We start from the raw sequence: 144,179 nt of genomic DNA, 5'->3' as shown, positions 1-144,179 counted from the left end.
AAAAAATTCTCAGTCTCCTTTAGTAAGAGGATCACATGCATCTTAAAAGGGGGCCATTATCTCCATGGGTTTCTCAGCTGAAGTTAAAAATCTAAAAATGATTTTCATTCATGTCTCATTAATATGCAAAATTATTCAAATTAGATAGTAATTAACCATCTACTCAGTAGAAAACCTTTTCATGATAATTTATGATAAACTCAGTAGCAGCTTTGATTGAGATTGATTTTTGGTGTTGAGAAGCTATCATGAATACAAAAAAGCACCTGAAAAAATATTTTTAAACACCTAACTTACAGCTCAGCTAATTATATGGGAGCCATGTTCACAGATTATTTCAAAGGAAGGCCTATAGGCAAGATACTAATGCTGAATGAAACAGGCAAAACATCCTTTTGAGTTTGTCCTACATTTCATCTTAAAGCTCAGCTTTCTTCACATCTCCCAGCCTAATTCATTTAGAATGTTAAATGTTTAGCGCTGTTTAATTCAGCAAACGGCTATAGTGGAACCAGGGCTTTGCTTGATAAGGCTTACAGGATTGCTTTCAAGATAAAACTGGTTTGAAAATCCAAATGCATTCAAGACAAACTGTTGTTTTACAACACAGTGTTCCTGGGAATACCACTATGATTTGTAGACAGACTCCAGGTCTGGTTTTGCAGATGGTGGTGACAGGAGGTCAGTGGGTTATGGGGAGAATATGGTTTTGTTCTCAGTAGCAAAGATGAGCTTCAGGACTGGGGACTTGGTAGCTCTAAACACTGGGGACTGGTGTTCAGTAATGTGATTCTCCTGAGGTGGGAAAACCAGAGGGAAAGCAGCACTGACCTTGTGCTGCTGAATTGGCATTAAGGGACGGAAAAAACCCCACTCAATACCTACTGCTCCTAGTGGGAATTGCTGCGAGCACCCATGCCAAAGAGGCAGGACTACAGAGGGAAGGAAAAACTGATATTCCTAAAGGCTTTTCCTCTGAACTTGATCACAGACCTAATGCAACCAACAACTGACAATCTCATAATTCACATTCGGGGGATTTTGTGTTATTTAAATAATTACCAACAGTAACAGGAGAAATGGGAACCTTGATGCCAAACCTCTTGAACTCTGTCATCAGGAGGAAGGAGAAGAGAAGAGGACGGGAAGGATCAGGTTTCAGTTATGAACTGTGGGACTGTCCCCGAGGTTTAGCTCCAGCCCAGATCCAGGCTGAAGGTCTGTTCTCCAGGGTAAAATCAAAGCCATGCATAAGCTGCACCTCACCACAGGTGAATCTTTTCAGTCCTTAAACCAAGACTTGGAACTGAGTGAACAGGTAACTAGCAGCAAAAAGAAAAAGAAAGCTTTGAGCAAATCTCCACTCCTTTAAGTCCAATGGCACCAGCATCCACACACATTAGGTCTTGACTGAGTTTTATTTACTGCCCCACTGCAACCTTCAAAATCCTTTTCCTCATCAGCGCACTCTACAAAAGTCCTGGTTAGTCAATAATCCCCAGCTGGACTTCTCAGCCCTGCGCTATTTTTTACGCTGCAATGTATTTGCTATCTCTTGACCTGGTACCTACACAAGCCAGAGCACACCGCATCTGACTGCATTGTTCCTCATTATTTCCCCTGCCTGCGATTGCTTCCAGATGGTCCCGTGCTACAATGGCTCCATTCATTCCTCCCTGGAAGGCCCAGAGGGTGGCAATGGACAACCTTTCCCAAGAGCCCTCCTTTCTGCAGGCATGGAAGGGACCACATTCATCCTGATCACATTCATCCACTGTCCTGACGTGAGAATGTTTTCAAAGGGTAATAAAAAACTCTGTCAAGAAGTTACTGATGACACCCAAGTTAGTATTTCCTCTTTCAGGGACACGGTGAGAGTCAGCTCAGATGTGGAACAATACTTTCAGGATGTTGAAACCAAAATTCCTGCTCAGCAGACATGTCACAGATGGGCCTCAAAAAGAAAAGCCATTCTGGGGAAGAAAACATCATCTCTCAGCTGACACATTTAAATACCGGATCAAAGAGAGGGGAGTAACACAGGGAAAGATGATAAAGAAGAATTTCAGAGGGCCTGATGCAGTTAACAGTGCTTTCTGAGACAGCAGAGAATAAAAGGAACAAGAAAGTGCTTCCAAACTTTCACATCCATTGCTTTTCAATGATCTATTTTTTCCTACATTTTGAGATTCGAATAAATTGAAGGCAGCCATACTTTTGATAAAAGCAGAAATAATAACAATCCTCTAAGCACTTATAAACCTTTTATTTTATTCCTTCCATTGAAATATCTCAGGGGATTTCGTAAGTATGAACTTCTCAAGTGCTGAAGTACAATTCAGCTGATTTTACTGGTGGGGAAATTGCAGCAAAGGACAGGTTTGGTTATGTGTCCAATAGGTCACTCAGGAAGTTTGTGTCAAAAGAAGAAACAGTTACTTAATATTAACCTGGAGCCCTCTGCATTAACCACAAATGTTGTTTGTTGTTAGGAGAGAACAGATGCCAGTAGAAGTTTAGCCAAGGGAGTCTAGAATTAAACAAGCCCTGATAAGCACATGCTGACAAGCCATGGTGAACCACAGGAGCAACATCATCACACTTCAATGGGATGTGCACTTTTTTAATCTGGCAGACAAAAGCTTCACAACATCCAGTGGATGGCAGTCAACTCCTCAGGTCCAACTGGAAAATGAGTGACATCTCTCTGACCACTTTCCACCACTTGAACAAGAACAAAGCTACCCAAGCCAACAAGACAAAGCCATCAGACCAAAAAGAATCCAGCTCAGAAAGGTTCTGCCTCCTTAGGAGTGCTGGAACAGCTGTTTTCCACAAAAATGCTACACAGATCCTGGTGCTCAGTTTACCCAATCAAAGAGGATTCAAAATGAGGTGGGATTGTGCATGGCCCAGCTGTGAAATTGGGCAGCAGGGACTCCCCAGTAGCTACACTGGGCAAAATCCCTCGGGTGTCAGCCTATTTACTCCTTGTCAGTGGGTGAAGCTGTAGCTTTGTCCTTGTGGGTTTTTAGTTTCATTTCTTTCTGCTGCTTGTGGAAATGTGAAACAGTTAACAACCTTGTTTCAATAATATGCAATTCTGAGGGAGGAAAAATTGGGACCTAAGGAACCTGGCTTTTTTTCCTTCCCTTATTATAAAGTCATTTTTCAAATCACCTTTCTGACACATTTGTCCATATTGATTAGCTGCTTTTAGAATGACATTGTCTGACCTGTCTAAATCCATCAATTGCTCTCCTGCTGATGCTTCATTCCCAGGCTACTTTAGCTTCTAATGGTATGGTATGAATATTATTCATAAAGTCTTTTTGCTGAAAAGATCAATAATCACATACATCTTACATTTGCATTCTGGGTGTTGTTCAAGAAGCCCTTTAACTGGCCACAGACTCCTCTATTTCCTTTTTATCATTGTAGACTGTAAATGTTTCATTAGTAGCATTTAGAGAGTACATACTTGATACTATATCCCCAGGAGTTTCAAGTGAGTTATTAGGAACTTGTTCAGCATTAGGATTAATGCATATTCCCAGTAGTTTTCACTGCATTTCCATTCTGTGTGCCACAAACTCTACAGTTAAATATGTTTTGTCCACTTAGAAACTGTTTGGTAGGGAAGGCATGCCTTAATTGTTCCCAAGACATTGGGTAATGCTCTACTGATGGGCCTAAGGTTGAACTAATAGGCAAGTAAGATGCAGTTTAGCTTCAGCAGGTTTTAAAGTACTAATGAGGCACAATATAATGAAGTTAAGAACTTGTCAAGACAGGCAGCTCATATAAAAAGTTGAAACAACCTTTACTTTTTTTTTCTTTTTTTAAAAAAAAATCCAAGATTACCCAAGATTACTGAGAGGATTTATTCAAGTTAAATATTTTATGGATTAATAGAATTTTTAGGAAAGACTTTTTAAAACTAGATGCCCTGATTGAGCAAGGGGCAAAATGTTTCTGCCTGAATATCAGTAGGTCAAATATATTTGCAAAATACAGAGTTTTTAGTCTGAAGAGTGAGTGAGTTGGATATCCTGTATTCCAAGCTGCATTTTATGCAACTGCTTGTCTATATTTAGCAGCTTTGCAGGCTGGGAAATTCTAGAGCTTTAAAAGAACAAATACTGACTAGTCACCATTTTAACTTTATGACATTTTCCTGGAAGCCCTCTCAGAACAAAAATGCAACATTCTAGGTATTTTAGTAACTACAGGACTGATTGGAACTTCATTGGATTTTAACTACTGCACACCAGGCTGTTGTGCTCAGTGACATAAAATATTTCATTTTCATTTTCTGGCATAAAAGTCTAAGTGTCCTGCTGCTGAGATGTATCAATCAAATCAGAGGTTCAAATAGAATATTATCTTTATGCTGGTATGAGAGGGAAAATGATGCTTTAGTTCCCAGTCAATTGGTACCAAATGTCTTCACAGTCACTAACAGACTTCTGCACACACTTGTGCAGAGCCATTACTTCAGGGTTCATAAAGTGGAACACAGCACTTCTGACAAAGCTGCAGCTTTTTTTTTTTTATTATTTTTAGAACATAAAAATGTTGCTTGCATCGAAAAGGGAAATCCAAACTCATTTTTAGAAGGTTCATTTCATGACAGGCATTGCAAACAATTAAAGGCCAAGTGTTTTGTGAATAGTGATATTTCAGACATGTTTGAAGAATGGTTATAATCTGCCCAAATCCATTTTTTTATGAAGACCACTGGATAGTTGCAATAATGGGTAGGAACACTGTAAGCTACACAACAGGAATTTTTATTTTGTTTAATGTGACTACCTCTCTGGCCATGAAGCATGTGATTGTTGTGGATAGGTGGAATGAAGTATTCTCTGCACTCCAAAAGCCTGAAGTATTTTAATGCAAAAGGATGAACAAAAATTTTTAATTAGTAAGTATTTTGGCTTATATTACATTTATACCTTAAGTGGGGTTTTTCTTTCTAACTTAGCACAGGCTTTACAAATTTAATGCAAGCCTGTACCAAGTGTACATCCCCCAAATACCCCTTCTAGTGGCTCACTGGACAGTGGCTCACAGACACTTTTCTTCCATAAGAGCAACTCAGCACCATGTTAAATTTCCTCAGTCAGTTGGAATATTAAAATGAAAGCTGCTGCTGCAATTAGAGAAAAACAGGAGTTTGGAGTTGGTTGGGGGGGGTTTGTGTCTTTCTTGTAGTAAAAGAATAAAAAGATGACTTAAGTGCTTAAATGTTAGAAAAAGAAAGTATGACCTGCAGGTAGAAACCCAGTCTGGGGAAAAGAGAAAGAAAAGAACAAGTCCAAAAGATGAAGTGCTCAGCCTCCAGGCTAGGCTGCCTGCTGATTTCCCATGACTTGGTGTGGGAATAAGCACACAACAAAAGGCCTCAATCAGACAACCAACCCAAATTTGACTTTTTGCACCTCTCAGTACCAGAATTCTTCAGTTCCACTCTGTAGACAAGCAAGTGCTCAATTTCATAGGAATGCAAGGTCTTCTTGAGTGACTCTTCCAATACAGGGGGAAAGGACACAGGCTCAGCACTCTGTGCTCCTGAATAAAACCAGTCTGGTTTAGCCACTGTCCTGGAGCACAGTGGGGCACAGGCAGCCTTTTCCATCTGGAAGCCACAGAGATCCTTTCTGCACATGCTTCTGCTGCTTCTCCAGGCACAATGCCAGCTCTTCTTCCTCCCTGCATACAGCCAGGCTGGGTAGGATGACTCAATTTTCATGGACCAGACATCTGAGACTGCCCTGAAGAAAGGCATCAGGGAACAAAACCTAACCAGAGAAAATGTGCAAACTTTTGATGGTATCAATTGCTTCTTACTGTTCCTTAACAGGTTGTCCTTTTCTAAGGCAGATGTGAATCAGAAACTTAAAGAGGCACAAATGAACCTCCCCAGGACTGGACCCTGAATGTTCCTCTGCAGAATATTTCCCTTGGTACCAGCAACACATGAAACATTTCCCTCCCACACACAGGTAACAGTAACACTTTACTTTTGCTAACCCTTCTTCACAAGATCATCTTCTTTGCAGCTTCTCCTATCACAAGTCAGTTTGAGAGTGCTGCTGTCCTGTGCTTAACCCTGACCCAAAGGACAAAAATCACTGAACTGCAAGAAAGCTGCAGCACTTGTGCTCACTTCCTCCTTATTCCTTACTTCTGCCTACCACATCATGGAGCTTTTCTGTGAAGTACCAAAGAAGAGAGGGAGAAACCCAAGTAAAGGAATTGTTCTGAAGGTTTGCTGCAATAGAATTTGTGATGCCTCCTTAGCAAATAACTGAGTAAGGCTTCATTAAATGTTATTGTTGAGATTTTCACAGTAACATCCTTTTTCATCTGAGGCAGATAATATTGACAGTGTTGCCAAGTAATTACACCAACAAAGAAAATGTATGGCATTGTGCCCTTACAATTCCTCTTCTGGCTGCCCAGCATGCAGCTCAGCAAGCAAGGCTACAGGCCACTGACAGCAGAAGAAATGGTTTTATTTCTTAATTGTGAAGCTCCAGGTTACAGAAATGCCACTCAGACTTGCTAAGCTTCCCAAATAAATAATTGATCATTTCATAGCTCAGCACAGCTACTGTACAAGCCCTAACGCAGAGAGGAACTGGCATTTGTTGGCACTTAAGTGCAGTTTGCTGGCAATCCAGTGGAAGCCAGACGAAATTTGTTCCCGTGGTTCCTTTCCCAAACAACCATTTGTTCAGAGCACAGGCTCAGTGCGGTTGTGGGAACTGCCAGTTCAATCAAAACCCACCTTGGAAGTCTTTTGAACTCAGTGAATGTCCCTTCGAATGATGAACACCTTGTCTCACCTTGATTCTATCCAATGTCACATGGTCAATCCAACCCATGAATTTCTGTTTTCATATTGGAAGAACAATGTTCCTCAACATGAGACACACTCGGATTTATTTTTTAAGATTCTCCATCTCAACCAACATGAGAATTTACTATGGTTAAAAAAGGGAAGGATTTTTTACTGTTTACTCTGGTTAAAAAAAAAAAAAAAAAAGAAAAATAGTTACAGTTACCAGCCCAGTGGATCAACTTGGGGTTTGTCTCCTACCCGTGAAAACTGCCAAGCTGACAGCATGGAAGTCTGAATCCCATACAAGACACACTTGTACAGTAAATGGAACAGCAAGTTATGTCACAGTGTTTCAAGGCTCCTTTGGAAGGACAAGCACAAAGAACTAGGATATAAATCCCCTGCAATGCCCATTCCATGCCTGGTCTATGGCTCTCACTGCTAAGCAGTGTCCATTAGTGTCAGTTGTAATGGTGGATTCTGCACTCTGAACATTCTTCAGCCGGGAATTGGACTGCAAACCCATCCTCTCATTTCACACTGCAAACCAAAACACTCATCATGCAGTAATAACTTCTGGTCACTGCTGACCCAGACCCCATCAAAGCAGCGACCTTGAAATGAAAAGGTCTCATCTCACTCCCCTTCCTTCCATTTCTCAAGTAGAACACCAACAAGAGTTCTTAGGATTGGAAGGAATCCAGATGTAATGGGTATGTCATTGAACCTTGAGCTCTAAACAGGAAGCCAATGGGAACTATTCCCTACCACTCTTCTAAAGGAAGATTAAAAACAACCAACTGTCCCAAAAAAATCAAAACTCCAAGGATTTCATTTTCAGCAACAGGTCAGGAGCTGAGCAATACCTATGAAACTCATCATCACTGACCTCAGGGCATCTCTCACCACCAGCTGATAACATCCAACATTTTCCTATGGCAACCACCTTTGCTACATTCTGATTTATATGTAGAACATTGCAGATTTTGGAATTGGTCCACTGTAACTGACCACCTAAATGATTGGGTCCTTATTTATTTGAATTATTAGTTCAAATTAATTGAAAAGGTTTGTTCCTGAGCCAATGCTGCTCTGTTAGCCCTGTACAACTTGAGTCAAGTGGTAAGGTTGTTTGGAATCGCAGAGATGACATTTTAGTTTGTTTTTTTTTAATGTCTTCTATTTTTTCTTTTAAAAGCTATAAATGTTGCATTAACTGGATTATAATATAGATAGTGATCTCTTTAATTTCCACTCCTTATGGTCTGGTTTTGGTTGGTTTTTTGGTACAACACTTGCTGCCTTGTCACTTTCAGAAAATCAAGCCCCAGAATTTAAAGTGAGATCTGTGTATAACTATATATACATATATGTATAGATGTGCTATAAAAATTACAGCACAAATATCTACATATGCTGTGTGTTTTAAACACATTAATCTGAGGCTCTGAAAATATCCAGTATGTGAGCATTCTACTTTTAGGTCTGTGGTACATAAAATGGCCAAGGCTGGTTTTTGCACTGCACATAAGGCTTTTTTCTGTTAAAAAAATAATAACTATAAATCTGTTTTCTCATGCCCAAGTAGTCCTTGATGAGACATGTGAGGAAACGCAGTGTGGATTGTCATGAACGGAGCAATAATCATAAAATTAGAAACAAAAGAATGCGACAGAACAAAGCTTTTTTTTTTTTTTTCTTTTTTTAAAAGATTCTAAATCACACACAAAACATTTGTTCTGCTCCAGCTCTTTGTGAACTAATTGGCTCTCCTGGAGGGACAGGTAATTGTACTTGACTACACAAGCTGTCCTGAAGCTCCCTTGGAAAGCTCCAGTAAGCTTCCAGTGTTAGCAGCCATCAAGGATTTCACAGGTCAGGCATCAGATCGATACAGCTAAAAGCAGCAGGGACTGTAATGTCGACAGCAGGTTTCAGAAAACGCTGCAAGTGCCAGTTTGTTCCCCTTCATGCAGAAGCTCAAGACAGCTTAATTAACCCTTGGAAAATACAATTTATCCAGAGGCTCTGCGGGTCTGTACTGGGCCTTATTGGTGAGCTGCTAGCGGAGATACCGTAGCTGGCAGCTCTGAATTCCCATTTCCCCCTTTAATGCTGTTCAGTTAGAATGCAAACAAGCCATGGTTTTAGGAGGAAGTGTTCGCCCTGTCCTGAGGAGCTGCTGCAGGAGGCCACGGAAGCAGCTGCTTTGTTAGAACTCGCTTGTGATTGCAGCAGGAGCCTGGCCCAGCAGGAGCATTGATCACTCACGTCTTGGGTTGTGTGTGGCCGTGTGTGTGCAAGAAAAAAAGAGAGAGGGGGAAAGAGTCATCTCCCACAGGTCTAAATGCTTCTCTGCCCTCTTGTAAAGATGTTCCCTTGTTAGTTGTCTACTTTTACTGTCTTTTAATACCACATGGCCATGAAAAGTACAGACAAGGTAATTTTCCACATCCCAAAACACCTACATTTTAGAAGACAAAGAACTTGCCAGGGGTGACAGACCAGTAAGAAGTTAGCTTGTCTGATGTGATATTCAAATTTGTGTCTCCAATGTCAAGCCAAAAGCTGAAGGGATTTCCTTCCACAGTTCTTTTCACGCTAAGGAAATCTTCTAAGACGTGCTTAGAACAACTATGAAAAAATACTCAAGTTGCTGAAGCTGGGCAAGTTTAACACAGAAATCTGCCTTGTGAATTCAGTTAAATTACTTATAATATTAACTACTTTTAAACATGAACTATGCTTTGATTATTTGTGGGTTTAATGTGTATAATTTCAATTAAATAATGTAAATGCATCTTGTTCAGTTTATATTTACTTCCTTTAATGAATGAAAACCTGCTGCTTTTGTTCTGGAACAGTGAACTCTCACTGGAGAAAACAAGGTAGACATCACTTTCTTTCTACTGGTTTGTTCCTGTTTCTGATGGTAAAACACTACATGAATTGAGTAGGATGAAGGAGATAAAATCATATTAGAAATTTGAGGTTTTTTACGTGAGTGCACATGGATCATCACAGACACTCGCACAGAGACTTGTGGCATTAACAATGCAATTTGGAATCCATATTTTCATCTTCAATAACCATTAAAGACATGGGAATTTATGATGAAACAAAAAAATGATGAACAACAAGCAACAAGGATTCTAAAAAAAACAAAAGCAACCCAGACTGTATCTGTGATGGTTGTATTAACACACCCACAAAAATGGCACACTGATAGAAAAGCACTTGATAGAATTATTTAATACATCTATGTCACAGTCCCCCTGTCCAAGAAACCAGATACTAATTTTTCAGGATAGCTTGTAGGAAACACTCTGCCAGAGGTCTGCAAGCAAAGGGGAATGACAGCTACTTGACACACTTCAACCTGGCATATTGCTACCTACTGGGGAGCCAGAAGGTTCTGAGGTGGGCCCACACTCATCCACATTTGTATTAATGACAAGCAAGAAAAAATAAACCAGTGCTGGAATGACAAATGCAGGAGTAAGAAAGGGCTGGGCTGCACCCAACATAAGTGCACAAAAGCAGGAGATCCATTGCAGGGGAAGAACTTGTGCTCACTCATGCAAAGGGTAGTTTCACATGAGCATCTTAAATACAGGCACATTGAATTCTCCACAAGAAGAGGGCTTTGCAGATGAATTGGCAACGAAAAAAGACAGAAGTAGGTGACGGAAAAGAAGTTCTATGGTCGCTTACACCAACTGTGAGTCTGTCTCCAGAACTGGAAAAAACAACCTCCTGTTTAAAAGTCTTACAGTTTGGACTACAACCAGCACATTCTTGAAAAGACCACAGAATCCAGCTGGCTATCTCTGATTTGTGAGATCGAGCAGGATAAAAGAAGCATTGCTAAATACCTTGTCCCAATTCTCAGGAAGGCTTGAAACTGGACTAAAAATGTTCAAGATACTAGATGGTAATAAGGGAAGGAGTTTTGATTACTGCTAGAATATCAGTTAAATAAGTCAACGTTTCTGACTCCAGAGCACTCGTGCATATCCATGGAAATATGTTGAGGTACACAGGTATGAAAACCAGAGCTGAATTCTTCTACCACTGTCACCAATTCTCTTGCTGTTTCTGTTTTTCCTGTCACTATATATTTTTATTTTTATCTGCACTTATACTTTTGTTCTTACTGGTTTGGGGTTGAGGTTTTTTTTGCAATATTACCACTGTAAGGACCTGACATCTACTGGAACTCCTTGGTGCCACCATAACACACAGCAACATCTGACCAGATGGGGTGTGTGGGAGAACAAAGCAACAAAACCAACATGTTGGAAACACTTCCTTCAGGAAATACAAATGATTTCTGAGGAAACACCATGAAGTGCATCTTAGCAATTTCTGACAGTTCCAGAATATAGGAGGTAAAGATCCTTAAGGAGAGCTCTGCTCTGATATATTCTAAGCAGTGTTACTCATTAGGATCTGTAAGAGCAAAATTTAAATCTCACATAACTCAAGAATTCAATTTTAATAATATCAACAAAGAGCTTTTACATTCCCACAATACAATTTAAAAACTAAATCCTCCTGTTAATTATCAGGGAGTGCAGGCTCTCCAAGGTTGAGTACCTATTTCTGTTTAAAGGTCGACACTTTAAGTGCTCTAAAATCCACATACTTGCTCAAATTGCCTTGAAATTTGGTGTGTCTCATGGGGACTCAAGGGAAGGTGAGAGTCATATGCTGAGGGTCACGTTTGCCTGGGCTTTTCAAGATATGCTTGAAAAAGCAGCTTTCTCTAAGTGATAAAATTCTGATAAACTGGTTTTTTTCCTATTCTTCCATATCCTTAGTGGATCAAACCACAGTTCTATACAATGTTTAAATGCTCTTAACATTCAACATTTATCACCCTGAACAGGGAAGTGTCTAACTTCTTGATCCTAACAGACTATAGAACATCAGGATTCTGAAATCAATGGCTCCCACCTCACTGGCCAACTCTAAAATAAGTTGGAGAGTACAAGAGGATGTCTGATATTAACCTACTCTGTGCCTGGTGGCAGTTTGCATTAGGTCCTCCAAAGGAATTCCGGAAACCAACTGAGTTGATATTATTAGTGATGGAAAAACCTCTGCAAAGACATATTTTATCATGTGGGGTAAATACAACTAAAATATTGTTTTTAAAAAGCAAGTTACATATATGAATTCTTGGCTTAATGAGACGGGAGAAAAGGCCTGGAAATGGTGACTGGGGAGACTCAGTGTTCTTAAGAAAGTTACAGAAGACAGACTCACTCATTAGTTTTATATGACACATTTAAAATTCCTGCAGCCATCCCATAATAAAAAAAAAAAAAAAAGCAAAAAAAAAGCCCAAATGTTGGGCAATGTGTCATATTTGTGATTTCTCTGTTAGTAAGCAGGAATTTCTGATTACATAAAGCATCTGCTTGCTGATGGTGTTGTGAGGAAAATATGGTAGGAGCTGATGACCATACGCTTCGTTATTCCCCGCAACAATTTGGTGAGGGGTTGTCTCAGCTCAGGGCATGTGGTGTCAGCCTTATCAGGAGACAGCAAACTTGAGCCTTAGTGCTGTTTAAGCTCAAAGTGTTAGATTATATATAAAAGGCAGGCTTTTTTCATGCTCCATGCACTGGGATCTGTTTGTTTTTACTGAGAGCTTTGGAATTGGCAGTTTGAAAGAGTCATTTACAGTCCAGTACCTCGGCTCCTCTTTTTCCACTTTAACATGCCTGTGATTTCTGGGGGGGCAATGCTACCACAAAAAAACCTCTTTAAAAATAAAGACCTTGTACAGTCTTATCTATGTAGAATAGGACATCTATTTATTGTGTATTAATCAGTAAAATGTTCTGAACAGTAATTGTCTCAATAATAAATGTGGTTTAAAAGATCTCCAACCTGTCAGTGCAGTCAGGGTGAAATAACTTAGAAGTTCAGATGAAAAGAGTACTTGAAGAGAAAATTCCTACTGCGATACTTTCCAAGAGGAAACTTGGCTAGCACCAAAAATGGGTCATTTGAGGCTGTGCTTGCACAAAACTTAAGTCTAAGAAAGTGTTGATAGGGATATCACTTATTTTAAGTGTGACTTTTTCAGATACCCTTTTAGAGAACAAACTTTGAAAATCTTTGTATAACCTTTTGGATTTGATCTAATTAGATTTTTAGTATTTCATTAATTTATTTCCCTGATGTATCACATAAAAATCATGCAAAATACAAGCTTATCAAGTCACAAATTCACTCCCTTTAAGTTTTGTCTTTTTTAGGTTTAGTGATTTAACTCTTCTCACCTCTCACCACTATCATCCACATAAGGCCAAATGATTTTGGAAAGCCAAAAGGAAGATCACCAGAGCCATGGAAACTGACAGCCATTGCTCTATCCCAAAATGGGGAGACATAGAGGAATGGTACAGAATTAGCACAAATTCAGGTCAGGAAAATTCACCCTAGTGCTCCTTTTGCTGCCAGAGAGAGAGAGAGGAGAGTTTTGGTACTTTGAAAGGAACAACTGCCCTTTGTAGCAGTTTAGGAGATCTGGCCTAAACAATCCAGGAGAACTAATCTGCTTTTCAAATTTCACCAAGATATTCCTGAGAAGTGGAATGGCATAACATAAAGTTGTCTTTAGGCATCCCTTCATTGCAACTGGCTGGCTCAGGCAGCCTCCGACAGAAGAGTGAAGGAAGAAAAAATAATGAGAATGAGATTATCAACACTCAGCTGGAGAAGCCACCAACACATTTCTGTGTGGACAGAACAGCTCACAAAGCCAGAAGTCTCTGCTAACCACAGAAATTTGTTGCTCTAGGTAACCACCCACAGGTGAAGTTAGTCCCAGTTTTCTCTTTAGAGGTGTCGTGGCTCTGTTCTCTGAGATTTTTCAAGGCTGCCCCTGTGAAAGCCATCCTGGGAAACAAGCGTATGTAAGAGGGGGGTTTTGCCTTGCTAGAAAGAGCGTAAGGACCATATGGTTAGAAAGGGACAGGCTTCAGATTCTTTGTCAGCATGAGGACTGTGCACACTCCAGTACAGAATAAAGCTTCTGAAAGCTGTGGGAGAAAATGGTTACTGTTAGCTATTAACTCTGTAATTTTCTACATGTGCTGGGCAAGGATCCTGTGAAATAGCAGGACTCTCTCTGCGGTTACAGGGACTATAAAGCAACCCTCAACAACTGTTTAGAGAGGAACCTGTTTTAAATCTTGAAAGCCTGGAATCACTTTATTTAGTCAGCAGTGGGGCAAAAGATGATTTAGAAATAGCTTCCTGGTGTGTCTGGAAAAACATCTGTATTTCATCATATAATGGAACAAACATGGCGTAGTTCAAATACAGGAATGGGTTATATAGATGATGTGTTCATTACAGGTACAAATTAGGAAGCTCCTTTGGGAAGATCAGTCTATTCTGAAGGTCACCGTCAGGTCAGATTTATTCCAAAGCAGCTTCTTTTTTACAGAACCTGGAACTAACACACTTCTTTAATACACTGAGCTTTTGTTCAGCTGAGTTTTTATTTGTGTTTTGCTTTCTAAGTTCAGAAAAGCCCTAAACTTCAGCATATTATTGGTGTCTTTACACCACGTAAAGCCTTCATGCTGCAGTGTTACACCTGGTGAGAGCCAACATGTGCCAGTGCTGTCACTCTGCTCCTGCTGCTGCTCCAACACTCCTAAGCCTGAATCCTATTTCCCTGCAGCTCTACTCCAGCCACAGGGGACAATGCTCTGCATTTGGAAGCAGAGGAGAAGCAGCACAGCTGTCCCCAGCTGGATCTCACAGCACAACAAAGCAGCACTGCAACTTACAGAAGAACTAAAGCTCAGCACGAGATGGAACTGAAGAGCTTTCCTGCAAAGAAATGAAGAGTGTGGAGTGGTCTAAAAATGAATAACTGAGGGGCAAGGTGGGGCTTTTCCAAGAAGAGGGGAGTGCAATGGGAAGGGAAAAGCAAGGGAAGCAGAGGGTGAAAATACTGGCAGAAAAACACACAGGGAAGGGAAGGTCCATACATTTATGACTGTCCATACACATCTGTTCTGGTCTTTGGTACTGGTTTCCTGTGGGACTCTGGAAGAACAGGACTCCATGTGCACATGGAAAGCGAAGACAGAGATACTTCTGCCCCACAAGGCACTGGCAGGAATTTCATCTCCTTTGACGGAAACATGGCTGCTTACATGGGCACAAACCCCAATGTTTCTGTGCTAAAAGCAGGTAGTGAAAGTAATCAATGCAGAAGTTTAAACAGGTAATTGTGGCAAGCCAGGCTGAGGAAAAATACACAAAATCCTGTCTTTTCTTCTCTGAGCAGTTACCCAAAAGCTCAAGAGTCTTAAGAGTTTATTCTGGTTAGAAGGCAGAACTGGCAATGGAGCTGTGTTCCCTCTCCAAGAAATTCTGTTCATCTGCAAAGAGCACAGGATGCTCCATGTCCATGAAGACGGCAGGACTCAACACGAAGCACCATTTTTCCTCAAATTCCGTAGGTCCATAAAATAGGCAGTAAGTTTTATGACATGGTCACAGAAGACCTTTAGACTAACAAATATACTAAGACATTTGAACATAGCAAGAAGCTGTGGATACCTTCAGCCTGTGCTTCTGTTAGGATTAGAATTTGCAAATTCTAATTTTCAAACACGCAGTTGTGGGTAACTGCCTATCATGTGAATGTATAATAAAAGGTCTTGTTGGCATAAATGCTTGGAAGAATCTTTGAAATCTTTCACAAGAATAAGTTGTGCAGGAAAGATTCCCTTTGTTTAATAAACTAAGCTTTCATAATACTAGAATGAACAGATTCTTTAGCTGTTACACAAACCTTAACTCAAATTATTCTAGATGTTCTGTTCTATATGTTACAATTTACTCAGTGGGTTTGTTCAGAATTATACAGAAATGACAAATCATTAATAATTATAATCCTTACACGACAATTTAACAAGGGGTAAAAACCAGAGGAGAAAGCAAAATAGTTGAAAGAACCTTCACTTGAATTAAAAAAAAAAAAAACAACAACTCTATCTGTGAAAAGCTGTTTTTGTAGTGGATTGGAATATTACATATCTGTCACAGAAGATACACTTCCACGAATTAAGATATAAAAATATAATATTTAAATATGTTTTAAACACTTTCTTTCTTATCTAGAAATCATGTGATTTGTCACTACTTTCTTGAGCTACCGACAGCACTGACTATTTCAAAAACACAAAGCAAATGCACTTTAAGACAGGCTTCTGGTTTGCTGCCTTTCTTGAAGATCAATGGTTTAATTTAAACAAAACAAAACAAAAATGCAACTACAACAACAAAACCCCACACATACAGATGTCCTCTGAAAAAAACCACATTCTTAGGAATGGTTATTATATATCTTGGACAGGCATCTGTGAAACAGATGGAAATCTAAATACTAGTAAAGGTGAGTTTGTTTGGTTCCCTTTGCTACCTCACACTGCCAAACATTAATTAATTATGTCATGAGAGTAATTGTCTCTGGTACCTCAACAAAGCAGAGACCTGAGATTTGTTTGAATTACGCTTAAACCCTGGGAGTAACTTCAAGACTGTGATCATACCAGGAAAAGCACATGCTTGTACTCTCCTTTTAACTGCTTCCCCTTGCAAAAGTCCTTTACCAGGTTTTTTCCCCTCCTTTTTATGATAATCCATAATCTTCAGCCTGCTGCAGACAAAGACTTGCACCTCAGTAGTTTGATGCATAAACTACAAAGCTTTTGCAAAGCTGCAAAACCTTCAAATGACTTCATAGATGAGCATCGTGTGTCACTTGGGACAGTCCATCCCATGCCCGTTCATAGCACATTGTAACACAGGAGTTGTTTTTTAAAAATAAAACCCCCCAAACTTGGAAGTCTTGTTGTGCATTTTAACAGAAGAATAAAACTCTGAAGAGCAGCAGAAGAATAATGCACTGAGCTTGGACTTTTCAATACTTTGCCTGCATTTCTGTTTCATCTGCTTGTGTTCCTTGACTCATTCAAATATCAGCATGAAAACCACACTTTTAAACACAGCCCTTTCTTTAAGCATTTATGGGTTTTACTGTGCATTTTGAACAAGCTTTTTGATATTTTCATTTTACAACCAATTAATGAAAGCCCACTCTGAGCTATAAAGAGGAAATAATGCCAGTTTCTGACAGATGTTTTGCATGCATTCTGCATTTATGACAATGTTTTCACTTTAAAGCTGGAAAGAGAAACTGCAAGTAAGATTTTGTTTATCCATTGCACCTTAAAAACACATCTTGGGGAGCCCTCAGGAAAATAAATGAAAAATCATCCCAAGACATTGAAAATAAAGCTCCTTGAAGTTACAGAACTCTCAAACATTCCTGCCCCAAAACATATAAGCAGGTAGGTTCTTTCCTGATTCTCTTTTATTTCTCTTTTTACAATCTCTCTAAACCTGGGATGTAAAATATCTATTACCCTTTTTCCACTTACTACACTTGGATGTCCTTTGCCTTTTGTTCCCTGGATTTCACTGCAGGAATCAGGAAGTGGATGATTGTCACCAGAACCTTCTCCAGAGGCTCAGCCTGTGTCTTTATCCCCATGATTATTGCTTGTAATAGTCTCATTAAGCTGTTTTGTCCCCAACTACAGAGTTCAGTTGGAAGGTGGCTTTTATGCTTTCTCTCTTTAGAAATGACCTCTTGTCTAATCCATAAGACTCCTCCTTCCCTTAAAAGTTCTTTTTTTTTAAAAGGCTATTATTATGCCAGTAATTTTTCTTTTTCCATCAGGAAAAAGATCTCTCCTTGCTGTAACAACAAAACTTTAAAAATTGAGTTACCCTTGAACTTTCCCAAATGGCCTTGTACAAAACATCCCGGGCTGGCTGATGAAAAGAACATAAATCTTTTAACACTCAGACACTTGAGTTGTGCCTTTCCCAACTGGAAATGATAATGACTTTCCCACCATTCTGCCTCGGAGAGCTGCATTACAGCGCCACACACCCGCTGTCTCATGTCTCATGCTCCAGAAGGACAGAGCTCAGCTGAGGAAGCCAATTCCTTGGAGAGCTGCAGTGCAGTCCCTGGAGAGGCTCATCAGGAATCCCAGGCACAGCTCCATTAAGGCTCTCTGCACTGACAGCAACTGCTTGCTAAAGGAGATGAGCACAGCCACGGGAGCAGGAGGGTGTCCACAGGTCAAGGCAACTTCTCTGCCACAGGCTGACACCAAGTTTTTGCTCAGCACTGCCAAGACCCTCCAGAGAGGCCGTTCTCAAAACAGATCAAAGGTGATCTGGGCACTTACCAAGCACTCACTCTTATTTCATCAGGAAGGATGCACAGGAACACTGATGAAATTAAAGCCTTGCATTAGACAAATACAAAAGCATCACAGTATTGAGGAGTCAACAAATACAGGAGTGCTCAGAAAGAGTGCTTGGAACTATCTTACTCTTCCTTTTGCCGAAAAAATAAGCCAGTACTAGTACAGGATAACTGGGGACAATAAATACCTTGCAAGAACTAGGAATGAACCTCACTCCCTTGTGCATTTAGCTATTAAAAAAGAGATTTAAAAGCCACAGTGAAACTCCACCACAGAGTCAAGGAACAAAGCACATGAGAGCTAGAGAATGACAAGATCATTGATAGCTTGAGGGAAACCTTGAAAACTTAGAAACAGAAAGAAAGTGCTGTGAAAATTAAGCAATTCCAATTCATCTAATCGTATGGAACAAGTACCTTCTGCAGGGCAGCAATACAGACTGAACCATTTCTTTTTGGATTACAAAACTATGTTAAACTACTGAGCAGAACTGCTGTGAAACCAAAAACAATGCATATTTCTGATTAACAATACAGTGTGTACAGTTGAAAGGTCTAGAAATTCCAGAGAGATGTGTGAAGGTTGTGACAGCCACTGTGATCATCCATTCTAATAATCACAAGCTACAAAACCCTCTAATTTCCACACCCAACCTACGTAATGGGGCCAAATTTGTGGCCTGTCAAAACTTGGTAGGATGGAAGAGCTGATAGGAATTGACTTGAAACAAAGATTACTTTTATAGCCCCTAGGAAAGACATTCCTTTCACAAGATCCCTGCAAATCTTCTATAATTCATATTTCACAGTCAGTACACAAAGCAAACCAAAATGGTTTCTAGACATTTTAAAGTCACCCCAGTTTTGGAATGCTGAGGTATAGATTTGCTTCCTCTCTCCCTATCCTGGGACTTGCAATTCATCTGGAATGGCCTTCTTTTGGTTGTGGTGCTCCGTATCCATATGTTCTTAGCATGCTGCACAGTACACATAGTCCTTCCCTAATGTTAGTACACTGCAGGCTCCTCTGCTGTGTGGGTAACATTTACCTTGGCTGCATTATTGCTCCTTTACTTGCCTTGGGAACACATTTACAAAGAGCTCCTTTATAGATTTTCTGCCACCTATTAGAACAGGGAATGTAACTCCCTTTTCTTTATGCATATTGTCTCTCTCATTTGGATTCAGGTGCCCTTCACTCTGAAAGAGTAGGGTCAGCTCTTCAACACAGAAGAAGTGCAAGACTCTACTTCTCAATCCAGACTGGATAAGATCTAGGCTGCACCAGGAGAGATTTCAATTGGATATTAAGAAAAATTTCATCACTGAAAGGATTGTCAAGCACTGAACAGGCTGCCCAGGGAAGGGGTGGATTCACCATCCCTGGAGGAATTTGAAAGACCCTGTAAATGTGGAGCTCAGAGACGTGGTTTAGTGGTGGACATGGCAGTACTGGGGGAATGGTTGGACTTCATGATTTTCAGGGTCTTTTCCAACCTAAATGATTCTGTGATTCTATTCTTTGTGAACAAGGGAATGGACTGGGATAGATTATTAGAGCTTAATGACCCTTTGATTAATTTGTTGTTGACATTTACTCAGAGGAAGTAGCAGAACAGAGAAGAGAGCCATAATCAAGGGGAAGGATGTCTCTGGAGACTCTCTGGGGTTTGGTGTGCATAAACAAAGCTAGTACAAGCTTTCAATGGTTGCGCTAAACAGCTGTTTCATTATTTATGTAAAAAGTAGTAGCATATGACGACTTGGATTCTTGGAAGGAAATCTTTTTTCTTTTCCTAAAGACATGCCTCTGGATTCCTGCAAGTGATATTTATATCCTTAAGGGATTTCCTCAAATGCCTTCCCATGGCAATCTACTTTCCATAAAGGCTTGATCTGATGAACCACTCAATTACAGTAGGTCATTGTAGTGATGTAATGACTATGTCAGGGACAGACACTTACATGAGGCAGTTTCATCTCAGACAAGTAGAAAAATCATAGTCATCTCAGCTGAATTTCTAGTTATTTCAGTTACAGGGCTTTATTTTGGAGTTGCTTGTATCCTCTCAGTGAAATTTTCTAGGTGGAGCATGACACTGTTGCAAACAGGGCAGTCAGCACCATGGTCTGTGCACCACTGGTAGTGCTTCAGGAAAGTTCCCTGCATCACTAAAGAATTCCAAGATGATCTAAACAACATCTGCTTCCCAAACCTGTCTGTTCCCATTGTCAACAGCAAGCCCCTTCCTACCCAACCCACTCTGGGTACGCCCCAGAGGCCACTCTGTGACCATGGCTGCAAGGTGAACAACACAAAGCCTTGAACATCTGCTCTCTCTCTCTCAGCCCCAGCCCAGGAGAAAGTTGTGTAATCCACACACTCATGATGATGCCTCTTGTGATTTGTGCGTAGTCTGTACAAATTACAAGCTCTCCTTTGCTCCCTTGCTGCCAACTCTCTCCATTCTCATCTAATCTTCTCATCTCTGGGAATGTTGCTGCCACATGGACTCTCTTCTGAGTATTTGACTGCTCAAGCTCCCTTTGGCCTCACACATCAAACATCTCTACTTTATTCCAGCACTTCAGAAGGTAAGGGAGACCTCAAAGAAATGTCCAGAGCTGCCAGAATTATGGCCAGAGAGCATGAGAATGGCTACTGCACAGCTCCTTACTGACCCTCAAACATGTGGCAGTGTCTAAGGAAACATTCAGCCCAACTTTCTCCTACTCAGCAATTCCATGACAAGCTGGCTTCACAGTTAATAACTGCTTTGCTTTTCTGTGGGAGCAAAATTTATTAGCACAAAAAAAAGACTGTCAGACAAACAGCCCCTCAATACTTACTGCCTCTGGCACTAAATTTTGTAGCCCATTCATTAGCACATACAGATGAGTCATGAATCCAGAATGCAGAGATTGTCTATGAGGCACTACACCAAAAAAGTATCAGAAAGATGGCTTCTACCACCACAAAACATCCCTACCTTGTGGTCATAAAATACATCTCCAAAAGCTGACGCTTCCACCTCCCTGTTTCTGCCATGTTTGCTCTAGGAAAGATCCAGCCCTAGCAAAGACCTGTGGATGCCACCGTAACATATGTCTGTTGTTAGTGCAGATGAAAGCAATCAGGAAAAATGTAAATTGTTATAAAACTGCCAGACATTCAATAACAAACTGTTACAGCTTTCAAATGACAGGAAAGCTCTGACCTTGAGCAATCTGATTTAGCTTTGAAGACTAATAACGCTTCAGAACTGGTCCTGCTTTGTGTACTGGTGTTGGACCAGATGACCCCAAGAGATTTGTTTTGGCTTAACTTTTATGATTTTGTGAAATTGTACCAAATGTTACCAAAGTGAAATATAAATAGTCTTGAACTTTAATGCAATATTAATTTACTCCTTAGAACTGTTACTTGTATGTATGATACAATTAATTCCATGAGCGATGTAAAAGCCTTCATTAGATGTGTCACAAAAATCTATGCATCATCTAAGGAATCAAATCCCCAATAAAGACACTAACATAGAACATTACACCCTAATGCACAAAGAAATCAGATATTTCATCCAAAATCTTTATAACCACAGTCCTTTTACCATCATGTGCAACTCACAGACTCTACTGTCTGGAGACGGTGGTTTAATAGTAATTCTTGTGTCTGGACTTGTTCTTGCTTCCTCTTTCCTTCTAAACTAGAGATGCATCTCCACCAGTATTTGGGTTCTACTTTCAAAGCAAAGCTCCTGATTGTCTCCCCTTATCATGCCTTGGTTTGTGGTACAAACAAGGTGTGGAGTAGTAGATGTAATTCCACTTGGAGTGAATGAAGCCACGTGAATTTTGGAGTGAATGTATCTAGAAAGGTATTTCCTGGTGAGTTCTAGAACACTGATGCTGTAAAGCTGAGTTGCCTTTTTCAACTCTGCACATCAAGCATTACTGAAAAATAATCCTGTGATTTACCTAAAGGTGAGTAACTCTGATCCATATATTGCCGATGATAGGAGGAGAAGCTGAATGTGATGGCCCACCCAGATAAGAGCAGAGCATTGGCAGAGCGGCTGATAGCCCAACTCCCTTCTCCCCTCCCTCCTTAGGCATCGAGATGGAACTGGAATGTCAGTAAATGAGAACTATTGCGAGCTCCTGCTCAGGGGACCATAAGTCCTTTGAATGCCCCAGCACAGAAGGAACAGTTTATGGCTTTCCTACAACCTCTGACATCCTATTTGCAACTTTGAGAGATGACTGCTGTAACTTGTCCTAATGCCCACCCCCTGGCTTGCTCAGGAATTCACAGTTTCACTGCTGGGTCTATATAATACCTTAAATATTGGCAATCCAGTCTCCATCCAGCAGTTAAAGCAAGTCTGGAGTGTACTGTAGTAAACCAAACAGCTGCACCCTACACAGAACAGTTCAGGCCTCCAAATGAAGCACTGAAATGAATCTCCACAGTGCATCTTTATTGCACAGGGAGATGGCTCCAGGAAGACTCTATACACAGAAGCATTACTTTTTGATGGAAGGATAGTACTCAGCTTTTAGAAAAGCAGCGCTGACTGGTTTTCCTGGGCTCCACTTGTAAGCACCATAGACCCAGCTGTCCCTCTTACACAGCTCTAAGTATCGTTCTATGTATTATTTATTCTTGGAAAAGGCAGAGCCACACAGGAGTCAGAGCTCGGTTACATTTCAGTTATGGAGTAAGCTATTGACTCTATTGCATCAAAAGTATTTCTGTTTATTCAGCAGTCCTATGAGCCACACACAGCGAAAATAAATTTAAAAAAATATAAAAAATGAAGTTCCAATTAAAATAGAGTTGTGATAGTTCCCCCAAAATATACTATAGTTCAACATCGATTTAATGGCCTGTTACTTTTAAAGTGACTACTTTTAAAAGTGTTGCACACAGTTGCCTTTATCGTTACAAAAGCACTGCCAAGTACAGAAGTATGGAATTAGTCTACTTATGTTAAAGAAAATTAAGGCAGAATGCCCATCTTCTTAACTTTATGTTTCTTTAATAGATACTCGTTCTTCATCTTTTTCCTTTCAAATGTAAGAAAGCTTGAAAGACTTAAACCAGGTTGCATTTAATAAGAGAAAATAAGAAGCCTGCCACACAGAAAATTACTAAATTATGCTCAGTTTAGGGGTTCCACTCTTCTCTTTTGCCTCAGGCTTTTGGGACATTAAGGCCATGTTATAAATCCTGGTCAGTGCTTTTTTCTAAGGAGCAGAAATGAGAGTCTATTAGCATCACAGTGGTTGCCTCAATAATGACAAAACAGTTGCTCATTACTGCTCATTAGATTCATATTAGATTCATTTGCAATAGCAATACATCTTCTATTCATACTCGATTGCAAAACAACAGATATGATTTGACACCTGCTGTAGTACAGAATTCATTAGAAAGTAATAATACAAATAGGATTTCAAAGGATGGACTTAGTCTTCTGTCTCTGATAGGTCTAAAATTTGCCATTTAATGTAGAATTTATATCGGATAAACACCACAGCAGGCAGTCAGCTTCTTCAAATCATGTGCTCCAATAAAATATCACACACAGAGGCAGACAAGCAAAGAGCAGACAGACACACAAACAAGCAAATTAACAGTACCATATGCAGGAACAGACATTAACTGTTTCTTTTGATATCCCTAATAGATAAATGTAGTTACTAATTCCTGAAGTCACAGAAAAGTGCAGAAAGATGCATTTTCATCCAACAGATTAAGTCAACAAGTAAACAAATTCGATTTTCCCTTGAAAACTTCTGGGACAAACAGCCCAGGATGCTCCTGAAACACTTGTTAAATGCCATTGTCTTAATTTACTTGAATAGTACAAAACCATTATTGCATCTCTATGCTTTGGAAGCACCAAACTAATAACAGTGTTTAAATGAGCTGAAATCTCTCCTTTTCCTAGAAAATCCTATGGGGAAAAGACAAAATTATCTCCAAACGCATCAGTTCTTGCCTCCATTTTTTCCTGTGCAAGGGATGAAAGGATATGGAAGCAATAGGTCTTCGAAACACGAAGCAGAGAGAGATAGGTTGATTGCAAAATGTAGCCCTGCATATCATAAAAAAATTCGCATTACAATAAATTCAGCCTCGTGGTTACCTTTCACGGTATTTCTGAAGGTACAAAACAAATATCCTGTTTCTGTCCTCTGCTCAGCTCTTAATTCAACTATCAAGTTAATTAATTCCCTACTATTTACCGTTTATGCAAAGGAGCATGTTCCTATCCCTAGCACACCTAACACCTGAAAACACATAATTTTGCTTACTCTGCCTCTGGCAAGAAATTTCTTCACAACTTCTTATCAAATCTGTTTCTTAAAAGAACTGCTTCCCAGCAGATGGGTTCCTCTTCCACTTAGTTCAGTCATAATCTAGCTCTGCTTCCCACAGAAAAACTGGATATGAGCATTGCCCTCTGCATTGTTTGAGGTAACTTCCATGATTAACACTCAAGGACTGTAAAGATGAATTCTCAGTGAAAGACTACCAAACAAGTATTCTGAATTTCATAATAAAACCACTTGATTTGATACAACCTAGAATCAAACCTGACTTTTCCTCACTTCTAAAGTCACATTACCAGCCCATGGTCCTTCTGTGCTTCTCCTCTTTTTCCTTCAAACCAGCAGTTTCCAAAAGCACAGACTTATATTTTGTATCATGAAATTCTGGGGTTTTTTTTCTCTTACATCAATACTTTAGTGCCTCACAACATTACATTCTTCAGCAAATTGTTTAAGGGCACCTCTATTTTGGTTTTGTTGCTCATGAAATTAGTAATGAATTAAACAGGACACTGTTTTCTCAGGACCTACAGAAACTATACAGTATTATTTAAAGGTTATTTCAATGTGTAACCTTTTATCCCTGTCCTTATAAATCAAAATGTATGGAAAATTCACATACGATTACTCTGTGAGGAGTATTAAAAACCAGCAGACTGTCTTGGTTCAGCCAACCATTAGAACAGCAGTTCCAAACCTGGATTTACAAGAGTCACTACAAATACAGAAGAGAAGGGGGGAAAAAAAAAAGAAGTCACACAAGCAGGGCAAAACCTCACTTGAATAAGACAACAGCTTTTAAAAACGAGCTGTTAAGAAAATTACTGGCCTGATTATTGAAATCAGAGCCCCAAAGCACCAAACTATCCCATTTCTCCTCCCAGAACTGCAGTTCTGCACTAGGAATTGACTGCGTGGCAGTGGAAAGCGGAGCACTGTCAGGTTAGGACAGTGCCTCGCTTTCCTGGGCATGCTGCAAACACATCCCATCCCTATTTTATTATATTTATTATACAAACTATCTGCCACTTCATCACTGGTCTTAATTTTTTAATTAAAAAAACTCCCGAAACACACCTCAAACCAAAAAACCAAAACACAACAACAAATAGAAAGGAGTCTCAACAATCAGGAAAGTCAATGGCTCCCTGATTTCTCCTGGGAAAGAAGGCATTGGCATCCTGCCTCTTTTTTTCTGGATGGGATCTGAGAAATAACAATGCAAATATATTAATATTGCATGGTCAGGGCTACTTTCTGTTCATATGCCATTAATATAACAACCTTTGCACTACATTTAAAGATCATGAAGATCAATATTTATTCTGAGGCCGGGGAAAAAAAAAAATCAATCTTGCAGTAAAATGAGTCATATTTAATATATCCTATCAACATAATTAAGTTTATACATAAAAAGTAGCATTGATATGTGAATAATGAATGCCATGACAGACGAGCTTCCCTTCTTCAACAACTTCACGTGGACAATTTCAGAAATGGAAAGACTGGAGTGATGTATATGCACCTTCTCATCAGGTAACAGCCGTGGCAAAAATACACACACCTGAGAATGTCAGTGCCTCAAACCAAGCCACCCAGACTGCTCCACATGGATAAAATGAAACAATATGAAATTATTCCTACAAGGTCAGGCAGTAGCAGAACCGGGATTAGGATTCCAGGAATTACTCTCATAAAGGGAATCCTCCTGATCCCCTTCTCTGCTCTGAGCACTAGACATGCTGCTCTCCCTGCAAATACAATCCATTCCCACAACAGCAATAAACTTACATTACCTCTTCACACATTTCTGAAAGGAAATAAAAATGGATAAGAAAACACTTTTTCTTCAGTGCTCAGCAATAATTGCTTTCTAAAGGCAGGAGCAATAAAACCTCTGACATCCAAGAGATGAGGAACACACCCAGGGTCTGACCATCTTTGCAGTTACAGTGATAGGACCAGGGAGTAACATCTCATCCCAACAGCCATGAAAATGATGAGAGAGCAGCATTTTAAAATTAAAATAATTCCTCAGTGAGAAGAATCCTGACCCTGACTGGGCAGATTCTGTAGCTCATTCAAAAGCCAGACATCCCTTCTTACTTTTTTCAGGGCTTTTGGTGCTTTTGCTGCCAGGAAGTTTGCCTTCCTTGTATTCATTTCCTATTCTGGTGAGTTCAGGGTGTAGAACTGGCTGCACAATTCCATGGGATCGGTAGCAAGGTGAGTGTTAAAAGTTCCAGAGGCTAAAGCAGCCCCTCTGGAAGTGTGAGTCATTCATTCAGGCTACTTTACACTAAAGCAAATGTCACCTATTGCCACTGTCATCTCCCATACCTTAACAGCACTTTTCAAATAATCTATTTCAAATGGAAGTTCCCAGATCTCCAATCTTTCACATTTCCTTTAAAGAGAGGACTAATTCCTTACCTGCCTTTTACAAATCTCAGCTGCTTTCCTCTGTTCTGTTTAACATGTAAACACCTTTAATAGGTTGAACTCACTGTGAGATGCAAAATACAAGAACTGCCTATATGAAAAACCTTAATCAGTCATGAATTTGGTAAATGATGTCTCCATGCCATCCATATTGAGTGTCCATTACTCCTGGACATAGCACATTAACTGACTCATTAGCTATTTCAAACCATATGGACTTAGGTTTGGGTGGGTTGCTCTGATAATATCCTGAGGTGAGCTTCCTAATTATTGTAATTACGTGATCTCAATCACGGGGCCAGTCACACAAAATAGTCAGGAGGCTCTGAAATGGGTGTCAGTGCACTCAGACAATGACTGAGCTGAGCAACATGGCCCCTGGATGTTGGAGCTCCCTGGATACTGCAAGAAGTAATTACTCCCAAAGTTCTGAGGAACCAGCAGTCAGCACGGTGACAATGGAATGAGCACGGCAGGAGCACAGGAGCTGCACAGATGCAGGGACACAAATAGATTTCTCAGCACAAACTGGGAAGCAGTCTGAAACTTGATGCCTTGTTGTCAATGCTCTTAATACAGAGATGTTACATCTCCGGAGTAAATTTAGCCATGATATTTTAAGCATCAGTGAGATCTGGAGCAAAGCACGAGAATTGAATGTGGAAGTGCTAAAATGTCAGCGTTAAATACCACAAAAGCATCACAATGCAGTGGTGAGAGAAGCTACAAGTGCTCACCTACTGTAGCAAATTTAAGGGGCTTTGTGCATGTGACACTGCAAGATTTCACATAATTGACTGCAATCTTTTATATTCAAGCTTAGGTTTGAGCAAGGAGAAGAAAAAAATTAAAATAAATGGAAGATGGACCAAATGTTTAATGTACATTGCTTTAAGACAAAGACACAAACAAATACAGCCTCAGGACAGGTTTGCTGTCTTATTAAACAATTAAAGAAAGCACTGACTCCATGAGAATCTCACCACACTCTTTAAATGCAGCCCATGGTAAACCAGCACAGCTGACTGTTACTCTCCAGAACATATCCTAGAAAGAGGGTGATAATGGCAGGATTTGTACATTTTCACTCTTATGAGCATACTCACCTTTCTCCTACTAGGATTTTTTAATTTGGCATTAGCAGTATCACCTTGAAGGGAAATTGCTTGTCATAATTAGGCTTTCCTGGAAAAACCCAAACCCAAACCACAAAACCACCCTCACACGTGTAGTTATTTTGGCCATTCATCCCTTTATCACCTCCCCAAACTGCTAATTTGTAGAACTGTGAAGAGGCCACTAGGCTTTATTTAACCTGTCTAAATGAAGCTCAGTTTTTTGGGAGGGTTGCTAACTGGGTGATGATAAGCCGGGAAAAAGAAAAAAAGCCCCATCTCCAGTTCAGCCCAACAGGAAAAGAGCATTTCTTAGTCCCACCCACAAAACACGTGAATGTGCTATTTATAGGGCCAAAGGCTCTAGAATCAAGTTCTAATCTGCTTAGAGTTTTTCTTAGGTAAAGCTCTTGGTCTTCATTAATTTTTAAAAATATGTGCGTGTGAATTTTGTGTTTTAACGTGTCTGGAACCAAGTGATAAAAAAATTGCTGGTGACATTTACACACTTTTTTTGTGGGCCTACTACTTATGGTTGTTTATTAATATTTATCAAGATCTGGATTTAAAGTATAAACTCATTCTTCAGGAATGGCCTGGTGTGTGCAGGAACTTCTCTTTTTGGTAGGGGTTTGTTTTTTTTTTTTTTTTTGTATGAGTCATATGACTAGTTTCTCTTACCTTCCTGAGTGGTTGTCTTTGAGGGTTTTAACTCTTTTAATGATTGATAAAAGCTTGAAAATCTTTAACTTTGCATCTATTCTCTCATAAAAAAAAAAAATATCCAAACAAAACAGCCACACAAACCCACAGGTATTTTCCATGACTTGTAGGAGATAAGCCTTAAACCCTCCCATAACACAGGATAATATTGAATTGCAAAAGTTGTGATAGAGCTGCAAGATATTAAGGATGGCTCAGACTTGGGATACTCTTGGACCTGGATGAAGTTAAAGCGGTAAAGTTGCTTGTTTTGTTTTTTTTTTTTTTTAATTAGCAAAAGGAAATTTTCATTTAAAAACTGAGGATCTTAAACCCCAGTTACCTCTGCAGGTGTCTGTGTTGTAGGAGTCAAAGGGATAGGTCACATAGCCCAGTTTATTTTCAAAACCAGTAACCGATTGCATTTTGTGGCTGTATTCATTAACAGGTACTTGTGCATCTATTTTCACTTTTAGTTTGGCTATTAGCTTGTAATGGCTATTTTTGAAATAGCATTTTCCTGATTACTTCATTATTCCTCAGAACTCCATGAACTTGTTCTCTTTTTTGTGATCTTATCTTTGCTCATGAATAAAATGTGTGAAATGAGGTCAAAACAACTCATATTTATGAGCTGCAAAGTTTTGTATTGAACCCCAGCCTTTAATGAGATCAATGTATCCCACTAACTTCCTGATGTTAAAGTGTTCTCAGTGGTTTTGTGGGGACAAAAGGAGCTCCAGTTCTTACATAATTGAAAACAAAACAAAAATAGGAATATCTAATCCGTTTTGCTCCTTCAGGATCATGTCTTTTACTATTTATTCATACTTAACCTGTTTGGTTTCTTTTTTCCTACACAAATCATCTGATTTGTTTCACTTCCTTATTCTGGTGAAACTTTGTGGGCAGGGAAAGAGCTTGGAAGCAGGAAGCCCTTTGATCATGCTTTCATTTCAGTTTAATCATGTGGATACCTCTTTGCAACAGCTGAGCAAAAAAGTTTTCTCCTTAAATAGATGCCTCTGATTCCCGGGCAACTGTTTAGAGGTAACTTTCTCCTGGAAAGATCCTTTACCCAGGTAACACATAACACTGATAATGGTGATGGTTTCTTTGATGCTGAACTGGGCATCTGTGGTTGCTTTCTTAAATAAACCAAACAACCCCAACACCACCCTCCTAGAGTCTGTTTTGACAACTGTTGCAAAGGGGAAAAACTCTACAAAATGCTTTATGGAAATTTTGACTTTGTTCCCTTTATGGGTGAGCTTTCTGCTGGCAACTCTTCAGCTGGTCTTTTCAGTAATGATAAAACCACAGAGCCTGCAAGGCTGACGAAGCAGAAAGGGTTCTTACATAAAGACTTCATTTACTGATGGCAATACATAAGCTTTGCAGTCGTAATCCGTGTTACTACTTTTAAGTTCACTTGCAAATTATGTGGTTGCTGATGTTTTGGGTTTTGATTTTCTTTTAAAAAAGAGATGAGTACTTTTTTTAAAAAATGGGCTTAAACTTTTAAGTTTTATACCCCCTTTTTCGGAAAAGGGCTTGTGGCCATGGTGTGGTGGTCCCCCGGGAGCTCTGCCTAGGTGTTTCGTACCTGGGTGAACGGACCCTATTGATAAAGCAAAGCTTGCATAAAATGGTGGCTTGTGATCAAAGCTGTGCCCTGGGATCCTGGGGAATTAAAACTCACCTCACAGTGTCCTTCACTGCCAATTTATAAGGTGATGAGGCTGATTAGCTCTTGGGTCAGCTGCATCTCTCGTCTGTCCCTGCCTGGAACCAGCCTGAGGTGGCCATAGCCTCTTCCGCTGTGCTGTTTTGGAGTGAGTACCTGTGTTTCTTGGTGCAAATTGTTACCTTTGACTTCTGCCAGGAAGATCCTGAGGGAAAACTGAAGTGGCCTGACTGAGGCGTGGCACCATGACAGCTCTGTGACTTTGCTGCACCTCCTGAAAGTGCCTGCTGCACCCCAAATCCTGTCAGCTGAGATTTTGTTCTCTTTTTTACCTCAGGCAGGAGACCGTCTGATCTCCTACTTCTCTATGCACTAGATAATTTTAGAAAGTTCCTCCCTTGCAAAGCGCAGCCTCAGAAGCGGGAGAGCGGGAACACCTGGGGCTGAGGCAGCTTCGCGGACGCCATCTCCCCCTGCTCTTCCGTCCCTCATGATCTCCCTGCTCCATCTCCCTCCTCCTCCTCCGTTCTCCGTAATCGCCCTGCTGCTCCGTCTCCCCTCTCCCTGCCCCCGAAGCGAGGAGCCGGAGCGCCCGAGACACAGCCGCTTTCCGGGTGCCACCTTCCCGCTACGCGCCTCTGAGGGGGGGGCGGTGGCGGCGGCGCCTCAGGGCGGGGCTGAGGGGAGGCGGGAAAGGGCGCGCGCCCCGCCCCCCCCGCGCTGAGGGCCGTGAGGAGGCGGCCGCCGCGGGAGTCCCTTGTCCCGGCCCTGCCCCGGTCCCCGCCCCGGGTTTCCCCGCGGGAAGACGGCGTCCAGCCACGTTCTCCTCCTCCTCCTCCTGCTGCTGCGGAAGTGCCCGGCTGGGAAGTTTGCGGCCGGCGGCGGGGGGAGGCCGAGGGGGCTCTGTGGAAGTGGGTGAGGGGGAGCGGGCTGAGGGGCATCGCCCCGTCCCTGTTCCGTGCCTGTGGGCAAAGCACACAGAGGGGTATTGTACCTGCCGGTAACTATTTTTCAACAAACTCTCTTTCGTTTTCTGCTCGCTCAAGGTACGATGCCGCCCAAAGGTCCCGGCGGAGGCAAGCTGCCAGTCCCGCTCCCTAAAGACATGATCCTGAAAGACACCGAAGGAAAAACCTGGAGGCTGGGCAGTCAGATCGGCCAGGGAGGATTTGGCTTGATCTATTTAGGTAAAATACCACTGATAATTAAGACGGTGACTTGCAAATTGCTTTGTAACTTTCTGAGCTGGATAAGGCAGTAACTTTAAAAAAAGTTACTCTTGTTTACATGCCGGTGGTGATCCTTGTCCAGGAGTGGTTTTCTGAGCTGGTGTTCCCGTTCCATTCCTGCTCACGATGCAGCGTGTTCTCCATGGCCTGTCCAGCTCATTTTGCTGGATACTAATGCACTTTTCTGTGGATCTTGAGTGGGGGGGCAGCCAAGGTGCCACTGTGTCAAAGACCACCGAAGAGCACTGCCAGGTGATGCTTTTCAAAGGAAAAGTGCTTTTCTTAGCCACGGTTTTGGCCTTATGCCAGCCTAATGCTCTGTAGCCCTCTTTCAGTTTCTGGTTATTGTAAGTATTATTTTCTGGCCAAGAGTAAATCAGTTTTCATCCAGGAAACAAAACAGTAACAGTACTTAGCTGGGTGCTGCCTCTGAATTCACGTCTTTTCAGCAGAGGTGGAAGTGGTGTTCGGTATTTGCTCTGGCCTAGATAAGTTTCTGTGTTTCCTTCAAAAGAAGCTGCTGCATTTCAGTCAGTCTGTGCTCTGTGAGGAGTGAATAGTTCTGAAAGGCAGTTTGTAAAGCATTCTGGGTCACTGCAGAGGGTGTAATGTATGTTAGTGTTGCTGGGCTCTGTGAAAGAGCAAATCCTGTGTTCAAGGCAATATGAGCTCGGGTGGTTTGGTTTTTCTTTTTTTCATGGCACAAAGTGTCTGGTTGGAACTAAACTGAGCTTGTATTGAGGAGTAAAGAATTATCTAGAAGCAGTTTACTACATTGTCTCTGGAGCCTAACATGATCTTTTTAAGTTAGAGTAGTATTAACTCTGGAATATTAAGGCATAAAACTTAAGCAAGTCGTTCCTATACACAGACCAGCTTCCTTTGATGCAGAAATCAGCTATACATCCAGTAGCAGTACATCCAAGAGCTTCCTGTAGTGAAGTTTCTGGTTTGGTTTTCTCTGGAATTTCAGTAGTTCACACTATTCCTCACTGCTCTGCAGACAGAACCAGTGATAGGTGGTTTCAGCAATGATAGGGGTTTCAGCTAACTGCAGATACAGAGGAGTGGAAGGGTAGGACACGTATTGGAGTATTTACCTTCTTTTTCCTTTTGATATATCTTAGTATTATGATACGTCCTTTTGATATATCTTATTACCTTATTATGAACCATTAGTTGGTTACATTTGAGAGATGCTGTGTGTTGGGCACATGAGAGATGTTACCATGAGAAAATAGACCTTAGCATGAGCTAAAAAGTGAAGGTATCTCTGGGTACTGCCATTCAAAGGTAAAGGACAGGAAGATGGGAACCTGCAGAAGTCTCCCACAGACAGAAGGGTGTGAGGGAGCTGGGGATGGAGTGCAGAAAGCAAGGCTGTAGTGGGAGTAGCTCTCCAAGTGTAAGACAAGTAATGTTGTGTTCCTGAATCACTCAGAATACAACTCTGTCATTTCCTGCTGCAGCCAAATCACACTGGACCTTGAGGGTGGTTTAGGATGTGGGATTCAGACAGTTCCATGCAGATTTGAGTTTTCTGCCTGATCACAGAGACCACCAAGGTGGTTTCTTATATTGAGGTGTTTGTTGCAGTTTGGCTCCCACTGAACTGAGGTGGAGAGCAGTCAGTGGATTAGAATGAGAATACAATCAGGGACTGTTGGTGTTGCTATTCTCTGTTTTTTTGTAAGTGACAGCATGGCTGAGGAAAGGCAGCTGCCACTTTTGTAGTGGTATTTGTGTGTTCATTTAATCCCTTCTTTCAGGAGGAACAGTGAATGCTACCTGCAGCACTGAACTGAAGGCTCAATTCCCCTTGTAGCTCATCAATTAAAGAGGAAAGGGACATTTATCCCTGAGTATTGACACTGAAGCTTGCTTTTTTTTTTTGTCCACCTCTTGATCTCTGATGTTTTTATATTCAGCAGCTTTTTGGGGGCTTGATGCTACAAAATTCAGCTGTCTTTGAGAACCAAGGGGAGTGAAGTAGATGACAAGTTTTTGAGATTAAGGTACAGGTGCTTGTAGACACCTGTTTTCTCTGAGCTGTTCAGACTTGGGTTTAGAACATCTAGAAAAAGGTGTGAGAGGACCACTGACTTTCAGAGAGGAGCTCACCCAGAAAGAGCTGTAGAGAGGTGGGAGACTGGAGAGTGGAGACAGGTTCGATTGCCTGCCAGGTATGAAGAGCACAGCCCTTTTATGAAAGTAAAGGTTAACTTTGCCAGCTATATCTTTTAATAAGTATTTTTACAGTAGCAGTGTAAAGATTTTGATGTGGTTGTTATAGCTTAATTTCCCATTAAGGGTATTCCATACTCCATTAATCTATAACAATGTTCTTGAGAAATTTTACGGCATCTCTGCAAAATATATTTACTAGGGGTGCATTTTGTGGAAGAAGGTTCTGTTCACTAAATCCAAGCTGCTGAAAGCCATTTACTGACCCTGAGTCCTGGGATGCAAATATAGGGCTTCTGAACTTCTAATTATGTGCATGAAAGTTACCACCATCTTCATGTTCTGTCCTGCCTCACAAATGCTTTCCCTTGTTTTCTGGTTAGTCTTACTCTTTCCAATCTGTGCCAACTTATTTACTTCTTTGTTGACTTGTTCCTTCCCTTGCCTTTTCACTTTGGTCTCAGCCAGAGCAAATCCAACAGCAGAAGGCTTGCAAACACTGATTCCTCCCAGCTAAGGAAAAAGTCACAGAAGCCTATAGAGATGTCCTCTCAAGCGCTGTTTTTGCCATAGCAAGAGCAACGTGGCTCATAAATAGGAATTAACTATGCTATTGTACGTTGGAAGTTTTATTTTTGTGTTACTGGTGCTGATTTTCTCTCAGGCACCTCAGGTAGAGCTGTTATCCCTTTGATAAGGGGAGCAGAGTGAAGAGCAGCTGAGGAAGGCTGTAACATTGGTGCTCTCACAACTGGTTTGTAGCCCTGTGGAGAACAGTGGAAAATGAAGCGAGTTGAGGAGCCTTACGTTCTCTCATTTATCTCTCTGATCACAGCCAGTAATTAACACCAGTCTTTATATAAATTATTCTCTAGTCCTGCTGCAAGCACTCTATTAATGTACAATTTGGACTGAAAATTTAAATGCAGAAAGGTCACACAATGTTTTGTTAAGATTCCTCTGTCACAGTGAGAACTGCTACATACAGCACTATCCACTTGCTGGCTTCTTTCTCATGGAAAGGGATGGTTCTGAAAAACAGAAATTTTTTTTACATTTACGTACAAATGTTTGTTAGATGGTGTCTTTTACAGTAGAACTTAGCACATTGTAAATGTGTTTTAATTTTATGAAGCTCAGGAAAATAAGTATCGATAAAGTCGTCATTGAATTCTGCCCTGCTTGGGGATCAGCATAGCCAGTGCACTATCCTTTTGAATTTTTCCTCACATTTTCAAGGAAGAGGGAAAGAATTTCTTCCTGAGCAGTAAATAGTGATTAAATGGGTGAATATTGTCTTTTAATACTAGCAGTACAGTGAGCCCTGCTAGTGGTGGAGGTAAGGACAAAGTCTGGCGTGGCCTGTTCTTTTAAGCTTGGATCATAGTGCAATCTAACTGTTGGTATTCAGGGAATCAGGCTGAGGTGTGAAAGAGTTTGTTTCTGTTTCAGACTAATTTTCATAGATAATTTGTGTAGTTGTGAGCGGGGGGGTACCTGTGTCGAGGGAAGAGAAGCACTGATGGAAGCGCACTTGGTCCTACTGTTCATTCCTTGGTTTGCTTAGGAATCTGCTTTAGCAATTGGTTCTGGAGAAACAAAGTCCTCCAGGAGTTGCTTAAATTAAAATAATGCAGCAAATGAATTAAAAATGCAGTAAAATGATACTGAAATATAAATACAGCATGATTTTTATTAGTTCAATGGAAAGAAGAATTTTAATTAAGGAAGCCCTATCACTAAAAGCACTAGCAGATAACTCAGGATAGGGATGGATTTTCCTTAACTTCAAGATGTTAAAATGCGTTGTACTTGCAGGTGTGAGTGAACCTTAGCGTGAAAATAAATTTGTTGGTAGACAAACACCCCTTCAGGAAGGGTCTTTTTGTCTAGTCACTGACATTAAACTGTACAAATAGAGATACTGCAAGCACCCTGTTTGTAGGCAAACTAAATTACATGTTTAGCCTGATTTTGCTACTCAGAGGTTACTTAGGGCTGACTGCATGGTACAGGATCTGCACCATCAGTCAAAGAGAAAATACTCCTTACCTTTGCTAGTTCTTGCTGATGAGTGTTTCCTCTGCAATCCTCCCTCTTTCTTTTTTGGTCCTCTGTAAGCTGAAAGTCTTAACTTGGAAAGTGTAATTCATTTTGCACAGTAGTCTAAAGCCTGTTAAAAAGCCTGCAGAGATCATTACTGTTACACTGTAGAGTTCTGCCACATCATGTGTTGGGGATTCTCTTTCCATATATTCTGAGTAATGCTGGGGGTCGGGAGAGCAAAAAACTTTATTTTTTATTTATTTTCAGTGGGGGATGTAGGAGGAGCTTTGGAGGACGGCTAAGGTACCTGTTGCCTTGCAGAGGGCACTCCTTCAGTTGTCTTTGGCACCTGTACCCTACTGAAACTGGCATTGTATCTTCTAAGTGGGCACCATGTCAGACCAGCAGATGGGCTGCAGCAGAATCTTGCCAGAAAACAGTTTGTGCATCAAGTTTTAAATATTAGAGGCCTGGGCTCCCATCTGAGAGTGCTGTAAGAGCAGGCCATGCAAAGCTTTTCTGCCTGGGGTTAAAGGATGTGTCATCCTTATTCCAGCTTAGCGTAATTAACTTTGAAAGTCAAACAATTAGCTTCCATTGCTGTGGAATACAAAAACTTTGGCTCTGGTGAGCCACGATTAAGGTTTCACGGAAACATGAGTAAGAAATGTAGTGAAATTTCCTACCTGTTCTTAAGTTGGAGGCATTTGGAGTTACCTGCGAAGCAGTGGAGCAGTTGAACACTATTTTGTCCCAAAATCAGTTTGGTTTGGTCTGGTGGAAGATGGGCCTTATGGAGGGTTATGTACCTGTTATCTGTATAAAACCCCTCTACATTCTTAGAGCTACTTGGAAGAAGAATCTAGAATAAAACCTGTTCAAATATACTGCTCAGAAAAGTCTGTCCAGGAAATGATGCTGCATCTATAAAGTAATTAGAAGCAGATTGTCCTTTGGCTGCATCAAAAGTGGAGTGTGAACACCCTTCAAACACTGAATGTTTCAGTTTTTGGGAAATAATTGGATATTGCAGTGGGAGGGGGAGGCAATGTGCTTTGTTTGCCTGTAAACATTTGCCTTAGCACCTTCCTGATGTAGGAAATGGTTGAAGTTGTGTTTAATAGCAAATGCTACTTTTTATTTACTTGTGTACATTTTGTTTTCAGTAGTTCTATTGCTGCAGCTTGGATCCTTTTTTTATTGCTAGATGCTCTGAGCAACATTTCTCCCATTTGTTACCCATTGTATTTAACAGGTCTTGCCTTGACTTAAACAGGGTCAGAACTTTTCCAGCTTTTTTTATAGGTAGCCTGTGACCTCAAAAATGTGATATTTTTGAGATTAGTTTTGATTTCTGCAAAAACTAAGTTGATACATCACTTTTCAGGATTAGCTAATGAGTGGAACAAAGCAAAAATAAAACAGTAGCAGCTAAAGAACTTCTGAAAATACTTTTATTCATGTTTCCCAAACAAATATATCCTCAAAATATCCAGCAGTGGCAAAGACACCAGCTGTGGACAGGAACAGGGATGTTCTTCCAAACTGCCAAATTAATGCTGTTTTCTTTTCCACTGTGTAAACTTTGTCAACAAAACTGGTTCTGTGAGAGCCATTGAAAATATTTCACCATATTCCAAATGTGGCTGCCACAAATTAACTGCTAAAACTACAACAAGCACGTTTGAACTGGCAAAGGGAATTGGCACGTTCCTCTGTCAGGCTGCAGTTGTGCTGTGTGGTTGTAGGAAATGGCAGTTCAGCCACAAACACCCTTTTGTTACCATGGCTTGTTAACATTTAGAGAGCTCCTTTAATTAAAGTGGTGGCACTCAGCAACAAAAGGGATGAAATTCATGGTTAAAGTGGATGATGAGTCCTTAACTGCTGTGCTGGGTGAAACCAGGGAATTCTGGACATGGTAAGGTAAGTTACCTGTGCAGGCACCGCACTTGGAAATTATGGCCTAGGATGTGAATCTTACTGCACTGCTTCATTTCAGAGGGCATTTTGAAGCTGTGTGCTCCTCACTGGTATGGTAGCTGTGACTGTGGGATGAAGGGGAGGAAGGGAAAGCAGAGCTGTGCCCTTTGCCCTCTGCAAATGTTTTGTGAGACTCCTCTTGGCACGAGGTGAAAACTGCCACAGCCTGCTCCCCAGCTTCATCCTGCACCAGCGCTCCCAGTTATGCAGCCAATGGTTTTGGTTGTGTGCCTGCATCAACACCCCCCTCCCCAAATATCAGGAGTTGTGCATCTCTAGTTGGTAAAAGCAGCATAACCTGGGAACTCATACCCTTGTTATGCTATTTTAAGGTTTTTTTGCAAACATAATCTCACCATATAGTGCTCCTGGTACTCTCTGTGAGTACTTATCTGCCATCAGAGACCTCCTGCCTATCAGCAGTGCTCTCCTGCAGAGTCTCTGCTCACTGTCCTGCAGTCTAGCATTTAACTGATTGTAATATTATAAATAGCCATGTGCTACCACACAGAACGAGGCTAGCACATGGCTAATTACGAGTATACAGTAATTAACTATGAGCTAAACTCGCAGGAGAGTATGTGGTGGTGGTCTATGAGGTATGTAATCAGACTGTTTGTTAAACCTTGGGAGCCTTTCCAGTCTGTTAAGTAGCTATACATAGTAATGAGACAATTTTTAAAAAACCATTTATGTTTATTTATGGACAAAAAAATTGTCTTTTTTCTGAGCTGCGACTGGAGTATTGCTGGTAGAGATCTGAATGGTAATTAAAGTGATGTAACAAAAGGTGCACATAAAACTTCTGCTTATCTGTATGGATGAGACTGATTGTCCCAGCATTACCTGTGTAAGAAGTTCGTGTTATTCACTGGGACTGATGTGCCTTGTTCCATGTATGTGCCATAAAACGAATACCTTTTCTTCTTTTGTAGTCTTGATTGTAACTCGTTTTGTGGGGCACCTGTTTCAGTATCTTGTTGAGCTTTGATTTTTCTCCCTTTTCACTTTGTAACCATTGCCAGTTACGTTTGGGTTTATTTTCCTTCAGGATGTTCTTTCGGTGTGACTCCAAAAGCATCCAAGCCAGCACAGTGTAAGAGCCACAGGGGCGAAGCCCTTTCGCTGGGCTACCTGCTGTTAATTGCTCTTCATTACCCTGACAGCTGTTACTGTGTTCCAGATTATCATGAATGAGGCCTCTCTTTATAAAATGTCAAGAAGTCTACAGGGAAGTTAGATCAGACTCTTTCAAATACATTTAAATTTGATACTTCTCTACACCTATCAACCCCCTCTATTCAGTAACTTGGTATTGAATTACATTTTCTTATCCAGAGGTTCTTTTCTGATCTCTGCTAGTAAAGGGAGCACATAAAATTCTGTTTGGGTAATGTTGTTGAATGCAGTGAAAACATATGGGATGTTCTCCTTTCAACTAATGTCTTCTATTAACACATATTCTATATGTGGCAGAGAAAAATAAAAGACATAAACGCCCGTGCCTTAATTCCCACTTCAGTACAACAATATGGTAAGAATCTCGAAGTGTACCAAAATTTCCCTTCTAGTAGTTTTGTGTTCTGAATGTGACTGTTACTTGTGTGAGTTTATGGATAGTTCTTCACACCTTCCAGAGCTACTGTTTTAATATTTAAATTTTATTTTAATGTGTTATTGGCACAGCAGCATTCACATGGGGAAGTGTCAGTGGGGAGCCTGTGGGTGTTTGGGGTATGTACACTGCCAGATTCAACCCACATGCTGAACAGAATTGAAGGAAGATGGCAGCTGAAGGAGTCTGTTCATTGTAAAAGTATTTTTATGCCCTGACCATCAAAAAAAGTAAGCTTGGATGGTTTGATTAGATCCAAGTTTACTTGATTTTTATTATGTGGATAAAAGTGGTCTATTTTTGTGTGTGCTGATGGTTGAAGTGTTTCACACCTGGACTGTTGTTGGTATTTGATCATTATCAGAAGTTTGAAAGGGACACTTATTTCCTAGGAACTGTATTCTTTTTACCTTTTTTCAGTGATGATTCTGAAAGATGATTTAGTCTCATTAAATTTTAATCCCAGTGTAGCTCCATGTAGCTTCAGTAGTATCAGAGAGAGCTGATAGTTCTCTCAGGGTCAGAAGAAAATAGGATTGCATTGTCTGTGCACAGAGGTTCTGTCTCCTGGGCTGTAATTGGCACATGTGGTCAATTATTGTTTTGAAATCTCTACTTGCACTGAGAGGCACAATCCCTCAGCTCCCCTTTAGGCAGGTGGTGGCTGTGCTATCCCTAACTTAGGCCAGTGTCTAAATAGTGCCAGAATAGAAATCAAGTTCTAGGGCCAAATTAATTGTAATAGAGGAAAGCAGACAATCCTGTCTAGAGGCATAATGTAGGTCAGAACTTTTAAGTGGTGTCTTTGTCACGACAGTAGATTGACAGCAACCAAATACAGTGGTTTTCCAATTGGCTGGAATGACTTAAACAGCATCTGTCCTAATGGAATAGCTCATTGTGGTGCAAACGTGCACTGAGGACATCCTGCTTACTCCTTAATGAACATGCAGGGGGAGGCTTCTGAAAACGTGGCTTAAAATTGCTTCTCTACTTGTTGATTAAAACTTCTGTGTGTGTTGCTTTTGTTTTATATTTCTTTGAGCTTGGCGAAGCTCTGACCTTTAAAAGCAGGAATTCAGACTATCTTTCGTTGTGTATTTTTTGGTTGCCTGACTCAGTGTTAACACAGTCTTTATTTGCAGTTGCATTTTGCTGCATACAGCTTGATCTCCATCTCTTTGCAGCATCCTCTCAAACTCAGGTTCCTGTAGAAGATGATGCAGTGCACGTCATTAAAGTGGTAATGTGTAGATCTCATTTCTAAATTATTGACTTGCATGCAGTTCTTCCTCTAAATTATCTATCCTTATTTTCAGCATTGGGTCTCTATTGCATGCTTGTGGCTTTTGGTTCTTTGGGTTTTTTATATCCTTTCCCTGCTTGGGGATATATTTGGCATTTCCATGACACACATTTTTCCCTTGATTACAGCCCCTCAATGGTTTAGTAAGGAAAATTAGACTATGACCTGAAACACACCTGATCTATGATATTTCTGAAAATAGTGTCTTAAATAGTATCTAAAAGAATCTGTGTTGTTTATGAAAATGCATTGCCAAGCAACTTTTCTTTTTAGCTACCTACTAAAATTAAATTTCAGGTGACATGGAATATGTGAGATGGGGAAAAAAGGGTTTAATTCTCTTGGTATTTCTTACATGCTTTTCTTAAGAAACTGTTGTCTTTCAATGCCTTTTATGGTACCAGTTTTATTTCTTTCTCAACAGGAATATCTTGAAAATGGCCCCTTATTTTCTGAGCTGAAGTTTTACCAGAGGGCTGCAAAACAAGAGCATAGTAAGTAATGTCTCAACTCTGATTCGGGTAGATGTAAGGACAAGTTTGGGTTTAACTACTTCTGTTAAGAACTGTTGCTTTAGAGCTTGAAAGCCAGCTCATTTATATACCCTGAACCAGTCCCAGTTGGTGCTGTGGTAATTCTGGATAGCTGTAGGATAGGTTTTGTTACTTGGGTGTTGTCCTTGTCCTTCCTGATCAGGAGGGAGACCAGAAGCCAAACAGCCAGAACAGGGCCCCATTTACTGTGTGCACAGCAATGAATGGACTCCAGAGACAGGCCAGCCTTAGGACAGAGAAAACACCCCAGACCTGGAGTTCTCAGCTGCCTTTAACCCAATGTTATGTTCTTCTTACTATTACAGTAAGAAAATGGATGAATCTCAAAAAAATAAGGTGTTTAGGAATTCCAGTGTTTTGGGGATCAGGCCTGGCTGAGTACAAGGGAAAAAGGTAATAAGATGAATGGTAATTAAGCCTCAATTTGACTGATGACCCATTTTCAAAAATGGAGATGAAGTCTTTTCAATCTGACACAAACTTGCAGTCATGTCTTAAAGGATTCCTCCCTTTTCCATATTCCTGATAGCTACAGGTTCATGGTCATGGAGAGACTGGGGCAAGACCTTCAAAGAATCTTTGAAGATTGTGGAAGCAGATTTAAGAAGGAGATTGTTCTGCAACTTGGGGCACGAATGGTACGCACAGAGAGAGGAAATTACTGTGGCTCAAATTTGCAGAGTTCAGCTAGAGAATTATCTTGCTAATACATCCTTTAGGTGGCTGCTGAGCTTAGAATTAAACGTGTAAATGCTATGTATTTTCTTACTTCTCTGGGTTTTTTTAGAAAAAAACAGTGTTGAGACCCCCTATAGACTGAAATTTGGTCAAACCAATTCTTTTCCTAATAGGTTAAAACACAGACCATCCACTTCAACGTGTATGTCTAGACTGAGATGCGTAAGCCTATTCTCATGTTTCAACATGTATTGATTTTTTTTTTCCAGTGTCTGAAGGGTATTGTATTAGACATCCATATTTGTCAAAGTTCACAACTGCATGCCTGAATGCCAAATTTTCAGTGTGTTTGCTGAACACACTGATCATACAGGCCAGGATTTGGCCAGTCTGCAAATACCAGTTTTGTTTTCAAATGGGTGTAGACTGGCACATTCCAACAGAAGATTACATATGTGCTCCTTTGTAACATGGTTTGTGTTGTGAAATACTGCTATTGCTGAGCAGAGGTACACAGAAAATGGAGTAGAGGCAATGGTCTTTAAGTTCTTCTAATGGTCTTCTTTAAGAGAAGAGGAACTCTTAGACTGGATGCATCCAAAGCATCCTTTTAATCTAAACAATAATATTTTTTAAAAAATGAAGGGCTTTCATAGTCACGTAATTGATAAACTTGTAATACTCTTTGTGCTCTCCCAAGGTCAGGATTGGGTTGTTGTTTATATGAGTTGCCAAGTGCAAATGTGTTTTTTACTAATAATTAGAGCTATTTGTGCCTCAGTAAGGAGCTGGAGGTGTTGATGCAGGGGGGGGTTGTGACATGAAATGCATGCCATGTAATAACTGGCTGGATTAAATTTATGCCAGACCTTTAGAACTGATTGAATCTGATGTTTCTAAGTGTTTCTTGGTGTTCTCATCATCTCCTCTGGTGTTTATAAAGTCCTGGTTTCATTTTTGCTCTGTGATTTAGAAGCTGGTACTCACAGGCAGTTGGGATATCTCATGCAAAGTATGGCTTGTTCATGCTCTGCCATCATTAGTCCAAGCCAAATGTGTCAGCTCAGTCTGTGTAGCCCTTGATTCCCCTGTCCAACTGAGAAATATTTGGTAGCAGGGTTAGGGGCAGAATGGAGAAGATGATGATGTTTTCTGCTCTGTTCTAAACTCTTTCCTAGTTGGATACTTTGGAATACATACATGAAAATGAATATGTCCATGGTGACATTAAAGCAGCAAATCTTCTTCTGGGCTACAGCAATCCACACGAGGTAAGTGTGTTTACTTATCTGCACTTCTACTCTACTGTGTTTATAACCATTGGAAAGTTTTAAGTTAATATGTTCTGCTGCAATAATTCATATATTAAAAGGAGTTTATGCATGAACATTCACATCCCCTCACAACCGATCTGAGAGTGGCTCTGTGGCGCTTAAGGGCTGAGAAAGAAGCAGGACACAGCTATGCTTTGCTGGCTCTCCCTGTGTTCTGCTGACTGGGATACCAGTATGGATGGGTAAACTAATGAAGAGGACCTAATTGCTGCTCTAGGTTATGCCAGTTAAAGGGTATCAGTAAAGATTAAGGATGTGCCCCATTGTATTTTCATTCTTGGAAGTTCTAGATTTCTAGTATTGCCTTGAATTGTTTCCATGCCCTTACTCTCCTGTCCTGCTCATTGTAGTGGATATAACAGGTAAGTAGGATTAAAGTTGCTGTTCTCTAAAGCCAGCCTTGAAATGGAAGTGCTTGGGTGAAATATTTTGAAACAAATCTTTTGGTCCTGCCACATTCCACATGCTCTTCTGATGTCTTTTTTTTCTTTCTTCAGGTAATAAAATCTAAGTATGCTTTTTTAATTGGGAAAAAAAATCCTTTAGGAGAAAAGGACGTCTCCAACTTCACTTAAATATAATTAGCTGTAAGCAATACTTCCTTCAATTGTGGTTTCTCTGCTGCAGTGATAAACAGATCATGCAAAGCAGCTCACTGCCATTGGAGGTGAACCATTCAAGTATATCTGCTCTTTTTAAAAGCTTCAAGTTAAATGGCTGAGTCAAATTTAACTTGTCAGCTTTCTGAAAGACATCATTTAAAAAGCAGCATGGCTGTTTAGGACAACCCTGGGTTTATACAGTGGTAGCAGCTAGTGCTGCACAGTTTATGGTGTTCTGCCGAATCCAGAGGAGGAGGCTTTTTAGAGCCAGGACAATCTGCAACCATTAGCATAACTCAAATGACTTTGCTTTTGTCTTGGCTGTTGTGTATTTTTATGACAGCAAGAAATGCTGCAGTTTTTCACATTGCAATCACTTTGGAAGTGTCCTCTTAGAGTAATCATAAAATGTTCATACTTGTAGCTGACTTGGCATTGGGCAGATAGCTGGGTGATTTTCTGATTTGTTTCCGGTGTTATTTGTATGAAGATTGTGCTGTACTTGTAATTTGCTTTAATGATAGTAAACTCATTGATGGGTTAGAAGTAAGGTACTTGTGAGTTACTGGGTAGATGTTTTAGGGTTTATTAAATAAAAGAAATCAATAGGTAGTCCAGTAGCTCCTAACTCAACAGTACAAAGTGTATGTCACTGCTGGGAGACTTTCTGTAGAATTTTGTTTCAGCAAAACTTGTCTTCCACTGCAATTATTCTATAAAACATTTTAAAAAGTTCACATTCTAGTTCAGAAGTGCTAATAGGGAGAATTTCTAATATTTGCTTGCATTTCTATGGTATGAGTTAAACTTTCATTCCTGTAAGTGTGAAGTGTTTGTGCCACCTTTCTCTCTGCCAACACAGTGAATAACTTGATTGTCTTGGTTGTTTTTGTTTTCTTAAAAAAGGTAAAATGATCAACCTAATCTCATATATAGGGAGTGAGAGCATCTAGCCTGTGGCAAACTCCAACTCAGGAATACAAGCCCAGGGCTTCTGTAGCTCCAGGGGGAGTTGGCATAATAAAACTGCCTGACCTAACAAATTCTGTGGTGAGGTTTTTCAGGAATTTTATGCCGGTGGGTTCTTTCTGTTTAGGGTCTAGGATTTTAAGAGAAAATAAATTGTAAGCATTCTAGAATTAAAGAAATTGTTTTTAAAAGAAACCAAAACTCATCTCTTAAAAATAATCTATATCTCTACTCAAGATATAATTCCATATTCTGTTGTGATGAAGAGGAATAAACCTCTGTTCAGAAAAGCCTGTGTACTTTATACTAAACTTTATGGTTTTTGCAACTGCAGAAAGCTAGTGACAAATTTGCACTTAAGAATACACATCAAAAATTACTAAATGACAGGAAAAAATGCAATTTTTGCTGCTGGTCTCTCTCTCTCTCCTGTAAATTAACCTGGTGAATTTACACCACAGCCAATAAATAACAGTCCCCTTTCTGAAAGGGCGTGTGGAATCCATACTGCTATCCCCTACTTCCTGTGGCACAGCAGAGACACAAATAAAGTAAAGGTTCTGTCACTGTGTGACCTCCAAATGATGGTTAGAAATGGGGAGAAGCTCCCAATCGAGTGACCTCAAAGAGCTGCAGATGTGCTCAGCAGGAGGCAGCGAGGCCATTCCCTGAGTTACAGGTCACAGGATCAATTCTGCAGTCAATGTTTCTGAACACGGACCTGCACAGGGACTGACAAAGCAGCAGTGATGGACTGAGGGGAGTGCACAGCCCATGAATCTCACAGAGGCCTCAAAGGAAACTTGAAGTGATCAGACCTATAAATTACAGGTGAAGCACAGTCTCAGGGCTGTGGAGAGTTAAAGATAATTCGGTGCATGGTTCTAACTGTTTGTATCATAAAGCAGAACAAGCAGCATTGATAGAGACTCTGAAAGAAATTCAAATCTATTAATCCCATTTAAATGGTGATACTATTAAGAGGGACAAGTGGTCACAAGACAAGAGTTTAAAATCTGCATTTTAAATAAATTAGGTTTGGGGGAGCACCTCTTCCACACAACCACCTTGTAGTAGTTTTTCCCCATGGATTCTATGGGCAGACTTGCTGCAGTGTTGCAGACTCAAGTCTGTTTGGGTCTTAAAGCTGTAAATTTTAATTGCATTTACACCTCAGTCCTGGTTTTAAGTGTTTCTTAGACAAGGTAGTTACACAATAGAACTCTGACTTGATTATCGGAGATTGAAAAATACAAAATTGTTTCAAAAGATACAGAAATCATGCATTGATCTTATGGAAAAAAGTTGTGTGAAAGCAATTCTGACTTCAAGCTGTTTTTCATTGTGAGATGAATCGTTGTGATTCCTGCTTTTTAGCCCACTGGGACAGACTTGCTGAAGTGCAGATGAATTGAGAAAAATTCAAATATTTTCTGTTCTCCTTCAGGTGTTTTTAGGAAGGCTCCAGTAGGCAGAGATGCCCTGTGCCCCTTCCCCTCTCTCTGTTGGTAACCTGCTTCCCTCCTTCCTTGGCTTTTGTTTGTGAAAGATGCTCTTTCTGTCCCAATTACAAACTTCACACTTCCTGTCCTGAAATGGACCTGAGTCTGCCCTTATCCTTTTTGTAGTCCAGTGTCCAAGCAAACCTGGCAGCACTCTGGCCATTGGCAACCAATCTGCCTCTTATTAGTAGGTATCAACTTACTTATTTACAGGCATGACATAAGCCTAGGAATGGAAACACAAAGAAAATCACTGTACAGTCATCCTTCCAGCAAGGAATCTCCTGCTCTGTCCTTCAAAGATAAAGGAAATACCACAAGAATCCAAAGGGCCAGGCTGATAACTACCCAGCTCAGTGCAATTAAATATCATCATGTGTACAAGTTGTAAGAATTACATGTTTAGGAGATATTTAGCACTTCAGACACCAAGCACTGTGAGGGAGTCATGCACAAAAAGGGAAGAGGATGGCTGAAACTGTGGCTGGCTGCCTGTGCTCACAGGTAATTATTTGTGCCTGTGATAATTCACTTGGCCAAGATGGGCACATTCACATGTGCATGAAATTAAAGGTGAAGACTTCAGAAATCTGGCTCATGGTCTAAACCAAAAGTCTATTAAAAACAGACCATGCCTAGCATTGCAGAGTCTGTGCAGACTGGGATGTGTAAAGAAGAGAAACCTGAACAAAAACACGAGTTAAAATAAGTAGGTGAGTGGGAAGGAGTGCACAGTGTACCACAGCCAAGCCCAGCTGTTCTGGGCTTATGTCCCTGCTGCTCCTTCATCACCCATGGCACCATTTCTTATTCCAGTGTCTTGTTTGTCTTTATTGCTCTGCTCTGTTTTGTTCTTTTTTTTTGTTCTTATTTGTTTTGTTGCTCCTAAGAAAAGAACATGTAGATGAAAACTGCCTTAATTTTTCTCAGTATTCTTTAATATTCGTCTGCTTTTCCCCTTCCCTATACCCTTAAAAAATCCACAACAACTATAAACTCTAAATTAACTACCTCTACCATATTCTGAGCAAATTTGGAAGGGCATGCAGTGTTACATTATCAAAAAGTGACAACTAGCTATAAAGAACTATATATCTTTTTAATGATGAAAGGGTTATAATGAGAATTGATGAAATGAAATTAATGGTAATTTAAAATAACACAGTCATTCTGATAATGGTTGTGGCAAGGTTGTAACAGTGCATTGCTGGTTTTGTACAAGCTGAAGGGGATTGATTGTTGTTGGTGGCCAAGAGGCTGCCATGTTTATGGAAAAAATGTGGTGTGAAAATTAGGGAAGTGATAAATGGCCCAGCTAGAAACAAGCTGAACTGGGACACTCATGGCCAGCTTTTGAGGAAAAGTGCTGTGATCAGATGTTAGGATCACCCTGCGTGAGTGGCTTTAGAAACAGTTGCCTCTTTATTTCCAGGTCTTTCAATCATCAGTCAGTGCAGGATAACTTAAAGCTGCTTCTCACTTCTAGGGGGTTTTCCATATAAATTGAAAACTGCTCTGCTGATACGGCTACTGGAGATATTGTAAGCAAATCCGTTGGTTAAAAATGGACTGCATTAATGGAGCTGCTTAAAACTTAAAAAGAACATAGTTACTGTGATAGGATATGTGGTTTTGGGGTTTTTTTTAACTTACTTCAAGTTTGACTAACAAATATTCCTGGCTACTTTGTAGGTGGCCTGTTGTTGATGTAGTTTGAAAGAGGCTGGGCTGTCACATGGGAGTCTCTATCACATAAACTGGTATGGCCAGCCCAAACCAGAGAGCTGCCAGAGGTGCTGCAGGTCTATTTTTTTTTCCTAACAGTTAAAACCTCATTTTAATGTAAGGCATTGCCTTAATTTTTAAAGGTATTTTATCTTCCTGTCCATGTCAGAGACCTGTAGTCAAGCAAAATCCAAAGTGCACCACTGAGTCTGGGAAGAATGCACCTTCTGGGGTCCTCCCTCCTTGCCAGCCCACAAAGGATCCAGAAGACTCACAAAACTTGGTGTTTAGGGTAGTTTGAGTGAGTTCTCTGACTGACTATGGGCTCAGTTCGGGCAGCGCCAGAGCATCAGGAATACGCTGCAGAACAGATGCAGGAGGAGATCCAAGTGCTCAGCCCAAGCTAGCTGATGCCCTGTCTCAGCTTTTGTAGCCATCCATGCCTCTGGTGTTTAATCTTGTATCCCAGTTTGGCTGGTCTGTCAGGTGAGAAACACCATCGATAATGTTAACAGCCACCCCTGTGCAGGAAGCGAGTGCTGCAGCCCGGCTTACACGCTCCAGATAGGCTCAGATCCTGCAGCAGAAATGGCAAAACCAAGAGACCAGCAATCCCGGGATCTGAAGTTGCCTGGAGCACAAACAGGAATCAGTAGTTCAACAGAATGTGCTCCACAGTAATGCATTAAGTTTTCTTGAGGGTTTTTTGTTTGTTTTTGCCTTTACCAGCAGTGACATAATTAAATTGCAAGTGAGTGCCAGAAAAGTTCATTTTAGACTTTTTCAGTATAAACTGTTTTGTAGCTAAAGAGGAAACTAAACTAAGGTTCGAATAAGATGTTTTTCTTTATCATATAATAAGGTTTAGTAGAAGTGATCTCTGTGCCTTCAGATGATTGAGGTTTTGCCCCAAAAATCTGTGGCTGGAATGGTGAATGTGGCACTATTGCAGTATATGCAATTTAGGCCCAATTTTTTTTCTCTTACGTTGATGTAACTCAGTGTATTTGCTTCAGAGTAGCTGAGAGTGAGTTTGGTTCTGCGTCTTTTAAAAAATGTATTATAAATTCAGGAGTGGTTTACTAGATGGTTTCCTGGGTTGGGAAGAGCTGGTTTGTTTCACTTTGTTTTATCCTACACTTTCAATAGTTTATGTAGGACGTTAGTGACAGTGGCATTCCACAGCGTGGGATTACGGTTGGGCCAGTGCCCAGCAGTCCTGTGGCCACTGTCCCTGGGGCCCTGGAGCCCTGTGTCCAGTCCAGCTGGGGAAAGCTGCTGCCTCTTCCTCTGGTTTTGAAGCTGCACAGTAGAATTGAATTTGAAGAGTCTCAGCTGCTGGAAAATCCAAACAGGGGGATGTGTGTGTGCCTGCTTAAGTTGGGGGAGGAAGGGGTCCCATAAGCAACGTGGGACTGCATAAAAGGCGTATTGCAGTTTATGATGTCTGGATGCCCACCTGGAGAGCAGAGAGCTCAGGAACAAAATAAAATGACTGAAATTCTGCTCGACTCTGAAATAAGATAAGAGTATAGTAGTGGAAGGATTTAAATGGGGAGGGCAGCTGTTATAGCCCCCAGTTGTACATATTTTATCCTGAGGCACCATTTGGTTTAATAAAATTTAGATCTAAGGCTGTCCTTAACCTATCAGTTTCTTAAGACTTAATTATAAAGGTTATACTTTCAAAGGACAAAAGCATTATTCATTTGTCTGTTCATGTCTTCCAGGTTTATCTTGCAGATTACGGACTTTCCTACAGATATTGTCCCAATGGGAACCACAAACAGTATCAGGAAAATCCTAGGAAGGGCCATAATGGGACAATAGAGTTTACCAGCATAGATGCCCACAAGGGAGTAGGTAGGTTTCTTTTTTTTATTTCAGATGAGTGATTACAGAATGAGTAATCAGGCTGTGAGAGCTGCTGTACACAGGAGAAGCAGTGTTGGGGATTGCTCAGCCCCTCGTGGGGTGACCTCCTTGTGTGCCTGGGAATGCTTCCCCAGGGCTGGAGGAAGGGGCAGCATGAGGAACCCTGAGAGGCTCTGCACGCACAGCACTGCAGCCCAGGACACCCTGAGAAGAGCTCAACATCAACTTAATTGGTTCATGTTGGGAGGACTGGTTTGTGCCTGCTGTACCCTGCAGAGGCAGGATTTGCTAATGCTGCATTGTCAAGGAAAAGGGTATGGAGTCTGCACTGTCCTTTAGGGAGAGCTGTGTCTGAGTGTCACCATCTGTGTTATGGGAGGATATTTCAAGATGACATTCCTTCTGCAAGGAGAAAAACCTTTTTTGAAGTCATAAAGTGTTAACTTTTTGAAATCTTTTTCCAGTAGCCTTTCATATATCTTACTTATTTAAACTCACTTTGATGGTATTGGAAACACATTTGCAGGTAAATTACATACATAGTCCTTTTATTGGATATTGATTGTACTGCCTTGCATTCCAAGGCAGACTTAATTCAACAATTCCCTAATTAGTTAAAGTCATAACCTATGTCTTGTATTCATTTACCATTAATTAAACCTTAGCTGTTTATTACACTGCAGTCCAAATCCAATAGCAGACCCAGAGAGCCATGGAAAAGGGACTGGGAGGTCAATATTGAAAATATATGGTGTAAAGTCCCACTGATGGCTGCATTGTTCACAATCAATATGGTCAATGCAACACAACTTTCTTAGTTGCTATGTCAGCAAGACAAAAAGTCAATTCTAATGTTATGCTAGTGAAAAAAATGGCGATTATTGAAAAACTTTGACTCTTGCTACAAAAGAGTGTTTTTGTTAACTTTTCCTTCCCCTTTCCCCTCCTTCACCCCCAAGATCATCTCAAACAGGAGGGATGGTTTGCTGCTGCCAGCTTGGTGAGGATCAGTGTCATGAGTGATAACTGCAGGAATTTGTGCTTGTTAATAGCTGCTGAACTGTTACCTTAAACTAATACTTTCTAACGAGTTTTAGTTGGCACAAACAACTGTATATTATTGCTTTTTCTATTAAAAGGACCATTGACCATGTAATGTAGAGGGTCTTGATAATTTGCTGGAGCTGTTAAAACCTGCAGTCGTTTAACTCTGGTCATTAGGAAAAATGAAATACGACCAGCAAGTATTTCCTGCTAAGACAACTGCACCACTTCACCTGCTAGAAAATATTTTGTGGTGAGGAGAGCATCTGTTTTGGAGGCTTCTGGCCCTCCCAAGCATGCAGAGTGTTTTCTGGAGACCTGACTCTGCCTGCTTTGCCTGGTGGTGTGAGCGGTGTGGCTGTGCAGTAGTATTTGATGTGGATGCTCTTTGAAGGGTGGGTGGAAGCTGGAGTATTTGGGATTTGGCAGTGGGTAGTTATAGCAGCCAGTTTGGTAGTGTTTGTGGATGGGTATGTGATTACAGGACAGATATTTCCTTTTATTTGAAAGTGCAGGGAAATTTTACAGGCTTGGGTGGCAAAAGGTGTGCAGAGGAAGTGTGAGGTAAGTTTTGTAATCTGTGTCTTGGATAACCTCCTCAAGTAGCTAAAGTCATGATAGAATTGGTTAAAAGCAGAGGACACCACAAAAAATATTCAGAAAGATAGTTTGAGGGAGCTTACCCCCCCTTTTACACTTGAAAAGTGTTTGCTTAGTAGCTACAAACAGAAAATCCACAGATTTTTCTGGTGCTTCTTCTAGAAGAGCCTACAGAACATGATGTGGGATCTGGTATGTTGCAGAGCATCCAAACTCTTCACATGGAATGCCAGCTCTGACATTGTGTGATGATGTCCTGGTTTCAGCTGGGACAGAGTTAATTTTCATGCCAGTGGCTGGTGCAGTGCTGTGGTTTGGATTTAGGACGAGAATAACACTGATAACACAGGGATGTTTTCGTTGTTGCTGAGCAGTGCTTACCTTGAGTCAAGGACTGTTGAGTTTCCCGTGCTCTGGCAGTGAGGAGCTGCACAAGGAGCTGTGGGGGAGCGTGGCCAGCACAGCTGACCTGGCCAAAGGGATGTTCCATATCCCAGGATAACAGGGGCAGTGGATAAACTGGGGGGGTTGGCTGGGAGGGGCCGATCACTGCTCAGGTGGTGCTGAGCAGCTCTATTGTGCATCACTTAGTGCCAGGGGGTTTGTTCCTTTTGTTCCTTTCTTTTACCTTCCTTTTCATTATTAGTATTTTAAAAATTTTATTGAGAGTATTAAACTGTTGTTATCTCAACCCATGGGTTTTAATTTTTTTCCCTTATTCTCCTTCTTGTCCCTCCAGGGAGGGGCAGGGGATGAGTGGCTGTGTGGTACTTTATTTGCTGGCTGGGGTTAAACCATGACAGACAGCCTGAGTCCATTAAGGTCAAATTGCCAGAGTTTCCCACTTGCCAGCAGAGCTCTCAAGGTCCCAGGGAAAATCTGCATGTGCAGCTGGACTGCACAGGTCCAGCTGGCAGAACACAGCGATGGGTTTCCCTGCTCTCTTGGTGTGAGGTTGAGTCACAGAGATGTCTCAGGGTGCTGAAAGACTTCCAGTAGCTGGGGCAAAAGGCTTCTGTGTTCAGCAGTCTCCTGGATTCCCCACTTGTGGTGGAGTCTCAGCACAGTCTCATGTATAAAGTGAGGTGGGGTGTTGTGAAAAGTCTTAATGTTGGCAAATGGAAGGTGCAGAGACAATCTTTATTCTGGTGTCACATTCCAGCTTTTTAGAGTGGAGTATTTTGTTATTTCAATGCTCTAGGAATATAATTCTAATTTTTAAATGCTATTTTATATAAATGAGATCCTTTCCAGAGGGCATTTGCTGCATGTGTGTAGCAACATAAATATCTCAGCCCCCTGAACAGCATCAGTGGCTATGCTGAGCTGGACAGATGAGAACATTTTGACTTGCTCATGAAGCAGCTACTGAATACATGCAGTGATTCGAGGGACGTGCTGAAGCTTTAACCAAATTAGGAATTTGTAGCTTTCAAAAGTGCCTCTTGGCAATGCTTGGAGCTGATACCCTCCTTGCACAGAGCCAGTCAAATGCATTCCCTTCCCAGTAATTTAAGTCAACGCCAGAGTTTCCGTAGTTGAATGCAGAGCTTAACCCAGCTGCGTGCTGGCTTATTCCCCAAGCTCTCTGTGGAGCTCACCAGGTGTAGAGTTGTGCAGTCCACTGAGATCCAGAAAGGTTCCTACCAGTGGCCACCGCGGGGAAACACTTTTGGGTGGTGGGATAAGTCCGTGTTCTTCTGACAGTCTCTGGTAAGGCAGAGTGGGATGTGCTGTTCCTATGAGCTGTGTTTGGAGTTCACCTGGAACCAAGTAGGGCCCAACTTGGCCTCTGCCACAGGATCCAACCCGTACCACTGGCATTCCTGGGTTTGTGGCAGGATCCCATCCCAACCAGCATGTGGGTATTTGAAATTGAAACCCTTTTTATTTTGATGCAAATTTCACAGGGCACAACTGCGTCATTGGTTTTAGTGTCGCATTGGAGTGTGCTCACTGTATTCACTTTTAAAGACCAGCCTGCATAAACAGTACTGCATTTTGGTTTGTTGATTGATAATTAAAGAGAATTATATCTGTACTCAGTGTACATTTAAAAAATTGTTACATAGTTAGTGTTAAAAAGTAATATTTGGATCAGTGCCTCCTATGGATTTTTGTAGATTTTCTCCTCAGTGAGGCATGCAGTCAATACCTAATTTCTCTGGAGATTTACTGCACTTAACATATTGAGGTTCTTTTAAATACTCCAGTCCTGTGCACTGAGTGCGTTAGCCCAGTTTTAATTTGCTATCATTGATGAGCATAAGAGTATGAACTGTCTATGCTGAATTCCCTCCAGCATATATTTGTGTTTGCCATCGATTCCAAGATGAGTCCTGTCCCTTCTCCCAGCGTTCCACAGTAACTCCGAGCAGTGTTGCCATCTCTTGCATCAGTGGAGGCCCCACTGAAGTCCGTGCAGGACTGATATCTACACCTGGAGTAGTAAATGCTGCTTTCCACAGGAGTGGGAACTTTGGACAGGCATCTCTGTGCCCCTCACACGGGGTTAGTGCACGTGTGTGCTCCGTGAGCTCTGTCAGAACGCTGGGACACTGGGTTTGTCCAGGGCAACGCCAGCGTTGGGCTGACGGCAGGGAAAGCCCTGCAGCCCTTGTGCTGGTTTTCCCCACTGCTCTGACAGCTGGTCTGTGGTATTAAAAACACAGCTCAGTGCTTGGCCATTTTTCCTGTTCTGTTGAGTAAAATATGTGCAGGGTTCATTTTGTGAGGAAGGATGTGCAGGAATATAAACACCTATGCCTGGAAACACATTCTTTGGGAGCCTGCTTCCAGAGAACAGAGCTCTGAGTGCCTCTGGATCAAGAGGTTGATTTGGCATCTGCCCATGCATAGTTAGGATTCAGAGGGAGCCTGCAGGATTTTTTTCTCTTTGTCGGTCAAATGAATTATTGATCTGCTGTAGCTTGATATGTGTTTCCCAAAGACTGTGTACAGGACAAACTGTAAATCCTAAATAATAAAAGGAAAATATAACTAGTGTGGCAAAAAATGGGTGGAACTTTGTAATGGGACATAAATAAAAAGATGGTTTAGTTCCTGAGAGTTGGATTAGAAATGTGTGCCCAGCAGAAGAGGGAGCAGGAAGTGGTTATAAGTGAAAGAAGAGTCACTAGCAAGGAAAAGATTGGATAGGCTCCTACAGCCACCTCTGGAAGCTTATTCTGTCCTGCCAGGTATGTCCAGAAGCAGCAAGAATAAGATGAGGAGCATTTACAACTTTGTCACAACTGAGGACTGTGCCTGGGAATGGGCTGTTTAATTTTGGCTGTTGTTCTCTACACCAGGCGTTCAGAAAGGCAGTGAATCTCAGCTGCTTGCCCACCCCTACTTATTATAAGGCCCTTACCTTTTTGATTCTTTTCTTCTGCCACACAGATATGAAAGAAGAGTAAAACTTCCTGTCCCCACTCTCCTGCCACACGTTCTCCTTACTGCAAGCTTGGAACCTTTTGCTTCCCACCAGGTACTGGCATCTCCTGCCACCACCATTTTATCTCCCACCCACATCTCGTGGTGAAGTTCCCTTGCACCTTCCAACCTTCCCACTGCATAAACTTGTCCCCACCAGATCAGGACCCCAGCCCTCTTCCTTTCAGCACATGCCATTCTACCAGTCCTGATTGTTCCCTCCTAGCAGCTCTGCTGTGTGTTCCATGCCCATGAGCTGTTCAACCCATCAAGTGTGTATCTGTAGGATCCCAGTTTGGAGAGAGACCGTGGCTGGCACAGGAAGTGTCCCTCTCTGCCATGTCACAGACTGAGTTCTCTGGAAGAGCTGTACTCCAGCTGTGGTGGTGCCATGGATTTTTCTTTCCAGCATTCCGAGTTGGTGGTTATTGTCAGGGAGTACTTGAGCAATGTGCCAAGCTGATGGTGCAGGGCTGGGCATGAGAGGAGGTGGTTCCTGGCTGGAATTTGCCCTGTCTGAGGCTGGATAACTCTGTGGAATGACCTCCAAGCACTAAACTGTATCATAAATTTAATGTACTTCTCTTACCTTTTCCCTGGAGCCTCACTCTATTCCGTTGGTCGTTGTCCTGCTGCAGGGAGCTCCTCAGACTGACGGGGACCTGGGGAAAGCAATACTTCATTATCTGCTTGTTTCGGTTTGGGTTTTCCTTTTTTTGTCTTTTCACTTCTCCTGCCCCTAATAGAAGCACTGATTGTTGGCAAGTCTTGTATTTGTCTGGTTTTTAATCATCTCAGCCTTGAATTAAGTCATATCACTTTGTGATTATACATTTTTATCATAATTGTATTTCCCCATGGTCATGTTAACCCTCCTTTCCTTTATGGGCTTTTGGATTACTGCTGTGGTGTGAGTTCTATTTGTGAGTTACTGGGAATTCGTGTTCTGTAATGCCAGCGAGAGTTGGAGGTGCCACTGCATGTCCATGCAATATGAGCAACCAAAATGCTCCTGTTTGTGAAAAGCTTCTAATCCAAAAAATCACCAATAGTGAAATTATCATGTAACAGTGCTAATTAAAAATAAGAGAATATTTAATCTGTCACTTGTTAGATCTTTACAAAAGGCTGGAGAAAATCAGCTCAACAGAGGCCATAGAGAAAACTCCTATTTTTACTTCAGTTTCAGTGGAGTTCTTGGGAGCAGTGGAGTTTTGAGAGTATATTGTGGCTGTTGTGATATCACTGATCTATTTGGAAATAATAATCTGAATATAAATTAGAGTTGAGATAGCTGCCAAATCCAGTGTACGGAGGTACATCACCTATTTTCTCCTCAGGTGAATTGCTTCGGTTATTCTGAGTTATTGGACCCTGTGCCTGCATGTTGAGTATGTTTGTGGTATATTTAAAACTCTGATTTCATTGACGTGCTTGTGAGTTCATCAATTTCAGTGGAGTTGTTCCTGATTTATCTTGGCAGGACTGAGAACAGACTCAGGCCTTAAATCTCCAAATTAAAAAAATTAAAGATATTGTGAAATAAAACATCACCAATGTGTTCCCATTAAATACTACTTCATATGAGACTAAAATAATAGTAAAAAAATCCTGTGAGTTGAAAAGCAGAAATCAAACATCTATTAAAAAAGAAAAATAAGAACCAGAAAGATTTTTAGGAGAGAAGTAAGGATTTGATTTAAATAAGTACTGGTTGGAGTGTGCACTCTTGTAACTGTGACAAGGTATCAAGCAGAATTGTTTTATTTTCACCTGGCTGTCGTATTTAAAGTGAAAGCAGATTGATTTCTCGCCGTTGATGTTTATCAAGAATTCCTGTAATCTTCAATTGTGTGAGCAGATTTATTTTTGCAAGTAAACATATCATTGAAATGTTTCTATTAGTGCTCTATTTGGCATGAAAATCTAATAATTCCATTGTCCATGGATAATACTAACTCATTAAAGATTAATCAAATACTTTTTAACAAGAATCTAAAGGATTTAAAAAATTGAGGGATTTAGCTTACATGGAGCAGAGAGAAATAAGCAAGTACAGCCAAAGGATCAAACACTGAGATTTTCGTGTGGTTCTACAGAAACCCAGGTAAAAGTCTGTATTTAGCAGCACTTGTGGTGACCTGGGAGATGAAGGGATAGGGGAGTTACTGTGTCCTGTGAAACATTTCCTGTTACTGCTGGGCAGGGGTGCTTTAGCTCCATATACCTTTTTGTCCCTGTGCCCGCTGTGGCTTTGGGCAGGTGTCAGCCAAGGCTCCTGGTTTGTCATGGCTTTGTCCCAGGATTAGTCAGGAAGTGGCTGCAAGAGCTGCAGGTGAGAGGGAAGGTCATTAGTCATGGCCAAACTGTGAAAAACCTTTAATCTCTGGGACTGTTTTGTCAGAAAATGACTTATCTTGGGGTAACTTCTGAAATCTGATTGGTTTGCTGTTACTTATAGATGCACATCAATGAATCCCCCCCGGAAAAAAGCTGTCCATTGGAATTCTGACAATTTTCCTCAAAAGGCCACTTTCTGTAGCCTCTCTCACACAAACAGGTGCCGGGAAGGCGTTGTAAAAATTGGAGGATCTGCAGTCAAAAACGCTGGTTTACATGGATCTAATCTGGAATTGCCATAATGGAAAAAGGAGTTGTGAACACATGTGTGTGAATGGAATTGTTCCACAGTTACCGGGAGATTTATGGCCAGAGAAATCACTACAGAACAGCAAGTGGTGGAGATTGTGTTTTTATTTTAATATGGGAGCCAAGTCTTGCATTAGGACGTTGCTGAATCCAGGGCGGAAAATAAACGACGCCCGAGGGACAGCGCAGCGGTGTTGGATCCAGGGGCCTTTAATAATCCCGAGCCTAAGAGCAGTTAAGATAGGGAATGTATAAAAACTAATCGGCTGCTTTTACAGTAATGTGTGTACAGGAACAAGCAACAGTTATGATGTGTTGGCACCGTGGCTTTTAGCAGATGACTTCTTAAATTAAAAGATAAGTTTGCTGAGTGACTTTCTGGTATTTATTTAATGAGGGCCCATAAAATAGGATATCTGTTTACAGCGGGATTAACAGCACAGTGCTCAGCTACTGGTCTTTATGCTGGATAAAAAGTGCCAAGCAAGTCTGAACTCTTCTTTCCTTCCTGGAAAGCAAAAATTAATTTTGGAAAAGCATAAATTTAACTTCTACGTCTGTCTGTCTTTAATCACAACAAACAGTTTCTGGTTTTGCAGATTCCATGTGGTTTTGACGTGCAAACTTGTAGGCTGGAAGTCAAAGAAATCCTGCAGTGCTCCTGCTTGTTCAGTTTTAGCAAGTGTGGTTTCCTCTGGGTAGCAGCAAGCAATAGCAATCCTGTTGGTATTGCACTTTTCCCCTCCCTCTTTCTCTAGGAAAAGCCAATCTATAGGTTAACTTCAGTTTCTCTGTGTAGATGATGCTCGGGGATGGGGTTAATTTTTGATTTAATTTTGTCTCCTGTATTTGTGTTCTGCCTGCAGTGTGCGGAGCAAGAGTAAGTTGTTCCTGAAATAACTTCCTTTTTGGAAGCAGCAGTGGGCAGTTTACCCGGGACTTTGCTAAAGAGCGAGTGTATTTTGGGTTGTGCACAGCTCCACAGAAACGGCTGGAGCCGGGAGCAGGCTCTGGTGAGGCAGTGCACACTAGATGGCAGTTTTGTCCCAGCATCCGAGTTCAAACGGCTCTGCGGGAGAACAGGAAAGGCCATCAGTGTTTAGTCTGCTCTCACAGAGTCCCTGCATGACCAATGTGGACCCCATGGACTTCCTGGAACATGTGTTAGCAATTTAGCAGCAGACATTTATTTCTTTGTTTTACTGCTTGGCTCTTTGAGAAAGTGTTGGTACTCAGTTATGGGCTGTCTGGATCATGTCAGAGGCCATGGGGATCAAGTCCATGTGACAGGCCAGACTGAGGAAGGATGGAGTTGGAGGAGGTGAGGAAGCTGACCCTCACTTGAGCAGGAACAAGTCACTGCCTGTCTGTGGCCTGTGGCCAAATGCCGGGGCGGTTCAGGTCTAATACAGCTGAACAAACAAAACACTTTGCCCATTTGGCTTCTTCATATTTCATCAGCACCAGTTCAATCAAAGTCTTTTCTATTTCCTAAGAAGAGGTTCCTATTCTTAATTGTATTTTTTTTTCTTTCCCCCTCCCCCTTTCCCACATTTTAGCCCCATCCAGACGAGGTGACCTTGAGATCCTTGGCTACTGCATGCTGCAGTGGTTGTGTGGGAAGCTGCCCTGGGAGCAGAACCTCAAGGACCCTGTAGCTGTCCAGACTGCGAAAACAAAGTAAGGACAAACCCCCCCCCCCACATGGACACACCAGCCTGGAACCCTGCAGCATCCTCACCATTTCCCAGCTCTGGGAAACACAGCTTTCCATGCTATAGAACAGCACCTTAGGAGAAAGCTAAAACAATTTTCCTTAATTAAGAGAGATGTTGGAAGCAGTTAAAATGGGAACTTTATGTGCACGTCTACCCTCCTTTGCATGTTTATGTCTGTGCTGCTATGGAGAGGAGGAATTCCAGTGCACAGTACACAGGCATTTTGTCTGCTGTGTATTTTTCCAATAGTCTTTTTTTTCAAAGAAAACATTTGTAAATTAGCACAGGCCTTAGTGTACATACAGAAGGTTGTTGTGTGGTTCCGTTAAACTGCACGGGTGCTTTGTAGCGACCGTAGTACAAACATCTCGTGGAGGTTTTTCCACATGTGCACTCAATTTATTTAACTTTCTATACAATACTGTTTTTCAGATGTTTTTCTGTAGGTTTTTAATGTTACATAAGCCTACTGCCATTACAAACAATTAAATACCAAAACACTAAGGAGCTTGGTGAAAATCTTTCCTTTTTCTCAGCATGACTTACTTGGAGCTCACTAAAGCAACAGTGGATCAGTGTTTGCTTCCTCTGCCCTCACAGCTGAGACTGGGGGATTTAATTGCACGTGGTACCTGTAGCAGACTGCACAGCAGAGGAGTTACCCAGAAGTAACCTCACAAGTGCAGGAGGCAGCAAACTTTCTAGTAGGGCAAGTCACACCAGAGGTACCCGCTGGGGTTGGCTGATCCCTGGAAATCAATGCTCAGGTTCCGTGGGGCAGCGGCTCCTGGCACTGGGAAGGGTGGCTGCAGCCTGTGCACGGGGCCGAGTGCAGCTGGAAATATTGACACCCTCTGCTACATTTAATATTTCTCCTTTAGAAGTTCTGATCATTACACAGCCCCCTGCAAGGTAACACTTACACAATTCAATGGGAAATCAATTTAATCAATCAAGCTGCTCCGCTGATTCCTCCCTTGCCATTAACCCTTGGATGGCTCGTGTTTCCAGGATGCTGAGCAAACAGAGGCTTCAAGGAAATGCACAGAAAATTACACAGATTCCACTCATCAGAAATACCCTCTTACTCTAATAAATTACTTTCCTGGAATTAGGTATCTTGTCCAGGTTGTTCCTCTTAACTGTCTTAATTTTCAGGTTCCTGTGGGTGCTGGACTGCCCAAGATGAGGGCTGGTGTTTTTCCTGTTTTTAGGAATTGATCCTGAGCTTCTTTGCTGTTCCTGTTTCTGGATGGACAGGAATTACACCTGTGGCCCTGCCACTAATGAAGCGTGTGGGACTCTAGGTGATGTGACCTCCCTGTTCCCTTGTGGCCCTGCCATGCCTGGTGTAATTTTGACAGCCCTGTGCTCCATGGCAGAGAGGACCTCATGCTAAATGATGGGAAGGCAAAGCAGAACTGCTGCTTAAATTCCAAATTAGAAATGGGAATCATCAATCTGAAATCAGAACAAACCATTTTGCTTAAAGGGCTTTTGTTTTTCCTTGTAGAAAGCTTAAAATAGCTGTGAAGAAAAACTTAAAGTGCAGTTTTAGGTATCAGCCTGGTCTTGATGAAACCAGCAGCATGCAAAGAGTTAAAAATGGGGCTGGTGAGGGGAGATCTGGGTTCAAAAGCAGTCCTGTGAATCATTAGCTATCCTGGAGGTCTACTCCCTTTGGAACTGAGACTTGCTGTTTTCCTAAATCTCAAATGAGGAATCACCTGCTCCAAAGCTGCATTAAATTGTTGCACTCTGGTGTTGTTTCAGACTTATGGATGAGCTCCCAGATTCAGTGCTGAGGTGGGATTCTCCTGGAAGCAGCTGCAGTAAGTGTACTTGCACTTGTACCCCATGGCTCTTCAGCCTGTTCCTAAACACAGTTCAATGTCTGACTCGGGGTGGGGGGAGCAGAAGAGAAGTGGAAGTAACACAAATTTAACAAAGTCTTCAAAAAGAAAAAGAATCTTGCTCAGTCTGTGATGTATCCCATGGAGTGACAGAAGGGATCTTGGCCATATGTAATCCAAGGTGTTGGGAAGCAGTGACTATCTTGGAAACAGAAGTAGCTGTTAGTATGGAAATAGTAAGCAACTGTCTACCAAAGGTTTATTGCTCGGTGCTCAGAGTTTAAAAAAGCAAATGGATGGACACTTTGTCTTGTCTTGTTTCTTCCTTCCCTGAAATACAAAAATAACCCAGGGAAAACACCAAAGGTCAGTATCTATTTTTGATTTATTCCCTTATTTTCCTAGTGCTTTTGTATTGGAATTATTGGAATGCATTGTGTATTAGGCAAAATTTATTCATGATGTGTATACATATTTAATAAATCTTTCCTGCTGGGATTTGACCAGATGCTAATATCTGGTGTAGCACTCCAGTTTTAGGATACACTTGGGTCTTCAACTGAAAGAAAAGTTTGAACCCCCCATATGTTTTTCCTACTAGCATTATTCCTGCCCATTGAGTGGTTTCCCTGTTTTTTGAACCACTTGATGGAAAAATGTTGCTGCTGTTGGACTGTTTTGGGATGCAATCAGAAAAACAATAGTAGCATTTGAAGTTAAAAAAAAAAAAAAAAGTGTTTTTCCAAAGCATTCCCAGTATAGTATTTATGCAGATTAAAATAATACTGTTCAGAGTAATTAATATTTAAAGGGATATTGTAATCTATCAAAGACTTTTCTCTTTTACACAGAACTATCAATACTTGTCAATAAAATATTTTAATTTTTATCCTTGGATAGCTGTCAGTGCTGTGGGAATTAGGGCATGAGCATAACGAGATGGAGCACTTAAGGTCTGGCTTGTTTATCCAAGTCGGTCTTTTCCTTTTCTCCTCCCAAAAAGACAAGACATTGTCAGTTCTGTGTTTTGAGTGTGTCTTCAGCTGAAATTGTGTTGTCTCGTTTGGCAGCGGAGGATTGGCATCCGTGTTGGAATGAAATCCTTTCTGAACTTCTGGGGTTACATTCAGTGAAATTCACAGTCAAATCTGCTCTACAGGTGAAATAGCCAAGTTTCTGGCCTCTGTTTCTGGCTTAGCTTATGATGAGAAGCCGAAGTATCAAGTGCTGAAGAAAATCCTGCTGGATGGCCTGGAGTCAAGTGGGATGCGCTACGACGGCCCGCTGGAATTTTCCGCAGCAGCAGCGTGCACACGGAATCACTGCGCTGCTAAGGTGTCCAAAGTGAGTGGGACAGCTCTGGGATTATTTCTAATAGCTCCTGCCTGTTGCCTTTCCTTTTGTAGAGGAGGAAATAGTTAAAGCTCTCAAGATGAGACTGACACAGCAGTTCTTCTGCCTTAAATACACCATGTTTGTTAATTCCTGTTTCCCCTGGCTTTGCTAAAAAGTGGAATGTCAACCCTCAAGGAGGAAGAACTGCCATGAGTCCTTTTGACCTACAGGCTCTCACTTCAAAGCAGTAGGTCTGTGGAGAATGATTTACTTTCAGGATAATGGGGAAGTCAAGGACTTTGTTCACTAACATCTTGAAGACAAGCCTGAATGCCAGGTTTTTCCTTCATCCCAGATTAAAAGCAAAGTTACTTTTATTAGTGACAGCATTTAATTCATTTTCTTGCTTTCAGGCTGTTCTTTGTCATTTGCCTTTATCCTCCCGCAGCCCCAGTGTGGAGGAGATGTTCCTGTGGCTTTAGCTGTGCTGCTGGTGTGCACTGGCACAGGATTTTCCAAGTGACAGCTCTCCTGTGCTATTTTCCTCCAGTGCTCTGAGTTAATAAAGCCCAGCTTCCCTAAGCAGAGAGGGAGGTAATTAGCAGTTTTCCTGAGAAATGTCAGTCCCGTTGTTCCTATGAAAGTCCCCATGTGCACCAGCCCCGTGCGGTGCTCTGGGGCGTGTGCAATAAGGCAGGGTCAGGGTCCCATCCATTTTTAATATTCCTGGTGAACTTTGGACCATCACAAGTGTACGTGAGCCAAGAATGCAGGATGCAAACTAATGTGACTGATAGGCTGCGAGATGAATGGTGATTCAAGTATCAGTGCACAGATGGTTCTGATTTGCTGAGTTTTGTAGCTGCTGCAACTGAAGACATAAAATATCCTTCTAGTCATAAATTAGCTCTTTGGAAGCAAAACCTTGGCACCAGAGCTTTACAACCTTCAATTAGTAGGGAAAGAAGTATTTGAATGACTGTGGTATTGACATCTGTAGGCCTGCACAGTAATCATTCCTAATAGAAGAGAATATCTGTTTGAGGGGGTTTTGCATGGCTAATTAACCACCAGTGAGAATATGTAATTTTTTCATGATCTCCTGATTGTCACCTTTCTCTCATGATACAATTAGATTTTATTGTAGCAAGTGCCTCACAAACCAATTGTCAGCACTATTTACGTATTGTGGAAGGCAGAACAAAAGTTCACATTTAATGAAAAGGCACTGGGTTTTGATCTTGGTAATTACAGATACTTAGTTTAGCACTTTATTGACTTTTCTGGTTTTACCCCTTTTTTTTTTTCTAATTTTAACAAAACCAAAAGCTATTTTGGTGCAGGATTTCTGTGGCTGTGATGGTGACCACTCTGTCCTCACTCATTTGAGAAGTTTTTTTAAGTTTGCACTGTTTTGTGAACTGACTCAGCATCAGGTAGCTGTTAACTGATCTCCAGCTGATCTTGCTGGATCTCTGTTTCACAGGAATCTTTGATTTCTCAGAGTCAGACACTAAATAGTAATTCTGTTTCCTTCTTAAGCCTGGCCTAAGACTCGACAGTCTGTGGCATAAAAGATGATCCCAACCTTGCAGGCTGCAGGAACTGCTGCAGCACTGGCTATTTGCAAGTCACACCCCCCTGGAAAATCCCTGGCTGAGGAGTGTCAGTTATCACCATTCCTGTGCCGCAGGACTCAGTGGGATTGGGTTTGATGGCCAGGAACAGGATCAGAGGGAATGCCTGTGTGTTACTAAATCTTGGCACCTGTCAGCACTTTTTCAGCGAAGTCTGTAATGCCGAGTGTCTCACTTCTTGGAACAGTGAGAGCACCAGGATCACCTGTGTATTACTGCAGCCTGTTCCTTCAGCCAGTTCTGCTGCTGACATGAGCCAGTTTCCTCTAAACACTCGCTGCAAAACAGCTGCAGAAAGGCAATGTTAGGGTTATTCAAAGGATGTAAGGAGTACTTAAATACAAGTAGAGAGGGCAGCTAACTGAACTCTCTCGAAATTTATTGCTGTTTTCAGAAAATGCAATGTTTCAGTGGCCTGGTGCTCCTGGTGCTGCAGCCCTGACAGTGCTGGATGACAGGTAGGCTCTTCCTACTGCCTGTCTTCGTGGCAATGCCTCTAGTGATCCTAGGCCTGACTTTTCATCTCAGCGTTCCCTTTCTCACTCTCCTTTTCTTCACCAAACATTTCTCCCATTGAAGAGACAACCTAGGAATAGTGGGAGCCACTGCATACAAGCCACTGTTTCCTCACCTGTTGCTTGTGAGCAGGATCTGACTCCAGCTGATCTGTCTGGTTGCACCTGTACCAGTTTGGTACACAGGAAATGAGGGGATCTGGGGGTAATTCCCTTCTGAAGAGCAGCAGACACCTGTAACAGAGGATCCTGTAGCAGCAGCTCCTTGATGAGGTGGATTGCTACAGAGCAAGGATTTTAGGATATTACTCCCTGTATAGTATCATAATCTAATCTTGAGGTGGTTCTTGGTTCCAATTGCACACCAGAGATAGGTGATAAAAGATTAATTGCATTAATTCTGAAATTTATTTACCACAGTTTTTGGCCCTGAATAAATATTTTCAGCTTTTCCCCCTACAGTGGAAGTGCTGACGTTGTGGCAAAGGGAAAGTGGGGTGAGGCCAGCTCCCTGCTTACTTGATCTTGTAGAAATCAGACTAAAAATAATTGCATCAATACCAAGCTGTAATCTCGTTAGGATGAAATATGGTAATTTTTAGGTGTAAAACCACTTATTTTCACTTCTAGTCCTGTTGGAACTTTTAAGTGAAATCTTAAAAGTTTTGCTTTAAGTCCTCTTTGGAAAATGATGCTGTTGTTTAAGGTGTGTATGTACAGTGAAGATCATTATTTTTCTGTGTGAATTCTGGGCTTTTTTCACTGTACAAAATGCTCATTGTTGTTCATCCCAGGTTCGCCTCCCAAAGCCTCCACCAAAACCAGCTCAGAAGAAGGGAAAAAAGCTGGAAGGTGAAGAACCTGCCTGTCAAAACAAAGTGTGTGTGGGAGAGTCAGGCACACAGCTCCTGGGAGAAGAAAAGCCAAGTAAACTGAACAGGAGGCCTCCCAAGGCAGAGCTGCAGCAGGTGAGGATTTGAGCCCTGCAGTAGCACCAGATCTCCCTGTTCATTAGCTCCATGTCCAGCTTTTGGGGAGGGCAAGGAAGAATAGGGCTGGAAAAGAGCCAAGGGCTCTGTCACAAACTCCAGGAGCTGGCAGATGCTTGCTGGTTTCCAGTATTCCAAACAGGAACTTGAGGGCCCAGGGGATAAGTGCCAGGAGGGCCTGATCTGCCCCAAACCTGGCGCCTCCAAGTGCCAGATCAGGATCTGGAATAAGTTGAACGTACTGGATTCCTTTCAGCACACAGTTACTGTCTTACCTCAACAGGCTCCCTTGCCCAGGCCTTCCCCAAAACCAGTGCAGCAGAAGGCAAACAGGGGCCACGAGGAGCATTCCAGCTGCCTGAGCAGGCCCCACACTCGGGGAACACACCAACAATTCCAGGTGGAAGAGAAGCCACTTAGATTTTACACTACTCATCAGGAGCCTGAGCACCCAAAAAAGGTGAGGGGTTTGGTGTTACCACAGAACAGTCACAAGTGCCTTAAGAAGGAAAGATCAGCTTTTCTAAGAAGAGTTCCAAAAACCCCTCCAAGAAAGCCTCAACGATGTGTATGCAAACTCGGTGTTCGCCGCGAACACTAAAGGTTTGTGGGTAATTGCCTGTACTATTGGCCTGCTGCCACTGCAGTGTGCAGTGCAGCTGCAGAGCAAAGCCCTGCACTTGGATGCAGATTGTGATTTCCCAACTCATATCCCTTTGTGGACCCTGCTGTTTGCATGGTAGAAAGTAAGTTCAGGAGTTTCCTTCTCTGTGTAGTGGAAAACTTCAGAGTTTTACATCAGAGGATTTTAGCAGTTAACAAACTCACCTTGACTATTATTGGTAATTTAGTGCATAAAAGGGCTGAATTAATAGTTTCAGTCTTACTCTTCAACTGTACAGGAAAAAAAAATGAAAAAATGAATCAGCTTTAGTACAAGTAATGCAGCACCACATCCCTGGCGGTGATCACCCTGTGCTCCTGTTCTCTGGAGCTTTGGTGTATTTTAGTGAGGAGATTGCACCCTGGTTTTCTTTCATAGAAACAAATAACTTGGTTAAATGAGGACAGTTTCTAATGAGCACAAAAATGCAACTTTTAAGGTAGCTTTATGATTAATCCAAAATTCTTTGCTTCAAGCAGTCTGATCATCACTGCCTGGAGACTCCGGTACAAGCTGGGAGAGGGAAGCAGCAAAAGCACAGCTGTACCTGAGAGCACCAGGCAGGACAGTGGTGAGCAGAACCATCCTGGGAGATGTTTTGGCTGCCAGCAGGGGAGATGGAGTCTGACAAGTCAAACACAACTTTTGAACAGGAAAACACTCCAGTGTTACTTCCTAGTCCTCAAATGGTGGAGTTTTTGCAGAAAAGGGACCAATCACTGGGCTGGTGTTTAGATTATATTTGTGTTTGGATTTAGTTTTTCTAATGGAAAAGCTGCTATTCCAGTAGGATTAAACGTGCTGTCTCTATGTAGAACCATTCCGTGGTACTCACTGAATATTCTGCACAATAGGAGGGACTTTAAATGGGTGTCAGGCAACATTTAAGCCATTCAAGTGAGAAACTGGAGAAGGAAAAAAGGCAGGGTTCTCTTAGCTTCATTTTGCAGAATTCCTCTCACATAATTTAGGAGCTTGGTAATGGAAAGCTCTGTAGGAAACCAGAGCTGTCCCTGGTTCTAAGGGACAGTGGAAAAGATTCTTAAGTCTTGGCTAAGTGAGAAGTGGGATGGTGGTGTTTGGGGATCCTTTCAGAGGTGGAGGCTGGCCAAGGACAGCATTGCTGCTGGAGATGTAAAACAGCCCAGGCGCCCCTGGCCAGCCAGAACAAGCCCCACTATCAGTTTATGTTCCCTGTGATGGGCAGGAGAAGTTCAGCTTCACTGAAAAAAAAGGCAGAACTTACAGAAATCAAACCAGCAAATTCACACTTAAAATCATGTCTTGAGTTTCCAGGACAAACCTTTATTAGCAGGAACATGGGAAAGACTGAATATATTCAACTTTGTTGGAAACAAGTCAAAGATAAGAATTTTAGCTGTAGACTTCAATAGTAAATATAGGTAGGTCTCTTTAGGAGGCGTTTAACTGTGTCTTATGTTACACACTTATCATACAATAGCCATCTGCATGCATATTCCAGAGGTAAGCCTCCATAAGAATTGTATTGCTTTCTCCAGGATAACTTAAATACCTCAATGGCATCTTCATTTTTTTGATTCACATCTCACTTAATACTAGCTTTATAATTACAGCTTTTTTTCCCCTGCAGGAAGACACTGCAAGAGAGCTGCCACCATTTGACCCCTACAGAATACACTCAGAATGCAGAAAGAAACACAATCACCTTGTAACTGCAGTTCCTCCAGCAGCATCCCCGGCTGGTGCTGACACCACTCGTCCCTCTCTCGCTGTTGTGTTTAGGCTGGCATTTGCTGATGAAACCTACCCCTACACTGCAGCTGTTCTGGTGCTTCTGCTGCTCATTGTACTGTCCTTGTATTGGCTTTGATGTTGCTGCTCCCGTGTCTTCAGTGGGAGTGCACTGGTGTTCCCACTATGCAGTTTTTTCCTAGAGCTTCTTCATTGAAGATTTCAGTGTCAGGGGCTTGAAAAAGAAGTTTTAAATAATCCTGTCAGTACATACCTTGTACAGACAAGTTCTCATCTGCACTCTATAGTTACGGATTCTCTTTTGGATTATTTGGATTATTTTTGTTGGAGTTTTTTTTAGCCGAACCTTTTGTTACAGCACCATTAAAAAAGTATCGTTAAATACAATGGAGTGTGATCTTTATTTACTCTGGCACGAGTGTGGGGCTGTCTTTATATTGTGTCAGAAAACCTTTAGTTAAACACTGATGCATTAAATGCAGAGGAATTTACAGTTTACTCCAGCAGGTTAATGAGAAGATAGTAGCCACCAATTCTATTTTGGAAAAGGCATTGTTACCAGCTTTGCCTTCTTCACTCTAATTTAATCCTACTCATTGGATTTCCTTACCTTATTACAATAGGGACATTCACCAAAGATGACATTAAAACTCTGTCTGCTGGTAGGAAGGCCTTGTAGCCACTGCAACACAAGGAAAGGGGTTAAAAGTCACATTGGTTTCATATCCAATTCAAGAACCACCTATCAATCAGAGTTCAGCTGATGAACACCTGACAGGTGAGAGGGTGGATCCGTTTCCCAGAGAGCTCATGTAGGAATTGGGGGTGTCAGGACAAGTGGAAGCACAGTGACTGCCATAATGTTCCTTACAGGTGCTTGCTTCTTTCCAGATTTAAGTGGACAGTGCTTGTTTTCCAGAATGTGCCAGCTAATGAGCAGTTTGTCCCGCTGGTCCCTTTACCTCATAGAGACAGGCCTGGTGGAAGGGCTGCCCGCAGCGAGGATCGTCGCACACTTGGTCGGGTGTGCTGCCGTCAAGCCGATAAGCGTAGCAGATGCCACAGTCCTTGGCAAAGTCCTGGAACACAACAGCACAGCTGAAAGGAAGGGATGGGCTGCTAACACACAAACAGGTTCACCTGTGTCTTTGCTTTTGCAGTTTTTGTTAGCTGGAATTACTATTTTTTGCCTTTAATACCTATCTGTTTAGGCCATAATGGCATAGAGTGACACTGGGTTCCAGGTGTGCAAGACTTGACTGGGTTATATTTCACCCCCTCACTGAACTACATCTCATTCAACAAACATTTTCATACTTTTGGCAACTTTTTGTTAATGACAAATCATAGTGGTTAATAATGATTTGACATTAAACACAAACCCTCAGTCAGATCTTAATTTAGAAGCTTCACGAGTGAAAGCAAAGCTTGTAATCCAGTGTTATAGCATTGTCAAAAATTAATTCCCAGTTTGTTTGAAATGCACCAGTATTGGGATGGCCTCTTGTCCCCTCCAAGCAGCTCTACCTAATTAGAACTGAAGTCATCAACATCCATAACAGAATGTTTGGAGTTTCCACATCTCATTAGCTACTCTGGAACTTCCTCTTTTCCTTTTAAAGTGGAGCCTGTTATTAATGGCCTCACTGCTATGAAGGCCACAGGGAAGTGTGCACCTCTAAGCAAAGGTTAACAAGCTCTGACAACTGTTGCTTGAAGTTCAGAAGTCCTTGTGACAATGTGTTAATCCAATCACCTCTCTTCTAAGTCTCTAATTGTCCCTGGCTCTTAGAAAGTGACCATTTAAATGTTCCTCGTTCAGCAATAACAACTGATCATTAACCAAAACTAACTTACGCTTTTTTCCAACAAGGCACGAGATGGAAAATCAATTTCTAGGAGCTCTCTCAAGTTTCGTAACAAACTGATTTCCGGATCCCTGTGGATGGGAGAGGGGGAGAGAAAAGTCCACAGCGGGAATGGCAAACACCATTTGGGTTTCCAGCCTGCTTTACTAGAGACACTCACCACAAGTGCATGTTGTTGTTGAGTTTAGTTCTCAGCGGGTTCACTGCTGCAAACAACAGACAGGAATCATGGCATCACCCCAGTGAACCTCCCAGGTTTCAGGTAGGGATTGGATGGGAGATCTGAGTCCAGATGAGAGACAAGTGGAATTTGCTGCCTTACCGTGATCTGCTCCAAGGAAATAACACTCTGGAAGCATGTTTGGATGGCGAGGATCTACCTCTACGTTCACTGAGACATTGTTCCCTGCAAGGAGAAAGCAAGGCCATGGGGAAGCTTTGCAGTCAAGGATTTGGAAAAGGAACCATTTTTAAAAGCAGTTTTAAATTGGCTAATTCTGGCTGGGTTTCAGTAGGATAAATAATAACAAAGTTTGGAGGTATTCAAATGATTGTACAAAATATCAGTATATATTAAATATTTACATTTCCACAGACTGTAATTAAAAATAGCAACTGATTTAAAAAACCTGCCAGGCTTGCATTTCTTTTAGACTTGTTTTAAGGTTAACACTTATTCAGAAATAAACCTAATCAACTCAAGCTAGATGACAAAATCCATCCAAAATCTTGGTGAAACTTTAAAGGTAGTAGACGTGTAACTTACTAATTCATCTTTATAGTCAAAAAGAGAAGCCCAAACCCAATACTAAGCAGCAGAAGTCAGTCCCCTCCCCAGCAAACTGCAGGCCTGAGACGACAATGCTGTATTTTTGAAACAGCAAACATTTGGTTTTGCAAGACACCCCACCATCCCTGGAAGGGCTCAGTTCCTCAGGGGGAAGCAGCTCAGTGGTGCTCTGGATCCAGCTCCAAGAGCTCACAGCAAAGTCTCTTCTGAACAAGCCCAGGCAAAGCCCAACCTTTTCTGTAGCTAAAGCTTGTGTTAGGCTTTCCCTCCTGGAAGAGGTGGGAATGAATGAAATCAATGTTCAGTGGTAGCTGAAGGTCCTCTGTGCCCGACAACAAAGGGCTCAAAGCCCTATCCTGCCTCTGCTCAGCTGCTCCAAGGCTCATTGGGAGGCTTTTCTTCCCTTTTCCTTGGCCTGGGACAAAGGGCAGCAGGACCAGGACAAAGCCCCCCTGACAGCACACAAAGTGGTGTCTGACCCACCTCATTCCAGCCACTTGCTGAACTTTTCCTGTCCTTCCCTCCACTCCCATGGAGCAGCTCCCCTCCAGCTCCTTCCTCCCTTTCTCCTTCCCTCCCTCCCTCCACAGCTGTCATGGACAACGTGGGTTCACTCTGTGTGCTCACATTTCTACAATTTGCTATTGGTGATGTGGACTTCAGCTAAAAATCAGCACATTTCTGACAAAGATAACATCCCCCCACCATTTCCAGCTTCTGACAGTGGCAATTCCAACTTCTTATCTTATACATACCATTACAAAATTCCTTATCCTATGTATATTAAGACCTTAAAATGCCAGACATGAGCATATAAACTGAGGTACATTTTCAGGTGGTTAACAGGGAGGCCTCATTTCCTCTCTTTTATTTCTTTGTCCTTCCCACTTGCCTTCTTTAACCCCCTCTTCTCCCTTTGGACTGCACTGTAATATTCCTTCCCCTCCAGGATAGGATGAATCTAAAGTTTAAAAATCTGGATTTTGTGACTGAGGTAAGGGCTTCACCTAAGCTGATTTTTTACAAATACTGATTTTTCCAGTTACCATGCAAGTGCTCAGCGGTTGACAGTTCCATGTTCATAATTTACAAACACACAAGGTTTTCCTGCAGAAATTTTCATTTATCTGACACCAGAAAGTTGTAATGAATTTCCCAAACAGGATCAGTATTCTGTGGAAAGTTATTTTTTTACAACACAAAAGAAGAGTTGTGTCTTTAAGTGCTGCCTTTCCTTTCCCAAACTCAAAGAAGCATCATCTGATGAGACAAGGAAAACGAAACAGCTCCTGGAGTTTTACTTCTCAAATCCACTGTATCCCTTTAAAGCTTTTCCTACCTATTGCAATTCTTCTGGTTGTAGCACTCCGTGTGGGATTTTCTGGCTCAAGCACCCATGTCTTCCCATCAATTTCATCCAGGGCATCCCAGAATTCCTTCAGCGACTCTAGTGCTGCCAGGAACTGATTGTAAATGTCTATTAAGGAGTTCTAAAAAGAAGACGTTTAAACAGATTATATAAGAGTTTCCACCAATGGCCCGAGAGAATAATTAAAAAACAATTTTTCATTTAAGGAGTGTTAAAATCCATGTGTGTGTCCCAGTGTATCATGATAGCAAAAACCATGGAATAGCACCTAACATCATCATCATTATCTCAAAATTAAGCAGTACAAAAACAGGTGCTTAAGATCAGTGTTCCAGCCCTGTAAATAAGGCAAGAGAAGGAGAAACCATCTAATAAGCAGAGGATTACACGTGGTGGATTTCAATATTTGAGAGTGGATTACACAGAATCAGAAATATCTTTCATTGGACAGGACAATATACAGGACAGCAATGCAAAAGAAATCTTTTGAAATAATCAGTGGGCAAAAAGAAGTCACTATTTCCCCAGGAAAAGACTTCTGCAAGAGGAGAAAACACTTGGTGGTCAAGTGAACTCTTTGCAGGTGCAGATGCTCAGAGAGGGACAGATTTCGGATCTTCTGAGGTCCAAAAGAAGAAGCAAATTAAATGTTCTGTTCTCAGACAGGTATTCTTCTATGAATTAAACAAAATACAGAAGGAATAGTTTCCTTTAATCCACAGTAATTATATTCTTCCTTTCTCACCTGGACAAAGAGCAACAAATTATCTGAGCATTCTCAGATGAAGAAATAGAATTTTTCTATGTAATCACTTTTTATATTTTGTGCATGTGTATTTTAGGAAGAAACGGCGTAGCTTGGAAATAAAATGCTACATTTTTTCCTGCTGTTGTTAAATTATATTAAAGTAGGAAAGCACCTAAGCAGAGAAGTGTGAATTCTGCCAATCTCAAAATGTAACGCTTATTATCTTTAAAAGCATTTTGTTACTTTTATAATACCTGAAGTGATATAATAGTGTCAGTCACTTAACCACATCTTAGAGTATAGTATCTTCATCTTAAGTACTATTATTTCCAGTATTTTAATAATTTTCACACAGTCCTGAAATGTGATCTTTTGTGCTCTGATGACACTTAAATTAATAGCATAATTTTCTGGTACTTGCAACAGTTGCTTTCCATTTTGATTTTTTTACATTTTTCTGTATCACATACAGATAAATCCTCTAATAATCATTTTTATCTTTATCTTCTGGGAATTCAAAGGGTTTCACTAGAAAAAAGAAACATCAAGGGATTATAACCCACAGATAAGTTTTAAAATCCAATTAATTTTAATACTAATTGTAATTTTTCAATGATGTTCCTTAAAAAGGTAGTTAAATCTTTTTTTTTATACACTGTTCATTTGATCTTATTTGCATGCTTCACTGATGTTGCCAGCTGTCTCCTGCTATATACATAAATGCATCTATAGCGATTTAAATACATCACCTGCTTGTCATGCAAACCATGAAAACTTCAAGATTCCTTTTTATTAGATTGACCAACTAATTTTTGGTCACTGCCCAGCACTTTTAGAACAGCCTGAGATCACACTTTTCTTTGGTCTAAATCAGACCAAGACCATTGTTGATTATGTCGAACAGCACAAACTCTTTTTCATGGTTCCCCTTGCACAAAGGAGTTAGAATTTGTGTGAAATATGTCAAAAGTCTTTGGAAAATAAGAATTTCACCTTTCAGACTATCCGTGCTGCTCACCCCAACTCTAAAAGCACTCACAAAGCCAAACTGGTTCCTCCATCCTCTAGAAACACACTGGCTCTGATGGGTCCCCAGAAACGGTGGCCCCGATGTCAACTCTGTGTTAACAGACTCCATGGATCCCTCATCCATTTACACCACTGGCTTTGTCCCAGGAAAATCAGATACTCTGGACCTCCCTGTCTCCAAGGGGAACACGCCTTCTCTTCTGCCAGGGAAGTCTCATGTGGTTTCTCAACCTTTTTATTTCCATTTCTATCCTCTGCACTCTCATCTCCACCTCATCATCGGGACCTCCTCATGCCAATACCTTTCTTCCTTCAATTCAAACATTCTCCCAAGTCCAGCCTTATTGCCCATACACCATTTCCTCCAATCAAAGGAATAAGAAGGAATGGGAAAAAATGTCACTCTATTCTTGATTCTTATTTCTAGAGCCACAGAGGCCGGGAAGAATAAAGAGAAAATCTCAAGCCTGTGCCTGCCAAAAAACCAATGAAGCCTTTCAGGAACTTCTAAGAAGTCTGTAACCTATATGGCTGTTCTGCCAAATTTCAAGCATCTGCTCCAAATCCTGGATGAACTAAATAGTGATCAAATGGCAGTAAACATTCTAATTAAGGTAAATACAGAAAAATTTACTGCAAATCATTTTTCAAACCAAGATAAAAATAAAACCTTTATTCTGAGATTTTTTGGCTAAAATTCTTCCTAACACAAAATTTGCTTATCCAAAATTAAAACACCTGCAAAGCCCCCAGTAGGAAAGGTGAAATAGCCTAAACTAGAGATGCCATTACCTTCTTGCCCTTCATGAATTCATAAATAAAATACAATTTAATAAAGCAAACACTCATCAAACGGAAAAGGGGTCACCTAAAGAATTTATGATTCCTTAGATTTGTTTGGAAACAGTTTCTCATCAGCAGTAGTTTAACGATTCCCCTCTCCTTAACAGAAATTAAGCCAAGACACAAGACTGAAATCTTTATAAAGTGTCTTGCCAACCATCTCCATTTTCTGTATTTACAGCTGGTGTCTGTGAAGTTCCTTTGCCAAGAAAGAAGCACAATTACGTGCTTTTTATTGTGTTTTCATCTAAATAACTGAAAAATAATCTCATTCCCACCACTCCACCTTCTGCACCTTGCATTCCTGTTTCCTTGCCGGCTGCTGCACGACCTCATTAGTCATTAATTTCCACTCTCATGACCTTCATGTAGCCAGCCAGGTGGGCAGTGGTCAGTATGGAAACCTTACCCTGACGTGAGACACCCTGATTCTGCAGAACTGCACTTACAGCGTGTGCTAAAATTGGAGACAGCACATTTATCTGGTTCTTTAGAAAAAGGCTATAACAGAAATAAGTAGATGTTCTTGCACTTGTCATTGAGAAGCACTCTGCATTTATTTGGCACTTAGAACAGGAGCAGCAGCAGCAGCATTGCCCTTGGTGCTGATTTCTTACTACTCTAAAACGTCTCCTCTGAGCCAGAATCCACTGGCTGTTGCTGCTCATGCTGTGAGACACCTGCACTGGCTACTGGGCTTGTCATGACGCACAAAACCCCACCATCTTCAGCTTGACATTGTGCAAGTTATAATTATTCATCCAAATGAATATGTCAGAGCAGCAGCAGCAGACCTCTCATCAGAGCAAAAGAAAAATACATCAAAACATTATCAACCCAGCAGGAAGACAGGGACCATAAGGAAAATTACCCATTTTTAATATGGATGCCATAAAGCCGTGTCTATTATTATACGGAAGGGAAAAAAAAAAAAAAAAAAAGAAGAAGGAAAAAAAACCCAACAACCCCTCAAGTTTAAAATCCATGAGCCTGAAATAGGCAGCAGCACACACGGGGTGGGAAAGAAAAATCAATTACCTGCAATCTATTTATGTTTTCTCTCATAGGAGTTTACATTCTAATGGTGCCATTGCACCAATTTAGTTAAGCCTTGTCAATTTATACTTTAAAGAGGTAATATTAAAAGTTTAAGACCAATTGGTACCAAAACATCATGTTGTTTCACTAGAGAGGAGGTCTAGCATGCTCTTTTTCCCTTTTAGGAACCAAAATTTTCATGCACTTGAGTACCTGCTGAATTCTGCTACCAGTGGTGCTGCAGCATTATTTAAGTTTAATCCATATTTTATCACGGTGTGAGGGCTGCTCGCCGCAGTGATTTCCACGCATTTGGAAAATAAACACAATTTACACAATTATCAAAGCCATTTGTCCCCACAAGTGTTGGGTTCATGTCACCCACACACACAAGGTCAATTTGCAAAAGCTACTGTATGGCTAAAGCATTTCTGTCTGCTGGTATTTGGTTCAGGATTAGAGCAGGCTCTCTGCAGCTGGAGTTAGTGTCTCACGATTTCAAAAGCGGCTCTTCAGTTACACACAAACACCTTTTGTTCATGTTTTCAAACAGGCCCCAGGTAATTCTAACTGTAAAAAGATTTTAAGCATCAGAGTGTTGTATTTTTAACAGTGGATTTTTCCTTGGATGTAGTGCCAATATCAGTATATCCACCCCCATTTTTAACTTGTTGAAGGCTGCTCCATGTCTTGTTTTTCCAGAACATTTTATTAAAACACAAGTCCATCTTTAAAATTACTATCAGTAAACACAGAGAAGCAGTCACTGTCAGGGATGTTTGAAATGTTGTTAATTTGAGGCAACAAAAATTGCAAGGCTGTAAAACTAATAAAACACTGTTGAAAGTATGTATTAAGTTTGAGGTTGGAAAGAGCACTTGAAATCCCGGCCAGAGTGTAGGGACTCCAGCAGAATTTAAGGGAAAAACATTTATTTAAACTGTTCCAAACCACACCAGAAAATCAAAACCTAAAAATTACATAAATAAATAAATTTTTCATTTGCAGTGGTTGATTCTTGCAGTTATTCCCTCTCAATATTAGAGTATCTGAGGTGACACACAGAACCTTGAGCTCTGCAGAAAAATTATATGCCCAGCTTAAACTCATCCTGCTGCAACCTCCCAGCCATGTTCCCTATGTAAATTTAGTATTTATTGCTCGGTAGAAACCTTTATGAGAGAAATACCAGATGCAATCATTTATGCAAAATCTATTTTCCTGATTCAAAAGAAATTAAATATCAATTATTTGCTACATATACTTCAAATTAACTTGTATCTAAGTGGTCATATTGAAATTCATTTTAAAAAGCACACATGCTGTATTCAGGAAGAAAGGTATATGAAATAATGTGAGAGACCAACAAGAGACAATGTGGTTCTTTATAGTAGCAATATCAGTTAAACTAAGAAATCTGAATTTCATTAAATACTTTCCTGTATGGATTATAACTGGAAAAGTTTTATTAAGTTATGAATACTCTATAGGATAAGAAACTGGGGGAAACTCTATAGGATAACCAACTCCTTTTTTCAGTGTCTGTCAACTTGAAAGGGTGTTTCTTTTCTAGAAGACAATAATTTTTTATACATTTCGTTTCATTTTCACTTTTCCACCATAACTCCTAGAGAATTTTCAGTCAGGTAAACAACTTAGAAAAAACTCAACCAGTACAAGCACAGCATGCAAGGAACATCTCATGGCAAGGAAGATATTTAAGGTACTATAATAAGGAATATGGAGTTCAGTGTTATTACATTTTCATGAGCACATACAGAAATAAAATGCACACAGGGAGAAAAGCTGGAGTTAAAAAGCAAACCAAACCCCTTGTTTCCACCCCTCCACTGCATATGTATTTTTTATTAAAAAAAGCTGCCTAGTCCAGCAGTTACCTGTGGCATCCAGGAAACAGCAAAAGGAACAGGAAAATCCACAAGGCAATCTGGTGGTTCTGTAGGATACTGAGGGAGGGAAAGGAAATACAGTTTTTCTGGGTTTTTTTTCTTAGTGATTTAAAGTCAGACTGATACTCAGCTGCCAAATTTGATAACAAAATATGAGCACTTCAAGCATCTTGAGAACTTGGCTCTGAGAGGAAACAGTATGTAAAGCATTTTCAGGAATAGTTATGAGTGTTAATTATCATTTAAAGAAGAAAGCTACATGTAAATGTTTTCTATATCAGTATTTAGTAAAGGCAGGAGAATCACAATTTTCTGTGTTCAGTGGTCACAGAGGCACATTAAAGAAACCTTAAGACACAAAGCATGAAATATTTTTTAAAAATTTCTCCTCAATTACACATACTGGATAGCAAAGTTTAAAAATCAAACAACCTTTCCATGAGTCAAGAGCTAATTTTCATTTAAGTGAAACTATTTGTTTTGATTGGCAACATTTTGTGCTTCGAAACTGAAAGTAATCTAGAGTACAGAACTATTTAGAAAGAGATGAGTGAACATAGACCCAAAATTAAAACAAACCCTCATTCCAAATTGAGACATCAATAAGAAAAATTTTTAAAAGGGCTGTATTAAAAAAAAATGAAGCTATAAAAGGTTTTCTAACTCCATGACACCTTCAGTTATTGCAGTTACAATCAAAAGTGTATGTCAGAAATCATCCTATTATTCTTGAGGACCATTTAAGCAATTATTAAATACAACATTTATGTTGGTTTTCTGAGCATGCAGCTAACTTTATCTAGAGAAAGCATTTTCATACCCCTTGCCAGATCATTCAGATAATTACCAAAGTGTCTTAATTACTACACAACAGGCAAATCCTTGCAGTGGCCTATTTGAAACCTTGGGGTCTGAAATGCTCCTGCACTGATCTCAATCGAAGAAACAGCATAACGAAAATAAACACACTTTTATTAAAGCAGGTTATCAAAAGAAATGCCTTCCCAAAAAATACTTCAGCCAAGTCTTTCCAAACGTAGTGGCTGTGTGTATGAAGGCAAATCAAATCCCCATGTCACCAAAACAATGTTTCACACACAAATTTTGTCTGGCAAGTTTAAATGCCAGACATGGCTTAAAAAGGACAAGCAATTGATCCTTCATCATAACAAACAGTTGAAAACAAAATGAAAAAAAAGAAAAAAAGATGATTACTTGTTAAATCAGACAAGACTGATAATCTCATCTTTTAATTTTGTACATCCTTTGTTGTTAGATGGTGCTTTCTTCTGCTATGAGGAATATTCAGCTATTTTATTGCTTTAAGAAAACCACACAAGTTTGTACAAGGACAGAAAATCGGAATCTCCATTCCCTCAGGACAATGCAAAGTTAAGGCTGAACAGAACCAGCCAATGCACAAGCGTCATTGTTTGACCATGGGAGCTGCTTGGGAAAAATGAATATTGCACTGTAATTTTTTCTGCATTTTTATACTTTCAAACAGTTAAAATGCTTTACTTCTGTTGACCTAAGAGCAAGAAAACCTTAGGGCAACAGGCTGCACGTAATTTCTGGTGTCACACAAAGTATTGTATTTATCCCTTATAAACAACACAACCTGGTTCCTCTCCTTGCACATTAAACAGACCATAATTGTACTTCCTGATGGATTTTTTCCATCAGTGTATTTAATAATGGACTGACTAGCAAATTAATTATGCACTCATTACTCGCTGCACATAGAACAGTTTTACTCTTTTTAAAATCCACTTGAACAACTCATTCCCAAACAGTATTCTTCCCCTCCTTTTCCCCCTCAAAGGTAAAGCTTGTTCATGTTATGTAAGACTAGAAAGCTCCTGGTTTCTAAAGGAATATAGGATGCCTGTGAAGGTGGGATTTAATCTTACAATACTGTGCCAACGCCTCATGCTTTCAAGATTATAACTCCAAATGATGGACCACAGATAGTCCCAAACAACAACACTCAGACACTTTTAGATCCCTTTCTCCCCCGACTGATTTTCTGAAGACAACAGTTATTGCCATGCAATTGTCACCACACAGCCTGGATATTCACAGTCTCTGATGAGAGATTTATGCCTTGAAATGAGACATTCTATGAAGAAACATTGCAATTTGAGTTCAGTGATAAGTACCAGGAAGAATTAAAATTTTTCTGTTTCTGCAAATGCCATGGGTTTGATTTGCAAGTACTGTCAAAATTAGACATTTATTTAGACTAAAAAGAAATAATTTTTCTGACTGACTTCAGTTTTTCATAAATCTCTACATCTCTGACTTTAACAGTAAGACTTGTTAATAACCAACCTAACATCCTCTAATTCTTGTTCTATGCACAGTCTCTGGACGGAGTGATAATGAAGGAAAGTCTCCCAGATGGCTTTGTCTGTAATCCAGTAAAATGAGTGCAATATCAAAGTGTTTTTCATGTGGTGCAGAGTTGCATCTTACAGATAACCATAATCCAGTATTAATTTTAAATATAGTTAGTCTGAAAACTCTCCAAAAATTTTTTTTAACTGCCCTATTACCTTGCAGAACAGACGTAGCAGCAAACAAAACAACACTCTAAAATCCTAACGAATTAAGAAAATTTGTTTTATTTCAAGGAAGCCTCAAGGTATTTTGTCCCACATCAATTTACCTTTGCATTTAACTTGAGAGTGATGAGATGCTGTCGACCACACGAGTCTTCAGCTTTTAACCTGACTGTGGTCAGCCCAGTGTCCACATAGGCCACTCTGGAAGAGAAAAGAAAACTCTTAGAGCCCTGCAAGAAGTGCAGATTGAAAGGTTTGCAATACTCTGATTAGTCTGTTACAAATATTAATCAGAGGAAGTCCTATATGCCAAGCATTTCTGCTGCTCCAGATTTACTGCTGTTAATACACCAGCCTAGTGCTTAATGCAGTCATATATCTCTGGGTTATTTACAACGTGTGTCAGGGCTCACGCTGTGGTCAGTGAGCACCGTGTTGCAGTTTTCCATCACTGGAACCTTTGACACACACAGCATGTTCCTGTCAGCCTCTACTTATGTACACATTAAACTTCCTGTCAAATCTTTGATCCATTTCTGCACTTTCTTACTCTATGAGACTTTTATGCTCTTGATTTGCTTTTCTCTTCAATGAAGTTCTCTTTTATTATCAATACTATTATTGTGGGAAATTCAGTGCATATTGGTTCATATTCTGAAATTGATTTTCTGCAGAAAATAGTACCCAAACAGGTACAAAATGAGTTATTTATGATGATTTGCCTCCATTTCATGACAGTTTTACACTGTATTCATGCACCTGAGCAAGCAGAAAGCACATACTAAATGTGAATAAGTTTTAAAACTTCTGACATAATCACTGACTCTTAGCTTAAGATGACACTGGTGCATGCCTCCCACCACAATGAAGATGGATACAATTGTAAAATATACTGTTCTCTAAAGATGGATTTTGCTTAGTAGCTTCAACAATCGCCAAAAAGGTTCAAACTTCCCCATATATTTACCAGTAAACTGGGCATGTGGATATTTTGGCATTTTTACTATGTCATTCCTGTGTAAAGATAAAAAGCAGTCCAAGATAATTGCACGACTTATCACCCAGACTGATGGAAAGGCCTAACAGAGTTCAGAGAGAGCATCTGCTTGCTGGCCTAAGTAACATTTATTTTTTTAAACCATTACATACTAGAAAAAGTCACGTGGTTCTCTCAAGTGAAACTGGCAACAGAGTTGTAGAGGCTTTTGGAAGAAAAAGTAGATGTACACCAAAGGGTGGCACATCCCTAGGAAGGAAGTGAAAAGAAGAAAATTACCTACATAAATGAAATAGCCTCAATATGAGGGAACTGAAAAATACAGATAGGGGTAGTAAGAAGGGAGAGAGAGAGATTATTTCATGTTTAATGCTGATTAATGCAACATTAAAGAGACCTGCAGATTTCTGGGAGTAGTTCTCCACAACAGCTGAAAGAAAGACAAGTCTTGATGAAAGTATAATTCAGCTGAAGTCCATTAAACTTGATATACTTAGAAAGAATTAGAGCATTCCTCCTCTAATTGGGGGAAAAAAAAAAATCATTACTCCTGCTTTGCTCCAACTTTACCTCAAAAATGTGTCAGTTTTATAAAGGTGAGAAACTACCTCTATACCACCCCTCCATCTACTGCTTCCTGGGCTGGGGAATTCCTAGAGCAGCAGCTAAGGCACAGCATGGATACTGCAGTGAAACATGCAGCAGTGTCCACACCAAAGCACAACTGGTGCCTGCAGCACTATGCTGGGAGGTTCCATACCAAAGGAGAACAGAAAAACTAAAGGAATGCTGCCAAGGTGTCTGGGATCTTAAATTACCTGTTCTGACATTCACCTTGTTTGGACCACTTCAATCTTGATTTATAAGAAAAGTATGGATTATTTTAGTTTAAAATCACATATTTGTATAAACACATAAGGAATTGTAGGTGATATTTCACTTCTACAGACTTTTATTCCTCTGTAGGCTCCATCATTTTATCACCACAACAAAAAAATGGAATCAGCATAAAGATGGAAAGCCTTAGGAAAATCTCTGAAGTCCAGCATGACACACAAATGACTGAGAGCACAGGCCCAGGCAGGATTCTCTGGAAATGGAGAAGGCAAGAGGAGAAGATACTTTCTATGAAAAAAATGGGAAAATATCAAGCAGAAGAGCTTTGAGATTTGAAAGACCACGGACTTAAGAGATACTGGCAGCCTTTATGAATCCTCATGAGGGTGATAAGAGTCCTACATGTGTTTTATAGATGATAATTTGCCTTCCCAAGACACTGTCACTGAATCAACCAGCTTGATTAAGGGATAGTATTAGAAGAGCCTTTCCTGTAACTTTACTCCTGCAGGTGTATCTCTCTTTCCCACCCATATCCTTCCATTTTTCAGTAGGATTTGGGTGCAGTCAGCTTCCAGCATGACCCCAAACCTGCTAGAAACAAGTAAATCTGGGGTACACAACAAACAAGGGGTTTTCCTAAGAAAAATCCTGCTAAATAAAGCTGGAGGCTGCTCAAGGCGTGAGCAGTGATGGCTCCTCACTGCCAGCACCAAACCAAGGGAGTTCTGCCTTTCAGCATCATTGCAGGAGGTTCTTCACTGACATGCAAAGAAGCATCACCTACAACTCAAAATCAGTCTCAGTTAAGAGGCTTTCCTAGAGAGTTCCTTTAGTGTTAAAAGCACTCTAAAATCAGAGGTGTGACTCGCTAAGGGACTTCAAATTGCGTATCTAGGTTATTCTCCTTCCAAGTCAGAGTAAACCCGATGTGATTTTTCCTATGTGCAGCATAGTCCTTTGATTAATGAATGACTTCCCCAAACCTTTTTCAAGATTTTGGGGGTTTGGAGTTTTTTTGTTTGGTTGGTGTTTTGTTTTTTATCCATTTTGGGAGAGCAAGCATAATTGGAAATTTGTTTCCCACGTGTTTAAGAAATTTTAACTAATATTCTGAGATGTGAGCCTGTGAAATTTAAATAGAGTATGGCCCAATTACATATTAACAACGGCAACCACTGACAAAAACTTCAGCTGGTTTCACAAGGGTGTTTTAAATCTTAAAATAAAAGTGGGCCTTCAAAGCAAATTCCCACTTAATGTTAATCACATGTTGTTCATATATACAGAAATCAGGTGGAAAACTCAAAACTGTTCTTACACCTAAGGCTTCTATATTTCATTTAACAAAATACACATTTGCTAAAGGTTTGGATTGAGAGTTTTCCAAATCTCCCCTCCACTCATGCATTTTTTTTTGGTAGATTTACTTTTCTGTGGACTAAATATTAAATTCCTGTAAGAAGATCCTTGTGCTGTAAAGAGCAGGTTCTTTAAAAATTATTATTCTAATTCTGAAAAAGTATGAAATGTTTTTTGAAAGCATAAAGGTACACAATGATCAACCATAATCTATAGGAATAGTCACAACCAGCTGTACAAAGCTTAGTAGTGTATCACCTTTCAGCTCAGTTATTTGAGACAGAAAATATCCCTTCAGTTGACACAGGTTTGTTGGGTTCTTTTAATTTAAAAACAAAGCAAAATCAGTTTCTGAATAGGGTAAATGAACAGAACAAGTACATTTGATATGTTCAACTCACAAATACAAAAGAGGAACAGATATTCTAAAGACGATGTTTGTTAAGAACTAAAATAATCATACTTATTCCAGCCCAGTATTTCTAGATCTCTGACAAGACAGGAGTAGTATTCTGGAGGCCGTGGTATGTGCAGGTCTTGTGTGTTCTTTAAAGCAATTTCCTGTTTAAAAGAACATTAAAAACATCGTTAAGAGCAATTTCAATATTTTTGCATCTATTTAGCCATGTGATTTTTTGCAATTCATTTGAAAATATTAAGCTTATGTAAAATTAACTGTACACTGCATTTGTTTTGTTATAGCCTCCAGCTAAAGCAGACGAAGCTGTTTGGTAAATTACTTCAGATACTGGTAATGAAAACATCTGCAATTTAAAAAAACCCCACAGATGTTGACAACGGAGTCTTCAGATGCAAATATCAAATGTGCCTCTTTTTCAGCTAATAAATTTGAAGTCAAGCATCTTGACTGAAAGAACATTTCAAAAGAAGGTTCTATTAAGCCCACAGCTGTCTCCTGGGCTCCACTGCCACAAAGACAACACATCTATGAAATCTCCCATATTTTATATATATATAAACTTTATATAGCAATCAAAAAACAAAATCCATTTCTCAGTTGTAACATCACATGATCACTTAGAGCAAGTTTTGGTACAGACACTCATCAAGCATGTAGTAATGTCTCAAAAAGAAGTTTTTATCAAGAAGTTAATGTTACTGTGAAAAATAAGCCCAAACCATGTGTTTCAGTTGTGTTATGCTACATGTTCTTTAAAAGTGCATTTAAGCTAAAATTATGCTTACAGAACACATAAATTTATGACATTTAGAATAAAAGTATTAATAATTTAAAATAAAATATAAATTTATGGGAAAATATAATCTATAATAAGACAAGTTTAACAATCATTTCTGCCCAGTTCTCCCACACCACCTTCTGTGTTTTCACTCTCTGCACTAACTGAGGATCACTATTTTGCTATTTTGAATGAATTAGACACTCACTGCATTCTCATTTTCTGAGTGCCTGTGTATGTAGGCAAATAGATTGAAATAACTATTGTGCAATATTCCAAAACAGATATTCTTATTCAGGCCTATTCCAAGCATAGCAGAGCAGCAGTGTAATACCAGGAGGAACTTCTGCTGTTGTTCTGAAGAATACTTCCTGTGTTTTATTCCTAGAGTTAAGTAGGTTGGGTGAAGTATTCATCAGCAAGAATGCTCATAGAACAATGTCTTACTAAGAGATAAGAATTGCCAGTTTCATGTTTTTTAAAGGGTTTGCTACTCTTCAACCCCAGACTTGAAAAACTTTTAAAAGAAGAATAAACAGCAGCCTCTGAACTATCAGGGAAAAAAAAGCTTTCTGCATTTATTTGTCAAGTTGTCAGACAGGTGAAAGCACCTTCAGCAATCCACTGACTCTGCAACCCTTTGTATGATTACAAGCCTGCTTTAGCATCTGGACAATAACAGGAATTCCAAGAAAATCACTGTAAAGAGGATGGCTCTACACTGAGATTCCTTGCTGGGATTTTAAATTTTTGCAGCACTCCAACTTCCGGAGAAACAGTCACTTAAAATCCTAAAGAATATTTATGCAGCTATTACATGAACAGCATACATTCAAAATCAGCTTTTCTTAAAAAACCCCAGCCATAAATCTATGGAACAGTAACCTGTAAAAAACTGAAAGTGAAACCCAAAGCTCTAAGAACATCCCATGTGCCACACATATATTCTGCCACTCACCAAAACAGTTTTCAGCTCCACCATAAAGCTGACAAGATCTGGGCAGCTGTGCAGCCTCTGGAGGAAAGACAGGATTAGTTAATCTTCTGTAACTCATAACTTCTGGTGGTTCAGTCCAAGTGTTTTTCTGGTATTGTATTGTCAAACCAAACATTAAAAAGACCAAGTGTACATACTTTTCAATTACAGAAGAGAACTCCCAGGAAACTTTACTGATAAGGAACCATCCCCTCGGTCACACCACATGACATCACTCATTTATATATTTATGAATCCGGTCCATGAGATACAGTGTCTCAACCAACACATGTGGCAAAGACCCCTCCTTAGAAACAAAGTATTCTAAGGCTGCTGTATCCTCACTCCAAAGCTTCCTTTGGATACTGAGATACAATTTAGATCCCAAGAATGAACTAAGTCTCTCAAGAATTAATGTGAATTCTCTTCTTTGCATTATGAACAACTTTTTAAAAAGTAAATATGCTAAAAGAAAAGGCAAAATCTGTTTCCAACTGAGAGAGTAAAGAAAAATTCCAGTGAAATGTCATCAGTCATTTATTAAAAATTGTTCTAGCCTGATCTCCAAAAAAAGAATAAAGGCTGAATAAAAATAATTATTTACTAAATTCTATCCATTTCTCATTATATTTACTTGTAAAACCTCAGGCATTTAAAATTAAATCTTGGCTACAATGAAAGGAGGGTTCTTTAACCCTTTAAGAACAGGTGTATGAGCACAAGCTTTTCAGAATCATGAACAAAGATTTAAGAATGTTTAGTAACAATATTAAAATAAGTGGTTTTAAACTTGTATACCTGCTTTAAAATGTGCCGATATCCGTGCAGGATCTTCTTCAGATGCCAGCTGCCCTCTATCCTAGACAGTGTTTTGTACAAGTTTTAAATGCCCAGTACATGATTTTTAAAAGACAGCAGAAAGCCTTCTACAGCAAAAGCACAACAGCTTTTCTTGGAAAAAAACAAAGGAAGGAAACAGTACTTCAAAACTTCTTTGAGTTCCATGTTCAAAGTTACTTAAAACTTCCAAATGTCACTATGCTGAAGCCCATTAAAAATTAAGCATTTACCTGCAAAAAGCCTGCTCTGTGCTGAAAACAACAACATAACTCTTGCGAGCAAGTGTGACTTCATAAAATTCACTAATATTTAAAAGTGATAACCTGAAAATGTCAAAGTTACCTGTAATGCAGTTTTAATTACCCAACCCAGAATGTAATAAAGCTATGGAATATCACATCTGCTCCCAGTTTGGGGTGGGCTGGCCTAGGCAGAATTATGGAACACAAAGTTAAAGGCTCATCCACGTATGTGGATTAGCCCCTTTCACCCCACTTCCCACAGATTGCTGGGATAAATACAGGAATAAGAAAAGAGCTTTCAAAGAAAAGTTGGGTAATACAAATTACTACACAGAAACAGCAAACAGAAAATGAAGTTAAAAAGCTCGGTTAACCATCAAGTACATAATTGCCTAAATTTACAACTTTGCACTGAATTTTCTGTTTCCCAAATGGTGACATATAAATGATCTATAAATTATATAAAAAATATAATATTTTCCCAAGTACATTGCTTCATATATATAAATACAACCAATTAATTACAACATGTTTCAAAGTTAATTAACAACAAAATATTTTGATATAGGCAATGCTTATTGTCAGCATTTATTAACACTGATGCTGTGCAATTTTGTTGCAAGGTTAAGCTAAAACCAGTGAGAATTAATTAGTAACACTGATATTGAAAGAAAAAAAAACCCCAATAATTCATTTTCATATCCATGATTGCTTTTATCAAAACAAACTTTGCTACATCAGACTTAGAAATTGCTGTCATAAAACTCTCTTACCTTGCATTTTTCAGTTGAAAATCCACCGGTAGCAGTATCCTGATGTGGAAGTCTCTACCCTTGAAAAGAAGTATTTAGTTAATAGGCGAATCAGAAAATAAAAATATTAAGACACTTGTGGGAATGGTTCCCCATCAGATCGGCTACTAAGAAAGAAACTTTGTCTTTTCTGTCTTTCAGGAATATTATTCAGAATCTCTTTCCTTAGGGATAAAAAGCAGCCTGAGTGACAGGTACAAATAATGTTGATCTTAATTCTGAAGTTGAAATACTCTTGACCTTTAATTCACAATATTCAGTAAAAACTCTTCCATACATCACATTTCATAAAGAAAACATAACACCTTTCAGGAGAAAAATAAACATTATCCAAATCTGGACAAGACTAAAACACATAATTTAATCCAAGTCATGCTACTGCACAAGAAAGTCTGTCTTTAACTCCAGTAGAAGTCAAAACAGACGCTTATCATCAAAGTAACTACACTAAAAAGAACCTTGGGCACTAATCCACAGCACATTTCAGCAGAGTTTTACCAACTGTAAACAAAAACAGTCCCAAGTATATAAATTGAATTTTTTTCCTGTTAGTGCAATCCACATGGGGCAGCTTCAAAATCCCACCTACTTGTATTTTCAGTCCTTACTGAGGTCCTCCTTCTACTTTCTTATGAGATGATCAAAATAGAACTGAAATGAAGAAAGTCTGTGAAGCCGTGAAGCAAACGGGGCAGATAACTTATCTTAAAGCTTTTATTCCAGACCCCATCCCAGCTCAGCACACCTTGAAGTAGGCAGCACTGGTCCCCAGCACAAGCAAGGCATGGACATACTGGAGTTAGTCCAGGGAGGAGCTCTGAAGGTGATCAAGAGCTCAAAGCATCTCTCATGCCAGGAGAGTCTGAGGAAGCTGGGACTGTTTAGTCTAGAGAAAAAGATCAGGGAAGGACTAAAAAAAGTACAGCCCGATCTGACAGAAATACAGGAAATACCACCTAAACGGAATGAAAAAACCCCTCATTAATAGTGAAGGGGGGTCAGAGAATGGAACAGGCCATCTAAGAGGTTGCACACTCTCCATGCATGGAGATATTCACAACCCGATTGCAAATGGTCTAAAGCAACCTAGTCCCTTTCAATCTCAGTGTCAACTACATTTTTGACAAAGCTAGTGGACACAGCCCATGTCTTTTGCCTTCTACTTAGCAGAATAAAGTCCCACGCTATTTCTAGATTAAAATACACCCGTTCAGAGCTCTATGTATGTGATATTTTAAAGAGCCACAGCTGCACAGTGTCAGCGATGGCAAAGCTGGGTTGGGAGCATCGCCTCAGGCGATGTTCTGCCCCCTGCACCGCGCCTTCCTCATCCCGAGGGACGATGCAGCCGCTTCAGCTGAAGCTTCACAACTAAATGGAAGGACACACCCACCATCAGTCATTTATGTCAACTTTTACCACAGGCCACGAACGCGGGCACATTCAACCTTGCCCCCAAACCACTTTTGCCAGCACAACTAACCCAGCCCAGAAGTTAGCAGGAAGCCATTCCTCGGGCAAACCCGCGGGACGGCGGCGGGATCCCTCAGAGCAGGGAAACGGCATTCCCTAATTCACATTCCCGGCAGCTGAGTCAGGAACCCCGGCAAGGCGGGAAGCGCTTCCCCCTCAGACCCAGCCGCGGCACAGCGGGAAGCGGTCCCTCCCCAGACCCTGCAGGGCGGGAAGCATCCCCCCCCCCTCCGCCTCGGAGTAAGGTCCGCCGGCCAAACGACGCCCGGGCCGCGGTACCTGGGCGGTGACAAAGCCCTCGTAGGCGGTGCCGTGGCGGTCCTGAGGCAGCAGCAGCGGGCAGTGCCGGAGCAGACCCCGCGCTCCCGCCATGTTCCCGCCCGGCGCCGCCGCCGCAGTTCGAACGCGAAGCCCCACCCCCGCCGGCGGGCGGCGCACGCGCCTGAGGGGAAGGGCGGGAGAGGCGGGCTCGTGAGGGGCGGCGCGCGACGCTGAGGCGGGCGCGCAGCTGAGGGGAGAAGCGCGCCCGAGGGAAGCGCACTCGAGGAGAGGACCACACCTGAGGGGAGAGTACACCTGAGAGGAGGGTTGTGTCGCTGAGGGGAGCGCACCCAAGCAGAGGAGCACACGTGAGGGGGGAGCACACGTGTGGGGAGGGGAGAGCACCTGAGGGGAGGGTTGTGTCGATGAGGGGAGCACACCTGAGGGGGGAACACACCTGAGGTGAGGGTTGTGTCGATGAGGGGAGCACACCTGAGGTGAGGGTTGTGTCGCTGAAGGGAGTACACTCGAGGAGGGGGAAGCTCACCTGAGGGGAGGAACGCACCTGAGGGGTGAGGTGCGTGCCACTGAGGGAAGCGCACCTATGGAGAGGAGAACACCTGAGGGGAGGAGCGCACCGCGCTGAGGGAGGCGCGCGCCTCTCGAAGGCGGGAAACTCTGAGGGAGACGCCCCGCGGCTTCCAGAGCTCTGGAGGAGCAGCTTCCAGAATCCCAAGGAGCAGGCCTGGCTTCTCCACAGCAAGGAGGGGCTCCCTCTACTTTGGGGAGCGGCTTTTCCAGAGAGCTGAAGGAGCACGGCTTCTCTAGAGCAGAAACGGGGTTTCCTTGCTCTTCAGCACATCGTGAGCGGACTGGATTGAGTAAGGACTAGCTATTAAGTAAGGATAACTATTAAGTAAGGCTCAGCTGACTGTGTCATGGAGATTTTCTTGCCACCCGGGCCCAGGGTTACTCGATTTATGCATTCTTTTCTAGGAGTCACTAGAAAAGTTCCTGCTATAACGCTTTTAGGGTCATAAAAGCCCTCCTGCCCTCTCACACAGGTGTTGGGATAAAACCTTCCTCTCTTTTCTGGGTGGGTTGCTGCCAGAACCTGACAGCCGCAGTATGTGGGAAAGCAGCAGGAGAGAAACTTCAAGCTTAGGGGCTTTTTGCATATGTTTCAGAAGGCATTAAAACTTTGCATATCACTGAGGCTGAGCATCATGCAAGACTCAATTTCTACCCAAATAGGCATGTTTAAGAAAGAAAACACAGCTTTTTGCCTAATTAGATATATTTGAGGAAGAAAATACAGTTTTATGAAGAGATAGGTGACTCACTGCAGTCACCTTGGAGGTGTGTGGCACAAGCAACTATACCTGTGAGACAGGAGGTGGGTTGAAAGAAATGAAGAAAACAGTACAAATGTTTACACCTGCAGCTAAATCCTGTTCCCTTAGCTTGGGAGAGCTGTACACGGGGATTGTGTGGAAATAGAAGAGTCAAAAGCAGTCAAACCCTTTGCAGATTTATATTGTTGTAGAGGCTATTGGAAATATAATGTACAATGCACTAGGAGGCAATAGATAGGTGAGAATCCCAAGATTTGACATGTAAACTCATCATAGTAAGATTTTCAGGAATATGTGCTACTAAGTATATATTCTCACCACTGTTAAACGTTTTTTTATACCTTAGAATGTCACTAGTGATTTCCAGACTTCCAGCAAACTATCAATGTACCTGAGAAAGACAGATTCGGTTCTCTGCAAGAATGTTGCTTCGCTCACCCTTTTCTGCTCCAGAAAACCTTGGACAATGCAAGATTGTTAGCAATGCAAGAAACATTTTCGAAATATATGGAGGAACAGGTTTTAAATAACACCATGTTCAGCCCCTCCATAGCTTGCCCCCCTGAAGCTGTTCCTGTGCCTTTCACTACCCAGCATGGCTCACCACGAGCAGTTAATCCAATGCTTCATAGTAATTTGTATCCCTCATGTTATCTATTAATTTAATTTTGACCAAACATTTCTCCTCTTGAGCTGTTTTCTCTCAGTATGTATTGCACTAGAAATTACCTTATTTAATTGTGAAGTAGCTCTGTACTTTACCAGGTCCACTGATTATTTCTTAATTGCATCAAGTGCAAAACTGAAGGCAGCGGGTTTTTTCTTCTTTTTTTGGCCATGTTTATCTGAGTCTCTGGCATTAAAAAAAAAGTCAAGTCACTTTAGCCAAGTGCAGTTACGAAGTAATGTATCTAATAAAAATACTGTAAGACCAGAAGCATAAAATATTCTGCTACTGGGGCCCAGAAAACATTAATCATTATCTTACACTGTATATACTGCACACTTTTAAACTTTGTAAAAAACCACAGTTACTTGAAGCATCATGTTACTTTGATCTGGCACCAGACCAGCACTTTTAAAGCAGAAAAATTAAAAAACAAAATCAGTCAGAAGCTGGACAGAGCTGCTCCTCAAGGGAAAGGAGTACTGATCTGATCTTTCAGGCACAGGCCACATATACCAATTTAATTACAATTATTGTTTGCCAGAAGAATCATAATGGAGTATGTTATTAATTACTTGTCCATTCAAATATCATATTCAGCCAGTTAAGTCATCAATAAAATCATGACTCTGCTGGCAAAACAAGCAGTGTACAGAGCAAACACTTGAAAGCATCAATTTCTGGTCTAAATTTTGTTAGTTAAGTAATCCCAAAAACAGTCAGAAAGAAAGTACATTCATCACTCAGAATGCACATGGAACCAAACTGAAATAATGTGGATTTTCTAAGAGCTGATTTTTTTATTTATTTAAGGATGTTATGAAAGGCAAGAAAATAACAGTGCATTGTTCTCCAGCATTGGTGTCTCCAACATAAAACAATCCATTTAAACCCATGCAAAATGGCTAATACTGTTATTGCTGTCCTTTTTCATAACTCAGTGTCATTTCATTCATCTCACCCCTAAGAAATGACCTTTTCTGTGCACATCCCCACCTTTTTCCACAAATCCCCTGAGTGACAGAATGTCATCCTAATCCCATTTCCATTTAGATGTTACAGGAAAGTATTGTAGACCTTGGAGGCAATAAGTAATCATAATGGAAAGATAATAATATGTTTATGAAATCTGGATTTTAGAATAGCAAATTGAAAAATTACAATAGTATCTCAAGCCACTGAAGGTCAATGTTACTAAGAGCAAAAAGCCATCAATCAAGTGTTCTCAAACTTTTCTAGTTTAGATTATTTTTTGATACAAAGCATCTCTATTTCAGAGAGCAGCACCTCTCTCCTGAGGTGATTCCTCATCTACCTAGCAGTCACACAATCTGGTGTTATAAACAGTGTTTAGTGTATTTTTCCTACAAACAACTATTTTCCTAGTCTGGCTTTATCTTTTAAGTAGACCTAAAAACCAGGGAACAACATCACAGGCCTCTCCAAAATGCACTATAGACCACAGTTTAAAATTTCCAGCCCTTATTAATTCTTAAAGGTAAAACAGTATGTAAGAACTCATAACTAAATATATCAAAATGCTACTTTGAGTACTGTGCAGTTGTAGGTTTCTTTAATAAAGGTAAATTTGCTTCCTCATGCCTAAAAGCTACAAAGTTGTATGTATAGAAAACCACTGAAACTTATCTGAGGACCTAGGCAAAAAAAAAAAAACAACCAACCCAAAAAACCACTCCAGCCTTGTCCTCAGCCAGTTACAGAGTTTTCCTCTCTTGAGCTTCAGTTTTCCACTGTTTTAAAGCACACCTCAGACTCACCAATAGCCATTTTTGGGACTAGCTGAAGTTTTCTGTGTGTAAAGCAGGAGGCCATGGTTGTTACCTGGAAAGGCTTTTACTGGACTGCTGCTCCCCCGAAAGGCTCCCTGCTGCTGTCAAGGACAGTTGTGCTCTCCCCTTCCCCATGTTCCTGGCATTCCTGTCCCTGCAGCCTCTTCTCCCTTCTGCCAGCTCTGGTTCCCAATCAATGCCCTTGTACAATGGGCCAGTTTGTTCACTGACCAAAAGCTAATGTGTTTTTTTTAATTCTTTTTAGGCTGGCTTGGCTTGCTGAAGCTGTGACAGAAGCATTAGAGATGACATGAAGACAGCATCAGGATGGCACATCCACAAGCCAAACCTCCCTTTTTGGAAGCAAGATGTTAGATCAGACAGTGGAAGAGCACACAGGTGAGAACCACCAGGCTTTCCTTTTTACCACCATCCTCCTAGGCCACAACCTGTTACTGGCACAGTTTTTACAGACACTGCTTGCTTTGTTTATCCAAGCAATTCTTGCTACAAAATACTTCTTGATGAGGTCATGTGGAGACCCCATAGTAGCCTTCCAGTATCTGAAGGGGCCTACAAGGACTCTTCATCTGGAATTGTAGTGATAGCACAAAGGAGAATGGCTTCAAAGTGGGACAGAGGAGGTTTAGATTAGGTGTTAGGAAGAAATGCTTCCCTGTGAGTGTAATGAGGCCTGGACACAGGTTACCCAGAGAATCTGTGGCTGCCCCATCCCCAGAATTGTTCAAGGCCAGGTTGGACAAGGCTTGGAACAACCTGGGATAGTAGAAGGTGTCCCTAGCCATGACAGGTTTTGAAACTAGATGGTATTTAAGGTCCTTTTGAACCCAAGCCATTCTGTGATCCTATTTGCATAGAGCTGTCTTACACTCTACTTTTATTTCTGGCTATATTAAAACATTTTTCATTGTTAACAGCTCACAAACTCAGACAGAGACTCTGGACACCTCCCTCATAACACCTCAGTGCAAAGCAGTGCAGCTGTTCACACAAGTGTCTAAGCAGCAAACACCTCTGTTCTGATGATTTTGAATGCAATTATTCTTGTGTATTTAAAGAACTTTAATATCATACCCAAACCAAGAGCAGTGATTGATCTAGTAACAGTATAAAATGATTAAGTAAGCATGGGCTATTTTAAAAATGTCTTGGGACTAGAGGACTCTCAAAGCTCATGTTCATCTTTGTATATATAGGCAAAGTCTTGGCACTCTTTTTGGCAGATGACCCAGCAAAATGACTGATGTATGAACATTGATGCATTCACATAAATTAACTCTGCACATAAAAAACACAGAGCCTTTAAGCCCGATTACATCTTCCCCAATTGTACAAATACTCCCTTTGCAGTCTGTGGCAGCTCAGGAAGATGAGGCCAATCCATATGTTATATTGATTCTAAAGGCACAAGAGTATGCAGTTAATCCCTTTCAAACCTTGCAGAGCACAAGCTCTTGGAGATCTTCCAAGCAGCCAGATGAAAGTTGCCTTTCAGAACCAGGGGCTGTGTGCTGTTAGAGATTCCAAAACATGCTGGGCCAAAATCTGGCCTTGCTTTTACCTGTGTAAAATGGGACTATTTCAGGAGCTGTATATGTCCACCAGTATAGAACTGATCATTATCTTACAAAAAAGTGTATAATGCTAGCATGCTTTCCTCTTAATGTCCAAGAAAAGCAAAGATCAACAAATGAAAATGTTTTCTTCCAGCTAGAGGTTTTAGAACATCTAAAACATGTCAGACGCTTTATGATAGGTTTTAGGATCTTTTGTGCTGCTAATAGGTTTTACCTGAGGATAATTCAGATACCAGAGTGATGATTGACGTGTAAATTGTCTCAGGTAGGTCAAAAAAGGTAGGTTAGAAATTGCAAACCCACCCATGAACCTCCTGTAGACACATGGCTTGAAGCATCCAGAAGAGCCACTACAGATGAGAAACACCTTTCTGTAAAGCTAAAGGTTGAGCACCTTTAGATGCGTTCACACTGCATTTTTGTCCATCAGAAGCTACCAAATCTGAGTATTTTGAACTTCTGGTGTTTCACCTGGGTGTTGGCACTGCCTGTGATGCCTCCAAGTGGCTACCTGGAAACAGAGGCTAGATAAGATTAAGAGAATAAAAGCAGGTATTTATTTGAAGGGCCTTCAAAGGTACACCTTGGGCAGTCAAAAGCGTCTAAGGGACTCTACCCAAGATGGACCCTGGGTCACAGATTTTTTCACACTTTTATAAGTTTGGTCCATTTGCATATCAGGGTTAATTCTCCAATTATAATTTCAGGTAGTGATGTAATCACCCCAAGTTTGCTCCTCCTATCAGAGACTTTAGTTTACATATTTTGGGGCCTAGGGAAACAAGGTGTCCTTGAGTTCAGGCCCAGAGAGGGTTTGTTATGTCTAACCATCATGAGAGAACAGTAGCTAACAGGCTGTATGAAGTTTCAGAGTTACATACTAAGCAGTACAGGATTTGAAAAATATGAAAGTTAAAACCTAAGGCATCACCTGTTTGTGGGATTTTCTAACTACAAGACACAAAATACAAACCCATCTCTGCAGCATAGCTCAGAATCCAGTCTGACACCCAGAATCCAGTGCAGAATCCTCAGATTTTACAGTGTAGCTGGATCATGCAAGTAACACCAAGGTTGAAATGAGGTCATTTCCAAAATAAATGTATCTGTATGGTGTTACCTTGTTACGGCTGAGTTACAACCCTAGTGCCCATTTTAAAGCAGTGTTGTCTAGCAAAATAAAATGAAATTTGTATTATCCAAAATGAGGGAAGTCATTAAGACAGAACTGTATCACCAACCACCAGTTTCAAGGTTTCTTCAGCACACTTTAGAAAAGTTGCATAATAAAAACAAATTTTGAAGCAAAACTAAGTATGTTCTTTTATAAATGTCACAGTGAAATAAGCATGCAAACCAAAAAGGACCTAACAAATCACAGAAAAAACCCAGCTATTATCCACAAATAGCAGTCAATAAATTGGGGCAAATCCATTATTTGTCTTAGAAACAAAGGAAATAAAATTTTAAATTTAGACAGAACAATAAGTATTATGTGATCCGTGGCTTAAAAATTCATTGTAGATGTACCTTACGAAGAAAGTTGCTGTTTGTCTAGATTACTTTTCAAGACAGAAGATGCAACTCCAGGGATTTTGCACAAAGCAAAAAGTTTACATTATAGCACTTTATTCCATTTAACTTTATAACAGTTTTAAGTAAATGCCTAAGAGGAGCACAGACTATAAGAGTCGAGAATGCTGTGCAGAAATTAGAAAGAAAAGAGGAAAATACATAATGTATGATGTAAAAAGAAACAGATAACGAAAATTAAAAGGATTTTACTAGAGGAAAACAATTTCATTTTATTGTAAAGCTCTAAATGAATAAAATAAAGTCTTTGAATGTGAAGATGATTAAAAAGACAAAATCATTAGCTAAAGATATTTACAAGTTTAGACTTTCATTTTGATTGTAATTTTAATTAGCTGGACACTGGGGGGGATGCAAATGAAAGCCTACATCATCTACTTACTCTTTAAATTGCATTCCACCTTAATTTTCTGCTCTTCAGTTCTTAATTTTCTCTATTTTTGTTCTAACTAATCCGGTTATCAGAATAAAGTGATTTTCTCTCAGCCAGGTTTAACATTCAGTATTTGAGTCTGTGAACCAAAAGTTCATCCCACTGCTTCAATTTTTATTCTTTCAATAGCAGAAACTCTCCAGGAAACTTTTCCAGTCTTTTGTCTGTACAGCAGGGTGCTTTATGTACACACGACAGTTATACAGCTAATAACAAAGGATTCTGTTTTAAAAATAATTATGTTCCATTTACACAGTTTCCCATGAAATTTAGTCATAAAATGCAGGATGCACCAAAAGATTAAACGCCATTTTCCTGTTCATTAAAGCCATTTTTCTAACTGTAACCCAGTTATTTGCCTTTTTGTCTTGAAGGAACCACATGCCCAAGCAGCAGTCAGAGTCAGTTTATTCTTAAACAAAAGAACTAATTCCCATTGGGCTGTCTCTGCAGTGCACAGTTAACTCCCAGATTTGTGCCCCTCTCTCAGGCCATGGACAGACAGACAGACACCCTGCTCATGAAAAGCTGCACTGAAAGCAGATCACATTGTCTTTTCCAGAAAAGCTCTGGAAGCACAAATCCAGAGCTGAGGTGGCTGCTGCAGGTGCATAAGCAAGGCAGTCTGTCACTGTGTGAGCATCCTCACACTACCAAACCTTATCTGTTTGAAGGATTCCTCAGTTCCTGCCTTGCCCTGAAGATGCTCTGTTATCAAGTAATGTGGGATTCTTCTGCAAGTTGACTTGTAAGACACCTTGTTGTGGAAAGGATATAAAGGCAGCATCAACACGTTAGGGATTTCATCTGCACTGAGCATGGAAGATGTTCTGTAAAACGGAGCAAAAGCTGTATTTCAGCCCTTAGCCTTGCCAGGTTAACTGGTTTGGGCTAAAAGCATCTACCCTGCAATTGATGTTTTCTCTTAAAGGTCAGCAGGAAAGTTGATGTTATCTCAGTACATCCTTGTTCCTTGCTGAATAATTTCATTTAGGAGAAATTCAGTCCTAAAAGTTGTCTTATATACCATTCTTATATTAGCTGGATAAAACTCAGCAAGGATAGTTTGATCTTGACAAGATAATTTTATCTCTTTGTTTAAAGCAGTTGATTCACAGGCCTTCTTGCCGTGTCTTCTTCTTCTAAACAACATTGAGAATTCACTCAGGGCCTTTTTGTAAGAGAGTTTCCACTGAGAGTATAAACAATCTTCAGCAAAGCCTACAAATCACTCTCTGTACCTGGGAGTACTTCTTATTTTAGTGCCATTTTAGTTCAGATCATCATTTGTGCTTTTGAAGTGAATCTCTGATTGTCCTGATGTTCTGTGCTTTGATTCACATTGTGATGTGGTATTGAAGCACATGAACCGAATTCCTTTTGGATTAAACTCAAGTGGAAAATACTGAAATGCATCTAATGCACTCCAGCTGTAAATGCCCATTCAGTCATTTAAACCCAGCTATAGAAAAAAGTAGAAAGTGCCACGGATATCATACCCTCACGACCAATATTTTACTTTAAATTCACATTTCTCCTGGTCTGCTAATGCAGATGGAAGTTTAAGGATAATCTACTTCAAATTCAGCGCTTTCCTATTTGCAGTTTTACTTCTCTCTCTTTTATGGAATTTGATGTTCATCATCTAGTCACTCTCTCCCAACTAATTCTAATAGGTTCAGAACTCTGTCAAGATACAGTTGTCTGTTCCCTGGGCAGAATAGCCAATTGCAAATGTTTTATTTAAAACCAAAGGTCCAATTACAAGACCAATTTATGATCTCAGTCGAGCCAATATAAATCTGATCTAGTTCATTGCCTTTAACCTGACTGCAGTAACTTTATTCCAGATTTGCTCATGTGTAATGAAATTGAGTTCAGACAATGGCTCTGATTATTACATTTTAAAGAATTAACTAGTAATATAAGTTGCAATACAGAGTCCTTCCACTTTTGGAACAAGGCTTCATAATTATCACCTGTGGGTCAAAAGCATACATCCAGTCCAACACGGATTCAAGGACCAAAGTGCTTTAAAGATTTTGCTTAAGAAAGCACAAGGTGGGCATAACAAGACATGAGGATTTCAGCAGCACCACCTGAAAATAAGGAAAAAATTGTGATTTCCGCCCTGCCCCCTGTTCATTCCCTTATGGAAACATAGTAGTTTTCTGGTGCATCATTAAATATCTGGCTGAAATCTGTGTACAGTTTGGGCTGGGTTTTTTTAAACACAGAGGAAAAAATACTCTCATTTTTTGGCCACTCTGCAGCATGTGGTTTAAAACCCAAGTAGGCGCATATGGCTTCCATAATGCACAGTACTGCATAGTCATTTTCCAAATCAGAACTCAAAGTATGTCTTCAAGTTTTAGGTCTAGACTCTCCATCATATATTTAGCATCTACACCTTTTTTCCCCTCTGGTTTTTCAAGTTATTTATCTTTCTGGAATTTCCGTAACAATCACCGACAACTTAAAGTTTTTTATTCTGTTCAGGGTTTTGATTTTGGGATAGTTTTGGGGTTTTTTTAACACTTTATGCAGGGGAGTAGTTCATATCTCCCTATTTCCTAGGGGGGAAAAAAAGCCAAAAAATTTGAAGACAAGACAAACTCTGTCAAAGGAAGAATATGACAGTGATACTCTTCTGGGCTTTCTCAGTCAGTCTGGTACCCTGGTTTCTGTGGTAGCTATTTACAAATTGAAAATAAAAGAATAAGTATTCCCAATTTTAGACTTACTGGCTTAGACTAGGAAGGAGCAAAGACAGAAACTCTTGACTGTAAGAGCTGTGGATAAAGCACTTATGAACTGAACACAGGGTTAAACCAGGATTTAGTTACCTACACTCAAATGACACTACATACCACACACTAGATATATAATATTAAATATACATTATAAATACACATTTAGCTCACATACAATAGAGCTAAAAGTGAAATAGTTGACACTGAAAAAATTGTCCTACCTGAGAATCAGAACACACAGACCTGGTATAGCTCTATCAACTTCTGAGCTTATGCTGGCCCTGGGCTGTGTTTGAGTGCTTGAAATTAGTTTCAGGTGCAGTAATCACAGAAAAAAAACATGTGCAGAGACATAACTTTTTAAAGAAACAACAAAACTGAAACAGGTTTAGAGAATTATTCATCAAATTACATTTTTAAGAGTGGCTATTAAAATGTTGATGGAAGAATATAAGATGATGAGTCAGGGACACTAAAAGACCAAACACATGGTTCTACAAGATATTACACTGAGTAGTAAGAATTTCACTTTATAACCCAGTGTGATTAAACAGCATACTGCTGAAAATGCAGATGTTATACTACTACAGTAAAAAAAAAGGTTTTTTTAAAGATTTTTCTAATTAAATCATGAAAGATTACAAAGAAAATAGGGAGGAACTTTGCTAAGAGTGCAGTCATACAGAAGGACTAGGATTTAGGGCTGATCTTTGAAGTTTTCTTCTTCAAACTACATGGCCTCGAAGCTATTGAAAGCTTGAAAGATTTTTCTGGTGAAACTGTGCAATATTACAGTTATGTTGTACTATTCAGTAATATGTGGGAGCTGTTTGTAAGGAAGGATTATTTTTAAGGAAAATCTGTTTTTATATTGACCTTGGATTCGTATTTCTAAGGCAGCTAAAGCAAAGGCAACATTCCCAGCAGTGAAAATTCCTGCCAGGAATGTAACATTCAAATCTCTGTTAACATGTTTTAAAATGGCAGTGATAGTGATAGAGAGAAAAAGCACAATAATTCACCAGTTTTTCAAAACAGAGGAGTTAATATACAATAAATTTTCAGCAAGGACAGCAGGATTTATCAAAACATCATTTGTATATGGGATATTTTTATTTTAAAGTAATACTGATTTCTTAGGCATTAGGCAAGAGACTTTCTGAACTAAAAGAAGTGTGAGCATTCTGTTACATTTTTAGGGTTAGAAGCACATGTCAGTAAATATTCAAATAGTCCATAACGCAGTTGAGATTGCAGACCATGCGTAATCTCAAAGCATTGCAGTACCTGCAGAATCGTGTCTTCTGTATTCCAAAGATTTTTCCTTCTGCCATTCAACCTGCTGTCATTATGTATTGTTTGAAGGAAGTACCGAACCATAAGAAGTCATGGATGAATATGTTCAAGTATGGGGTATTCCATGCACACACTTAGACCCATTTGTACAGGGTCAACTCTAGCTTTCTGTCACTATTTTCTTCTGTATAACCAAATTCTTCCAGGCTGAAGAAAAAGTGCATTTCTGTTGAGTCTAATGTTCTTTCTCCTTTACAGAAATTCCACATTCCAATTTGGGAGCGGAACTACCTCACTGCCCAGCAGGTGAGTAGTAATTACTTGATTCCATGCTGTCCATACCCTTCAAAATCTGCAACAAGATATTCCTAAAGATTAGATGTGGATGGAATTGTGAAAAATATTAATTCTTGCAAACCTCTTCTGAAAAGAGCTGAAGGAATAAATTCTTTATAGAGTTAGACTTGCCAGGCTCCTTGGCTGATAGCCCAAACTGAAAGCTGTCTTGTGTTCTGGAGTCTAAACGTGATACCTTCACCTCCTGTTCTAGGGAACCACTGTAGCTTGTTTGCTTTATTCCTGTCTTTCTTATCTCTAAAGTTCTTACAAGTTTGTTTGTTATTTTAGCACAGTGACCATACTATTAACCCAGTCAGAAGTGTCTGAATTAACTCCAAATGATTGGGCCATCTGGAGAAGTTCAGTTTGTATTTAACTCTGAGAGTTAATTGGGTTTTATGTGGCAGAGCTGCTTCAGAAAGCTCATTGGGACCTATAGCAATGTGATACAGATTTAATGCACCCCTATCCATTAAAGCCTTCATCAGACTCATTAACTGTAGTTTGTACATCCATTTTGGTAGATAAATTTGTTTAATCATATGCATTTGCAGTGGGTTGTTATATCTAAGTGTGCTTCCTTTTCCACTGCCTGTAACTTTAGCCAGTGGCATCTCCTCCAAGAAAGAACACTTATGCTTCATCCCCATAACATTTTAATTGCTCACTAATGAATCATGTTTGGTATCTGAGCACTGGGTGGCTGTTAGTTTTTCTGCACATATTTACCACTGTGGCATTTCACACGACTTGCAAAACTATTGCTTCTTCCAATATCATAAACTATTTCTGAATTCCTTACTTAATGATCTTTTAGAGATTGCAAGTATTATGCAGTCTTTCCCTATAGCTTTTCATTCTGGAATTTTTTTTTAAACGTTTAGCCTTAAATTTTGTCTTAATTGAGGGAAACTGTTTTGGTTTTTTTTTTACTGAGATATATTTCAGTTATTTTCCAAAGCTTGCTATTTCATTTTAGAAACATTTTTGTTATCAATGTAAATATTCACTGTTTTTGTAATATCCAAATTGCTTGATACAATAATCCTTAAAATTTATAGCAAGATAATCACCCTCCAAACAATTATATGGAACCCAAAATGTCGCAGATTTAAAAAAAATATTTTAAGAGAATATTTGTTTTATACTTATCTAGATTGTATTTATTTAAAATTTTGTTGTAATCGTTTTTTATAGTAATTTTAAGAGAAAAATATCAGCAATTATTCTTACAAACCTCCTCTAGATTTTTTTATAAAGAAAGAATGACATTTTTATAGAAAAACAGACAAATCAGAAAAGGATTTAGTCTTCCTCACAATACTTATAAGCTTCAATTAAAAAACAAACCCTGAATTAAATTGTTTTAGGCCTGCCTTTGGAATGTTTCATGAATAGGATATTCACATCTTGGACATTCTGCATTGTCACATGTATGTTTAAAATATCCCTTAGTGTTCTTTCCATGCTACTACTTTAAAAAGGAAATATTACTACTCCAATAAATTTGGGGGGAAGATAAATATTTATTTGGCTGGTTTTTTCCCCTAACTGTCCAGCAATTTCCAGCAATTTCTGGTTGCAGGGAAATATGCAATAGATTTGAAATCCTCTGAGTTTATGACATGCAACAGTGTACATGATTTCTCTTTCTTTTCTCTTATTGCTTTAAAGTTCTTCTTCCTAGAAAATTTGGAAGTGCTTCAACTGCTCCTGGGGTTACAGGATTATTTCCAGCATGAGGAACAATGGTAAGTTCATATTCTCTACTTTTGTCAAGATCCCATTTACTTATGACACTTTATGATTAGAACAAGTGGGTTTGAAAAAGTTCTCCCCAAAACCAATTTCCTGCTCCCATTCAAAAGCAGAGATCAAGGTCCTGACAGCCTATGCTCCCCTCACATCTCAGCATGTTCTGACTCACATGGATCCTCAACAAAATTCTGGAGCTTATACACCTAAAGAAGGCATTTCTTCCCTTTTTGAGACAACCCAAACCAGAAACCTCAAGCATTTAAATGGAAATTCGGTGGAAAAATTCAATGTGTTCAACATAACATCATCCTAAAACACCTGATATTTTAAATCTATGGCAAATTTCAAGAACACTTTTACTGTTCTCCCTACATTACCTCACTTGGATCACTTGTCTTTCAGAGGACTAGTAAACCTTAATTTGCTTTAGCAGCTTTGAATGGATTTTTATTGTTTCTTACCACAGCCTTTCAACTCTAGTAATTTGAAAACTAAATATGAACTGCAAAACTCAATCAATCCTGTAGTATTCTTTTAATATCAATTTCTATATAATTAGCCCCCAAACTGTGTTCAATTACTGACAATTATTCTTATGCACTTTGAGGGACAACACTAATTTCACAGTTAGCAGCATTTTAAAAGGAAGGCGATTCAAATACTATATAAAAAAGTCCCTCTCTCAAGAGCTGCAGAGCACTGTTGCAGACTTTGTGAGATAAAAAGGATTCCACTGGTACAATACCAGAACTCAGATTTTACATCCCCACACATGTATGTGTGATTCTGTCTGGCAGATAGTTTGCATCAGTATTCTTTAAATGCTAACTAGGCCTATTATAAGCTTGGCTGTGTCCTTTTAAAAACCAATAAAATTATGGAAAAACCCATAGGAATTGGTGCACAAGATTAAGACTAATGATTAAAGTGATGTAATCAGGATCTCTTACAGCCAGATTTTTTTCTCTCAGGTTGCCTTACAGATATTAGAAGCATCTCTCTTATAACTGTTACAAGGTGCATTCCCTCACATTATAAAATCGTGTTTTATCACCTTCAGCCCATTTTGAGTCCCTATCCTATAAGAATACAGGTGGAAGGGATTGGTGAAGTCATTATGGTTCTATGGTAATGATGTACAGCTCCTGTTCCAGTGAGGTCACCAGAACTATCAGTCACTTTGTAGGGACAAATTATTTTTGTTATATACATTTTGTTGTTGGGCTCTGATGGATCTTGTGACAACTGGAAATTGTATTTATTTATGTGCGTATTTAAAAGGTTGTCAGTAGAGCCCAGAGCACTGTCTGGGTACTCTTATTATAGAGTAGTAAATATCCAAATAAAGAAATAAATCAAATGACACCTTCCTCAAATGAGAATTACAAAATGGAGCTAACAAATATTGATAAGCAGCAGTCTTCAGAAGAACTTCTAAATTATCTAGTAAGTGCTATGAAGTTTAAGCAGAGGAGACAAGGAAACAGAAGAGTTATTGTCAGAACAGCACACAGACACTTAACAACAAAAATAACAACCTTTTGTTGGTAAATGACAGCCAATCTTGGCTCTAGTGCATATCTCAATGATCCAAAGGAAAGTTATATGATAAATAAAATTGTATGCATTGTAATTTCTGAACGCACTGAATAGCTGAGGAATAAAGACCAGTAACTAAATTCATGCAAAGGACAGATAAAAAGTTTTTATGGTTTAAAAGAAAATTTTTTGGTAGAATCCTGCAAACACCAAGAAGTGTATTGCCTTGTTGTTAAGATTTAATTCTTTATAGAAGGCTCTAATTTCAAGTGAAATGCTGATTTAAACCTTTAGATTCATGATTTTAAGGTGAATCAAAACCAGCCCACAGTACTAAAGTACTTGCAGCTTTTTGCAGTATCTTTTTTTGAGTTAGTTCAATTTTTTTCCAGAAAGCTGAGCAATAACTTCCTTCACCTTTATGGTATAGCAATGCCATCGTAAGTCACCAGGAAAAGGTCAAAATTTTATGCAACCGTAAGAGTAATCTACAGATCATGCCAGTGACTACTTGAGTAAACATGAGAGATAAGATGAGAAAGTAACAATAAAAGAAAACTCCATATCATGCTCAGACAGCAGCACTGGAAAAAAACAAGACCTAACTTGGGAGGAAAAGGTGACCAAAATGCAATGGAGTCCCTGAAGGACAGAAGTAAATGATGACTCCTATGCTGAGTAGGAGCTGTCTTTGGGGAAAAAGGGGAGCTGTGTATGTGTGAACCCAGCTGGGAAAGGTGTGTTAAAATGTAGAATAATCCAAAGCCCTGCCAAGGCTATACATTTTTTTTCTGGCGACTTGGGAGACTTTGGGTAATGATCCCACAGGTGACAGGAGCAGCCTCAGAAGCTTTTGTGGACTAAGGAAAGGTAAGATTTCTCCAGGATTACACCATTTGTACAGCTGCAGCACAAGAAAAGGTAAGATTTCTACAGGATTCCAGTGTTTGTACAGCTACAGGATTGAAAATCTCAATGCTGGTAATAACACTGAACAGTCCACAACTTCACAGCAGTAGTTATCCTCTCTAAAGTGAATAACAGCTGTGAGAATTAGGGGCAAAAAGTATTTATAACAAACACTGCAATGTTTCTGATAAGATCTTGGACAGTGTATCAAGTAAGGAATAAGCATTTTAAAATTGGGTTGCTCTAATCTAGCTAATTTCAATGATTTTTTTTTTTTAGCATCGTAGATCTAAAGAATTATGTGAATAATGTTATTTAAAACATTTTAAAAATATTTAACGCAGTTGCAGAGGAGATCACTAAGGATATTTTATACTGGGTCATGTATAGCCTCGACAAAAATTTTAAAGTTGAACAACTGAAATAGCAGAAGATACAATTCATGTTTCCAAAATTCAGCAAAAAACAAAACGAGGTCTGGTTAAAACAGTGAGGCACAGAATCTCATAGGGAAGACTGGAGTTGTATTGTAAGTTCACCTGCTTTTGATTACCTATTGCAGTGATCCTGGAATGTACCAAACAATATGTACAGCAATATCCAGGCACAATATAGTGAGTTAATAATGGAGCTTCAGTCTTAACTGTGAATTCACTTGTATTACTTGGTATATTGCTGATACAGATAGGGTTTTGTGGCTTAATTTGTGGCAGCACATAGGGTGTCAGCTGGAAATCCATTTTGTAGTTGTAGAACAATATACAGAATATTATAAACCCATTCCCACCTTCCCATTCTTTCCTTACAGTAGGAAGCCAACATTTAGAAACCCATAGCAAACAAACACCTGCTAAGCATAAATCACAAACACAAACACAGCGCTGGACAAGTTCAGGGAGATATGATGGGAGAAAAATCCATGGAAAATCTTAATAGTCATTAGGAAAATCTAACATTTGTTTCACAAACTGACAGGTGGCTAGTGAATCGACTTCAGAACAACCATAAAGAGAGAGCTGGTTATTATGTCAGTAAAACTTAAACAGCAGAGCTTTTTAATAAGCTGCACTCTGTTAGGAGTACACTGAGGGAGCCCAAGCAGGAAAAAGCAATAATCACTTCTAGCAATAACAAGAGGATCAACTAATATCCATCATAATTTCTCCCTGTTTTGCTTCTCCCTATTAGTATGACATATAGTAGAAGTAGAAGCAGCCTAACAAGATACTGAGCAAAACAGGTGCAGAAACTAAAACATCTTCCATTTAGAGAGTCAGCATTTTTCTTTGAAAAAACCTCTGTGCACTGTGCAGGTTGGAGCCTGGGTTGCCCATTGCTTATACCCATTGTGTGATGTGTGCACTATTTTATCTCTTCCTGCAGAGTTTGGTTGTGACATACATAACACATGTGCCCATAAAGTTACCCAGAAAGGCACTGAAAAGGTTCAATATATGTCATGGCAAGCATATTTCTTTGTTAATTCCATAAAGACAGTTTGGAGAAGCCAAGTCTCCTACAATTTTTGTGTCCACAGTGGGAAGAAACCAGCACATTGCATGCTATCATTATCACAGAATTATGGTGCACTATGTAATACTTTTACTCTTGCCAGAGAATGATAGTGGAAATGGCATTGCCCCATTACTAATACTTAATGTATGACCAATCAGAAGCTGAAAATCATATGACCAGTGGCAGCTTATGCCATCCCATCAGTTCGTAAATTGGATGCAGTTTGTCAGATGGACACAATATCCCTCCACTGTAGGTGGTCTCTGTTTCATTAGGTTTCAGATTGATGGTAGTGAACAATAATCCAAAAGTGTGCAATAGGTACATCAACCTCATTTTTCATTAACAGTGCTTCCCAGGTGTATTGGGAGCAGGTACAAAACATAGATTTTGTTTGGCTTACTTTGATCCGTGCAGAGACTATTGGGTATCTGACTTCGCTGTTGGAGGCTTATGGTTTCGGTTAGCAGAACCTGGTACAGCAACTGGATGAGGTGTTTTTGATATAATTTATTCATTTAGGTGTGATGCAGAAATAGTGGGTGGCAAAGCTGCTAATTTTTTTTTTATGAAGTAATGAGCAACCAACAATTTATTTACGTACAAGGCACTGCAGTTACTAGGGGACCTTTCTAAATTATGGTAGATACAAGAGTGGGAGTGATTTTTTTTTCTTTATTTCCCAAGAGATTAACGGAAATGTTGGTGCATTTTTGCGGCTTCTAAAAGAAATTAAAAGACTGAAAGTCTTTGCCAGGGTCACTGAAATGACAAACCAACTACTGCTGTATCTTACACAGTTTTGACTTAGAGGGATATGTTTTACTTCACAGTGAAATAAAATAGAATGCAATGTTGTTCAAATAGTGAGTAATTGAAAAGCCATTTTTAAAGCAGAGACTTTGAATCTCTGCAGATGATACAATATTTATAAAGCTGGCAGAAAACTGATATTAGACTCTGCAGCAGATGAGTAAGAACTGCTATCATCAGGACTGATTGGGTACCACATGCTTTCACTATCTTCGATACAGTTTTCCTAATTTGTATGTTAACAAAGTGCATGTACATAATTAGCAAGTTAAACATACTTATTTTAAAGATAAAATCAAAGCTCTAAGTAATATATTATGAGGGAAAAATCATGTTTTAATGTTCAGATGAATGGATTTTATTATGCAGAAGCACATGTGCTGTAAATCATGTAACATCAAGCTATACATGTAGTCAAGATAGACAATATGGTTTACTCTTCAGATGCATTTCTTATCTCAGTTGTATGAAAAGTTTCCATTGACAATATTTCATTGTCTCATTCTGAGAAATGGACCTCTAGGCCCTGAAGATTTAAAGAAACCTCCTCATTTGCACAGCACGAACACGTGCCCTGTTCTGTGTGGGGCTCGGGGCGGGGAGTTCTGTGTGTGCGTGTATTTGGCATGAATTTCTATGGAATATATGGATGCAGGCTCTCACATCATGCCACTTTTCTAACAGCATCTCTTATCATTGTTTAAGAATATCTTTTCACTTTCATGCTTTTCTCTAGTTATTTAACATAACTGGGCAACTTTTCTTCTGAAGTTCTAAAACATGTGTCCATTGCCCTAGTTTTCCAGCCTTGAGCAAATCTCTTTAATAGATCACTTTCAAGATGATGATACATTGATATTCTGCTTTAATTAGTGTCATGAAAGAGAAAAAGCCCTTCAAATGTCAATGGCTTGCAAAAGTTGTTGGAGCATCTTCTTAAAGCAAATCTGAAGGCCTGGCCCTCACTGTTTTTTTCTTTCTTTCACATGATCCTATTACAGGAGTTTTTTTGTAAACTGGTGTTATAAACGATTATTTTTAGTTAAGAGAAGCACCAGGAAAGATTAAAAAATGGATATAAAGACATTCTGGTTCTTGATCTTCTTTCTTCTCATCTCAACCTTTAGAAAGTCTTGCTGGAAGAACACAAGGAACAGCGGGAAGGTTTCTAACAGATCTTTGAGACCTCCTTGCAGTCAGATCCCAGGGGAGCTAGAACAGTATACCTCTGTGGTTCAAAAACTCTTTGGGCCAGAAAAAGGGGCCTTTATCTGCTGACATTTCAAACATATTCAATCAAATATTGATCTAGAAAATCAGCCACTTTTTCTCTAGCAAAGAAATTAAATTAGTGCTACCTACTGAAGATCTACAAATGGTTCTCCTGAAGATAATGATAGTACCCTAGGCTGTTCCTAGGATCAAAAGTTTTATGGACACCAAACTGATTTAATATTTTCTGTAATGCATGGAGAAAAAAGGGTGAAAGATCTGCTTGCCAATAGTAATGTGCTGGAGATTATCTCATGTGGCGAATCCTTGCATCAAGGAGCCAGGTAGGTTTTTCAAATCCATCTCATCTTTGGAATAAAAGAAACAGAATGTAGCCCATTTCACCTTAGACAAAGAAGATTTTCATCACCAGAAATATCTGACACCTCTTAAAATTGGTGCTGGTAGCACATGCTCCTCTTGGTCATAAACATTTCCTTTCTCTGTTGTGTTCTGTTTCAAGATGTCCCTTCTGTTGCTTTGGAAGAAGTGAGAAGTCTCTTCTTCATACTCTAAACACTAACAGACCACAAAACATGTCTAACGTGCAACAATGGGAGAAAGATTCCTTAAAATGTATTTCAAGTCCCATTGTTGAAACATTTTCATCATTTGTATTATGAAAAAAGGTAGTCTGTACAAAAGAGCACAAGGGTTTAATGATTTAATTAGTACTTCATTCTGCGAATTTACTGGAAAAAATAATGAGGCATTAGTTCCTATTAAAGCATTTCTCACATTCTCACCCACAAAATCATGTCTTGGGGATTTAACTACACTGACACAAAGAACTGAATTGTTTCAGGTCAAATCAGTTAAGGGTGGATTTATCACTTCTCTCACTTCTTCATGAAGTGCATTCAGTTCATGATGTTTTGAAATTCTGACAGTTTACATTTATCACTGGACATATATGACTGGACTAAATCTATGCACGAAGAAGAGGCACTTGGTATACATTTTGTAAATGTACCAAAGCATCTCAGAGGTTTTGAAAGATTGTCTTCAAATGGAGTTAGTTCAGTGATTTGGAAATTCAGAGCTTCACCAAAGATGCAGCCACTCCCATCTGTTGTTTGGTTTGTCTGGTTTTGGATTCTGTTTGACTTGTTAATTAATTCCTGTGTTTAGACTATTACTAGTCATGGGTAACATTAAATAATTTCAAATAATGATAATTAAATATTCTGTATGCATTCAGACAGAATCGTTATGGTTGGAAGGGACCTCTTGAATCATCTAGTCCAACCCCCTCGCTCCAGCAGAGTCAGGAGGACCTGGTTGCCCAGGACTGTTCCCATCAAGTTCATCTCCACAAAGGGCCTCCACAGCCTCTCTGGGCATCCTGTTCTAGTGTTTCACCATCCTCACAGTAAAAGAGTTCTCTTGTGTTCAGACTCTATTTTACATTTTCTAATTTGTGACCATTGTCTTATGTGCTGTCAGTGGCACTACCAAGAGAAGTCTGGCTCCTTAATTCTTCATTCCCTCTCCTGACATATTGATGCACATTGAGATTCTCCCATCAGCCTTCTCTCCTGGCTGCAGCCCCAGCTCTCTCAGCCTGTCCTCATATGAATGGATGATTTTAAATCATCAGATCACCAAAAAAAAAAAAAAAAAAAAAAAAAAAAAAAAAAAAATCACTGCACATATTGTGAAACCATTGGATAATGCAATATACATTTTCAAGGAATTTAGAACCAAAAAAATGGCATGTGCTGCCGTTTCATAAGAATTTTTCTGACAGTATTTTATATACAGCAGATAATCCAGCAAGGAGGTAGAGACAAGGACTCCTTCGTGTAAAAATATTTCCATTCTTCATATTGAGCTCTCGGGTGTTCAAAGAGCTCTACTTTTAAATGAACCTGGTCTAGTAAATAAAAATTGTCTTTCTGATTTTCCATATGCACCAAGACATTCCTGTACCACTTTATCTATTAGAACTCATTGAAAATGTCATAAAAATATGGATAAAAGTAAACTGCCTAATCATTTAAGTCTAACCTTTCAAACCCCCAGGAAATTTGAAGAAATTAAGCAGTCAGAAAGCTGGAAACAAAACCAGAAATTTCATGTCCAACAAACTTCCTGTATCAGTCAAAAAAGATTTCACTTAATTTTTGTCATGGATTAATCCAAGTAGGAGCTATAAAAAGGAGGAAGGAATGAATTCTCAGTTTTCACCATAGTAGAATTTGACATCAAGTCTGTGCTATTCTGCGTCAAGAGTGGCATAGTTTAATATATTTTTTAATGAACTGGAAAAAGGGATGAGCATTGAGGTGATAAAATTTGCAGGTGACACAAAATTATTCAGGTTAATCAAATCTGGAGAGGGTAATAAGAAACTTCAGAAGAAAATAAACAAGTTAGGTGAATGATCAATTTGATGGCAGATTAAGTTCCATGTTGATATTACAAATTAAGGTAATTTACAAGGTTGGGGTTTTTAAAATCTATTTTTACACCTTAGCAAGTTCTAAATTAATTGTATCAAAGGAAAAGGACCTAGAGAGCATTGTCAAGAATGCAATAAACTCCTCCACTTGGCATGCAGCTATAGTAGAAAATTTTGGTACAGGAAGGAAGAACAGTATGAAAAACTCATTTTTAATGTCATTAGATTGGTTGTCCTCTGCATTTCAAATATTGTGTGCAATCATGGTCACCAGCTGCAAACACAAGGTTTGCAGAAACAGAAGCAGCTCAGTTCTCTCTGGCAAGAATACAAAGGATAAGGAGGAAAGACTCGAACAATTGGCATCACCAGCTTCACAGAAGGGCTTCATGGTAGATATGATAAAATGTCATGAAATAATACTTTGATAAGGAGAGTTAGGATCTTGTCATATGATAAGAACACTCAGGGAAATTTAAGGCAGAAGACATACTCCTCAAACAATGTGGAGCTTGTTGCTGTGGGATGTTAGTTTGGCAAAAGTAAAAAAAGAGATTGGACATTTATATGAACTCAAAGGTCCTAAACTCTGGAGATAAATTTTTCAGTTTGCTTCTTTGCTTTGTGTTACAAAGACAGTTCTGCAGGAATTGCTTTTATCTAGTACATTGAGATTCTTTAATCATAATTTTCCTCAAAGTATTCCTTCAGGATAATTCCTGATTAAGGAATTCATGATTAAGAACATCTGTAGTAAGACAGAGAAGACTAAACTGAGAGCGAGAGTGATAGAGAGGAGAAGAACTGCTAGGTAAATAGAGTCTAAATGCAGGTAATGGACTTCTAGTATGGGTCAGCTGTGCTTTAATTGTGAGCTAAATACAGCTGAATTCGTAGCCTGCAAGCAGCAACACAGGTGGCTAAAGAGCTGTCCTTGAGGTAATTCAGCAGCATGCCAGCCCTCCTGAAGAATGCTCATAGCATTTCTTTAAGGAGAGTTTTCACTGCTCTGTTTAATGTTGATTGCTATTGAAATGGAATCCGCAGAAGCAATTAAGAGTCAGCAGTGCTGCACTGTAACCAGGGAAGAAGCCCTACACTGTACAGAGTGGTGAACATGAGGTTTAATAAATAGAAATTCCAAGGGATTTTCACAGGTTTAGTGGAGTGGTGACATATGTTATCATCTTGCTCACCATAGACTGCAATATGATTTTACAGTGTCATGTCACATCGGCCCACGATAACCAGAAGTCATTTATTTCCTAACAAAATAGTAACTGGATATGACAACCTGTGCTGCCTCATGGTGAGGTTATGGTAGTATCTACTGATAATGTGAAGTATAAATTGTGTCATCCATTATATTTTTCAGTAGAAATTCAGAGTATTTCTAACATTAAAAGAACATCCCAGCTTTTTTTGTGTCTTTTCTTTTTGCTTGGTACTATAATAAGAACTTCAATCACTTGCATATAGCTTACACTAAAAATTATATAGCAGTTCACAATTAAGAATTAATATATCTTCAAAGTACAGTAAGTAATTAGACCACTCTGTAATTATACAATTCCTCACTGTTTAGCTCAGTTTTTTGCAGAAGTAGGGTATTTGTCTGTCTGTTTTTCTGCCTATCTGTTTGGTCCTTTCTGCTTTTATTTTTCTAGATAGGATATACTGGTTATATTTTAATGCTGCAGAATCTAAAATGAGCCCTCCATTAAACTAAGAATGCATAGTTACCATTCTGCTTTTATTTTCCTCAGAAAACATAAATAATTAAACTTGACTTCAAATAAAAAGATGAAGTTAGCCTTCCTACTGTACCACAATCATTTTTCCTTTATGATTTGTCTAGCAGTATGGTAATCCTGTACTCTTGCTAGAAATTATCACATAAGAGTTCTCTTCATTTTAGTCCTTTTGCAAGGTGGATGCAGTGGATGTCTACACCACAATTTAAAAGGCTTTTCATCAGGCTTCATTCTTGATTTCTACTGTAAATTCCACAAGCTACAGTAGTTTAATGCAGAAGCGTAGATGTCCATAAAAAGCTGGAGGGAATGGTGTAAGTTATAATGCTGTTATAAAACTGTCTGTGATATTAACACACACTGTATATTAAATACACAAAACTGTTACAATAACTTGAAGGTTGAGACAAACTCATGAAAACAAATAAATTCTTTAGGACAGTAGGCAAAAGGTTGTTCTTTGCAAAAAGATTTAAATACAGTTGTACTGCAGTCCAAATTAACCCCCCCAAATGAAAAGCTTTCTTCCACTACTCATGTAGTCTATGCACAAAAATCCATCCACAAAATAGATTTTCCAGGGAGGTCATTCCCTCCATGCAAATTTAGGCACCTGATGTATATGGGGGGGAAGGCACTCTTCCTATACATGAGCAGAGTGAAAGGACCCTTCACTGAGCAGCTCAGAGCAGAAGCCTAATTCAGGTGCTCTCTGACACTCTCCAGAGGAGCCTGTCTTTCCACATGGATTTTACAGGAAGCTTTGGGAGAATGACCTCCTCACTGGGACAACATTCTCAGCTATTGCCAAATATCAGGAGGATGAGTATTTCCCTGTTGGCCTGCCACATTCATACCACTGGCCCTCCCAATGTAGCAAATCATGTGAAAACAAAACTTTGAAAACCGCATGTAAAAAGTGGAGTAAGACACAAATTCATGCTCATACTCTGCTCATAGAGTATTACATTATTGTAAATCCAGAATAACTCCTTAGTTTAAAGAAGAATTATCCTATGCTATGGGAGGTGAGAGTAGAATCTTCTGTGACCATAAGTAAGAACTTCTCTGAATGGAGCAGCTCAAGTCAAATAGACTGGTTATCCCATAAACTTGATGGGGTTTGCAACCCTTGCAAATGTTTTAGTTTTTATAAGCAGAAACAACCTTGTTACTGAGTTTTTGTTAGGTACCATAAAGAACCAAAGAAGGGAAGAAATCCAGTTGGTTCTGTTTTGGTTAGTTGGTTTTTTATAGATTACACCAGTGTAAGCAATATAAGCACTTCTCTCCTCTGCTCTGCAGTTCTGGTCAGTGCCATCAGGAAAACTGAGATGATTTGCTCTGCTGAGCTGGTTGGTAATGTTAGAGCAGATACCAATGCAGCATTAAAGGATGTACAAAACCTCACTGTTTTAACATTGATTTCTCAGGCACACACTACAGGTCTTTAATGTGCAGCGCTGAGACAGACTTAGTTCAGGGTAGGACAGAGCACTCAAACTTAATTTACTGAATTATGTATTTTTTTCTCCTCAATTTATAGCATTACCAGATGAGTGTAAGACTATTTTACATGGTAGGGTCTCTCATTTTTGGCCTAGCATAGTGCCTGGCTTTTAAAATGCCTTCTAAACCCACTCAACATTCATCTTTTTATGGGTTTTTTGTCTCTTGAAACATCAATAGAGGAAAAGTACGGATGTGCTTAGGCACGATTGCATTGAATTAAAGGTGGCTGCCATTTTAGGTAGTCCCAAGGTCATGAGTAGCAAAATATGAAAATTTCATCTCTTTACTGTTGGTCAAAACCTTAATATGTTCCATGGCCCTACACTAGATTCAACATAGAAAATGAGAGCAGCTTAATAAATCTCTCTGTAATAAGTATTACACATTATGAGAAGGAAAACTAGATCAAGCTTCTCCTTTGAAGTTTTAATGGACACTCCAATTGGATGACAGCAACTCACCTATGCTTGTAATAAGTTTGCAAAGCCTGGAGCAGCTCCAGTCATCTTGGACTGTAGCTGTGGATGACAATGAACTCAGGCAACTGCAAGCTTCAAAGGGCTTATTCAAATAGTCCAGCTCTGGCCTTACCAGGCATGGCAGGCAAACTTTTAAATACTTTTCCCCCTATCAAAGAGTATTTCCAGTTTCAGCTGTTCATAATAATTTTGTCCTGTAATAGAACTGCAAAGCCTTCCAGTCTGAAAAGGATTAATCACTTTAAGTTCCTTTGTCCCACCCTTGCACAAGCCAGAAGAAGGGGAAGGGGGATGAAGGAAAAAAAGAGAGAGAATACAGCAGGGCAAAGGAGAAGGAAAACTGGCTCTTGGAGCTGTGTGTTTCTCACTGCTCTGTGTAACTACATCAGGTCCCACCTGGGAAGTCCACCAGACTGGATGGGTTTTTTTCTGTGAAGAAAACTCTTCTGTATGAAATGAGGCTGTTTTATTCAAAACAATACTTAAATGTGAGTTTGCTATTATGACCCAGATCTTGCAAAGATTTACGCAAATATTTACCTCCCTGCATTGCAACTCTCTTGATTTTGGTGGAACTGCCAGCCATGTGTATAGACAATAATATGTTTAAGTCTATCTGATAATGAGCATCTAAAGGCTCAGAACTGAACTTGTTCTCTCTTTGCACAGGAATAATTCTGTTTGTCTGGCACCATGTGTTGTAACCACAGTGTTACGTACCCTGTAGACATGAGTCTCTAGTGATTAAAAGTGCTTTAAAAGGCAGGGAAAGTCACTCAACATCTGTAAGATTAAAAGAGAAGGCAGCACTGTACATTTTCAAAAATCAATTATGTAATAAGGATGTAGTTTACCACCAGAAAACATGAGGCAATCATTTTAGCAAGGCTGTTCTTCCGGTTAAAACATGTGAATCTGCTCCTCTCCAGGCATAGATCTCCTTCTCTTATCCCGTGAGTCAAATATAACTTTGATTTCCTCAATGAGCCTTCTTCCTGGGTGAATGTGACATCACATTATCTTGGCTTATATTTTTCATTCCCAGTTTAACAGTTATAAACACCTTTCAACATCAAATAAGAGCAGCAGGGTAATCCAGATAAAAGAAAATTCTTCAGCCCTAACAGCGTGACTCAGATTTATATGCCTGTTTCAAATTTTTGTTCCTCATTCCAAGACTTGCAACATTTCACAAGTACCATATAATGTGCTACTTGATTGGCCTTTCCAAGGATACAATGTGCTGCAACACATTGTTCAGGAGTTTTATAGGTAGGCATCCCTACCACTTCTGGTATTCATTGAAAAAATACATCATGGGCTTCTCTTTCAGTGCTCTACAATCTTGACGTTTCTTAATATAAGGTTGTCTTCCAAGATGTCAAACTGGTTTTGAATTATTTGATGGTGTTCTCAGTTAAAACACTGTCATGTAAATCAATCACATCCTCAGTTCTCTGTCAGGGAAGTGCAATCTTGAAGTACAGCCTTCAAATGGAATCAGTACTGCTACTAGATTTAATTGTAGGAGAGCAACCATCACTCTGGGATTTACTTGTTACTGTCCCAGGTAAAACCTTTGCTAATAAATTACTGCCAAGGATATGAACGCTCCAAGTGAGGTTTCACTTGTTTAACCTTGATCCCAACTTCACCACTTATCACTGTTAACCAAGAAAATATCACTATTACTGTCCTGAGCAGCTTTCAACCCCCCTGTGAGGTCTCTTGTAGCTTTTTCTCCCACCTGAGCTCTTTTTCCAGCAGATTACAGAGCTGCACCATATCCAAGCTGACTCCGGACAAGGAGGGAAGTGGTGTAAAGCACCATCACTGATTATGTTCTTACCACTACAAAGTTTCTTTAAAGATTTTATAGAGACCCATGCTTTATAAATTACTTCCTATGTCCCAGAGCATTAATGTTTACAGCTGGTAGTTACACCGTCATTCCTGAAACATCTTTTGAAACATCACTCATATGTGTTCCTACATATTAAAACATGCCTACAATAACTTAGTTTTGAAGTATTCTGTTAATCTTGTAACATTGATGAAATATTTATAAATGCACCTTTAAGTGTCACCACTTTATTCTCAGAAGTCAATAACTGGTGACAAATTACTGGTGAACAATAATGTTGTATTAGAGTAATCCACAATTTTGGAGATTTCAAAGCTTCAATGCAGTTGTTTCTCCTTCCACAGTCAATATATATATGTAATTTTGGTACTTTTCCCTCTTTCAGATTCATAATGTATTTCCTGTTGTCTCTTTCAATGCCCTCAAATCCTGAGGGGGGCAATCTCGTAATTACATGCATTAACTCTACTATATTGTGAACTTGTATGATTCTGCACCCACAGAATGAGGAGCTGCTGTGTTCTTAAATGCCAGCTACTCTTTAACTGTAAAGGCACCTACTATTTTATTGGAACTATTCTTGTTTTATTACTGTAAACAACTTTGATCATAATGATGCCATTTGAAAGAGCTGATCAAGCTGAGAAAAATGACACCACAGTCATAAAGTCACACTAAATTTTACTATTAACATTTTATAGTGCATATAAGGAAGGCGTTCCAAGTTGCAACTACAGACAAAAGAGAAAATTAATTTTACATAGAAATGTAGATTTAAGCATTAGCAATATACTGGTATAATCATTTGCACCATATTCTTAACCACAACAGATGACCCTCTCTATAGATAAGAAAACCTGCTGGTTGTCACATCTTAGATGAATCTGTGCTTGCTCTGTGGCAAATATGAGAATATATTACAGCTCTTATCCCTGCAACAAAGATAGGATGATTGAGTTAGGAGAAAATACAGAAATGTCATATAGAACAATTTGAAAAGTTACCAGAAAGAAAACTCAGTTCACAGCAGAGCTCTGGATAGAAAGGAAGCCTTAGCTGAAGGCTGTTTTTCCTGCAAAACTGATCATCTGACTCCTAGGATAAGTTTGCTTTCTGGGATATATGCAAAGCATGGAGTTTGGAGGCAACTGCTGAAGTACTATTCTTTGGTCACAATTGAGAAATAGAATAGACTGGCATCTGTACTGGGAAATATTGTTAAAAGTGGTTTAGTTTGGGCTGTAAGGTAAAACAAAGGAATTTTGGTACAACATGTGTTGTGAATTCACCAAGAAACTGCAAGTGACAGATCCAAGCAGTGAAGTAACTGCTAACTGTGCTGTAATACAGAGCAAACTGTAAGAGGATGAAAATTAATGGCAGTTTGTAGTAAAGAGGCAAATGTTTAAATGTCAGTTAATGAAGTTTGATGTGCAGAGCTGGAAGCTGCCTTTCATTAGGGTAATATTCCTTTTCTCCAAACATGTCCTCAAGCAGCAATAAGTGGGAAGTCCTTGGATGAGGGTATCTTGGTGTTGCTTCACTAGAATAAATGGCAGGGGAAAAACAAGGTCACAAGAGCACTCCTTATTCTTTGTGGTTTCCATCTGCAGGAACAGCCATTTTTTTATATTTTAAGTTGCCCAAAGCTATGCCAGTGATTGCAGTTTCATGCAAAGGGAGCTCTTGTTGGCCTTCTGTCTTACTGCAGCAGTCTGAACTGGAGTAAGGGGGGCAAATATCCAGCAGTAGGAGAGTGGAGTGGAGGAGATCCAGGTTCAGTAACTCTTGGATCTCTCTTTGAAAGGCAAAAAGGGGGCCGGAAAGACGATGAACTTCCAGAGATCAGCAAGCAATTTCAAGGGAGTCCAGGTTCTCAAAGCAGCTCGGGTGGACATCATGGTCCAAAGACATAACCCTGGAAGTGGAATAAAATCACCTCACTTCAACCTCTGACATGGGCTACTTGCCTTGCTGGCTTCTGAATACTATAAATTTGTTTCATATACTTATTTATATAAACTGTGAGCTTTCAAGCCAAAGGGCTACTTAGGTCTGTGTGTTCTTCTAGGTGCACTGCCTTTACTTGGCCAAGCCCAAGATTCAGCAGAAAGTCAGTGCATTTAACATTTAAGAATATCAGAATTTAAGAGTATAATTTTTTGGACATTTTACTTTTTTTTAATAATGTAGAAAGTTCCACTGTAGAAATGGAATGTAGAAGATCCACTGCTTTGAGAATACATTTTTGTTTTATTGTTAAGGCCTGGTAAAGGGAAAAGAGACATTTTAAACAAATACTTGGTAAATTAATAAGCTTCCTAAGTTATGAAATCTCTGAACACTAGCTGTTGAAACTCTCTGACCTAAACCTATTAAGTGAATAAGTCTGCTGAAGAGAGAGTCTACCAGTGCTATACATAAAAAATAGCTTATGTAAAAGAGTGCAAAGTATGTTTCCTAGAAACAGGACTTTTGTCCACTAATATTCATCCAACAGCATTGATCCTCTGCTATTTTGTAACTTTAATTGTTTTTTTGTATGCAATTTTCTAGAATTATGCAATTATCAGTAATTTGGTGATTTGGTTCCTGTATTTTGGATAGCTGTATTTTTCTACTGTTAAATGCAAATGTTGGTATCTGTGGCTTTGGGGTCTTCCTCTCCCTGATTGCATAAGATTTCTTTGTGTACTTAAGCAAGTGAAATAGCTGACAAATGAAACTGTGATGGATTTACTATTTATGTGGAGGAAGAACTAAGTGTTTGAAGACTGACTAATGGCACACCAAAGAAACAGCAGTTTTTGAATTATCAGACATCTTACATAGAGAAAAAGAAAAATAAAGAATGGGGGCTAAAAGAGAGGAAAAGAAATAATTTTTTTCTTAATTGGGATCTAGGAGACCTGAAGTCCTAAAGCAGGGAGCTTTGCAACATTCCTCTGACATTCAAGTTTGATAAATGGCAGCTTGGTTATTCTACATCCCAAATGTCCCCATTCTTTATGAAGAGAAAGATACACATAAGTGTGTAACAGACCTGAGTGTGTCTAAACTAACCAAACCAAACCAAACCAAACCCTAAGCAGGTCTCTCTAAAGCCATGGTAAGAAATGTGCTGATGCATGTGGAGAGACCACCTGATTTCTTACTGACACTTTTATTTCTGTAACAGGTTTTTGTTTATTCTTCAGGGCAGAATGGGTGCATTTTCTCTTGCCTTGAGCTAAATTCTCTAAAACTGCTAGGCAGGAAATATAATATCCAATAGTCTACTATTTCTCACTTCATTATACTAATATAGTTTCACATACAATGAGGCAGAAATAATGAAGAAAATATGCTGTAGCAATGAGTCTTTATGGGACTACTTTTTTAATAGAATCTTATACAGTGCATTTTCAGGTTCCTTATATGAGATTTTCTTTCTATATCTATTCTAATACATTTAATTGTACTTTTTGGGGAAGAATCTAAAACCCAGCACCACACAATGGCCCTGATCCTCAGCTGTCACAGGAGAACTCTCAGGCCTGCATAAGTGGTGATCGGGGGTGGAACATCTTCCAAGAAAAATCTTTGCCAATGCCACAGAATCAGTAGCTTGGACTGGTGCAAGTGTGTATTAAAGAAGGGCCTGAACTTCTCTGAGGACTCATTTGAAGGATGAAGTTTTAAAAACACTGTTCTGAAACTATACTAAAGTGACCTTCACTTACTTTACATCCTTGCTGTAAAAACAATTTCAATGCAGCATCATTTGTGCCCCATAACAGGCAGAGATCTGAGGCTTTCGCAGCAGAAACCCCTATGCGGGCTGTATTGAATTCAGCAATTGCAGCAAAGGCTGTTCAACAGTGTCACAAAGCCTTTTTCAAGGAAACAGATATTAAGTGTTTTCTCATTCCGTACTGCCTGTATTTCTCTGGTACTTTGCTGCTATGAATACCTGAAGCCCTCCAACAGTCCATGGCTTTTAGGAGCCAGGAATCCCAGCTGTAAATGGGAAATATAGGCTGAGAAAAGGCACTGATTGGCATCCTGGAGGCTGATGACTTCCATTTATCTGTAAGTGTAGAGCATAGGCAGGAACTCCGTTTGCTCACTTCTGCAGAGCCTCCAGCACAACCCAGAGGAGCCCACATGGGGCTGCCAACACTGCTCATTCCCTGTGCCCAGTCAGTCCATACGTGTGTGAGACTTCCAGCAAGGATGCTAACCCGGACCACTCCAGTGGTAATTCCTGCTGTGTGAACACTGGGGAGATAGGAATTGGATCAAACCCAGAAAACTCACTTAATCTGGGCCACAGACAGAGTTGTTGGATAGTAACTCCTTTTGGTCACTGCTAACTACAGCTGAATTCAACCCAGAGACTTAGAAAGTTTCTTGTAAAGTATTTGTTAACTCAGTCCAGCTGGTCTCCCTGGATATACTTTTCTAAAGCTATGCTTCCAACTTAGTTGTCATTATTCATGAGGCTTTCTGGAAGTGCTGATCCTTGCACTTAGCTTCATCATTCATTTTCTCCATTGTATTCCATCTGAAATTGCATCTGCTACTTGCAGATTGATAAACACTGGATATATCTCCTAAGGGCTCCTGAAGTTTCAAAATCAGATTGGTTACTATTATTATTTAAGGTAAATGTATCATTAAAACACACATACAAATAGTGCAGACTAATACATTGCATATGAGGAAAACATTTTTTGCTGTATGAAAACCTTATTCCAAATTTTCCAAACTCTAAGCAAGCTTACAAAACTTTAAACCATTATGTTGGGTTTAAAACATAAAAGCTATTTGACCATTACAAGTACTCTTTCTATCTGTTTTCCATAAACTGGATTTAAATATATTTACATGGTTCTTGTGTGGAACATAGTTGTATAATTGTGTGGTTTAAGGATGATTTTTATGCAGCATAATGAAACAATTACATGTTTTAAAGTTGTTTTTCTATTGACTTTAAGAATTTACTCCCTCAGATTAATCTACCTTGTTTTACTCTCTCCACTGTTGACTCCTTTCTCCACAAACAGTTTGTCTTTGAGGCATTTTTATCCTTTTGTTTTCAATATTGTCAGGTCGCAGTACCATAAAAACTTACAATGAGTCCTGACAATTACATATATTAAACAAGGCAGTTTAGACTGTATTTAGTGCTTATTTGACCCTACTGGATCTTACCAGCACTACCCATAGGTAAACATGTGTGTAGATGAGAGTTCCAGAGGTCGGTGGGTAAGTCCCAAATGTGAGAAAGGGATGTTCCAGAACGATGACACTGGTTCTACATCATGTACACACATGGTTTAATGCAGAGGTTCCATCTTCATCTCACACTCTCTTTGTTGCAGCATTTTATGTAGTAAAATGGTACAGTAAAACTCGATAGTAAATAACAGTAATAGTAAAACTATATAGTAATAGTAAAATAGTAGATAGTAATTGTAGGGAAAAAAAGTGATAGTAAAAAGCCCCTAGATGGTAATAGTAAAATAGTAAAACTAGATAGTAATAGTAAAACTTGATCATAAGATGCAGTGAATGAATTAAAAACAGGGTAAATGGCAGAGAACAAACCATAAAGTGATAATAGATGCAAAAGTATCTCAATGGCATGTCATTTTTAATATATTACACAGTAGGAAAAATTGGCAGGTTTACTTGACTTCGCTACAGACAAAGCACCCCCAGTAAGTAACTTTGAGTATCTGACTGATTTTCCGGGATGGGTAAATTTAGGTTCCTTCCTTGGACAATCTAACCTGGATTGTTATAGGACTAGTGCAATAGGAGACTGGAGTACTGCTTCTTTAAAACATTGTTTCAGGGTGTATTTCCCACTTGTGGAGCAAGTGAAAAAAGGAAAAAAATCTGTCAAGTGAACTATCAAAAGGAACAAAATAAAAAACAAAATAGAGATAATAACACTTCAGTAGAATCACATGCTCTTTTGACTATCAGTGAATCTCACAAAAGGCTTTCCAGAACTTTGAAGGATAAAACGCTCTCACATGTTGGCGTCAGACAGCTCCGCGCAAGCCGGGCGTGATGCATTTCAAATGGAAAAGCTGTCCTCTCCCAGAGATGGAACTTGATCCTGGCCTCTCTGTGTCACAAATAAATACATAAGTAACTGCACGGTAATTGCCAGGCAGCAGGGAGGTCACGGAACAGAGGGAACCATCCCTTTTGGTGCAGAGATGGCTTTCCCAGCCTCACGGCAAACACACATGGCAATTTGGGAAATGTAAATTCCACACTGGATCATATCAGCGGTCCAGGACTCTGTCTCTACAGTGAGTGGCCAGGACCAGATGCTTCAGTGGAATTTGCAAGAAAGCCCATAATGGACAATTATTGAATAATTTACTCATAGGGGAAGTTTCTTCCTAATCCCAGACAGCTAATGATTGGTTTATGCCCTGAAGCATGAGGGTTCATACATCTCCACCCCCAACCATTTTTATCCTATCTAAGGTATCCCTGGGCGCTCTCATTATCCAAATAAGTGTATAATCCTTTTTGAATCCTACTAAGCTCTTGGGCATAATGATAGCTTGTTGCAGTGAGTTCAACAGGCTAATTATGCATTGTGTAAAAAAAGTATTTCTTTTTATCAGTTTTAAATTTGTTTCTTTTCAATTTAATGGATGTCACTTTGTTCTTTACATTATGAGGAAGAGTAAATAGGAGCATTCAACTGACCTTCTCCATACCATTAATTATTTTATATCTCTCTATCATGTCCCCACTTATTAATTTCCTCTTCCAACTAACCACTTCTCATCTTTTAAATCTCTCTTAATATGGAGGTTCCTCCTTGTCTCTGTTCCCTTCTGTTGCCTAACTTTGGGCTTCTTCTATTTCCTCTATGTATTTTAAGATGGCATGACCAGAAATGAATATTGTATTTGGGAAGAGTGTGCCAACAATGTGTATAATTGCACAATTATAATATTGTCATTGTTTTCCATCCCATTCTTTCTACATTCTCACATTTTGTTTGCTTTTTTAACCTCCACTGCTCATTGATCAGATGTTTAATTGAGCTGCCCGCAGTGACCCTCAGGTCTTTTTCCCAAGTTGTTACAGTTAATTTAGAACCCAGCAATGTGCATGAGCAATTCAATCTGTTCCTTCCAATATGTGTATTTTCATATTTGTCAATGCTGAATTTGGCTGCCATTGTGCAGCTTATTAGGTCTCATTGAACATCTCTGCAGTGCTCTGTAGTGCTGACTAACCTAAATAATTCTTTGCCATCCAGAAAGTTTTCCACCCACCCGAATGCTTTTTTCCAAGTGGCTGAATGTATTTGTCAGATTCAACCACAAGACAGTGTTTCTGGTGTGCTACGTGTAGTCTGTGGCTGGAAATGTGACTACTTTTGATGAAGTATCTGATACGACACAGGGGTCAGAGTAACTAGAATTTCCAAACATTAAAGCTAAACCCTACCTGGAGTTATATGTGAAATTAACTCTGATTGCCTAATGAATCCCCATGTGGACACGCATCACAACCACAGTGAATTTCCACATGGTGTGCAATTTTTTGTGCAGGCATAACTATCTAATAGCATCTTGTGAACATTGCAAAGGGACAGAAGTTTGCTGAGAGCTGTGCGTGAGACTTTAAATAATATTTTGCATTTCAGACTGCAAAAGTCAGAGTTGTAGACTGTCCCTTCCCAGTTTATATTTCGCACTGGTTAATACATGCCCCCTCCCCAGTGGTAGATCAAGGCAGTCACAACCTGGAGGCCAGCAGGAAATTCTAGGTCTTTAGCTCTTGTATTTCTCTTGTGCAACAGAAATTCAAAAAATTGCTCTTTACGTGCACGTTTTTTCAGTATTAATTAATCTTCATAAATAAGATTGGATTCGAGTTTTAAGAGTGACCTGAACTTAAGTTAAGGATTGGACAAATTTAAAACAAAAAGAAGTTTCTGCAAGTAAACCAGACTTACGTTCTCAATTCCGAACTCTACTGACAATTCAAGTGGAGCATTATCCAAAGGCAGCTTTTGTTGACAAAGAGTAAGAAGTTTCTTTGGAGAACTAATTTATTTTGCACATGTACTGCTTTTCCAAAAGAAATCAAGGTAATTGCAATGGTAAAGCTCGCTTTTATTCATGGCCTCTCGAAACCACCTCCCCAGCAGGTTTTTCTGTTTTGCTGCCTTTTCACACATCTCCAGCTAATTTACATTTTTAGAGAAGCCACATAGGGCACAATAAAACCTCTTCAAACACGATGTTGATTTGAGGGGTCACCATGTCATGTTTTTGTTGATCTCTCATTTTCATGAACAGCACATTGATACAAAATCTTAGCAGGCCCATATACTTTCAGTAGCGCTGATATGGGAGCTGAGGGAGACTGTGGGATGTAGCACAAAGCCTTATCCACTTTTGGATATTCTTGCTTCTTAGCATCTCTATCCCTCTGAAATCTAAACCTCTTCTGTACTCTCTGGCAGACAAAACCAGCCAAAATAACACAAACCAGAGGGAAAATCGGGGAAATCTGGAAATAAGGCTTGTCCATCCAGAACTCGTACCTCAGAAAATTTAAAGCAACAGACATGCAAAGCTGGTTTAAAGAAGAAACTGTTCATGATTAATTTAAATTATTCTAATTAATTAAAAGGCTCTTGATGACTAATATTATTTCAGGCACAATTAAAAAAAAATCAGGCTATAAAAACATCTATGTGGAATAAGATACGTGAACTCCACTCCACTATTGTTTTCATTTAACATGCCTACAAGGAAATTTATTTACTCACCATAACAACACAGAACTTCTGGATATGCTCCCTGTTCTAATTTGCAATTTTCATGTGCACTAAAAATTAGTTGCCCTACTTCTTCCTAGTAAGTGATACAGATCGTTGCTGACAATTGCCAAGAAAGCAGTATATTAAAAACCTATCGATTACTAATTACTTCCAAATATTTTATTAAATGCATTATGAAAACTGAACATTGGACATTTTTTCTAATTACAATACACCTGTTATTTTGCATACTTACAATTGAAAACTTAACACATTTTTTCAGCTGATATCAGATCTTTGATATCTGTATCTGCAGAAGTTTCTTGTGAGTAAATATGAAGAATAAAGAGAATATTTAGCAGTTACAATTAACTGGCATGTGACAACAGCTTGGTGAATGGCATTGAAGAGATAAATTCTACACTAAAATTTCCTTTCAGGTTTTTATATTAAGTGCATTCACAAATCAGTGTTAGGAATCTTCTAGTAAGACTCTTGATCCTTGAAGGTACTGAACAACACAGAAAGTAGCATTCAAATAAATCAGCCTTCATAGGACAAATCCTAAACCAAGTGACCAGCAGTACCAAGCAATACTGTCCTGTTCAGCTATGGACAGATTCTAACACAAATCGATGATTCTCCACTCAAAAATCCTTTAGTTTGAAAAAACTTTTCTGTTAAGTCATGTAAATAAACCCATTAAAAAAAGGCCACATAACCTGATTTCAGATGTGACGTGAATAATCATAATATATGACGATTGTCTCTTCAGAAAATGTGCCTGTAAGACCTGCTGCCCAAGAGCACCCGAGTGCTTTATTACAAAGCACAGTTTAAGAGATTACAAATATACAAGGTTAATGTGATTAAAATTAGCAATAAAACCATAAATAAAACAAATTGGTCTGCCAAGGCCTTGCTTAAAAATAAATACAACAGTCATACAGAGACACGGGAATGACATGCTACAAAAGGAATTAGCTACTTAGCCACAGAACAGTTGTAGTGCCAAAGGCCATCTGAAATGAAAGGCATTTTAAACACAGGGGGACAAATAATTTGTGAGAATGTTAACTTACTGTGTATCTCCCTTATCCAACTTTTTCTCTCTGTTACCCTGGAGCAATACCTACCTGGGCAATTAAAACTCTACATGACCAGATTTTACCATTCATCAGCCATTCTCCTAACTGGGGAAGTAAGGGGACACTGTCTTTTCTATAAGAAATTTTTACTTTCTTCACAAAAGGGGCTTTACATTGCCAGTTCCTAAATCTCCTTGTCTGCCTCAATTTTAATGTTGTCAGGTAGTTTAAGTTTTAACAGATTTCCATATCTAAGAAGTATGATCTGGTTGGGAAAATCACTTAAACTTTAGAATGAAGACAATTATTGCTGGGAATTATTGAAAAAAAACCCAAAACAATAAATAACAGGTCTTTGTCTTCTGCATTATGGCCCATTCTGAGAGTGAACAGAAATGCTGTTTAAAAAAAGAGCTCTGTGAAAACTGTGCTGAGATGATATAGAATGGGTGCCCAGAATAAAAGCCTGTTATTTATTCAGGTTTTACTTCTTGAATAAGTGTGTTTCCTAATTTGGTGAACTACAAAATATTTGTGAGTCTGTAAATTTAGGAAAACTCAGTAACATAGTGTCCATTCAATATTGATTAATACAACTCCAGTATCACATCATAGAACTGTCCTGGGAACTTTGTCAGGACACCAGATGTTCCCAGAGTCCCTGGACGTCTACCCAGACCATCACTGGGTGAGGAGAGCCTGCTCAGGGCCTTGAATTTCCAGTCAAGATTTTGCCTGGCTTTACCCCAATATATTCTGTAGATTTCTGTCCTCCAAAAGAACTCCACAGTCTTGGAAAAGTTAAGAGTGAATATTTTTAACTTCCCATACCAACCTATTTCGGTGCCCTGATCACAGGTAATACTTCCAGTATTACCCCAGTCTGTTCTCTTCCATCTCCTAGGTCGGTATCTCTCCTCCCTGAATAAAGCAAGGCCCAGATACATCATCTTCCCTCAGGGCAGGGTGGATTAGCTGGCCAAGATCACACTGACCTTGGATCTCCCCTGAGCTCTGTGCCATGTCCCCATGTCCACACAACAGAATTATTCTTGTGTGAGTGTGTCTGTGCTCTCAGGAACTGAAACACTCTGAGGGTTTGTTGCTGTACCGTGGAGAGTGGCATCAGGGCATAGAAAATATTAAAGATGGGACAGTGCTGGAGGAGTGGTGGGAGGCAAGCTTAATGCAGTCCTGTTCACACAAACCATGTCCAAGTGTGGCCTCAGAACTGAGCCGGAGAGCAAGTTAGACATTGTGCAAGAAGATAACGTAATATAATATAATATAATATAATACCCACACAAACAGAAGCCAGGCTTGCTTTCAGGCCCAGCACAGAGTCGGTGGCACACAGTCTGTGGCACCAGCCACACGGAAGGTGAACCTGTAACTGGCCCTGCAGATGACCTGCCTGCACATCTCTGGCTGTTGAGGAAAGTATTGTTAGGGAATGAGGGCAAGGAAGTCTGTATGGGCGGGTGCCACAACGCAGAGTGAGGAGGTGCAATTTCTGGGATAGATTTATCATGCTGCAGCTCCCACTTGCATTCATATGCATGCATCCTGTTAGAAATGTGATACCAGATGCTGTTTCCTGGCAACAGGCCCAACACCCCCTTTCTCTTAGGTGTGAATTTTGACAACTCCAATTCACTGGAGCCCTAGTTATGTTATCTTTTCTAAATGCTTAGAGACTAAAAAGACCTCTTGCTCTTTCTGCCATGGACTTACGTGCCACTCGGGCCAATTTCCAGTGCTGTATTACTCCAAAAATACCTTCTCTTATGAGTAGCACAATTACTAGCACTAAATAGGAAGGGATGGAAACATTCTGACTCGAGCATGGATAACACAAGTCCTTTTTTGCTGTGTTGTCAGTCAGAGCTGTTGTTATGCTTGGCATATGTCACATCAATGTATAAAAAATGCCCATGTCAGTCAAATGCATGTTACGTGTAGATTGGATGTCAATCTAATGTTTTGTATTAAAATCAGTGCCACAAAACATGCACAACTCTATAAACATCACTGGGGAGATTTTCATTTGGAAGTGTACAGCTGCTTGCAGCCATCACTTGCACAACACCTTAGAGCTTAGAAATACTTGGAAAATTGAATTTCAGAAGAGGGACAGTAAAATACCAACTTTACTTCTCTGTTGTTACTCACAGACCAAGGGGAGGTCACCTAAGCCACTTGCTTCTCCCCATGGTTTACCTGCTGCTAGGAAAAACACAGAGAAAAGCTGAGCTTCCAATGAAGGGAACTGCAGAGCAGGGGGTCCTGGGGCTGGCACAGGCTGACACTGTGGCCCCTGTGTGAGCTGTGCTGTGCCTACGTGAGTTCTACACACAGGAGTGGGAAAGGTGGGAGAGGTGGGGACAGGGGCCAGGCCCAACTCCGAGCTGGGAGCTCAGCAGCACTTCCAACTCTACACAGACTTGCTGCCATGGGAGAAGCTGAGAGGCTTTCAGGGCAGATGGTCGCTGGGTATGGACTTGGGGTCACTGTAAAGTTGGTCCCAACATCACTGTGGATGTTTACTGAGGAACTTTTTTCAGCCAAGCGCAGCCCAGGTGTCACAGTTGCACATACTTTTGCTCACACAGATGCTGTGGCCTGGCTAATCCAACCACAGTTCTGAGAATAAAAGCTGTTTATAAGCATTAATTAATCTTTGCAATGAGGGCATTGTTATTAACCCTGCTGTGTGTGTGGGTCACATCTGTGGTTGGTGCAGGCTCGTTCAGTGCTCTGACTCCCCCAGGATGGTTCCAGCTTGTGGCAGTATGGATTTTGTCAAGAGACGCTTTGGCAAAAAACAGACCGAGGATTGTTAAGACAGATATTGGGAATTCTGGTCCTGATTGTGCTTCTAAATCTCAAAAATACTTTCACTGATGAATCATGTAGTCAAAGAAAGCAGTCTTGCACAGAGACAAGAATACAAAGCCATCGTTTTGGTCATTCTGAAAACTCAAGAAATGTATCATTTCATCTGCATTTGACTGACTGGACTCAAGTGATTATCAAATAAAAGGTGGCCTGTTGTGGCCGATTGCTTGGCCATAAATACTTATTTTCCCAGTGTGATATTCTGTTGTTAATCAAATGAAATCTATTCTTGTCTTCCATTAAATTAGCAGACTTAAGCCAAAGAAACTGCTTTGTAAATTATAAAACTGCCTATCCAAAGTAGATGCAAAAATGGGGAAAATGTTGTATTTTGCAGGCTTCTAAACACACAAGAGGTTGAAGATTTGTCTCTTGGTTTCACAAAGCAATAGGCAAAACCAGTGACTCCAGCTCCAAATAGGATTCTCAGGGTTTGGTCAATGTTATCTCTTCTTTTGATTCTGAGGCACCAGATATTCGTAAGGCGAGGAGCAGGAAATCCAGTCTATAACCCCATTCCCTAATTCAAGTTGTTACTCTTAGAGGGAAATCCATACATCATCTTTGTATATTAGCTAGAGGTCCTATGGCAGAGATAAAGATGCTGAAAATGCAAAAGGCCAGGATGAGCAAGTGGGAGAGGCCTGAAGCTACCTCCTTTCCAAACAAACAGAAGCTCCCTGAAAAGTTCACAGATAAGTGGCTCTGCAGGCAGTGTTCCTTAATCCTGTAAAAAGGCCAGTTGGATTGTGTTCCAGGAGTTCACCAGACAGTAAAGGCTCCCAGTCCCCAACAAAAAGGGAGTTAATGGCCTCAAACCTCATGCCAGGGGTTGTGAATGACAGCACTCAGGCTTTTAAAAGGCAGAACATAACGGTATTAGAATCCTAAAAGAATACACACATTTGGCATTAAAAGGATGGCATAAATATTTTGAAATGGCTCCTGGGGCTTGGACAGAGAACACTGTAAAACAGTCTCTTTATCTTTGCAAGAAAATGTAAAACTCATTGAAAAACTGCTGGATTGGGAAAAAAGTGATTTCCTTGCAGTCTTAGAGCCCCAAAGCCTTGGTAGTAATTTTTCATCATTTTGTTAATTTTCACTAATATGACAAGTATGCTACTAATATGATTGTTCTGTTTAAAAACTAATACCACTATTAATATGTTACAGTGATGAATTACTAACAATAATCTATCACGAAGGAAAAATAGTGACACAATTAATGCAGTGTTACTGTTGTGCAATAGCAATTTGTTAACTCCGTGCAAAGCACTCAAAGAAAATTTTATTTTTCATGTTTTCTTCCATAATTGCTTTTACCCCTATTTCCAGCAGAAAGAGAAACTTGCAAAAGAGAAACTCCGCACCTGAGTCTTTTTATTTTTTTGGTCCAGTAGATGCAGGCTCTTAGACTGACAGATTTAATCTCAACCTTGTTTTAGGATCTGGACTTCTTAGGCAAGACTTTTACTGCTGTTTTTAAGATCTTTACTCCCTTGAACAACAGGGCAGCTTATTACAGAGCTCTCACATTGCAATCATTTTATGGCCAGGGGATACATTGTCATATTGCATTGATTAAAACACTCCCAGTCTACACATCATTGCTTTTTTCACAGACATTTCAAATGCAATCTCAGGGAAGGTAAACTAATACAGAAAACAGCTTTGCAAAGAATCTAGTTACTTTACCATAAATACTTACCCCCCAAATGAGAAGAATGGAGGAAAATGTGCATATTCCCTTTATTTGAGCTTCTTTTTGTAATTTTAAAAATCTGTGACATTCTTTCAAACTTTGTCTGCAAAAGAGCCTTTTGCAGTGCCCATTTCCAGTGCGAGATGCCCCATCATAGACACCATAAAGATTCTTGAGTATGGATGACATTATTGCAGCTCTTTGCACACTTTCTCCTACGATCCTTCTACTTCCACCCCCACTCAGGCCAGTAATTAGTCTCCTTCTGCCAGCCTTTCCCAAAGTGTGCAATAAGCAGCCTGCTCCCTGCACAGGTGAGCATGGCAGTCAGGATGGAGTTGGCCATGGATCTGCTGGATTTGGGCCTGCTTGCTCTCGAGACAGGGGACTGCCACTTATCCCATTTGTCACCAGCACCGCAGGGTCCTCTCTGCTCCTGCTCATCACATCAGGGTGTGATACAATAGCTAATTATAAAATCAATCATTAGCAGCTCTATAAAGTCAGAGGAAATACTATCATGCAGGTCTGGTGTGATTTTCCATAGCTTCCCACAGCTGGAAGCAAGAGGTTGGAAAATTCTGTCCAGTCCGACTGGCGACACTGCCTCTAACCAGCACTGCAGGATCTATCACAGGATCCCTCTACCACCTATGCATGTGCTGTGATAAAAACCACTATCTTAATTACATTTATTTAATACTACCAGTAGCTCTGCCATTTTCTGGTCACTGTAATAAAATAGTTTAATAATAATAGTAATAATAATAATATTAATAATAATAATAAACAACCCTGGAACAAACAAAAGCTTGACTTTGTAGAAATATTTCTCAAGCAACTACTCAGCTGGACTTACACAATGGAATTCATCTTGGATTAAGTACTGCATTTGTTTTTTAAATGGATAAATAGAGAAAGGAAATTTAAGCTATCCAATGGAATCTTGTGTAATAAAAACCTGCATGTCATTACCTCTTCTTCATATCTGCAGAGCCAACACAGCACTGCTTGAATATTCCCAAAAATTAATAACACAAACACAATTGTGCAAAACTGTTTTTCAAAGCATAACAAAGACTTTTGCCCTCTTTTAGACCACATGAAAAATGGCTTTGCTGTTCAGCGAGCCATATCTAAGAGTGCAATACAAATACCCTTGTGCACCCACAATGCTTAATTTTCACAAAGTTTTATACTGAAATAACCCATTTTTAAAGGATTGTAAAGCAACATGCTTCTGAAGTCACGTCTCAAATGCTCTGGCATGTCCTTTTGAAAAGCTAGTGGAATGAAGACAAGATCTGAAAGCAGTACAGAATGATGGCACCATTTGGAACCACAACAAAATTATTTCTATCTTCACTCTCATTTAAAAAAAAAAAAAAAAAAACCTAAGAGCTGAGTATGGATTAAATATAGTAATTCAAATCTGGCTGAGAAGCTGCGAACTTTTATGCCAAGTTCTAGCCTGAAATGAATTTAAATGGCCACAAGTAAAAAATCCACAAAGGGGAGATTGCAATGAAATCCTGGCAGGGAAATAAAAATAGCATTGTAAGCAAATAGCGTAACCTTAAAAAGGGAAGCAGAGAAAGCAGAAACTGGGAAATATTCTTGCACTTCTGTATAAAAGAACTAGAAAAAAGTAGGGCAGCAGAGCTGGGGACACTGTGGAAAACTAAATGATGGTGTTTGTTGTGGTATTTGGAATACAGGAGTGAGGTCAGACTGTGAGGGGTGACCTGAGAGCTGCCAAACTATTGAGAGCAACTCCAAGGCCTGCACAGCAATTGCTCCACTCTGGCCATGACCCAATCACTTTCCCTTTTATTGTAAAATAGTTTATAAACACCTGTGCAGTTCTAAAATGTAACTTGTAATGCAGCCCTGTATTCCTGTAGACTGGCAGTGTAATACATATGAATACTGTTTTTTATTTTTCTGTGTGCTCACTGTACATACAGAGCTCCTTATCCCAACAATTAACAATGGCTTTTTGAGGGATTAGTGAGACTTAGAGAAGGTTTGGGGGTCCAAACGGGTGATCCCTGTGCCGAGAGAGGACCTCTGCCCGTGGCAGACACAATATTTAAGGTACAAGGACCTCTGCCCAAGGCAGACACGATATTTGAGGTACAATAATGCACAAATGGTCAATATATTTCCAAAGCCTAGGCAGTTGGCTGTGGGAATGGTGGCCATTATCATACCACCAGGCTCAGGGCAAAAGGGATTGGGAACTCATCTGATGATTGGTAGCTGTCACACAGCATTTTATCTTTACTGTGTAACAGGGTGAGTAAATCACCTTGTTTTTCTATATAACAGCTCTTTAGATGGTCTTTGCTGTATCGCTCTTTCTATACATGAGCAGCAAAGGCAATGATGTACATTCTGTGGCATTTGAGGACCTCCTAGAAATGATTAAATAGGGAGACATCAGGAGGTGGTGCTCTTCCTTAATACAAAAAGGAATAAAATACAAGCCATGGAGAATTTATGGAGTCTTTGGCACAATTCCTGAGCGATGTGGTGCCTAAAATTCCTCACATACCCCATGAGAATGTGGGGCACCAGGTCCTTCCTGGGTAGCTGACAGGGTTGGCACTGCAAGTCAGCCTCCTGCATCCCTAGGCACTTCCACCAGAGCTTTGGGAAATGGGCATCTGATAGGATCAGGTCTATGGAAAGAGATTTATGGACACTGATGAAGTGCATGGAGGTCTTTTTCAAGTAGTACTGACAGGAAATACACTGGTATTTCCAAATTGAAAAACTTGCTGCCAAAGTAGGGCTGCAGGTGGACCGTGTCATGCTAACACTTCCTGTACAGTTCCTATAATAAACCCCTATTTCCTGACAGGGAATTCTTGCATAATAATAATAACAATAATAGATAATAATAACATGCCTGCTGTCTTGTCGAGCCTGAATTTTGAGGAAATGCAGTGAAGAAACTTAAGGCTGGAAGTTTCCACCCGTCTGCCCCCTGCACACAGCATCCTTCCCGCTGGAGCGGGCGATGCCTTTGGAACCGCTGCCTTTTCCCTGGAAACGCCGGGCGCTGCGGGAGGTGATGCGGCCGCTGCCCCCGGCCCCGCCGGCCCCGCCGGCCCCGGCAGCCAGGGGAGGAGGAACAACCTCAACCCCCAAACCTGCGCGAACAACTTCCTGTCCTTCATGCCTCCCACCGCTTCCCCCCCCCCCCCCCCATAGCGATATACTCAAATATATATATATATATATATATATATATATATATTTGTAAAACCAGCAAATGATAAATGCAGCTAGTAAATAACCACCCTTAAAAAAAAAAAAAAAAGAGAGAAAAGAAAAACACCCCACACAAGCCATAATGATGATGATGATGATGACGGGAGGGGGGGAAATAAATAAATAAAAGCGAGCGAGAGTCGGCGAGGGAGAGGGAGGCAGGTTCAATTATCTAAACAAAGAAATCATGGCGGAGTGTTTACATTTGGCAGCCCAAAGCCTCTTGGATTACGGAACCCCCCCCAAACCCAAGCGGCCCCCCCCGGCCCCCCGCAGTCGCGGCTCGCCGGAGCCCGCCCGCCGACACCTCGCCGCGGCCCGGGTAAGTGCGGAGCTTGCGGCGGCCGGACCCGGGCGGGCGCTGGGGCGGGGGCGAGCGGCTCCCCCCGCCCGATGCGCGTGTGTGTGTCTGTGTGTGTCTGTGTCGCGAGGGGCACACGGGCTGCGCTCGCCGCCGCGCCGGCCAGGGGCCGCCTGTCCCCGTGCTCGTCTCTGTCCCCGTGCCCGTCCCCGCCCCGGGGTCACGGCGCCCGGCGCTGACTGCCGGCTCCGCCCCCGCGGCCGCCCCCCGCCCGCCGCCGCCGCCGTGCCCCGCCGGGCGCAGGGAACTGCCCGCCCGGGCACGGGGAGGGGGCTCCGCCGCCGCGCCCGCAGCATCGCGGGGCTCCGCTCCTGGGGAGCGAGAGGCCCCGAAATGGGCAGCGGGGGTAGATGCGCGGACGGTTGCGGGGGCGGCTCGATGAGGCTTCTCCCGGTGTCCGAGAGCCGCAGCGCAGAGCGAGCGTGGGCACTGGCGGAGGCGGTTGGGAGCTGGCAGCAGCGCAAAACCCCTGTCCCCGAAACACCCTCACCCCCAAACGTGCTAGCTGCCAAATGCACTTGACCCGAATGCCCCTTCCCCCAAATGTTTTTGCTCTGCAAATGCTCTTATGCCTCAAGTGCCATCAGCCTGCAACACCCTCACCTTCAATGGTCCTTGCCCTTGCTTCCAAACATCTTGCCCCCCAATGCTTTTGTTCCAGTCTCTCTCGCTCCCAAACGCCCTTGTCTGCAAACAGCGTCACCCCCGAACAGCACCAACCCCGATCTTCTTGAACTAAAACATCTGCACTCCTAACGTTTTACCCCCCAAAATCCTCTTGCTTCCAACCTCCCTCAATCAAGTGACAGGTTTAGCTTTTGGTGCTGCACAGAACTATGTTCCACGTCCTACCCCCACCCCCGAAACAGCCAGAAAGGCGCCTGGGTCCCTCCCCCTGCCAACACCAGCCCCCAGACTGCTGATCTGACACTGCCCCCCCACCCCCCCCCGCCATAAGCCACTGCTGTGAAATGTGGAAATGACCCTTTCAAGCAGGCTGCAAGTGTTGCTCCCATGCGTCCATCAAAAAGTCCCCCGGCCCCAGACACATCTCAGTGCTAGAAAGCTGTAAAGCTAATTTGGCACCTCTGCCCTTCTGGATGTGGCTAAGGGGCAGTGTTCTCCCCCTGGTTTTGTGACCCAAACACACTGGCTGTGAGTCTTGCTGCACCGCACTTATCCCCATATCGGAATGTTTGGGAGATGCATGTATTGCTTCCAGGGCTTGGCAGCAGAAGGACCAGCAAAATGACTTCTGAGGTAGTAGGACGCAGGGGCTGGGGAAGACACTTGGCTGGTTCCAGGCTTTTTCTGTTGCAGTGCTGAACCTACAAATGTTTCTGAGGCTGTGTTCCTACACGTCTCAAATTCAGAGTGCATAGAGCTATGTGAGATTGAGAAAAGTAGCAAAGATACATCTTTATTGACTCTTTGAACTGTTTGACTTAAAAAGTTCGTGGAGGTCAAATTCATGAATGAAAGAAAAATGATTTCTATTGTGAAGTTACGAAGCAGTGTAAGCGAAAAAGGGTTTGGGACTGGGAGTTTGAGACATTCACTTTTCACGCTCATCTGTGGCAATGGGTTTTACTGTTGTGTGTTGTGTGATGGTGAGAAGCCGGTGTGCATATCAGCATAGTGGTAGTGGTGCACCGAAACAGTGAGTGAAACAGAAATGGGTGGAGGTGCTTACTGGTGCCGTGGCTGGGTGTGTTTATCCAGGAACTGTGGCTTTGGTTCTCAGTGTGTGTATCCATCGCTTTGCTAAGTCTGGGGGCACCAAGGGAGGGTCAGTGGCCTGACCAAGGGCTGTGGCTGGCTACAAACCCTTGATGTCTGTCTTCCATTACCAGATGTTGCAGTGACACGTTGCATGACAAGGGTACAAAACACAGGGTAGCACCAAATGTCAAACCATGCAAAATTTTGGCTCTGGAGACATCAGCGAAGAAAGTTATGTTTCCATTGCTTAGAAGGTCATTACTCAAAATCTCTTTGTTTCCTTTCCTCTCATTATTTCCTCCTCGGTGCTGCTACATTTGCCTACATCGACATTTCGGCCAGGCTTTTCTGGGTTTGTACATTCTGCAGATAAAAGGCCTATTGAGGAAATTCCCCATGCACTTCGATCTTTTGCCACTTTACTTCCTAGAGTCTCTGAAGGTCTGAGGCTGTTTTCTCAAGGAAAGCTCTTAATTTAAGTGGCCTGTTAACTGTTAATTGCTGTTCTGTTCTGGCTATTTGCTTGAGTATCATGTCAAACCTGCTGTTCTGGTCTGGAGGCTACACTGGTGATCCGCTCTGATCTCTAAACTGCTGTTGCTTTCTACTGAGCTATTGAAGACCAAGGTAATACTTCTCTTCTTAATGCAAACTGACATTGCCTTAGATTCAAAGATTTTGGTGAGCAAGGTGTCCCACTTGAAGCTGTTTATACAAAAACCTCAATTTTATGGCTGCTAAAAAAAAGAAACTGAAAAAAAAGGCTGCCCTGAGATATAGCACTGAAATAATTTTGTTTCTGTTTTTGCAGCAGGAATGTGTTTAGAGGAGAAAAACATCTAAAGCTGGGCAAAACAATGACGAGTTGATGGGTAGGTGGTTAACAGAGTTCTGCAGGAACTCCTGTTTATCTAGCTGCAAACATCAGTGTGTTCAGTGTAAGCAGAGCTTCAACTTCCAGTGTGTGCTCCCAGGCTGACTGAAGTTTGGAGAAAGGTGTATTATCTGTCTTGGGGTCTGTGCAGTGCATGCAACAGTGGCAGTGCCAGAGAAATTCCATCCCTAGAAACAATTTCTTTCATTTATTGTGAAGCTAAGTTCTGTTTTCTAGTAACTGTAAAATCAATGCTCTCTTTTGGCTGTTTGACCGTGGTAGTCACACTGAAATGATAAAACAATGCTGGTGGAATGGATATCATCATGTCTCAGGCTGAGGAGAGCATTACTGGGGCTGGCTCTCTCGTAGTGAGTGTTTGTAGGTTTTTGATTAATGAGAGTTCATTCGGGTATTGAGAGAAGAAGAGACCTCTCAAATGATGCTGAATCTGTTTCCCCAGTATGTAATAGAATGAAACTCTGGGGCTGTCGCTGGACAGTAGGATATTCTGACATGAATATATATTTCAGAGCTCTGCACAAAATGAGGATTTCATGCATAGGCAACACAGTGTGACAAGTCATATCCTGTGTGACCTTGTGCTTACAGTATAAAGTTGTGTAAAAATATATTCTGCTAAATTAATACACAAAATAAATAGAACATACCTCATTTTTATGCTAATAATGATATTTTTCAATTCTAAGCACCTTTTATGCTAAGACCTCAAAGTAAATTACAGTTAGGAATAAACCAAGCTTCACAACACCATTGTGAATTTTTGTATTATCATTCAGAGATTAGGTGAAAGGTATCATTATTAATTACTGTTATTTAATTTTCTGTTAATTATTATCTGATTTGTCTACTCTCTGATACTGTTCTCCCTCCTAATATGCTGACAATAAAATACGATCTTATGAAACAGAAAAAAAAATTAATTTCAGCCATGGGAATGGACAGATCTGTCAGAGCTAAGAGGGAAAATAATACTGACTGATTCCTGAAGGAATTAGCAGAGAATTTTGCCAGTGGGATGTATTTTATGTGGCTGGAACAGAAAGTAAGTTTGGGATCACTCTGATGTGTGGTTCATCCTGTGATGTAACTGCAGGTGAAAAGCTGATGAGACTGTACAAAGACGTTAGCTGAGGGAACAAAAGAAACCCAAAGTGTTTTGTTTAATTCGAATCACAAAGGATAGGATTTGTTTAATTCATGTCTCCTAGGATAGGGTTTCCAAAAGGAGGAATTACTGGCTTAGTTCTACTGCCAGTGGTGAAAATGCCATTTACTCCAAGGAGAGCAGATTTAGGCCCCTGACAAGTGCTTTTGCAATCCTGTCCTTTATGTTCGTGAAGTGGGAGTGAAATCTTGCATTCCTGATACTCAAGTATGTGTTTCTTACAAACTTCAGCACAGGATTTGATTCTCTGTTAGACCACTGTAAGTGGAGATAGAATAACATTTCTGGGATGAGAACCCAGCTTGCAATGTTCTTCAGTAGCTTTTTCTCCATCTATGGCAGTGAGGTTGTGTAGGCAAGCAATTAGTACAGAATTTGCTCTAACTTATTAATGCATATTTACAACCTTAATTCCAGTTTAACAGAATGTTTTGTGGTGGAACGTTTACAGAAAGAGCATGTGAAAAAATTATCACTGCATGTATTAAGCACAAAGAAAGCATCCCAATACTGCTGTGTAGGAGCAACTGACAAGACAGAACATATTACAAGAAACTATCTTTTTCATTAAGTCTGCACAAAATGAGGATTTAATGCATGGGCAGCACAGCCAGTCCCAGCGGTTTAGTGCCCATAATCCCACCTTGAAAATGGCTTCACAATAATAATTACTGCTACAAAATGGACACTGCTCCCATTTTGGTGGGTCTACTTCACACATAACTAATTGCAGACACACAAGGCAAGGTCTATATTTTCCCCTCCACCTGGTTCCAGAAACCTTCGCATAAGATTTCCAATCTCCAGCTGACAACTTCCCACTTGGCCTTGTTTTGCCACACTAAGGCAGAGTGTGTGGGAGAGCCCCCCTTGCTTTGGCGTGCTCCAACCATCCCTGGACGTTAAGGTGCTATGACATGAGTATATATTTGTGAGCTTTGCACAAAATGAGGATTTCACGCATAGGCAACACAGTGTGACGAGTAGTATCCAGCATGACCTTGCAAATGCAGGCTGAGCTCCAGAATAAACAGCTCAGAAGAGCGAGGACTATGGCAGATTCCCAGGTTCTGGAAGGAAATCCCAGTGTTTGGTTCCAAGCCTGCAGAGACTCTTCCTAAAAAACATACCTGCTTTACACAGGTGGTGAAGTACCCAGAGAATAACAATTTCCAACTACTATCATAAAGCCAGGCTTGTTATTACAGAAAATCCATGGTCAGTGGAACTCATCACAGGGAGCTGAAAATCCTCGTCATGGCTGGAGATTTCACAGCTCCCATGTTCCAGATGTGGATTGTTGGTTCTCATGGTGTGACAACACCTACATTCATCACTTGTTCAGGCTGTTGTTCCTTTCTCCCATACATTTTCTTGCCAGCTTTTTTCTCTTGCTGAGTGAACAATAGATTGGGATGAAACAATTTTTTTCTACCTTTCTGAAATAAACTGTGACCGTTTTAAAGTTGAAAATAACATGTATGTTCGTGGCACATATATGGAGATAAGAAAATGTCTTCCCACACATCCCTTTCTCACAGTTCAAAACAACCTGATGCAATCTGGCTCTTCCTCACAGCTGTCTTTGAATATGGGCTGCCAGACTCTGGGTAGAGGGCAGGACATTCTTGTTCAGGAGAACTGATATGACACAGGATCTTGAAATACACATTATTTAGACTGTGTTAAAGATCTGTGTGATTCAGCTTCTTCTTTTTTTGAGTTCTTGTTAAAATTTCAGTAGGTTTCATTGGTTTTTTAGGCATAAAACTGAGTCTACGGCTTGTGGTCAGTTCTGGAGCAAAAAGCCCTGTAGAAACCAGCCAGGAAAGGATGTGGAGAGTCCATCTTCCTTTCTCAAAGGCAGAATAGCTGTGCCGTTATTGGTGGAAGTTTGTTCACTCCATTTTTAGAAACTGCAAAGATTTTGCAGTCTTTCTGGGCACCCCATTGACCTAAAACTCCCTTGGCAAATTGAATTTCATTACCACTTGTTCTATCTAAATTGGCCATAAAGAGGAGTCTGTTCACTCCCCTCTGTCTTCTGGTGTATCCAAAGAACTTCACTGTGTCCCTTCCAGTCACCCCTCTCACGCCTAAGCAGTCACAGGTTCTTCCCCTGTTCCTCAGAGGTCACATTTCAGCCCTGCACTGGTTAGTCCAGACCCATCCCGAAGGGTTGAGCTGACTTCGCTGGACTCAGGCTGACTGCAGCCAATGCCCTGCCATCTTTCATCAGGATGGGAATTACTTTGGCTTTTTCAGTGCTCTTACTGTTTTCTATTTAGTTTCAGTTCTTAGGGCTTTATTATTACACAAGGCTTGGAGACTATGGAGACAGTGACATCAGTAAAAATAAATAACAAATGTACCTTACTATGGCAATATTCCTTATCTGTAAAATATTTTTTTATTTTCTGAGTTTTTTCTTTCTTCTCACTCCTTTTCTAGGTGAGAAGATAATTTTAGGTAAATGACAATTCCACTCCTATTTCCAATGTAAGGATAGAATTGTTCGTAGTGTAACACAGTCCTGTTCTACATAACTGTCCTATGTATTTACAGGAATAAGGTGTTCTGGTTCTGCTTTTTGCTGTGGTCCATTAGGGAAATCATGCCTAAATGTTAGAATTATTGGTAAATAGATGCAGACACAGCAGATCAGAAACTTAATGCATGCATTTTGACCTAAGACCACATTCATTTTGCTTTTAAAAAGCATTCTATAGAGTATAATATTTTCGAAAATATTTCTTAAATTGTGAAGTCTTTGAGGTTGGGATATTCATAAATGTTTGCAGAGCACCTAGAATTCGTCTCTGGGGCCTATGGGTAATTTAGAAACATAAATATTTAATGGTAATTGTAATTGCCCCTTTTTCAGAATAATAATGTCTTTGAAGTTCCATCTTGGATGAGTGAAACCCCCTTAATAAGTTTCTCCCACCACTTTGAAGAGTATTTTCTTGTCATTGGAAGCATATCTGGAATTCATAGTTCTGTATATTACAAAAATGCCACACTTCATAATCTGTAGAACTGTTTGCTCCAGCCTGTCTCCTGCTTAAGATGCACAGAAATCGGGATGCAAGTGGCACCATGGATTGTGTTCTGTGGGTGTTCCTACCTTGATGTTTTAATTGAGATCAAGAATAATGTTTGCAGGGATCGGGCCCACTTCCAGCACTGGGGTTCTCAGTGTGGAGTGGTCTCCCAGCACCAAAACTGGATTCCTCTGTGATTAAACCGTGCCAGAAGCACGTACTTGGGAGTGTTTCCTCCCTTGGACCAGACCAGAACATGCAGAGAATAACTTCAAGTGACTAATGAAAACTTGACAGAATATTGACTATATGATACCCACTTCCAAATGGCTGCCATGATGTATCGACAGCAGCACTGGCAAATAAATAATACATATTTTTAAAATTTCCGTAATTACATGTTTACCCAATAGGCCAGAACAGCTCTGTCCCAAGGAGCTGTTGCAGTCTGAGTAAATAATACATGTTTTAAAGTCCATAATTACATATTTAAACGATAGACTATCGAGGAAATAATGCACATTTTAAAAAGTCCATAATTACATATTTACATGATAGTCTGTAAATTCTGTAATTACTTATTTACACAATAGACCATAGCAGCTGTTACAGTCTATTATGGTAACTCTCATAGAACTATATTATGGATTTTTTTATAACTTATAAAATAAGTATATTTTACCAGAAAATTGTATTGTTAGTCTTAAAAAAACCCTCCACAAACCTCTAAAATAGGAAAATATGTGTAAAGGTAAAAATTTAGGGTGATAGAGAGATAGAGAAGTTCTTATCCCTTCAGTGGTATATGTTTTTTGTTAGCATGAGGAGCTTAGGAGTTTTCATTAATTTCAGAATTTCTTTACTTAGGTAGCAGAAATATAAATATGCAACATTCCATGATTATACTTCCCTTATTGTCATGTAGACATTCATTTGGATAAGCATTAAATTCTTCAGTTCCTGTTCTGCTCTTATTAAAATCAATGATAAAACTCCCATCAACCCTGGTTTCAGAAATCATTTATATTGAGGACAGCACTTACTCATGTACTTGAAATCAATGGCACTTAAGCATCTTTTAAAAATAAGCACATACTTAAGGACTCTCATGAATTCTGATGGACCGAAACATATGATTAAATGCTTTCCCGAATTGGGATACTGCCTTCCATGGAGGCATGATTGGAACCTTCCTCCTCCATGGCTTTATTGATGGGCCACAGGTTTTTTGTTGCTCGTGCTGTGGCTTCTCCCCGAGGAGAAGGTTTTTTTAGTGTGTTTAACTCCAGACATACGTGTGTGAGAGTTGGTGCTATAGCAAATGCATTGCTGCTCCTTTGTTCTTTGTGGAGAGCCATGAATTGAGAATTCATCCAGTGTTTTCCATAGCTCAGCTGCTGAATTTATTCCTCATGTTAAAGACTGGATCAATACACCTAAATGAGACTTCTGTCCATAATTACTACTAAATAGCAGGGCTAAATCAAGCAAGTCAGAATGTGACATTTAGCTCAGCCGGACCTTATGCATTTAGTAAGGAAACAGAGTATGAGAGAAACCTTTGATCCCCACTGTTGGTTTCATTAAAACATTGGCGTTAAGAGAATCTGAGCTGTCGGGAGCCCCATTTAAGCCTTGCCATAAACGTGATGAAATATGCAGGTATGTTTTAACGAGGGTTTGAAGGGTGTTCAATTGCTGGTCACACATTTTGACTGAAAGCACCAGGTAAAGAGCTGAAGGTTTTGTCTTTCCTTCACAATGAGCAGTACAACATCAAATCGTGTAAAGAAATATCTGGTCAGAAATAAAGAAGACTTTTTGTCAAGTGAAATATGCAAAAAATTGAGTCTCACAGGGAAAGAAAATCCTCAACAAGATAAACTTCTGCTATTTTTTGCTTTAGATCCTCCCAGCTGTTGTTACTGACACCAGTGCACGCATTTGGCTATTTGGTTAAAGGCCATAGGGAAAGTCAATATCAATAGCAATTCTTTGTTAAAATTACAAAGGTGATAGAAGACTTGATTAAATAGTAGGAGCCTAATTCTTATCTCTTCTGTGGTGCTTTTTGCCTGTGTAAAACAGATAAATTCCATTACCTGACTGGTCAGTCTTTGAAACCTGCAAGTGAAAACAAAGGATGTATGGGATTAGAGAACCAAAAACCGAGCAATAGCTT

At 40.2% G+C, this 144,179-nt stretch overlaps 2 protein-coding genes across 4 annotated transcripts; one reads left to right on the top strand and one right to left on the bottom strand.

Annotated features, from left to right (window-relative positions):
• Positions 1-31,186: 31,186 nt before the first annotated feature.
• Positions 31,187-68,623, top strand: VRK2 (VRK serine/threonine kinase 2). 3 transcript variants are annotated; one of them, XM_048296337.1, is made up of 15 exons: positions 31,187-31,372; positions 31,508-31,648; positions 40,664-40,761; positions 41,249-41,318; positions 41,684-41,771; positions 41,908-42,016; positions 43,235-43,327; positions 49,919-50,051; positions 59,351-59,471; positions 61,283-61,341; positions 62,522-62,706; positions 65,644-65,817; positions 66,122-66,298; positions 66,982-67,073; positions 68,115-68,202. In XM_048296337.1, exons 2-14 carry the CDS (start codon positions 31,513-31,515, stop codon positions 67,051-67,053), a joined length of 1,515 nt encoding a protein of 504 aa, XP_048152294.1. In that variant the 5' UTR covers positions 31,187-31,372; positions 31,508-31,512; the 3' UTR covers positions 67,054-67,073; positions 68,115-68,202. The 3 variants fall into 3 exon arrangements, with proteins under 3 accessions (XP_048152294.1, XP_048152292.1, XP_048152293.1); XM_048296335.1 differs by lacking the exon at positions 66,982-67,073 and having other exon boundaries at positions 31,190-31,372; positions 68,115-68,623; XM_048296336.1 differs by lacking the exon at positions 66,982-67,073 and having other exon boundaries at positions 31,191-31,372; positions 40,706-40,761; positions 68,115-68,623.
• On the bottom strand, positions 68,365-89,545 carry FANCL (FA complementation group L). The gene is made up of 14 exons (XM_048296338.1): positions 89,416-89,545; positions 87,625-87,683; positions 86,568-86,628; positions 85,752-85,808; positions 84,058-84,155; positions 80,503-80,599; positions 77,820-77,888; positions 72,234-72,384; positions 70,427-70,510; positions 70,265-70,310; positions 70,094-70,175; positions 69,199-69,315; positions 68,847-68,918; positions 68,365-68,450 (listed from the first exon to the last, which is right to left on the bottom strand). The coding sequence occupies exons 1-14, from the start codon at positions 89,506-89,508 to the stop codon at positions 68,415-68,417; spliced, it is 1,122 nt and encodes a 373-aa protein (XP_048152295.1). The 5' UTR covers positions 89,509-89,545; the 3' UTR covers positions 68,365-68,414.
• Positions 89,546-144,179: the final 54,634 nt, after the last annotated feature.

The sequence above is a fragment of the Corvus hawaiiensis genome, chromosome 3, assembly GCF_020740725.1.
Source record: "Corvus hawaiiensis isolate bCorHaw1 chromosome 3, bCorHaw1.pri.cur, whole genome shotgun sequence".
NCBI lineage: Eukaryota > Metazoa > Chordata > Aves > Passeriformes > Corvidae > Corvus > Corvus hawaiiensis.
The sequence above is the reverse complement of the archived record's forward strand: the minus strand, read 5'-3'. Positions and strand labels throughout refer to the sequence as shown.

Excerpts from the sequence above, each read along its gene's own strand:
- FANCL (XM_048296338.1), bottom strand. The coding sequence starts at position 89,508 with ATGGCGGGAGCGCGGGGTCTGCTCCGGCACTGCCCGCTGCTGCTGCCT. Across the intron at positions 86,629-87,624 it reads TTTCAACTGAAAAATGCAAG|GATAGAGGGCAGCTGGCATC; the intron begins GTAAGAGAGTTT and ends AACACTGTCTAG. Across the intron at positions 77,889-80,502 it reads CTCTCAAGTTAAATGCAAAG|TATCCTACAGAACCACCAGA; the intron begins GTAAATTGATGT and ends TCCCTCCCTCAG.
- VRK2 (XM_048296335.1), top strand. The coding sequence starts at position 31,513 with ATGCCGCCCAAAGGTCCCGGCGGAGGCAAGCTGCCAGTCCCGCTCCCT. Across the intron at positions 41,772-41,907 it reads GCTGAGTACAAGGGAAAAAG|CTACAGGTTCATGGTCATGG; the intron begins GTAATAAGATGA and ends TATTCCTGATAG. Across the intron at positions 66,299-68,114 it reads AGCCTGAGCACCCAAAAAAG|GAAGACACTGCAAGAGAGCT; the intron begins GTGAGGGGTTTG and ends TTTCCCCTGCAG.